A 116,684-nucleotide genomic window follows, 5' to 3' on the forward strand; every position below is an offset into this window, starting at 1 on the left:
TCCACCCCCCACCAAATTTCAAAACCTGGGTGCACTAGAACTTTTCAAAGAAAAGGTTGCCAGAATTTAATATGGGCAAAACAATGTATTTTCCCCTAGCTCCTCATTCTTTGAAGTGGCTGAACTGGTTGGGGGAAAATCCAACCCCCCTCAAAATCAGCCTGAAGCAGACACCTAGCATAGAAAATTTCAGCTCAAATGATTAAAGTCTGAGAAAGTTAAAAGGAACTGTAAACAGGGTCTTATAATGGGAAGTGTTGGGAAAGTTAAATAATAAGCAATGTCACCAGCCTCACCTATAATTTAAACAGTTTGATAGCGTTTCTTGATTTATGATAGCTCCACTATCTTCTTAAAGTAGGCAATATGAATTAGCTGTCAATAGTTCAACTTTATGGCAAATTGATCAACCACACAAGTCCTTAAAGAACATACAGTTGAGTTTCCTTTCTATCGGATCTAGAGTTTAAGACGAGCAATAGTTATAGCAAAATTTAATAATTCTCTCCCTCTGATGAAGGTGAATTTGTCATTTCAAAGTGATAAATGGAGATCATTAGAGACTTCCTGTTATCTTGTAATGCCTTACAGTAAATCTGTATTACTACATAGTACATTGTGATTCTGCCTTATACTGCAGTAACATTATTCACCCATCCCTTTGACAATATGTTGTGATGTTGATGAAAGAGAAGGCAAGCAAAAAATCTGAAGACCTAGTCTGGAAAATCTCATTGCTAGTCCTGTAAACAGTTTTGCATTAGCCACTGGCAGTGACAGTGACACAAATAGTTTGTCAATGAAATATCTTTGTGATTCTCAATCGTTGCTGAATCTGTGTTGTCATTTGTTTTCTGCTGCCTGCATGCTTTCATGGTTCTATTTGTTCTTATGCCTAGGGAAAGTTATTTTTCCATGCACCCTGACAATTATGTCCTTTTTAACTGCTATATTCATAAGAAGCCGCTCTGGGTTTTTTTATAATCTACATTTGCCTGTTTGTTCAGTATTTCTTCTTGTTCTTCCAGATAAAGTATTTTTTTCTCTCGTGTTCCTTTGCAAATGAGAAATTAATATATAAAATACATCTTCTTGGGACTGTCTGGTATTAGTCTAAAGGAGAGAGGAATATCTGAAAGGAGTAGCAGCAGAAGAAACAGTCTGATTTTCAGGGCAATAATGAAACAGTTAAAATTAGATCATCCGACAGCACTACAAATGAGATCTCTTTTTCCGAAAATGCAGTTAGAGTTGTCATTGATATGAAAAATATTCATAGACATTTTTGCAGGTGCTGTACACATGGGTAAGCTGCAAAGTCACCTTGAAAATTGTATAAATAGATAACCGGCATTAAGACATTGTGTCTTAAAAAATGAAGCTTGTGCAGGGATCACTAATTATGAATATCAGCAGAAAGGACAGTCAAAAATATTGCAACATCTTGGTCTAAGTGCAATTGTCATGTTTGAATCCTTATTTCCTAACACATAGATTCATTTTATTTACCTATTTCTAATTCCAGGACAGAGATTTTCAAATGAAGACATTTTAAAATATCTAAGGGTTAGCATGTAAAAGAAGTACAATTAATTCAGATGAGTACCATGGAAGGAAATGACCATATTTTAAGTATCTATGCCAATGGCTAAACATGCAACATGTATAGATGGGATAAAATAAGAATAAATAAAATGGAGGAAGTATTTCTATTCTTATATTTCACTTAATAATATTCTAGAATTTAAAAAAAAAACTGTTTCTGACTTCCTCTGTGTTTTCTCTTTACTAAAAGATGAAAATCATCTGTTTCAGACTTTCAGAAGCAAAATGTGATGCACTTTTGCAACAGATATTATCTCCAGGTTTAATTGCTTTAGTGGCACTATGAGAAAGGGGGTAGAATAAAATGAAACATCATTTGGAAGATGATATTAAATGGTGATATGTACTACCAAGAGTCTAAACAAATGTGTAATGCAGGATTGTAATAGTTATGGAAGATCTTTGTACCAAAAGTGCAGAACAGTCTGGCATAAATGTATCTGTATCATTCCAGCTGCTTCTTCATTAGCTCTTTTAAAAAAAAATTAAGTACAAAGAAGTACATTGTATCTGTTCATTATCTTCTAAAACAGAGTAAAATAATTACATGCAGAGTAGTATCTGGGGACCATTGGCATGATCCTAAGAAGAAGAGAGAAAAGTTAACATTAATTTCACATCTAAATCTAGGCCCTGATTCAGCAAAACACTCATGCCCATACTAAAATGTGTTGCTTATTTGGGACTCTAGTGGCTTTCTTTAGAGGACCGTGGCTGATTAATGATAATAGTGATACAAGCTTTCATCTAAAAATTGCAAAGTGATTCTCATACTTTACAGATGATGGCCCTGATCTGCAATGGGCAGGGTGTTTGCTCTCATGGATCCGACTGCAGGTTAAGCGCCTATTTATTGTTCATGTATGGCAATGCCTTTGCTTCACCTTTGCTGAAAACCTCACCCATTCCTCTATCTCTTCTTGCTGTGGCTATTATAATTCCCTTTTGTATGGTGACCTAAAGTCCCTGTTACCCAATTTTTGCACAATAACACTGCCTGCTTTCTCATATGGACAAAGACTATGTATCATCCCTTATCTGAAAACAATTCTACTTCCCATTTATTTCTGGATCCATGGGTTTACTCCCGCCTATTGCTACCTTTCTGCTGATATCTCTGGGTCTCCTGTATCTAACATAATCCTTCCTCCTCTGGCTCTTCCCAAGGAAAGGAAAAAAGGTTCAGCTGATGTTTAGTTTCAGGGGTGGGTGATACATTTTTCTTTATCTGAATTTATTTATTCATTCCTATTTCTGAGGGAAGAATTTTGTTTGCTTATTTATTTACATTTACTATTAAACTACAAGACAAGCATATGCTTAAAATTACTGAATGAAAGGGCCAGTACTAATGAGATGTAAGAAAGCCCCGCATACCTGCAGACCTCTAAAGGTGCATACATCTTCTGCAGACCTCTAAAGATGTGCTACAAAACTTGCTAGCACATCCATTTTTCATGTCCTTAGCCTAAATATGAGCAGCTGGTCATATAAAAATGTCAAAGAGCAAACTACCAAACAGCACCCTCTGTTTTGTCAATGTATTTTTGGAGGCCCACTGAAAACCTGGCCTAAAATCACATTTTGGGGATGAAACACTGGCCTATAAAACTCAGTGGGAACACTCCCATCAACGTCAATGAGACAGGATTTCACTGAAACTTTAAGAAATTCCCTGCTGTTTTGAGACACATTATACCTTATCAGCTGGTTCAACTAATATATTGGGCTGTGAAGTCTTCATTTCATGGTGTTTTTTGTTGTCTGTTTCTGCAGATAGATGTGTTCTATCCTTTAACATGTTTGCTTGAGCTGATCCATTAGCAGACTGCGTCCTGTTTAAAACAAACAAACAAACAAACATGTTATTATCAAACTGCCACAATTCAGCAAGAAATAAAAATATATGTCCTAAACTGATAAACAGTTATTGGGAAGTATAGTTTACATAACTATGAGATCAAACCTGAAGTCTTACTCATACCTGTGAGGGCAAAGAAATATATAACAATTTCCAAACTGCAGAATAAAAGACATTTAAAAAGGAGAAGTGGACTTTTTATTTCTATTTTAAGTCGCTGATGATTCATTAAAGCACTTAAGCATGTGCTTATATTTTGGCATATGTTTAAGTGCTTATTGCCTGAATAGGGATGTTTCTCTGAATCAGCACTTAACTAATTAGCTGGTGGGGGAGGAGGGAATCATGAAAGGCAACTGAGGTGCAGGGGATGCAAGCTGTTGACAATTTTATTACAATTCTAAAGCGCAGATAACAAAATGTCCAAAAAAAACTTTGGGATGGCCCAAATCTTCAATCTGTCAGGTCAAATGTAGTAGTGGTGGCAGTAGTTGTCATGTAATTTGTTGCTCTTTCTTTTATTGTGAAGGTGCCATGACATTTTTAGACTTTGAATAAAGGGTTAGCCTGAAACCTGAAAAATAACCTGAAAAAGCTTGAGGAACATGCTATATATAGACTGCCACACATGCTTCTCCGGCAGAGAGGTATCATTATTCCCATCCAGCTTCCCTCCCACTCCCAGTTTGGTTCTGTTTTGAAAAGGCAGGATTTAATCCACAGCTGAGTACATTTTTTTTTTGGTAAAAAACATATTTTGCATTTCTCCTAAATTCTAATCTATTGGAATACATAAATAGATGCAAGAATACTGAAGAAAATTGAGATTTGCACTAGAAGCAGGAAATAGTATTTCACACTTCAATAACTGATCTTTGTCTCCAAATATTATCCATTAAGCCCCCAGTCCTGCACACTGACCTGCACAGGAGGATCCCTGCCCTTGTGTGGTGCTTCACTGAATTCAACAGGCTTCTGCACAGCTGCAGGGACCACCTGTGCAGCTCAGCTTGCAGGACTGGGCCCTAACTCTTCAATGGGCAACTCTCCATAATAATTTCTCCTCCAATATTTATTAACTATGGCAGAGAAAACATTGAAAAATACCTTTTAGAGATTTCATCAATTTTTTCAGTGTCCTGTCACTAGACAACCATCAGCAAACACAGGTGCAGTATCTGACGATGTTTCACAGATAAGCCACATTACAAATTCATGTGTTATGTCACCAAAGTCAGGGCTGTGACAGATATATAGCCTTATTCATTACAAAAGAGTGCTGGTGTTCAAATTAGTGACCTTAAATGAAAGCATCTGACACCCCTTATCAGCCTCCTAAGTAATCGACTTCTTCCAAGTAAATATTGTAAAAATGTGTTGGTTAAAGGCATGTTCACAATCTGCATCTACAGAGAAGTTATGAAAAAGATGTTGGTAAGTCACTCAGCTGCATGAAATGTGATTTTGGAGCTGGGATTTAGCACAATGCTATTTGAGGATGCTGATGAAGCATTGCTAATTCATCACCTGTACAATCTTTCGGCTGCATTTTGGCTGTTAAGCATGCTGCGCATGTAAGTGGGTCAAACATAAATTAGCTCAGTACAAGTGTTACATTGTTCCTTTCCTCTGAATCATCCAAATGGAGGTATGCTTTATATGATCCACAGAGCAGTCAAAAGATTTAATCCCATGAAGTGTCCGCTTATCATCATTGCATATTATCTGACAGGTGGACGAATATAAGAAGGCAAAGGAGGCTTATGGGAAAACAATAGAATGATACATTTGTAAGTGGTGCTATGTGAAGTAGTCACATCATATTTTGATAGGAACAGAGTTAAAGGTGCATTCCTCCAGCCCTACGTTCACTCACACACTGCATTATGTGGCCCAAACACCTAGTGTTTGGGAATGACACCTGGCAAAGGTATCAGTGACTAAGGCCATCAAGATCACTTTAGTATCTGAAATGTATTTGGCAAATATCACTTTTTATCCATAAAGAATGGACTAAACTGTAAAAGTGTAACATAAACATGTCTCCTCTCCTCTGACGGCCTGATCCAGGTTCAATGGATATTGGATCAGAATCCCCTTTCATAAGTGTAACTCCAAGTGATTTTAATAAGAGTTACACTAATCACCAGGGAAAACAGACCCCATAGAGACTTTCATAGCGTATAGTCTCTTCTCTGGTAGGGAAGACATAGAGACATTACTGGTCTTTCATGCAATGGATTCCACACAGACTGGATGAAATTGTTTCTTTAGGACATTTACACTGTTGTGGTCCCTGCCTTTAATTTGCCTGAAGATGAATAAATTAATTTTCTTCCGAAAGGCCACTTAACCTTTCTAAGCACTAATATTTCCCTGGAGCTCTTCCTCTCAACCTCGTTCTTGATAATGGAAAGAGAGCAGTGCAAACAAAATGGGATAGAAGGTGGTAAAGCTTGCACAGCCCGAGTACACAGTGTGTGTTTGGGAAAGATCTGAGGGGAGTGAATGCAATGAATTAATTTCCTACAGGTTATGGAGTAGCAGCAGAACTTTTTTTTGCAGTTGCTACTGCAGTCTCTGGGCTATGCCAACCCAGAGAGCTGCTGTATTCTCCTAGCTTTGGGGAAGTGGGCCAGTGAATCCAGTTAGTTGCAGATTCACTGCCCCTGCCCCTACCATCTGTATTATATATCTGTAATTAGCATATTCTTTATACTATTTATAGTGTAATATTCTTTATGTATCTGTACATTGTCAATACTTTGCTTTCTTTAAAATAAAACCATACCTAATCTATGCACAATTTAATTCAAACTCCTTTCCTGTTGTATTTACAGTAAAATTGAATATTTTCACATTTCTTGTTGAATGGACGGTACATGAAAAATTGCCTTTTCCATAGGAGAAATGTGGAGAAGGGGTATCTTCTTCCCCATGTAACATTGCAGTATTCAGTGTAGGCAAACAGTGGGTCAAATCCTCAACTGCTATGACCTGGCATATCTCCATTGACTTCTGCAGAGCTACCCCCTTTTAAACCAGCTGAGGATTTGTCCTAAGGTGAGTGAATATGATGTATGTAGCAATGATTTAACTAGAGCTGGATGGAAATTTTCCTTCAAAATGTTTTCTATGAAACAGAAATTTCATCTTTATGTTGAGAAAACTTAAACAAAATATGTAGTTTTGGGCTGATTCATCTCAAATTGAAACATTTTGATTTGTCAAACTGAGTCAAAACATTTTGTTTCCTGTCATTTTGCGATTAATCTGTGTCCACTTGAGCTGTCGTGATGTCACAAAGGAGATGACCATATTCTTCTCCCCAGTAAGCTACCTCTTCCATGATACATCACAGTCTCCCCTATGGTTGAACCTCCATGAGACATCACAGCCTGTGACTCCCAATGCATCACATGAAATATAGTCTGGCTGGGAAGCCCAACCCAAACTACAACTCCTATGAGGCAGTGTGGCAGGTCGGCAGTTTCATTTCAATATCATGTGTCAAAACAAAACAGTTAAATTCTGCTCAACAAACTGAAATTAAATGCTTCAATTCATGAATGTCAAAGCATTTCATTTCAATTGAAAATATCATAAGAAAATGTTTTAGGATTTCTAAATTGATTACAAATTCTTCTCCACTTTCTGATCTCTGAAAAAAAAATTGATATTTTTTTCCTGATTCAGAAAGAAAAAAAATTCAAAATATTGGAATTTCCTGAGGCATGGAAATTCAATTTTTTAATCAGCTCCTGATTTAACACTATCAAAGCATATACCCTCGTGGTTAATTTAATATTTTATTTCCTCTTTTTCCATTATGTTTGGTTTAAAAAGATGTTTTTCATAACCACATCTAATGCCTGTGTTGTTACAACACGTATAGGGAAAAAGGTAACCTCCCTCCACCCTAAAATGGAGAAGGGTAAAATTTAGGCACTTAGGAGCTAGCACCAAGATCATCAAAGGAAATTAGCCACCTAACTTCCTTTGAAATCAATATGTTAGGTGCCTAAATACCTTTGAGCATCTGGACCTAGGTACCTAAGTCACTTTTGGACTTAGGCTTTTAAAACACTTATGTACTTTTGAAAAAATTACCAGAAGAAAATAAACTAAAATTAAGTGCTTCAATCACAATGATCAAGTATCAGTATAGTTGCTCTATTGGTATAAGCACAAACAGTTCAAAGAGACTGTATAAATTTCTGTTTTGTATGAAAGTTAAAGTAGGAGATCAAACTTTATCCACTACTAGCTATCCATGAATGATACAAGCCAATTTTCAGACCAGAACTTTGGTGTGCTAAAGTCATTCAGCCAATACATGAGAAAGATGATTTAAACAACATCTACAGGAGAATGAGGTCAAAAAGGTGAAACAAGCACAAACACTGTTGATTCAGGACCAGAGGAAAAGAGTAATCTGGTGCTCTAGATAGTCTTAATTTATTGAACTGGCTGTCTTCCTGCTATGGGAATTAGCCATGTGACAATGACCTTGGCTTGGCCTCATTACAGAGGATAATCTTATAAAGCATCACCACTATCTCTTTACAATTCTCAATTCACCAAGTTAATAACCACTACTTACAATGTACAGTCCCAAGCAGACATGTACAGTTGGCAGTGAATTTTGGGATTTAAGCACATCTCTGAATTGGGGGTGATGTGGAGCCACATTGCCCTAGAGAATAATCAGGAAGGGTGCTGATAATTTGTTCCTGTGAAACTCCACTGTAGCTCAGCTATCCTGAAATACCCTCTCCTCCAGCCTTTATAAATAGCCTAACTCATATGAACTTCAAGCAAGTGTAAACATGTTCTAAGTGACTTACCCAAGTCATACAGAACCTGATTCACCAGCTGTTGTAGGCACACTTGGGGTATGTCTACACTACCTGCCGGATCGGCGGGTAGCAATCGGTTTATCGGGGATCGATATATCGCATCTCATCTAAACGCTATATATCGATCCCCGAACGCGCTCCCGTCGACTCCAGAACTCCAGCAGGGCGAGTGGCGGTAGCAGAGTCGACAGGGGGAGCCACGGCCATCAATCCCGCACCGTGAGGATGGGATGTAAGTCGAAATAAGATACTTCGACTTCAGCTATGCTATTCCTATAGCTGAAGTTGCGTATCTTACATCGACCCCGCCCACTAGTGTAGACCAGGCCTAAGATGACTTTTGCAAAAGCTTTTCCTGCTACATTTAGTAGCGAGATACCCCTGTAGTTGTTGCAATTGCCATTTTCACCTTTATTTTTATACGAAGTAATAATGTTTGTGTTACACATCTCTTGTAGTATCTCATCCTCTTTCCAGCATCTAAGTAGATGAAGATATGGTAATAGGCTGTCTTTCCCACACTTAAGGCTTTCCACTGGGATGCCATCTGTTCCAGGAGCCTTGCCACTTGATAGCAAATCAATGGCCTTGCTTAGCTCTTGTCTACTGTGAATCACACTGCAGATTCAGGGCTGGAAAATCAACTATAGACATGATATTTTCTCTGCGTCAAATCCAAGAAAAGTGCAGAGAGCAAAACCAACCATTTTACATGGCCTTTGTGGACAATCAGCATAGCAGATCTATTTGCAATACTAGAAAAGATAGGATGCCCACCAACCCTGTTAACTCTTACATGTTCATTCCACAACAATATGAGAGCAACTGTCCATTTTGACGGTCCACTTCAGACAGCTTTGAGATGAAAAGCAGAGTGAAGCAAGGATGTGTTCTTGCCCCTACCTTCTTTGAGAATCTTCTTCTCGGTACTCTTGAACTGTGTGTTTAAGGACATGAATGATGGAGTGTACTTCCACACAAGATCGGATGGGAAACTCTTCAACCTGTCCTGACTTAAGTCAAAGACCAAACTAAAAAAGGTGCTAATCAGGAACCTTCTATTCGCTGATGATGCTTCCCTCATAGTCCACAATGAAGATCTACCACAAGAACTCATGGACCGCCTTTCAAGTGTCTGTCAGGCATTTGCTCTCACCATCAGCATCAAGAAAATGATTGTATTAGGACAGGGGGTTCCACAAGATTTTCAATTACCTTAAACGCAAACCAGCTAGAAGTAGCCCAGAAGTTCAGCTATTTAGGTTCTACAGTGACCACCAACCTCTCACTGGATGAAGAATTAAATGTTCACATTGGAAAGGCTGCCACCACCTTTAGCAGACTAACTAAAAGAGAATGGAACAATTCAAAGCTTACCATCAAGACCAAAATGCTAGTGTACCAAGTTTGCATTCTCAGCACTCTCATGTACAGTGGGGAAACATGGACAACTTAATGCTCATCAGTAGAAAAGGTTAAACAGTTTCCACCTGTGCTGTTTACGTCACATACCTAACACCATATGGCAGGATAAAGTTACCAATGCAGAGGTTTTTCAAAGGGCAAATTTACCAAGTGTGATAGCCCTGCTCAAACAAAGATGACTGCGCTGGCTGGGCCATCTGAGTAGGTTGGAAGATGGATGCATACCCAAGGACATGCCACATGGGGAGCTATCAGAGGAAACAACAACAGGATGTTCCAAACTGCGCTATAAAGACACATGCAAGGGAGATATGAAGGAATTTGGAATTGATCCTGACCAACGGCAAATCTTGGCAAGTGATCATAACAAGTGGCACCATCGTCTCCATCAGAATATCAAAGTCCATGACAGAAGCTGATTCCTACATGTAAAGAGCTGGTAGGAAGCAAGCAGCTCCCAACCAAAATACATATATTTGCCATAACTGCCAAAGATCATGCAAATAAGAACATAAGAAGGGCCATACTGGGTCAGACCAAAGGTCCATCTAGCCCAGTCTCCTGTCTTCCAACAGTGGCCAATGCCAGGTGACCCAGAGGGAATGACTACAACAGGTAATCCTCAAATGATCCATCCCGTCGCCCATTCCCAGCTTCTGAGAGGCTAGGGACACCATCCTTGTCCATCCTGGCTAATAGCCACTGATGGACCTATCCTCCATGAATTTATCTAGTTCTTTTTTTAACCCTGTTATACTCTTGGCTTTAACAACATCCTCTAGCAAGGAGTTCCTCTGGTTGACTGTGCATTGTGTGACAAAATACTTCCTTTCATTTGCTTTAAATCTCGGATTGGACTATTCAGTCATATGAGACATTTCAACCCATCTACATCATAGGCTGCAATTCCCACTGTCTTGTGCAGATGAAAGAATGCCAACAACAGCACCAGATTTGTAACCTAGGAGTTCTTGGTCTCAGTCCCATGCTGGGTGCAAGCAACAATATTACAGAAAAAAGTTAGTTTACTCATCTAAAAACTATCTTTCCTATCCACCAAAAACTTAAGTGAACATAAAACCCGTTAGTAACAGAACCATTTTTCATTTATATTTCACGTTTGGTAGGGAAAAAATAACCAAAGGCTTTGGGAACAATTTCAAATAATATTTTTTAAAAGTGCTCCATGCTTCTGAACTACTTATTGTCTCCCTCCACACCTCATTGCTTTTGGAATTTACTCTATGACTCTGCATTTCGATACTGTTAAAAACAGTTATTTTCTATCAAATACATGAGTGTTCTTTTCTCCTTCTTAGAGCACTTCTGAATCCTGGCTTTTCCAAGGTCTACAAGTCTCTACCCCCAGAATGAGGACATCTAATTAATCTCTATATTATGAGTAATTTAGGCTCTGATCCTTTTTATGACCTATATATGTGCTTAACTTTAAGCACAAAAGTATTCTCATGGAATTAATTTAGGTGACTTCTATGGGACCACCATAAAATTCAGATCTAGGCCTGGCATAACCCATCTTTTAAGCATTTTTAGATCTCAGGCCTTGTTTAGTGGCCCTCTCTGAAAAAAGATATTCCAGTATAAAATACTGCAATTTGTTTGTTCAGAGTAAGGGGCTATATAGTAGGGAGTATGATATAATCTCTAGATCCCCACTTCACATGCTACTAATAACTGCATTCCATCTTTCCTCCATACACTTCCCTTACACACAATATTTTCTTCTATTGACTCTTTATTAGTATCAGTTAAGCGCTAAACTATACAAGATATAAAAAAAGAGACAAACCTGGCCCTGAAAACCTTACTGTTTTAAATAACAAAAGTGGAGAAGATGAACTGAACTGGGAAGACCAGAGGAAATAACTTGAGAGTAATGTTTTTAAAATGTTCAGTTTGCTCATTGCAAATTCTCAAGAACCACTTAACTGTTTCTCAGTGATAATTTGAAAGGTGTTAAACCTATTTTTCTGGCTAAATACCAACATGGATGATTACCTTCTCCTGTCTAATTCCCTCCTCCTGTAATTTCAATTGAACAAGTTATTTTTTTTACTTCCCTTCCAAAAATATCTCTTGTGTATATTTGCTAGGTTAGAATGGTTGCTGTAATTATAGTTACACTCCAGAGAGTAAAAGAGCCTTGGTGTAAATGAGAATCAGGCTCACTGTCTCTACAGGCTTGTCTATACTGCTCAGCAATGTGCACTAAAGGGGTGTAATTTCTAAAGTACACCAATGTGTTGCACATTAACTGGCCCATGGAGACCCTGCTACTGTGAACTGAAAATTTCCTATTGCTATGTAGTAATAGGGAACTTTTATTTCATGGAAGCAGGGTCTAAATGGGCCAGTTCGTGTGTAATATGTTGGTGCCCTTTAGAAAACATACCCCGCTAGTGCTCATTGTCCTGCCATATAGACAAGCCCGAAGGGTTACTTTGTAAACATATAATTATTATTTCTTTTATGACATAAATTACCAGTCAGCATCTATTGTGTTTTGCAGTAGAGAAGATGATTTAGTAATAAATTATCTTAAATAAAACTCCCCACCTGTCCTAGCTATATCCAGGGATTAATTTCAGAGGCAAATAGTTTCAGAGGAAGTTTCTTTTGGGCTTGTATGGCATTACAGTCTGTTATTGTAACGCGGAAAGAGAATGTTTAACATTAAAAGAGTGGAAGATTCTGAGAAATAGCCACAAGAAATACATTTGTTCTGGGAAAAGGAGGAAATAGAAAAACTGCTCTAGCATATTTTATATGGCTTATATTGTAAAAAAGCCTATCTTTGCAAAAAATATTATTTCTGTTATACTGCCAAGTTCAATATCTGCAAGGTAAAATTGCAAAGTGGACTTTCCAGCATATTTTCTAATTTGATAGTTCATGGCTCAGTGATCTTTACTCATTCATGATGATCTGTCACTTTTCCTTTTATTTTACTCCTCCTTTTTCCATTTGGGTTTCCCCACTGATCAGATATACAGAATACCTTCTGTTTATAATAGCACATTTCATCCCAACAGATTTTAAGGAGGTTGCATGTGCATATTGCTGAAATGCAGACACTGTGGGGATGGAAATAAGGCAACCAATCTGCACCACAGTTTTACACAGCAGGATTTGTAGGAGGGGAATTGACTAAAAATTAACTGATCTCAAAAATAGAATATAGACAAGTGAGTTGTAATTGTAGTACCCTTTCCCCCAATATTTTTCAAGGGGATTGCTTTAGCACTCATTTTCTTGTGAAAATTGCCATAGGACAATGGCATTGAAACAGGTTTTATAGTCCCACCCTTCTTTTCAGGTGCGAGACATGGACGACGTATTGACGCCATCATAAGCATCTGGAGTGGTACCACCAGTGATGCTTTAGGAAGAGTCTCCATATCAGATGGAAGACTGTTGCATCAATGTAAGCATCCTCTCTGCAGCTAACATCACGAGTGTTGAGGCAAATGTTATGTAACATCAACTTCGCTGGTTTGGTCATTGTGTGCCGATGGCTGATACTTGTCTTCATAGAATCATAGAATCTCAGGGTTGGAAGGGACCTCAGGAGGTCATTTAGTCCAACCCCCTGCTCAAAGCAGGACCAAACCCAACTAAATCATCCTAGCCAGGGTTTTGTCAAGCCTGACCTTAAAAACCTCTAAGGAAGGAGATTCCACCACCTCCCTAGGTAACCCATTCCAGTTCTTCACCACCCTACTAGTGAAAACGTTTTTCCTAATGTCCAACCTAAACCTCCCCCTCTGCAACTTGAGACCATTACTCCTTGTTCTGTCATCTTCTACCACTGAGAACAGTCTAGATCCATCCTCTTTGGAACCCCCTTTCAGGTAGTTGAAAGCAGCTATCAAATCCCCCCTCATTCTTCTCTTCTGCAGGCTAAACAATCTCAGTTCCCTCAGCCTCTCCTCATAAGTCATGTGCTCCAGCCCCCTAATCATTTTTGTTGCCCTCTGCTGGACTCTCTCCAATTTATCCACATCCTTCTTGTAGTGTGGGGCCCAAAACTGGACACAGTACTCCAAATGAGGCCTCACCAGTGCTGAATAGAGGGGAATGATCACATCCCTCGATCTGCTGGAAATGCCCCTACTTATACAACCCAAAATGCCATTAGCCTTCTTGGCAACAAGGGCACACTGTTGACTCATATTCAGCTTTTCGTCCACCATAACCCCTAGGTCCTTTTCTGCAGAACTGCTGCCCAGACATTCGGTCCCTAGTCTGTAGAAGTGCATGGGATTCTTCCGTCCTAAGTGCAGGACTCTGCACTTGTCCTTGTTGAACCTCATCATATTTCTTTTGGCCCAATTCTCTAATTTGTCTAGGTCCCTCTGTATCCTATCCCTACCCTCCAGCGTATCAACCACTCCTCCCAGTTTAGTGTCATCTGCAAACTTGCTAAGGGTGCAGTCCACACCATCCTCCAGATCGTTAATGAAGATATTGAACAAAACCGGCCCCAGCACCGACCCTTGGGGCACTCCACTTGATACCGGCTGCCAACTAGACATGGAACCATTGATCACTACCCATTGAGCCCGACCATCTAGCCAGTTTTCTATCCACCTTACCGTCCATTCATCCAGCCCATACTTCTTTAACTTGCTGGCAAGAATACTGTGGGAGACTGTATCAAAAGCTTTGCTAAAGTCCAGAAATAGCACATCCACTGCTTTCCCCTCATCCACAGAGCCGGTTATCTCATCATAGAAGGCAATTAGGTTAGTCAGGCATGACTTGCCCTTGGTGAATCCATGCTGACTGTTCCTGATCACTTTCCCCTCCTTTAAGTGGTTCAGAATTGATTCCTTGAGGACCTGTTCCATGATTTTTCCAGGGACTGAGGTGAGACTGACCGGCCTGTAGTTCCCTGGATCTTCCTTCTTCCCTTTTTTAAAGATGGGCACTACATTAGCTTTTTTCCAGTCATCCGGGACCTCCCCCAATCACCATGATTTTTCAAAGATAATGGCCAATGGCTCTGCAATCTCATCGGCCAACTCCTTTAGCACCCTAGGATGCAGCGCATCCTGCCCCATGGACTTGTGCTCGTCCAGCTTTTCTAAATAGTCCCGAACTACTTCTTTTTTCCACAGAGAGCTGGTCACCTCCTCCCCATACCGTGCTGCAGAGTGCAGCTGTCTGGGAGCTGACCTTGTCTGTGAAGACAGAGGCAAAAAAAGCATTGAGTACACTAGCTTTCTCCACATCCTCTGTCACTAGGTTCCCTCCCTCATTCAGCAAGGGGCCCACACTTTCCTTGACTTTCTTCTTGTTACTAACATACCTGAAGAAACCCTTCTTGTTACTCCTAACAGCTCCGGCTAGCTGCAACTCCAAGTGTGATTTGGCCTTCCTAATTTCACTCCTGCATGCCTGAGCAATACTTTTATACTCCTCCCTGGTTATTTGTCCAATCTTCCACTTCTTGTAAGCGGTTTTTTTGTGTTTAAGACGAGCAAGGATTTCACTGTTAAGCCAAGCTGGTTGCCTGCCATATTTACTTTTCTTCCTACACATCGGGATGGTTTGTTCCTGCAACCTCAATAAGGATTCTTTAAAATACAGCCAGCTTTCCTCGACTCCTTTCCCCGTCATGTTATTCTCCCAGGGGACCTTGCCCATCAGTTCCCTGAGGGAGTCGAAGTCTGCTTTTCTGAAGTCCAGGGTCTCTGTTCTACTGCTCTCCTTTCTTCCTTGTGTCAGGATCCTGAACTCGACCATCTCATGGTCACTGCCTCCCAGGTTCCCATCCACTATTGCTTCCTCTACTATTTCTTCCCTGTTTGTGAGCAGCAGGTCAAGAAGAGCTTTCCCCCTAGTTGGTTCCTCCAGCACTTGCACCAGGAAATTGTCCCCTACACTTTCCAGAAACTTTCTGGATTGTCTGTGCACTGCTGTATTGCTCTCCCAGCAGATATTGGGGTGATTAAAGTCACCCATGAGAACCAGGGCCTGTGATCTAGCAACTTCTGTTAGTTGCTGGAAGAAAGCCTCGTCCACCTCATCCCCCTGGTCTGGTGGTCTGTAGCAGACTCCCACCACGACATTACCCTTGTTGTTCATACTTCTAAATTTAATCCAGAGACTCTCAGGTTTTTCTGCAGTTTCATACTGGAGCTCTGAGCAGTCATACTGCTCTCTTACATACAACGCAACTCCCCCACCTTTTCTGCCCTGCCTATCCTTCCTGAACAGTTTATATCCATCCATGACAGTACTCCAATCATGTGAGTTATCCCACCAAGTCTCTGTTATTCCAATCACATCATAATTCCTTGACTGTGCCAGGACTTCTAGTTCTCCCTGCTTGTTCCCCAGGCTTCTTGCATTTGTGTATAGGCATGTAAGATAACTCACTGATCGTCCTGGTGTCCCAGTCTTCTGAAGCAAGTCCTCTTTTCTCAACTTTGTCATGGTAAGAGGACCCATGGGGGACAGAGGAAATCCTACAAGGACCCCCTGAAAGTATATCTTAAGAAGGGAGCCATTGTCCCCATGAATTGGGACAAGCTGGCTAGCAATAGACTACAATGGCATCACATCATACATCAAGCCTCAGTCTGTTTTGAAGAGAATTGCCTTGCTCTAGAGTAGGGGTTCTCAAACTGGGGGTTGGGACCCCTCAGGGGGTCACAAGGTTATTACTTGGGGCAGGGGGTACGAGCTGTCAGCCTCCACCCCAGCCCCTCTTTGCCTCCAGCATTTATAATGGTATTAAATATATTTTAAAGTGTTTTTAATTTTGGGGTGGGGTCACATTCAGAGGCTTGCTATGTGAAAGGGGTCACCAGTACAAAAGTTTGAGAAACACTGCTCTAGTGGCTGAGAAATGACAGAGCAAGGAGAATCCTGGCATAATGGCCAGCAGTTGTGCTCTCTCCAAACAACCACCTCTCACATATGTGGAAAAACCTGTAGAGCATGGATTGGACTTTCAGAACGGACAATCTTACAGAGTGAAGGTTACACTTTCTCTCATGGGGCTTGTGTATTCATTCCTTCTTCTGTTGTTGTCTTTGTTAAACTAAAACAAAAGTAACCATTTGGCTCAATGGAAGACAAAGTAAATTGATTATGGGGTTTTCTATAACGGAAAATTATATATTTATATATAAAAAAATCTCCATGAGAGAGAAAACACAGCATGAGATCTCACTCTGTAAGATCCTCCATCTTGAATTCCTTCATGTCCCTTCCCTCTAATAAACAGATATACGGAATTTTAAAGGCGCAGCATGTGACAAATATTGCAACCAGTATCTTTAGGGGAATATTGTATTAACCTCATAAATGTTCTACATATTGTTGTGTTCTACTCCGTGGGGGGAGGGTTACCACAGCTCCTCCAGGAACTAAAAACAGTGGGGTAATTACTGCAGCCCCTGGGATTGCAGACTGCTCCAAAGAAGTACCACTCACTGGGGTAGTTTGCAGGAGGCCCAAGAAGCCCAAGACACAGAAATGTGGAGTTTTACCTAAGGCCTGGTCTACACTACGATTTTAGGTCGAATTTAGCAGAGTTACCTCGATTTAACCCTGGACCCGTCCACACGACCAAGCCCTTTTTTTGACTTAAAGGGCTCTTAAATCAATTTCTTTACTCCACCTCTGACAAGGGGATTAGTGCTGAAATTGGTCTTGCCAGGTCGAATTTGGGGTAATGTTAAGTAGTTCTGCTGAACGAGTTCTGCTTCTATTTAAATAACATGGGAGAAGGATATAGTGGGATAGTTCACTCAGAAATAGTCTTAAATGCGTCAAAGGTCATTGTGACTAGAATAACTCTAAAACGTAACCATGATTCTGATAAAATCTTAATGTATCATTGTCATGTATTTTTAATAGTTTAAACTTAAGATTTACATTTGAATTGAGACAAAAATAGAAGTAGGTATCAGGACTTAATTCAGGTTATTAGTCAGAGCAGCCTCTGTAGCCTGGCACAGTTTAGCTGGTTTAAAAGATGTCTTAGCACTCTGTGGCAACAAGCACTTCCACAATTTTAAAGAGGTCAGTAGCTCATACGTTTGTATCAATACAGTATTTAGCTGCTGCATTTGCAGCTGATCACAAGCCCTGACAAAAATTATAATCTCACAGTTAGCTGGGCTAGAAAAAAACTAAAGACACATTCAGAACTATTCTCACTGAAAAATACCCCTGAAGCAGGTGAGCAATTTGGATTTTGTCTAAAGACTATAACACAGGATGGCTAAACCCTGAAAATTCTCATCACAGAAAGGGAAATGGTGAACAAGTTAATCATTCTTATAAGGTAATATTCTGTTTTTGTTGTAAAAAGTTGATTTAATTTAAATACTTCCTAATTGACTGGGATGGTTATCGTCTTGGTGAGAAATGTCAAAAGCTCCCTAAAGCATCACCGCGCACATACACTTTGAACTGTAACTCTCAGTCTCTCATTTACACAAGCAGCCATGGGATGTTTAATTAGCACAAAGGGTCAGAACCTTTGTTTTACATCTCGGCCAGTTGAACAGTGCTCTCATTCTTAGTTTATTTGCCTTTACTAATGTTCTGACACAGTGAGTGTGGCAGTGTACATTATTCTATAAGCTCGTAGAAAGAGACAGAAAAATAAATAAAATAATTTGCTTTCAGTCAAGTCAGTAATTAATCTAGATCTTAGATTATTAGAGAGAGTGCTTTCCTATACTAAGGAGGAGTAAATCCTGGTAAGAAATAATGGAGAAAGTGGTTTTCATCCATTATTGTTCACTTTGTAGGTCAGTTGCAATCCTCAGTGCTACCTTGATGGGGTCCATCAAATACTAATATTTCCAGGGTCTCCAAAAACCTAATGCCACCCCCCTCATTGTGCTAGGTACTCTCTACATATATAATAATTTAAAAAAAACCCAGTCTCTTCCACAAAGACCTTGCAGACTACTCTTATGATGGGACAACAGGTGGAGGAAATGGGTGGGGAGGATGACGACAATAATTGTGATTAAATTCAACACATGCACTCCACGATCAGCAGGATAAAGTTGTTCTGCAAAGCCACAAGATGTAAAAAACACATTTTTTGCTTTGCATCTTCTAATAGACCATGAAACACCAAGCTGGGGAAAAGGCAGATTTGCTGACTTTTCAGAGTGAGTCCAGTGCTTCTGATCTGAACTCCTTTACCTTGAATTGCTTGCGCATAAGTTAGCTAAGAGTACCAATGTCTGAGCTTGTCTGTGTACAATGTGTTTATGGACTTGGCATTTATATTTAAATATTCTCTGTCACACCCTGTGTTAATAGGCTTCACAGAAGTCCATTAAAACACAACCTATTCTTCTGCTTCAAGTGTCAGTGTATCTTGTGCCTTTCTCATCTCCACAATCTATGGAGTCTATTTGATACAAATATAGGTATGATCCATTGTAAAGAGGCATATGGTGATAATGCTTTCCTAGAAGATAGGCTTTCTTTACTTGCAGTGATATGTAAGCAGAATATCTTCAGCCACCATTTATACTCTACTGAAATGGGCCTGCTATCTTGTGAGTGGGCAGAAAGCCATTCTTCTAGCAGATGTGGATCCTATGCATGGTAAAGGCAATAGTCCAATCTGGGACTCTTGCTGTTCACTAGGAGCTTCAGTGTTCACAGATATGTTGGCACCTCCACTCCCCACATCCAGTTCAGAACCAAATTAAGTTTTGAAAAAAAAATATAAACTAATGAAGCCAAATGGGCAGAGTTTATATCTCCAGTACATTGGGGTGGGAAAAAAATTACAGTAAACAGGTCTCAGTGCCCCTTTAGCCTTCCAGTAGAAGCCACACAGATATGTTTAAAATGGTTTTATTGATGATTTAGCTCTGTGATTCTCATTGGACTGTGATTAGTATTAAATGTATAAGCATACAAGGATTGTTTTCATTGGAATTTTTCTAAAGAAAAGTCATAGGGTCATAATGGTGAAAATGGCATTTGTCATGGAAACAATAAAAATATCAAGTGGATTTTATTTTTCCATTGCAATTTTATGATAGTGAACAAATATGAACAAACTTAGTAGTTGCCCTATATCATAAACAACATTTGTAAATACAATCTAATGCTCCAATTTTGTTTGAATGTATATCTTTTGTTTTGATTTTATGTTGTGTAAGAAAGAAACCTTCCTACCCCTTAAAGAAATAACAGGTGTCTCACATTTTTCCCACTTGAAAAATCCCAAATGTCATGGATTATTTTTTTCCCCATCTAAACCTGAAAATAACAATGCCTAGGGCTCCCATGACACCTATGGCAAAACTGCTAACTTAAACAAAGGCAGCATTTTTGCCATGGGCTTGACAAATGTGTCAAATGTCAGACTTCTTTTCATCCCCAGACAGCTGGATTTCCTACCCCTACAGGGTGCAATGTTGAGACTGCTGGCCAAGTGGAGAGCCTGCTGTGATTAGTCAGTGCTTTCAGCATCATACCTATTGCAGTGCAGTAAGGAAAGTTCATTCTATTTCTTCCTTTGATTTATAGCAGTACTTAAAGAAATGTCTTATATAGGCTCTAGGTGCCTTTGACACAGAAAGATAACAAGATTACAGTAAATGCAGCAGTCTGTCCTTGCCCTAAAACCCAGATTAAAAATGAAAGCCAATTAAAGCCATGAGTGGCCACTGATAGTTTTTTCAAATTGAATGGCTTTCAAAGGGTCCTAAGCCCGAGCTCAAAACTTTGAGCAAAATTTACTGTGACAAATACAAGTCTCCAGCAATGGTGTGCCATTCAACACTTTAAAAGAATGCACAATAAACACAGAGTAGGATGCAAGTGAGCATGCAAAAAAAAGTACTGTATCCCTGAAGGCAACTGAAAAAGGGGATTTTGGCAGGATAAATTGTGTTCCTAACTGAGCTATTTCTAAATGCTAGCATTTAAATCCACCATTAAACGTGGGCACAACTGTATGCAAGGAGGACAGCTCTAAAAATCAGGCCTCTAGTATTTCAGTTTCCCATTTGGAAAATCTGGATGATAATGTGTACTTCACATAGATTTTAGAAAGAGTAATCAGACAATGTTTGTGACATGCACCACTGACACCAAGGGGAATTTTACCACTATTTCAGCGGCAGCAGGCTCAGGGCCCTAAAGCTGCGTGTTACTACTTTTATTCCTCCGAACCTTGCCATTAGGTTCCAACAGCCTCATTCCCCCAGAGAGCAGGATTCTGTTTATGAACCCAGGATCTTAAAAGGTCATCTACAGAACCAGTCTTAGTCCATGCCCTCACAGGCAGAGCAGTGAAAGCAGCAGCAAGTGGTTTTCTTTTAAAAAATATTTCACTTGCAAATACACCCTCTATTTCCCCCCATCTTTCAGATCACTTTTATCTCTAATGAGATAGTATTTCAATTGAAATAAATTAGTTAGCTGAAAAATCTTAGGTATCATTGAAATTCCATCTGATGTTCTTTGCAACACCCAAAGGTGGGATAATGCCTGTTCATATTTTCATTACAAAAATATAATAGAGACTTGAATGTCTAATGGTTACATTAGTCAGAATTACACACTACAGAGGATCACAAATAGAGAACTTCCTGTCACCTGTTGGCTATATAGAAAGAAAAAGACTGAAGTTAGGAAAGTTTCAAGAGGGAAGAAAAATATGACTGCTTTTCTAGATAAAACAGATGAAAAAAATAAGTAAAACTTACCACCGGCAAATTACTATCCAGCTTAATACTGCCAAACCACTGACCATAGTAACTCCTAAAATGATGGAGATTAAAGAGCCTTTAGGAATCCTTCCAGAATCTGAAACATGAAAAAAACATATTTCATTTGCACCAGCAAAAACAGCAAATGGTATTAGTGTGTCAGTCATAGTGGTTTTCCAACAAGCAACTTCAAACTTTCTGCCACAAATAGGAAGAATTGCAAGGCCATTACACTGTTCTCCTTCAAATCTTTCTTTCAACCTCTCCACTGCTACCTATAAAATACTGGAAGTTGAAGCTAAACAAATTCAGACTGGAAATAATGTGTATATTTTCAACAGTGAGGGTAATTAACCATTGGAACAATCTACCAAGGGTCATGGTGGATTCTCCATCACTGTTTAATTTTTAAATCAAGATTAGATGTTTTTCCAAAAGATATGCCCTAGGAATTGCTTTGGGGAAGTTCGGTGGCCTATATTATAGAGGGAGTCAGATTAGATGGTCACAATGGTCCCTTCTGGCCTTAAATCTATGACTCCATATTTCAAAATGGTTAGCCAGCAGGTGTGATGTGACTGCTGTGTATCTTGTAGACCATAACTGTTTCATTGTTACTTTGTGATTCCTCTCCCCTGTCTGTTGTTTCCACCTGTCGTCTCTCATCTTCTACCTAGACTGTAAATTCTTTGGGGGCAGGGAACATCTTTTTGTTATGTGTTTCTTGCCTGCACAATGATGCTAGAGCTTCTGCAATACAAATAAATAATAATAATACTAAGATGGACACATTATCCAATCTATAAGAAATTAGGCTTATATAGCAAATAGAGTGCCAGATTCTGTACCTCATCCTTACACAGGTGCACAATTGGAAGGAAAGGCATAAGGAGCCTTCCATCATTTCTTGCATAGCCTACATGTAGGTAAGTCACAATGGTAGCCCCTGCAATTCAGTGGAACACAAGGACTGCTCCCTCCCTATTCAAAGCACTGCAAAGCATACAGAGGGAAGGTGGAGAAACAAATGAGTCAAATACTGAAATCCTTGGTCAGATTTTATTCAGTGCTTAATTAGGTAAAACTCCCACTGAGAAAGGAATTCAACACCCTTGCAGTATCAAAATCATTACCATCTGAGGGCTGTTCATTCATATGTTGGCAGAGAGACAAGGTGAGGTAATACCTTTTATTGAACCAGCTTCTGTTGGTGAGAAAGACAAACTTCCGTGCCACACAGAGACCTGAAGAAAATCTCTGTGTGGCTCGATATCTTGTCTCTCACCAACAGAAGTTGGTCCAGTAAAAGATATTACCTCACCCATCTTGTCTATCTAGTATCCTGGGACTGACTTGGCTACAAGTACGCTGCACACGTTGGCAGACTAAGTTCAGATTCTATATACACAAAAGACACCATTACAGCTGATATAAATTTCACCTTTGTTGACCGTCTCAGACATTTCAGTTAGAGCTGGTTGAAATTTTTCAGTGAAGTATTTTTCCATTGCCAAATGCTGGTTCATTGACACCAAAATATGAGTGAATGAGACTTACCCCAGAATAGCCAGTTGCCTGGTGGTCATGGTATTTCTCTTGCATATGGAAGACCAGGGTTCAAGTCCTAGCATGGCCTGATTTGGAGCAGGAACTTGAACCTGAGTTTCCCAATTCCCAGATGAGCACCCTAACCACAAGGCGATTGGCTATTCTGGAATGAGTTTTCACTCTCCTGTGATTTTTCACAAAGAATTTCAAAAAGTCTCATTTTCATTCTGCATTGGAATGGAAATAATTTTTGAAACCTCAACATTTTTTGTGAAACAGAATTGACATTTTCTAGCCAGCCCTCATTTGAATAGCTGAGAATGAACTATCTTCTCAGCTCTAGAAGTGATCCATTCAGAACACACTTGAGACTTATCAGTTGAGTATTACTGAGAAGCTTGCCCTGCCAGTGTCCATGCTCCCTCTGCACCAAAGATTTAGTCTATTGGATTACTAATTTAGCACCCTTTTATGAGAAGGAGTGTTTCTCCGATCTAGCCATGGGGAGCTGTAATAAACTTGTCTCAGCTATAAATTGCTTTTTGTGTACGTATCATACAAACTGATTAAATAGTCCAATGAAGCAATTTATATTTTGTTTAGAGGTCAAAATATTAAATTATAAAAAAGCTATTAATCAAATTCAAAAGTCAAGTAAGAAAAGGAACCAAAAGTGGAATTTCCAGAAAGAGAATGTGTAATCCCAGTGCTAGCAGTAATCATGAAGGCCCCAGGGAAAGCCATGGAAGAAATACAACTGCAAAACCATTGCTGTGGGGTTAAATGGTTATTAGCCACATTAGAGAAAAACAAAATAAAATGAGGAAGAATGACAATCAACGCAAGATGGCTTAACTGTTTCATGGCAAAGTAATTAGAATATTTAAACTGACGAATCCAGGAAATGTGTGGGATTTACTGGTGAAAGAAGTTAAATGCGATGGTGGATAAGATAGTGTGATTTTAAATACTAGCAGTGGAAATATGCTGTATATAAATCAAAGTTCATAACAGAATAGACAAGCAATTGTTAGCACTATAGGGAAATGAAAAGCATATGATATTAATAAGGGCTGCTTTCCATATGTAATACCACCCAGACTCAACAAGGCTATAGAACCTGAGGGCACGTCTACAGTGTAATTAAAAACCCACAGCTGGCACATGCCAGTTGACTCGAGCTCGCAGGGCTCAGGCTAATGGGCTATTTAATTGCAGTGTTGACATTCAGTCTTGGGCTGCAGCCCAAACTCGGGAACCTTCCCACCTTGCAGGGCCCTAGAGCCCAGGCTCCAGCCCAAACCAGTATAGCTACACCACAATTAAATAGCCCCTTACCTTAGCCTAAGTCCCACAATCCTAAATCAGCTGGCATGGGCCAGCTGTGGTTTTTGAACTGCAGTGTAGACATGCTTTTAGGGTATGTCTACTCTGCAGTGTAAGACCAGGGTCCAAACGCAAGCTCAAGCCTAAGCCCCTTTCTATCTACGCAAAAATCATGCTAACCCAGCGCTTGGCCCAGGACCGCACAGGGATGGAGGATCCAAACCAGAGTTAAGCCAGGACCCAGGGTTTAAACCCTATTGCTTTGCAGTGTAGATGCAGCCCCACTGAACTCATGCTCTGGGACTCCACCAAAAGTATCCTCCAATCCCATGAGCTGAATTTCTTTGTCCTCTGGCCAGGCACGTTTGGTGGACAATCAAGATTCCCCACACTGGATCACGAACAAAAGGCTAGAGCAGCCACATTTTGGGAGGGCACTGGGAATTCTGGGACACGGGTTGTTGGACTTGAGTTTGTATAATGCAGTATAGCTGCTGGAGCCTCAGTTTGGGACCAAGGGTTCAACAATTCCTAATCTGGAATTCCTAACCAATTTCCTATACAAATGAGTATAGATGCTCAAGCCCTAGGTTAACAAACCCAGAGTCTGCTAGTTTGAGTTCTACTAATCCTCGTCTTATATTGCAGTGTAGACATACCCTAAGGGTCAGATTCTTCCACCCTTACTGAAATTGAGTAGAATCTTGTGGGCCTATTAAAATCAATGAGATTAATCACTTTGGGCCATCTTTACTCACAGTGAACAATAGCTTACTCCACAAATAGTCCAGTTTACTTTGATTAGTAATGGGGGATATAATCTGTCCCATGAGAAGAGAAAATCTTCCACGACAGTAGTTGCTTGCCAAGCATACAGAAAAGAACTACTTGCAAAACTGACACAATAAAACCCGGTCCCCAGAGCATAGAGTTGAGTAATGGAATGTACTACAGTTTGCAAGAGGATTCAGTGCACTTGAGCACACCAGTGTTACTACAACACTTCAGAATTCCTACAGCTTTACATAATTCTGAAATCGCTTTGGCATGTATTAATGGTTAGCTGCTAAATGCTCTTACCAATCTCTTTTTAGATGTTATCTAATTAGAAATTTGGTAGCATATTAGATAAACCTACCAAATTGAGCATTTTGTTTATTAGGAGAAATTCCCAAAGCATATTTTCTTCTAAGTATGAGATATGAGCAACTTTAGTCTCTTTCAATATGCATTAAAATCACCCAGCCTTGTTGCTTAGCTCCTTATTTGGTTACAGACTCTTCAGAAGTATACTGAATGGGTTATAGAAGTAGCTAACTGTAGTGGACTGGAAGACAAAGTATAGGTTTAAAAAATGTCGATTTTTTTTAACTGTTACTGCCTCTCTGGAAAAGAAAAATACAATGTAGGAATATATTATTAGGTTATATACATTTTATATATTTAGGAAATTTTCACCACAAGTCCTCTTCCTTCAGAGATTAGCAAAGGACAACTTTTAGTATTGTGCAGCGTTTATTCTTAGAATTTGGTTTTGTAATTACTTTGATTTTTGGTAACATTATCTACACCTTATAATTTATGAATTTATTATAGAGACTTCCTGTGTTACTTTTGGGCTAGATCATCAGTCTGCAATCTAGCCCTCGGCTCTGGAGCAGCCCAAAAGTAAAGCTGTTTGGGAATTTTCCATCAAAATTTCTGAGTATCTCAAATCTCCTACAAGCTGGTCTCCTTGGCTAGACTACATCTTCCATGGTATTGGGATCCCTCCTCTGACTGGGTTGGCAAAGTCCAGCCCAGACCTCTGTCTCCCTACTTCTCCAAGGAGAGAGTGAATGGTAACAAGTCTTTATTTGACATGCCAGTGGAACTACACTGTGTTGTGGAGACACGGCTACACCTACTCTTGTCCATTTGTGTGAGTGAGGGACATAGGATCTTTGTGGAATCAGCTTTCCGCTGATAGAAGCAGCATTGGTATTGTGCACTGACATGAGGGAGCAAGAGGGCACTGCACTGACAAGACGGGATCTGGCCCCTTGATATTCTAATTCTTTATGTATTTTTGAACAATAATGTACTGAGCAATTAATTATATTTTCCCCTCTCATTATTTATATTATAATTGAGCTCAAAAGGCTCCACTCAGGTTTGGGCATTTTAATAAATTGAAAAAAAAAAAGGAAACAAAAAAGAGGAATTCTATATACAGCACATTGCTTAAAGCCATTTAAAAACTATATACAGAAATATAGGAAATGTCATACTGAAACAGACTTATGGACCGTATAGTCCAGTATCTTGACTCTGATGGGGCCATGCCAGATGCTTTAGATTCATAGATTCTGACACCAGAAGGGACAATTGTGATAGCCTAATCTGACCCCATCTTTAATACAGGCCATCACACTTCCCCCAAATAATTCCTAGAACATATCTTTTAGAAAAAAAAATAAAATTGATGGAGAATCCAGCATGACCCTTGGTAAATTGTTCCAATGGTTAATGATCCCACTTTTAAAAATGTACACTTTATTTCCAGTCTGAATTTGTATAACTTTGGCTTCCAGTCATTGGATCATGATATATCTTTCTCTGCTAGATTGGGGAGCCCATTATTAAATATTTGTTCCCCATGTAGATACTTATGGAGCGTAAGCAAGTAAACTGTCACAGAATCCTCGGTAGTTCTCCCGCCAAGGGTGGGAGAATCTTACAACACCCAGTTGTCTACACTGGGTGGTTCCAGCACAGGCCCCACTTCCTTACTACTTGCAAGGGGGGTGGCTCTGCCCTTTGTGGGCCTTCTTAAGTCTCTCCAGCTGGAGTATCAAAATGAAAGTGACAAACCCCAACTCACTCAGGAATAATACCTCCCTGTAGCCCCAGCAATAAGAGAGGGTAGAGGGGCAAGTCTACAGTGCTGACAGCAATCTACCACCAACATCATGGGTTTTGGTTTAATCTCTCTGGCTAGGTTTCTGAGTCAGGCTCAGCCTGTCCATCTTACCCTGGGAGTCTGGGCTGGGGTGATGGTCTTCTGGCTAGGGGTTCCCTCTGAGGCTTCAGGGATCACTCCTGCAGTCTGCTGCTTAGCGCAGTCATGTTCATCTTTCCCCACTAAACGCAGTTCCCTCCCTTTTAATGGTCTCATGCATGATTGACAGGGCCAGAGGGGTGGGACTATCCCTGTCCCCAGGGCCTCTCTTGCACATTCCTCATCCTTGTGGGCGTCTATACACCTCATCACATCACCCCTTAACCTACTCTTTCTTAAGCTAAATAGATTGAGCTCCTTGAGTTTAATGCTATAAGGTAAGTTTTCTAATCCTTTAATCTTTCTCATGACTCTTCTCTGAACCCTCTCCAATTTATCAACATCCTTCTTAAATTGTGGGCACCAGAACTGGACACAGTAGCCCAGCAACAGTTGCACTGGTGCCAAATACAAAGGTAAAATGACCTCTCTACTCCTACTTTAGAGTCCCCTATTTATGCATCCCAGGATTGCATTAGCTCTTTTGGCCGTGTCACACTGGGAGCTGTTATTCAGCTGATTATCCCCACTTATTTTTCAGAATCAAAGATCTTCACAGAGTAACCCCACAATACTCTACTGCGATTTCTTCACGACCCCAGAGGAATTATGAATTTATTTCCACAATGAAAGCAGAACTCAGCTGAATTTCATATAAGAAATTCATAGGAAAATTGGCAATTTTAGATCACAATACTGAAAAAATGTTACCTGTCTAGCTGTGTGTCATCAAAGGATATACTGTTAGGATATATCTCTAATTCAGACAGATGATATTTGGATAATAGAAAAAAAAGGCAAAATCTTATCCTAAACAAAATTCTTCCCCTCATTCAGGTATACACCCCTATATGCTGCTGCCATTGGATGGCACTCTCTTCATTCCATTTCACTCCTTTCCTTCTAAAACGTTCCCCCCATAGTTTCCACTGTATGATTTTTTAAAAGGAGAGTGCGTGGAAGAGGGGTTTTCATGGCATTGTAATATATATTTGTAAAAGTAGTCTATATTATACCACTCACTAGTAGCAGTGACAATTTAGAGAGAGATTTTCAAAAGCACCTAAGAGATTTAAGAGTTACACGTCCCTTTAGTGCTTTGAAAATCTCCTTCTAAATGACATACCCATGGGCCACTAAACATTCCCTCTTTTATTGGTTCAAAGGGGTGTCTTCCTACCTTCTGTAAAGTTTATCTCCTATTCTAGTCATCATTTTTGTAAAGGATGACTGAATACCATTAAGTCACTTCCTTAATTTGAGGACATGACAATGGAGAAAGCAGAATTCATAAAGCAAAGATTAGCAACAAATGAGTGTTAAAATATTTATCATTGTTCTGAATGCAAGAGGTGCGGGCTGAACATTTCAACAATTTACGGTAACTCGTTAACTTCCCCAATCAAGCTTCCTGGTACAGATTTGTGTCTGAGTGAGAAATGTTTCCAACTTCAGAAAAGAATTGGGTCTAATGATGAATCCTACCCATAAAAAGGGAGTGAAGGTGTTATATGAATATACAGCATAGAATAGTTAACATTACTAGAGCTCTTCAAATTTTTAAGAAGATTGAAATCCACATAATAATGTGAAGTGCTCTCACAATTTTAAATCACTCTAAACTGCACAAGGCCTAAATTCCAATCACTTCCAAATTTCACCTGCTCATTTATGATAATCAGCTTGTCGGTTTAGAGAGGAGATTGGTTGCATTCTCACACAGGTTCACAAACTCATTACAAATGTATCAGGAAACTGCTTGGAGTTTGGAAAAAATGCCATTCTAACAAAAATTATTAAATCAATATCACCAAAAAATCAACCAACAATCTGGATGATACTTAAAAGCAATACAGAAAAATTACAGGTTAAATCTATTACTTTTGCATATTGCATAAAAACTGGATCTTTTCTGACCACAGATGGCTGTTGAGGACAGTAATCTATTGTCAATTCAATTAATGATAATGGTTCAAATGTACATTTTTGCATTTTATTCAAAAAGATCTCAAAGTGCTTTACAAATTTAACCCACCTCTGGGATCAGGGAGCTCTTTAACAGTACACAGGAATACTGTACACCTTTTACTTAGCTGAAACTGCATGAGCAACAATAAGTAGGCAGAGTGTAATTACCCACACAGGAGTATGGCTAAGACAGACCCTATAGCTAACACCCATTATCCTTGTGGAAAGTGCCAAAGAATCTTTAATTACTGCAAGTGATCAATACCTTAGTTTTACATGGACTCCAGGAACACAATACCTTCAAAAATAGTGCTGGAACATGGGTTTAGCACAAATTCATAAGGAAGTATGGACCTAGGAGGTTTCCTCTTCAGATATTGACCTGACCACACAGTAATTAGGTAACAAAATCTGATGAGATCACAGCACAAATGTGGAATGCCTGCAGTTTAATCCTTGGATTTAAGGAGAGGGATTGTGTTCTTCTTAAAAAGTCTGTCAATAAAGATTAAATCCAAAGTGTAATTTCTGTTGATTTATAGTAAACAGGAATAAACAGCTGCTGATTGATTGGCCAAAGTGAAGCTGAGGTATTAATCAATCTCAAAAGCATTTATGGTAGTTATACTATAAAACAATTCAGATTATTCAGCAAAATGGGGCATAAACCTGCTGACCCAGGGAATTTATTATCGAATTAGGTTTTCTTCTACAGCTTTAAACTTGAACCATGGCAGGAGTCGGTATCCCTGGACTCCAGTGGTTACTGGTACATTCATTGTTCATAGGCTTCAGCAAAATATATATATATTTAAATTTAAACATAGAATCAGACATAGAGGGTCTGAGCTCAGATTACAAACCCCTCTCCCCCGCCATACACAGAGAGCTAGATTGTAGCAGTTATCTCACATCTCTGTATAGAGGGACATGGAGCTGTTCTGCCCCAGGATGGGAGCCACGAATTCTCCATTCACATGGGCATGGGGTTGGCAATTTGTTCCACCCACTCAGATTACTCTCCACTCATGTGCCACCCCTGCTTCATGGACCAGTACAGAGAGGAACTGGAGTCATGACCTCTGTCCCACATGGTGACCCAGTCCTGGAGGCAGCAGGAGCAAGCAGTCCCTGTGTTCTCCAGAACACAGGAAACACTACTTTGGTAGCGCAAGATCAGGGAAATTTCTTCCACAGCCTCGTCTGTCTGTGCCTTGAGTGTATTGCTCTGCCTCCAAGGCCTTTTCATAGAGCTTCCCAGGGTCCCTCTGAGTTCCTGACTGGGTCTTCAGCCCCTAACCCTGCTTCATTGCTCCACACTGTTGTGCATCCAGGTGACCTCTGGAGAGGCAGTTCACTCTCTGCCTCTTAGAAAGCAGGTAGGATTTCTGAACCCTTTCATATCCTATTATAGAACAAACCAGAACAGAGTTAAATAATGTTTTCATATCCTTGTGACGGGTTGAGACATCTACACTATCTCTTCTGGAAACTGATACTTCAACAGCACCATAAACATATAATGCACTTTACAAACAAATGAAAGTCAAAGCCCAAGGTCATTGCAATCAGTTAAACAAAGATGCACATTGGATAACAGCTCAATGGCAAGGGGTGGGGACATTACTGGTGAGGACTTCAGCATTTGATGATTCCATGGAAGATATTTAAGGAGGAATTTGAAAGAGAAATGTCTAGTGATGTCACTCTGAGGTGTGGTTAGGATGAATGCATTAGCAAGGGTAGGTTAAGAGGTGTATAATTGTTAAAAAAATGGGAGGTCTTTAGAACAGTGATTCTTTTTTTCATTCTTAAGATATATCCTGTTGTGTACCCCCTCCCTTCTCTATCCTCCCAGTCCTATACCTGACCGGTGACAACTACACTATGTGGTTACACAGTAAAGCATGACAGTGTTACAGATACAAGATGAAAATAAACTTACTTCAAGTGACTGTGGCTGGCTGGCTATACCCCCCACCCTTGTCTGTATCTATGCTGTTTATTTTTTCTCCCTGGGGCGAGGACTTCGCATATATTTGTATCAAATCTTCCCCTTGTTGCTCCAGACTCTACCAATTGAATCTATCTGGACTAATCAGAAATTTAGTTTTACCTCTCTGGATCTGGAGTAGTCCACAAATTTGCCCATGACTGAATTTAAAGGAACATGATGCAAAGACAGACAAGAAGCACCTGCACAGCCTACAGAATGATGTCTTTTTTTCCCAATTCTGTAGGTTAAAAAAATCCAGGAACCCCGTATGAGTTCTTGCATGTGACACAATCAACAGTATGTGTCACTCCTTGCAGACTGACATATGCCTCAACATTATGAAAGAAGCAGTTCTATAGACCACCTGGAAGTCTCTGAGAACCATTAACAGTCCCAAACCACAGTTTGACAAGCATCAATAAGTGGTTTGCTGTTTGCAAGGAAACAATATATGGCATGACTCTTCTGGGATATTATCAGCTGACATTCTCATTGTGCAATTCAAAGCAATGTCCAGCTGGCTTCAGGGTTCCATAACTGAGGTTTGCAGTGAAATGGGAGACTAAAACTACATTCAATGAGATTCACAGCCCATCAATAATGTTACAAAATACACCATTGCTTTAAAAAAAGAAAACTTTTTGAACCAGATAGAGTGCTACATAGAGAGAGTTCTGAAGAGTACATCACATTATGTTTACCTTCAAAAGAGTGTGAATGTCCCCCCACTTTTTTTTTGGAGGTTCACAACAATGAATCAGGATAACCAACTCCTAAGTTTCATTTTGTAAATGTGAATTAGCCCTGTCACCTGCCTATCCCTGCTACCTGGAGCTGTGCTGGCACTTTGGGGAACTCGTCCTTCTCCTTTCACCCTCAGAAGCACTGATCTTTCAGCTCTAAAGGTGGGCAATCCATGAAACTAGACAAACAGACATTTCTAAAAAGAAAAATCAAGGGGCTGCACAGTGTTCCCTTTAATTTTTTCCATCCATGTGCAGAATTAATTTTGTTATGTGCACCATATCGAGGGAATGTGAAGATGTGCGCCACCAGTAGAAACCAAAACCCTAGATATAATATATACTTTTAAAAAGTTACCATAGGGATAATTACTCCAGCCAGGAGAGCATAGGTATTTTAGAACTCACTACTCAAAGAATTAAATTTAAGCATAAGAGAGAAATAAAAATTATGAAATGCACAGACCCGTCAAAAAACTAAAATAACACACTTTGAAAGAAGTATCAAAAAGTAACAATAACAATACAAGTATGCGTTGGGAGGTGAGTGTGAAAGACAGTGTGTGTGTGTGAGAGAGACAGAGACACGCACCATGTGTGTGTGACAGACACAGAGATACGCCTTGCCCATTTAAATACACTGTCCCCACTTTAAGTATGCTGCCCTTTTAAGAACCCCACAGCTCTTGACCACCACAGGATTCTGCCAGAAGGGTGGAGTAATTGTGGAAGTACAAGTCATCTGGTGAGGGGCACTTGGCCAGCCAGTGCAGCTCCAAAAGTGAGTATCACTGGCTCACATGCAGCCGGGTATGCTAATTCCATGCATCCCTGGAGCACACTTTGCCAGCAGGGATTATATGGATCTCTAGCGTCAAACTAAATCTACCTTCCCTAGCAGTAACTCTAGGGGAAGATGGCAATGCAATGATGGAGATGCAGGTCTCCTCACTGGAACAGGGGTAGCAATTCACACCCTTATGCATTAGCAAGGCTAAACTGAGTTCATCTCATTTGCCAATAGGAAATGGTTTAACGGCCTCAACTCAATACACAGGTGGGTAAATCACATAAACTACTCCTGTCATTTGTCTGAGCATAGAGGTCTAGGATTGAATGGTCTTTAAAGACTGTATGGAGATTGATTATTGTACGGCCTGTTTCTGTGAGAAATCAGATTAATCATAATGGTCATTTCTGGCTTTAAAATCTGTGAATCTATTGAACCTCTCTATCAGTGCATGAGGTATTCTCTCTGTGAAAAGCTTGAAGCTTTCTTTGCTTATCTCTCTCCGCAGCTCAGGTTAGAAGAGGGAGTTAGCATCCTGAATTTTGCTCAAACAATGAGGGAAAATCATCTAACACATTGAGTGTGTTTTCTAAACACTGACCAAGAGAAATCTAGAACATAGAGGCATTTATTCAAGCTTCCATAGGCTGAACAACTTACTAAGTGCAAGTATTTTGCTACAACCCATAGATAATTATGATTACTACTGCATCTCTTCTCTTAAAGGGAAGTTTGTGTATTCTAAAGCTTCATGTTGCTCTTAAAAACTTTCCATTTTAACTTTGATGACTTGTCAATGTTACCTCAGTAATATCAGTATTCCCTATGTAGTATCTGATTCAGGTAGGTAGTGAGTCAAATACTATCTTGGAGCATAACAAAGGAATAGTGAAAATGCTGAGGTTTAGGCTGTAGATTTGAAGGGTGATTGCTGTGTGTATATATTCAATACTCTGACTTTGCCTGACAAAATCTGACTGTATCTTTATAGGTCTGATTGTTTAAATTCTGTGTGTGTGTGTGTGTGTGTGTGTGTGTGTGTGTGTATGTATCAAATTATATACATATATAATAATTTAATCTGTTAAGAACATATTTTGTATAACAAATCATTTTTGACCCCAGGTTTACAATTTGCACACCCAAACCACTGGAACAGTTTTAATGGATGGAGGGATCATTACATTACCCAAGCACGTTCTTCCATCTTCTGCCAGTTCGTAAGGATCCGTGCAGGCACACTGGTAGCCGCCTATGGTGTTAATGCATTTAGCAGATGTATGGCATGATGGATTAATTTGCTTTTCACATTCATTGATATCTATAAAGTGGAAACACATTGATAACAGAGAGTCAGAAACTAAGAGCCTTGTTCACTACATTCTTGTACACACCAACTGTCTGTAACAGGTATTCCAAAGAGAAGGATATTTGTGCACTAAAAATAAAATATATATCAATAATGTCAATATTACTCCTTTCTTATATGTGGGCAAAATTGCTAAGCAATTATGTGTAACTTTTTACTGCTGGAAATGACCAAAAAAAAAGAAAAAGAGAGAGAAGAGAGTAACTAGTGCAGCCATCAAATAATCTGTGGTGGTTTACTAAAAGTTAAGCTATAGTCATTTCCAAGTTATAAACTGCAAGTTATTGAATTTCTGAAAGCACCGTGCATAACACTAGATAATCTCGCGCGCACACACACACATTCACCACAGAACTTCTTGGTGCTTTCAATTTTCCTGTGAACCTTCCCCTAGGGTACAGTGCTGCCAGTCCTACACTCTTGTCATTAGACCCCTCTTTTCTTCCATAAACATGTGTAATTTTGAAACCATCTTCAGAAATGCCTTCTTGATTTAATTACTTGCTGTATTCTTAATTTACGGTACTATGTTTAAAGACTGGAAACACACTGTCCAGACAGGCATGTAACAAAGTAAGAGCTTCCTACTGTAAAACTCAAGTAGCATCTGCATTAAGTGGGTTTTGATGGTTTTCTGTTAATAAATGCAGTGTTTATTATACTGCTTGTTTTCCTATAGCAGATATACAGCCTTTTGTTGACATTACTTAACATATTAACAAAAACTAGGACAAGAAATGAGTCATTCATGTAATTTATTTATTCAGTTTGCTGCCAGAACATTAATCTATTGAAAAAGAATTATTATAATTCATTTAACAGCTTTATTTTTTTATAGGGTATTTATGTGGGTGGAACTCAGAGGATAAGTAGGATTTGAATAAAGGAGAAAGCTGCAAATTTAATTTGATTTTTATGTATATGGTATACAATTAAAGTAAAAAGCTTTTTATTCCACTTCCATAGGCATGCTGATAAACAGACTTATTGAAGATCAGCTGTAGCACGTGCATTCAAATTAATTTGCCACCATCCATGAAGTATTTTCAGGGTTCATTTTCTTTTCATTTTCTTGAGTGTTCTCATGAAGTCTGAACCATTTGAATCTATATAAACTCACAAAGATGAGCACACAGAGGGTGTGGAATCCTGCATAAAGTAAACTCATATATAGTAAAATCCCATTAGTGCAATATTTGCAATGCTCCTTCTTTTCTCTTTATGTCTCTCCTCGTTTCCTCCTCCGCCCCAAAGAAAAAAGGGGCGGAAGAGGAAAAGGGGAGAAATGGGAAGAAGAAGATAGATAAACAAAAGCCAGCCCCTGAAAATTTTAATAAACATTCATTAAAATTGCTGAATGAACAAGAAAAAATGCCTTTGTCATTTTTCAATCAGCTGTATGTTTCAAGTTGCAATACTTATAGCACTTCAGTAAACCTGTTGGGGGCTTATTATTATTAAAACAAAAATACTTTGCCTTTTTGTTTTAAGATCAAAATTCCTTTTTTTTTGTAGCTCTTGCTTCACTTACTGGCTGGATGCATGGGCTGCTGGTGCTGTACTAGTCATGTAGGGGAGAGAGTCCACTGAAACAGCATCAGAAAACTGCCTGGAATAGTCCCTAGCTGTTGTTATGATTCTGGCTGTAGGAAGAGGAAATGTACACCTCTCACTTCTTTTCCCTTATGAGATTCCCACTGGGAGCTACAGAGCTTCATGCTAGTTTGATAGTTCATGTTTTACTAGTTGGTTTCCCTTGGTATCACTTGCATAAACCCAATTGCTTGATCAGGACTGGAAGAGTCTGAGATTCTGCAGCTGGGAAGGGAAGTGTGAAGTAACCGTGGAGTCCCATCAATACCTCCTCAGAAGGTTAGCTATCTTTTTATCATATACAACAGCTTCTGTGGCTGCCAGAACATGGAAAGGGAAAGGAGTTTTGAAATAGTTTATTTTTTTAACAGGAAATAATAAGAATTTTTTATTTTTGGTGAATCGTATTAGTCTTGGTCATTAAAAAGTCAGATGTGTGAATACAGATACCTATACAAACTGGTGGTTGAAAATTCCATCCTCTGCTTGTACAGGTTAATTGTTCTTCTCCTTGGAGTTGGTACCCATGTTGACATGAGTAAATCACCATGGATTTTCCAAATTCTGAGCAATATACAAAGTCTCCATTTGCTACTCCCGTTGGGAATCCACATGTTCCCTCTAGAAATATAAAAAGGACACATTATGAGTTAAAGACACATTTCAGCTTTACTAGTTTTATCTCTCGCACATCACTCTCCATGTCTACTCTATGTTGACTTCAGTGAGACTACTCATGTTCCTCAAGTTAAGCAGGAGCTTTTAAGGGCCTAAGTGCAGTATTTAGGATATCCGTATGTGGTAACTCTTGTTAGAGGTTGACTTTTTAATAGTGAGTACTGTACAATTATAACCTATCTATGGTACTTATGTGGCCCTTATTACTGCAGTGCCTCACTTCAAAACATCCAGTGTAGTACGGAAGTACTATTATTTTACAAATGGGGAACTGAGGTATCATGAGATCAAGTGATTTGCCTAACGTCACAGGAAATCTGTGTTAGAGCAGGCACTTGAACTCATGTCTCCCAAGTTCTGGGCAACTCTGTAGCGACTGGACCATTCTTCCGACCCATTTAATAAATATACTTAATTCTCAGATTACCTTGCTGATTGCTTTCCTGCCACACTTCTAAATTTATTCCAGGTATATTGTCACATGACTCAAAGTCTTGAGGAAACTTCCCAAGTTGAAAGGCATCAGGTGGCACTTCTGAGAGGCCTGTGTTATCGCAGATTATACGGGACAAAGAATGTTTTCTTAGTTCATGCCTTTGCGTTTCTGTGAAAACATGACGGTTTTCCCACCAAAATCTGCAAAGATTGGTAGGTGCTTGTTAAAAAGATTACATTCCATGTGTTAATTATTTCTGTTTGCAGAGTGCACTATTATTATGAGACAAAAAATAAGCATTTAATCAAAACACAGTTAAGGAATATGCACTGTACTAATGGCAATACAACAACAACTACATTGATTGAAGATATATGTGCTCAATGTAAAATTGGTTATGGGCTCAATCCTGCAAAGTGCTCAGTTCTCCTGCAACATGCTAAACATCCCCAGCTCCTATGAAAGTCAGTGGGAGTTGAGCATGCTTAGGCTTTGGCTACACTTACACTTCAAAGCGCTGCCGCGGCAGCACTTTGAAGCGCTAAGTGTAGTCAAAGCGCCAGCGCTGGGAGAGAGCTCTCCCAGCGCTGTCCGTACTCCACCTCCCTGTGGGGAATAACGGACAGCGCTGGGAGCCGCGATCCCAGCGCTGGGGCTTTGACCACACTGGCGCTTTGCAGCGCCGCAATTTGCAGCGCTGGAGAGGGTGTGTTTTCACACCCTGCTGCAGCGTTGCAGATTTGTAAGTGTAGCCAAGCCCTTAATATCTTACAGGAGTGCTCAGCACTTGGCAGGACTAAGGTCTAACCGTTTTTCCCTGACAGGGGCATCTTAAGAACCACCCCTTAAAATTAACAAAATCAAGAGGATGAAATCATCTTGTAAAAGGGGTGGGGAGGGGAATGTAAAAGAGGTGGTTCTGACATCCGAAGAGGAAGTTATCCATTAGAATAATGTACTGGAGGGTGGGGTGGGTGCAAGTGTGTTCAGAAGGTTGAGTGGGGAAGAACAATTTGACACTGCTCTTGAAATCTTCCCTTCTTCACTATCAATCTCCTCCCACCAGGAAATCAGATACCCTCCGAGCCATAAAGAATGGAGATATTTTCAGCACAAGGATGATCACTATTCATATATGCAGACCTGGTAATCAGTTATTGCTTTTCATTAATTAAACATAATAAATATAAAAGTCAAATCTTAGAAGATAAATTTGAAGGTAAATTGCTTGTACCTTATGCTGAGTGTTACATGCACCAGTAGTCAGACTATGCATTTGTAACTTACATGTCTCCACAATACAGAATTTGTTAAACATATGTTACAGGACATGTCACCAATGTATATATAAATTAGCTTGAGAGGGAAATGTTCATCTTAGGAGTAACAATCAATTCAGACATGACAAGCCATAGTATACTCTACAACCAGACAGCCAAAAGATCAGCTTCAGAATGTTTGCCTCTTTCTGAATCCCAACACAGCGTGAAGCATCTGAATAAGAAAAGGCAAGGGATGAAGGAGTAACTCCAGATGGAGCAGAAACAATTTTTTCCAAATGACTCTATTGGAGTTCAAGTGTGGACTTGATTTGGCCAATTCAAAAGGGAATAATTTCCATTTTAGTCATGTAGCTGAGAGATTCTGATCCTACCAGGATAGAGTTCAACCAGTCAGAAATCTTGCTCAATTCTTATTTATCATCTTAAATCAATATCTGGGAACTGATATCTTGAACTCCTTGTTAACTGGTATCTCAATTAATATATGAATCATCAGGTTACCTGAGCATTGTATGACTAAACCAAAGTCACTAAATTAAAAAAAAATAGAATTTTCCTTTCACTCCCCTAGAGGGATGACAACCAAACCAAACCATTACACGTTTTGTCAGTATTTGTCAATCAACTTGTTATTACAGCCTGCCTATACAATCTTCTTCCTCCTTCTTGATGCTTCCCTATTCAGGGTCAACAAATTTTATAGTTTTCTTCCAAAACTCATGATTGTACACCTTGCTGTTGTGCAATTAGTCTCACTAAGGTCCACTGATATTTGATCCATGGAAGAATCTTTGGCCTTTCTATTGGTTGTCCATGATCATCGCAAGGGCCACCCTACCAATGTTGCTTTCAGGTCTCCACTGGACGTGTCTATAACAACATAGCCTAGCTTCCCTATATTTGTCTTCAACTGGGGCAACCAGCATTAGGTCCCTCACAACCTCCTTTCATTTCCTATCACAGAGTGTCTTAACATTTGACCATCTCAACATCTTCATTTCCATGGTGGAGAGCATAATTTCTTTTCCTGTGTCTGGTCAAATCTCAGTTTCATACATTAGGATGGGTCAAATTACAGTTTTATGGTATGTCTACACTATAAAAAAAAGGTCTCATGGCAGCGAGTTCAGAGCCAGATCAGCTGACTGTGGCCTGTACCACAGGGCTAAAAGTAGCAATGAAGACGTTGCCGCTTGGGCTCTGAGACTCACCCCCTTTGCTGGGTTTCAGAGCCCAAGCTCCAGCCCAACAACAAAGTCCATACTGCTATTTTCAACCCCCATGCCAGAGGCCCGTGAGCCTGAGTCCGTTGACCTTGGCTCTGAATCTTGTTGACAATCTTTTTTTGCAGTGTAGATGTACCCTTTAACACTATACCTTTTAACTTCATTGGCATCTTTTTATCACAGAGAACTGGGGTCAGCTCACACCATTTGCATCAAGCAGAATTGGTACAATGTCAGGCATAGAAATCATAGAAATATAGGACTGGAAGGGACCTCAATAGGTCATCTAGTACAGTCTCCTGCACTGAAGCAGGACTAAGTGTTATCTAGACCAGTGGTTCTCAAAGCTGGTCCGCCGCTTTTTCAGGGAAAGCCCCTGGCGGGCTGGGCAGGTTTGTTTACCTGCCGCGTCTGCAGGTTCAGCTGATTGAAGCTCCCATTGGCCGCGGTTTGCTGCTCAAGGCCAATGGGGGCTGCGGGAAGGATGGCCAGCACACCCCTCGGCCCGTGCCGCTTCTCGCAGTCCCCATTGGCCTGGAGCGGCAAACCGCGGCCAGTGGGAGCCGCGATCGGCCAAACCTGTGGACATGGCAGGTAAACAAACTGGCCTGGCCTGCTAGGGGCTTTCTCTGAACAAGCGGCCAACCGGCTTTGAGAACCACTGATCTAGACCATCCCTGACGTGTTTGTCTAACCAGTTCTTAAAAACCTCTAATGATGGAGATAAATGACAGAGATTCCAAAATCTCCCTAGGTAATTTGTTCTAGTGCTTAACTACCCTTACAGTTAGGAAGTTTTTCCTAATGTCTAGCCTAAATCTCTCTTGCTGCAATTTAAGCCTGTTACTTCTTGTCCTCCCCTCAGTGGTTATGGAAAACAATTTATCACCCTTCTCTTTATAACAATATTTTACTTACTTGAAGATGGTTATGTCCCCTCTCACTTTTCTCTTCTTCAGACTACGCTCAGGAGGACCTTTGTCAGCAACCACTGAACCTAGGCATTTAAATTCTTTCACTCTTCTAAGCTCTCTGCCTGTAATTTCCTTTATGCTGAGCCCACGTGCTCAGTTATCATAGCCTCGGTCTTACCAACATTCACTCTAAGTCCCACCTGCTCAAAACTATGCCCTGTCTCTATAGTCCAATGGTTTGTCAAACTTAATGGAAGGAAGTGAGTGTTTTTATTATTAGCAGCCAAACAACCACTGCATTTGATTGCTATTTTAAGAGGTTAAATTGTTAAAGAAGCCAACTTAAGGGGGGAGAGGAAGGTCAGAAAGATGGCAGAATTAAGCATATATGTTGTTATTTAAACTCAGATATGTTTTATATACTCAAAATAAGGGACAATAAAAACCATCATATCTAACATTCTCATAGTTATTTAATGCTAGTAAAATTGTAAACGATTCAGAAGACTTGAAATGGTGTTTAAAACAAGTCTGTGTGAACTGTTTGTCATGATCATAAAAATGGCACAGCATTTAACAATGTTTCATTCTTTGTGTTACATTCTTTGAGTTCATTAAAAATTTTAAAAGTCCACATTTAAAACCTATGGACTAGATTTTTATGTACTTCACAGAGATGTCACATCACTCTGGCAATATAAAGGGGCTTTAATGTGGGTGTGAAAAAAGAATTAATCTAATTGAGACTCTGGCCCTAAAGATCTAATAAGTAATATAAAATAGGTCTCCTCAGGTAAATCAGGATTAGTTCCTTAAGGCAAGAGTGACTCCAGTTGTATTTGATCATATAGACCCTTTTTCACATTCCTCATGTCCACAAGTTGCATCTGTTTATAAAAAAAATCCAGTAGATTTTAAAATCCATAAAAAATGGACTGTTTTTGTTACTATGACTGAACCTTGTGTTCATTCAGAGCCTGAGCCTGCAGTTCTTATACAGGTAAAACTCTGTTTTTCCAGGATGAAGTTTCACACTTGCATAAGATTTTTTGCACCACTTAAGTCTCCTACAGGGGCTGTGCAGGAGGAATCAGCCTGCTGAACAGCAGCATGGGATTGCTGTTCATTCACAATGTGCCATAGGAGTGGTCTCCTTGCTGGTAGGAATCATGCCTACATACAACAAAAGGAAGAATGGAGAGAAGGTTCAGGAAAAAAAAAAGAGAGAAATTGGTAAACAAGGAATTAAGGAACAATAAAAAGTGGTGGTGGGGTGGGGATTTATAAGTTAAAAATGCATGTACATTTTTCTCTTTCCTCCATCCTTTGTCATAATGTTTTTATAAGGTTCAGGGACCTGTCTTCTCGTATCTGTGAAGTGCCCAACACCCTTTGAGATGCTATGTACAAAAAAACAATATAAATACACTTACCGGTCACCTTCCCTCAGGGCTTTCATTTGCTTTCCAATTATACATGCAAACAGTGGGCCAGTTCTAGCACCTGGGAGGAAGTTTTCTGCTAGGCCACCAAGCCAAACATCAATATTGTTTGGATTGCTGTACAATTCCATGATTTTTTCAGATACCTTCCTATTAGCTATTACTGTGTTCAGGTCAGTTTGAGTTTCCAGTCTTGGTAAACCGCAGAATTCTCGCCAGTCATTGTAGCCTAAGGATATTAAGTTTATAGAGAGATTATCCTTGAAATCTGACAGTTTAACATAGCACCCAAAACTAACTCATTTAGAGGAGCCAGATTCTGATACCCTTACTCACACCAACTAGCATCTCCCTCTGAAAATAGACCTAGTAGAATTGGTTGAAATCAATGGGCCTATTCACAGAGTGAGGTACTACTCAGCGTGAGTAAAAGTAGCAAGATCTGGCCTTTTAGATATATTGAAGCTACGTTATGTTAATGAAGGTAAAACTAGGCATAAAATAACATTTCCATTTCTAAAAATTCTGAAGACTTGATGATAGAGCAAAAGGAAAATTCAAAAGTTTGTGGCTAGTGCAACTTAGAATGAAAAGTTTTAGCCCATTCATTTGTACCTTTAATCTAATTTTTAATTAAAGAAAGGGAGAAAGAAAGAAACATAGACCTCAAAATAACTGCTCTGTAAAAGTCTTACTACATTGCCTGCAGCTGCAAAGTTGCCTCTTAGAATTAATGAAATGAGTGAATGAAGAACAAATTTCAGACACACACACAGGGTCAGGTCAGTGCAAGCAGCAGAGGTTATAGTGTATCATGCTGATACTAGAACAAGGGAAAATGAGAGAGGATGAGAATTGCTTCATAATATAAAAATGACATTTTCTCCTTCTCTGTCGGGAAGAACTAAACTATTAAAACCATTTTGGTGAATCAATGGCATCTAATGATACTTCTCAGGAAGGGCATTAGTAGCATATTAACTGTGATGATGTCAGGAAACCGGAATCAAAACGAGGCCCATTGATGGCATCTGTAGCCTCCACACTACAGTGGTAATGATGAATCACCACACCTGACCAGCAGCCTTTGCTAAGTGTCTACAGCTCCAGCAGCCACACCCCAACCCCCCAATTGGCAGGATAGACAGCATACCCAGGGTATACCTGGACTTTATAAAGATCCCAACAGGAAGAGGAAATTGTCTGAGCATCAGGCCATTGCCTGCTGGTTGCTGCCTAAACTGCCTTGCTGCATTGCCCTGCCTTGCCACCTCGCCCCTTGGTTTGGATCCCCCAGCTATCGACCCCCTGAAAGAATGCCAACCATTGCTTGGGAGTAGTTCTAATACTGATTGTCCTCCTGGCTACTAGACCACCCAGACACTACTTGATCATGGCTCTGGACTGCCCCATGTCTGCTTCAGCCACTGAGCATTAGACACTTCAATGCCTTCGTTTTCTGTGCACTGCACTTCTCCATTTCTGAGCTATGCCTGTCTGCAGAGACAGAAGAGACACATACACACACTATGCATTTCCTTTTGGGTAGGTCTGCACTGTCCTTAGTGATGTAATGCCCAGCTCACCTATACATACATGCTCTAGCTTTGATCTTGGATGGTAAAAATAGCAATGCAGCTGTGGCAGCAAGGGCAGCAGCTTACGCTAGCAACCCAAGTACATACATAGGATATCGGATGGGACAGTACTTAAGTAGCTAGTTCAGGTTGCTGCCCATGCTGCCGTGGCCACACTGCTATTTTTAGTGCACTAGCACAATCAAAGCTAGTGCTTGTATGTCAACCTGAAGTCGGAATTACATTCTGCACCTGCAGTGTAGTCCAACCTATAGAGATGACTTTTCTTTCTCCATATTGTTCTCCTTAAGCTCAAATAAAAATAATTTAAACGGAAGGTTTATGGTTGTCCTTTGTTTTTTAGAAAAACCTAATAGGTAGAGCTCATTGAAAAACATAGGGGAAAATTGTAACAATTGTTGTGACTTTTTAAAATAAAATTTAAAAATTTTGAGATCTGAAAAATGTTGACCAATTCTAATAAAAGTCGTAGTTACTAAAAAGCCACTCTAGATATGTACAGTAACCCCCTGCATTATGCTTTGTCCCTTTCAAGCTAAGGAGGTTGTTTTCATGTCTATTGCTACTGAATATTTTGTCTTCATTATAATTACTTTTTACTCTTGTTGTGTATTCCTAAAAGAGACTGCGGTAACATCTCTGTTTAACTAGACATAGCTTTCACGTAATAACCATGTTGGTAAATTTCCAGTATGATTCAAATACAAGTAGTGATGTCTCAATCATTAGCATAGAAAATCTAGAAAAAATGAATAGACCTGGGAGTCCATGATCACGTCCACGCTGTAAATTTAATGATGCTAAGTCCAATGACCCGTTATTCGACAATACAACGAGCCTTTCTGTTAATTCTTCATTCATCATTTGATCCTGCATCAGTAGTTTTGCTGACTTTGCTAGAATACCTCTTAGTAAAGGGTCCAAACCTCCTTTAAAACATAAAACCAATGCAGTGTCAAAGTACACGTGAAAACAAAATCATTATATATTTTCTTAATATTTCTGCATTTTCTTAATATTTTCCCTCTACATTTTTTAAAGTATTCACATTAAATGTCTTTAAATTCAAACAAAACAACGATGTGCTCCATTTTGAAAAGAAAATAATCATGCAGTTAAGAGGCACTGTCTGTTTCTTAAGACAGCAGAAACATTGCTAACAGACTGATTATATGAGAGGAATGAGATGTTTCTAATGAACGGTGTTTGTGTGTTTCAAAAGACTAGTTAAAAATAAATTGTCCCAGTTGACATTAATTCTTTGGGCACTATTCACCAACCTGAACCAATGATGCAATTAAATGAACATTCTTGATTTTATAAGATTTTGAAATTCAATTAGGAAGAGGTTTGAAAAAATGATGCAAAAATATGAAAAGATGTAGTCCACATAAAAACATACCTTCTTTAATGAGCCTCCAGGGACTAAAAAAAACTTCATGCATATGAAGGTTTGGGAGGTCTGGGTCATCTTGATACTGAGCATTAAGTTTCTTTATTATTGGGTGTATTGTTGCATGACCAAATCGAAAAGCAGCTGTAGAAAATACATTTGAAGCTGTGGGATTTATTCTGTGATCATAGCCTTTATACAGACCAAGATACTGATTAAAAGCCTCTGGGCCAATGATTTTTGGAATATAGTCTCTTAGAGTAATAATCTAAAAGAAAGAAAAAAAAACTCAGTTAATATTTACATAGTATAATAATGCTTCCCACTAGTATAGTGCATTTCCATTCAGTTATCTCTAAGCACTTTACAAGCATTAATTAATTAACACTTTCAACAACCCTGTGAGGTACGTAAGTACTTTGTCTTCATTTTGCAGATGGGGAAAAAGAACTTAAATCACTTGCCCATGGTCATACAGAGAGTCAGTGGCAGGGCTAGGAATAGGACCCAGCAATCCAGGCTCCCAAATCTATAGGTGCAACCACTAGATCAAAGCCTCGCATGGACAGATTACCGATGATGTCTATAATAGCTCCCTTGGACTTCAATGAGCCTGAGAACTCCCTGATCCCCAGCATTGATTTAAATCCTAAAAATTGGATTGGGACAGCATAAACTACTGAGCCTTTAAACTAAACCAGCATAAACCATGAACAGATTTTGTTTTCAGTCACATGTTTAAATGGTTACTCCCAGAATCCTTTGATAGACATTTGATACAAAATTGCAGCCAATTTAAAGACCCCCACAAATCAGATTGTATAACAGAAATGTTGATAAACATCTCCTATCAAGTGCTTTTATAATGTAATAGAATTACTGAAGCATATAAAAAAGCTTATTAGTAATACTGACCTCCCCCTCCGAAAAAATGGTATATTGCACTGAATAAAATGAAACTGCATTACAGATTAAAGATTACATTTGATCTTATTAAAGCATAATGGGATGAATATGAAGTATAGTGAACTCAAAATAGATTTTAAGTTTGATAGAATATGCAGTAAATTGACCAGACAAATACATTAGAAGCTTGATATAATGCATATTGAAAATCAAGCAGGGATAACATAGTCTCATCAGATATTGGGTTTCATTATCTTGGGTATGTCACACAGAAAAGCAAGCTCCAGTGAAGTCTACAAGATATGACACTGCATATTTGCCAACAGTCACTCTACACAGAGCAGTATGGGCAGCTGTTGCTCATTCTTTTTCAGCTTCCACTTATGCACGTTTCTAAATTAGTTATATTCATATAAGAAAGAAGCTCTCTCAAGACTGCACAGCTGCTTGATTAGATTAGATTTTCCTTGCATACTGTCTGTCAAATAATTTTTTTTTAATTGTGGGAAATTAGTAGTGTGGTTGTCATTTAAAATTTTTACATTTGCCAACACTTATCACACACACAGGTACTGTTAGCTCCAGTTGTAACTTTAGGTTTCAAGTCAGCTTTGTGGCCTAGTAGTAGCATATTGTGCTATCATATACAGGGCTGGAGTACGGACTTCTCAAGTTTGGACCCTCCCTTCTGAGGCAAGCAGAGGTTGGAGATACTGAGGAGGTAATACTCACATCTCTAGGACCAGAGCAAAGCAGGGAGAAAGGAAAGTGAGTACTTTGTTTCATTACCAAGCAACCCAAATTGGCCAAAGTAGAACAGAACAATGATGTAAATGTGATAAGTCAACTCCAGGCACAAGCACATTGGGAATCTCTGCCATACTGACATAACTCATGAACTGCCTTTGCTCTCCCATTCCAATGGTAGGTCCAATCAGGAGGCAACCAAAGGCCAGATCTCCACCTCCACCAGTGGGACTGAAAGAGGAGGACAGTTCACATTCAGGTTCTCCATGCACTGCTGAAGACAGGGGCTCCAATTTTGCATAAGGTCATTACAATGATAAGGCTAACAATGTAAAGGAGTCCTGCGCTGGCAGATTCAGGGGTTTGGTAGGGTTTGGGTTTGAGGGGTAGTGGTGCTGTGCCAGGCAAAAGTGTTTTACAGAAAATCAAAGGGGAAACTGAGGAGGATTCTGGAGAAAAAAATTCTGGAAGCTGACATAAAACTACAAGAACTGCATATCAGAATCTCTGATACATAACCCTTGGAGCAGGCTCATAATCTAATTAACTTGGACTCGTCTCAAGAGGTGTTGAGAAACAATAAAATTTATTTAAAGACTTACACTCTTGCTGAAGTTTAAAAAAGAAGTCTAAGCACTCTGCAGAGATTCAAAATGATTTTTCTGTGCATTTGATATGCAAAGCAGTGTATGTGACACTGAAGGAAAGTATGCCACCTAATCAGAGTGAGTGATTTTAAAGACGTGTTTCTTTTCATATTTGCCATGCAATAATCATCATAGTGTTTTTAATACAGTATTCCTTATATATTCAGCCTCTTCTACATAAGTGACAGAACAAAATTTTCATAATGGGCTCTCTACATAACTGTATATCACATCTGGTGAGCAGGTACATGAATCATGGGTTCATATACTTGCAGAGCAGCCTCAATAGTATCGGCTACTGGTCCCATCAGAAACAAAATATTGGATTAAAAGGACCGTTAGTGTGAGCCACCATGGCAATTCATAAGCTAATTTAATTCAAGGGACAGATTTCTAACAAGAGGCTTCCAAGAGTTGCTAGTGGCCTTCCAATACACGACTGCTCAGAGCATAGGTGCTGACTCTGTAGGTGCTCCAGGGCTGCAGCACCCATGGAAAAAAATAGTGGGTGCTCAGCACCCACCAGCCGATCAGCTGTTCAGTAGGCCCTGCCAATCAGCTGTTCGGCAGCCCCCACTGATCAGCTGTTTGGCAGTGGGCAGAAGGCACTGGGAGAAGGGACGGAGCAGGGGCAGGAAGAGGTGGAGCGAGGGCGGGGCACTGGTTGGAGGAGCAAAGTGACGGCGGGGCCTTGGGTAGAGTGGGGGTGGAGCACCCACCCAGAAAAATGGCACCTGTGGCTCAGAGGGTTTAATTTATGGTTTTGTCTGAATACAGACTGAGTATTAACATTAACATACTACATCTTCCATTACTATTCTGGAGCAGGTTAATATTCAGAAAACCTAGCTAAAGATGCTGGCCTCTGCTTTGGAGTGTGCTAAAAAGGGTGAAAAAATTTCTAAATACCTATTCTTTTCTTTGGTGCTTCCTTTGTGTACATACTTTGTGTGAAAGATTTTCCATTGCAAGGATAGTCCATATTTTACTATATCACAATTCCCCAGAAGTCATGTTTTCCCAAGAATGTGCAATACAAAGTCTTGCTGTTAACACTAAAAAATAAAATAATCTGTCGTTCTGTTTAAAATGTAGATTCTTTCCTGGAGCTTTAAGTTGGTCTCTACATGGGAAATGGGATATACATCTTCAATTTGTGAGCTCATAAAGAATTTTATATACATTTCTGTGTAAACAGTATATTTCTAACTGCAAGTGCACTTTCATTTTTCTTGCTCCTCAGATTCAGTACATTGCCCTTAGAGTCTGGCTTGCGACAAGGCTTTAGGCAGTATCCTGAGTGCAAACGCAAAAAGAGCGCTCCCATTCAGATTGCCATTGCAGGAAGAAATGGACTGTTATTGCGCCTTAGAGACATTCAGTCCAGCTAGGGAAGAATAAACAATGATCACCTTACAAAGCAGATGTGAACTGAATTTGACTATTCAAAAGAAGGACAAAAATAAGGCTGAATCAGAAATTACTTGCCTACCAAGAATAGTGCCTATTATTGTCAAAGAATGAGATTCAGAACAGATTCAGATCCAGGTGACACAGCACCAGGCTTTATTCTGAGAACACAATGCAGCCCTAGTGGGTAAGGAAACAGACAGCCATTGCACTGAGCAAAGACAGGTACTCATTAACTTCTTATAAACTATAGTTGGCATGGGTGGCCTCTGGTGGGCAAAGACCAATAAGGAGTAAGGTATAATAATTTAATTGCAAGCCCTGCATAGGCTGCATGAGTTCCTTACAAACAGGATAAATTACAAGCACTGCTCAGGCTGCATGAATTCCTTACAATTATAGAAATGGCTGTGAGGCAAGTAAGAAGAATCTGCTGAATTTATGTAAGGTCTCTTTAGGAACCAACCATAGTAACATAGTAAAAACCAACCATAGTAGCAACAGCTATAATGTATAATACTCTCAAGTTCTATAGCACGTCTATTACATATTTATAACATCTACTAAATATTTGCTAAGACTTTACAAACAAATTATAAATGGAACCTTAATGTAAAGCGTGACCCATTAATGAATGTATCCTCCGAACATATCTGTGAGATAGGGAAGTATTATCATTCCCATTTTAAAGTGGCAAAAATTGAGGCACAGATTAAATGATTTGCCCAAAATCACACATAATTTATCTCCAGCAGAACCTATAATAAATAAATTCCAGATCTCTAGACATTCAGTCCTGTATCAAAATCAGCATGCTTTCTGGACATGAATATAGAGGCACAGAGCTCAAGCTCTTTAGAAGGAATTGACTTACATTTTTCACACACACTCTTACCACTTGTCCCCATATCTTGCCAGTTCTTTCTCCAACCATTTTAACAAACTCAACCCTTCCTTTCTGTCCGAGTGCTAAAATGCGAGTTCATGGCTTGGTGAGCACCTGTGCTGATTACTGTAACCTCCTCCTCTTTGGCCACCTTGAGACCCATGCTGGTACTCTCCAGCCCATGCATTAAGAGAGTATTAAGGTTGCAAAACGAAGGGCTCACAATTAAGGAAAAGACAAATTTAAGGCTGCCTCTGGAACCTTAATTTAGCCCTTGGTGTGAATGTATTAGGGTATAGTATTCAGTACAAGTGGGTTGTTTTTGGCTGGTATAGGAGGAGCGGACCCATGCTGTTTGAGAAGCCTTCAAGAAATTGCATGATCTTTTCAGCAAAATAGGAAGATAGTTATTTGCCAAGCTTAGTGCTGGGTTCTGCTGTTGGTGTTTACCACCCCACAAAGCAATTTAGGGCAGGTTTGGGAGGTTGAGGGAAAGGTTCTTTTGGTCTGTAGTACAGCCTTGGCACTGGCTTCAAGAAATGCCTTACATGTATATGAATGAGGAAGGGAGTTACTTATTTTTAAACTGCAGAGAAAGCCGGAATCACATGTTAGAGTTGCTATCTAGTAACCCAAATGAAAAAATATGTTTTTATTCCTGTGTGAGACCTAAATTCATTAAATTAAATCCTTAGTTTAAAAATAATCGCGATATATCAGAGCAGAGTTAAGGTTGCTACTAGCATTTACTGGCATTTGAGTACTTAAGGTTAACTTTGCAACCTTAACATTCTCTTCATTTTTTTTTAACTTTATGAAATTTCCTAGAATTTTAGTTACTTTAACGGAACAAAAAATTGTACTTTCACTGTTTCCCCAGACACTAGTCCTGATTCTCCTCTCATTTTTGCACCAGGACAAATGAGAAGTAACCGCACTCAACTCAGGAGAGTTACACTGATGTTTGTGATCAAGTGCAGAAAAAAAAAGACATGTTGTCTAAACACCCCCAAAAGAAATCTTGGCACATGTGTCACAACACTGAAATTATTCTGTCTTGCCTCCATTACTGAGCATGAACTTGGTTGAACATTGAATCATCCAGGGCCCAATACATTTTACTACAACATGGACACAGCACAGTCCTCAACATTTAGAATATTATGAAAGAGTTAAAGTATTGCTGTGGTTTAAACAAACTACTGCACTTGTGTGAAACATGCTTTCCAAATCTCCATAAACAAACCAAAGCAAACCCCTAGAACCTTGAAAGGCACGTCTCCCTTCCAAGGGCTGTATTAATGTTAAGTTTCTACTTCTATTTGCTTGTCAGTAGAGCTGTTTAAAAAGCAACACTGAAAAAAAATCTAATGGAAATAGTGCTTTAAAAAAAATCTTATTCCTTTTTTAAAAAGGATGAACTAGTTTTGTTCAAGCTCTCCATAAATATGCACCCTCAGGGAGACACTAGACCTGGACATATTCAGCCAAAAAGATGAAAATCTTAGAAAGTTAGAGCAACTGAATATAGAATCCTGGAATGGAAGCTTTAAACAACTCCAACCATAGCTTTTGCCTGTGCTCTAATTATTATAACACTCTAATAAAGCTACTGCAATTACATCCACTGAATGAGTGTCCTTAGATGGGCTACATCAGCTCAAATATATTACTCATATGCCACAGGCCGATCTCATTAGTTTGTGATACTGGTAGAGATAAGTAGCCCAGAGTCATACAGAATAATGCCTTGTGCAAACTATTTTGTTTAAGGGCATGATGTTTCATATCCCTACTCACTAACATAAGCATGCACAGAAGCCTAGTTTTGGGATTTCTCATTTGCTCTTTTCTTCTAACTAGTACCAAGAACCAGTCTGAGCTTGTTAATACAACGATTTTAAAACAAAAAACACACTTCAGAGAGAGGAATTGGCTTGGGAGAGCTGGAAGAGAGGCTAATGGCCTGACTATCTAAAATAGACAGATTACATACTGATTCCAAATAAAATGAGTTATTTTTCTCTGTGTATTCTTTCTTTGTGCAACCAGTAGTCTCACATCAAATGCACATGGTTTCCTGAAGGACCCATTCTCTGTTTACTGCAAACAGAGAGTTCAGGTGGAAGGAGAGCAATATTTTGTCATGATCATTAAAGTCTGTTTTTCTCCCTATTACTCTTCAGAAAAATTCACAATCTGGTGTCACAAATATTTCAGCTGCTAGCAATTAGAGACTGTGTGAAAGGCCTGTTGTTTCCAAAGTGTTCCAAACCTGATATTTCAGATCCAGTGCCATGGATTATATCATAGAGATTGGATCGGTGTGAACAAGGAGAAATAACCATTTTCCTCACTGTAAAACTGCTAAAGAAAAGTTAGTTTTATGACCTAAATATAATTTTCATGTCCAAATTCATAGTTTAGAGTGAATTGGTAACGTAAAGAGTTTTTACTTGATTTGGATACCTGGATGAAATATTTGCTCTACTTGTCTGTGAATCAATAAATACAGTCTGTAATCTAAGGATAGATTTTTCAAACCACAATTGAATGGTTGGGAGAGACATTATATTTGAAAGTAAAATGAAAACAAAATATCTCATAAGAGTATCTTAATGTAGAAGATTATAATTCTTGAAAGTGAAACCCTGGTGGATGTTAGAATTTCAGTTTAGTTATGAAGACTACTACTCATTGATTTAATATGAAACTCTGTATCTTTACTTTCCTGTCTGCTTTGTTATTTTCCATATTGATTTCTCCTTCTCAAGTTTTAGGGCTCAAAGTCTATGCCCTAGGGGTATGGAAGGAGAATATTTGTTTGTAGATTTTGCATTAGAAAGACAAACTTTTGTGCACTGTGGGAGACTTACCTACTTTTTACTTGCTTCCTTTCCAAAATTACTATAAAGAAGAGAGCCAGAAAGAGCGAAGATCCCTCAGCAGAATAAACAGATAGAAGGAAAAGTCTGAGGAAAGAGGAAATGCACCTGAAAGGGCAGTAAAAAATGCCAGAAAAAATGACAGCAGAGAGGCATGGCATCTGAACAAATGAAGATATCTAAATATCAAGATGTTTGAGAAAAGAATGAAAATCTGACACCAAAAATCTGAAGTTGAAAATAGAGACAGCAAGGAAGGTAACATGACCCTCAAAAAGCCATTCAGCTCATGAAAACACCTTTTCAGTTTTGTGCCTAATTAAATCGTAGCAGAGCCATAACAATAAATTGACAATTAAGTACTCAGCCAACCTGATGTAGAGCACCAACAATTTTGCGAGCTTCTTGGTAAACTGTTTCCGAGCTCCAATGCCTGTTCAGTTTTTTCAGTGCTTTAGCCAGGCGGTTGTGTTCTCGCAGCCACAAGGTGTGCATAGCTGTCAATGAGATTACTTCACTAGATCTGCTGTCCCCAGCCATAAAGCATTCGATCCTTTCAGCTTCATCTGAGTTGGGGTCTTGTGCACAGGGAGAGGGGACCTGGTCTACAAAAGGCAGGTATTCCCGATCATTGTCATAATATTGCACATTTGTTCTAAGGAGGCCTTCTTTGCTTGTAAAATTCCTCAGTTTGTTTTCCACAGCCGGTGTGCTGCCATAGACAGTGGAAGCATCAAGGAAAGAGGTTAAACCATTAATCTGTTCTCTCGGCTTCAATGCTGATAGATTTCCAAAGAGAATGCTATGATCACCAGTGCCACATGCAGGAGATGAACGGTAAAAAGGCATGCACTCTCTTCCTGTCGATAGTGTATCATTGGCAAATACCTGTGTAATAAAATAGACATTTTCTGCAGTGAAAATAACACAGCTGGACTGGAAGTGACTACTGCACTAAGGGTTCCATAAAGGTTTCCATTCTAAGCCCTACTTTTCAGTTGCTCATATCTTTTTGAAACACCTATTTTCTGGATTAAAGTTTTCTAGGTTTGGCTCTGTGTTCTTTATTTATGTATATATGTTTTTGAAGTTCGAGCAAAAATGGTCTAGCCATTTTTGAGAACAGGCAGAGTGAAAAAAATATACTTTCTCCATTAAAAAAAATTTACTGCTATGTTTTCTGAACAATTCAATGACTGACTTAAACTCATGAAATTCATCATCAAACAGGTCTCACTGAAGAGAATTGCCTGTGAGTTCTGGTAAAAATTGTTTTTGATATGATCAAGTTATGAGTCATTGAACATTGTGTGCTATAACAGATTTTGCATGAGTTTTCTCATTTCAGAAAGCCAGGCTGCTTGCGCATGTGCAGCTAACCTAGCTGCCTACACTCATATGTAGTGAAGGTGCCCATGGTCTGGAGCAGGACTGTACAAAAGCTTTTGCTTCAGAGAGCTCATCTTTGTACAGTGCACGTGGACCAGGAAGACACTGCTTCAGTTAGGGCCTGATCCAAAGCCCATTGAAATCAATGAAATATGTGGAGAAGCTGTGATGTCAAATGACATCAACATCCCTTTTACTTCAATGAGTTTGGGATTATGCCCTAAATGGACATTTTGTGAATTGATTAGCAGATGTGCACCATGGAGGCCTCTCCCCTAAACCTCTTAATCAGCAAGCAGAGGAGGACAGGATTTCTTTACATTTTAGGAGAAACTCTGATTCAGCTACTCTGTTTAAGAAAAAAAATTAATCACTAAAATAAAAACAATCATGTTTTGGAATATCTGAAATCTATCTGCCCTGTTTAATACAGAGCTGCTTTTATGACCTGTAGGTTTTTTTTTGAAAATCCCATCATTTCCAGATTCTAACAGATCATCACGCACAGTGTAATTAGACATGGTGAGCCATAACAAGGATGTGTCAAGCCCCGGAGTTTAAAAATACACAGCTCCAATGAAAACTGCTGTTAAAAACATGATTTTGAGTTTCAAAGAATATGCAATTATGAACTTTTGGGAAAATCTATACTTTCTTACCCATTGATCTTTTACCATTGGTAAGGAAGTACAGGTACCACTTACTGAAGCTGCTGAAATATCCCCCAGAGGGTAACCATCTGCAGACATCTGATAAAGTAAAACACATCTGCTTTGAAGAGACACCTGACCTAATCCATTTCTTCTTTTCATCCTATTTGTTTGCTGTTCAATTTTCAAACAAATACTATAGCAGCAAAGAAGCACGGATAGACATATTAATGTTGCAGACATCCTACAAGGTGATATAATTACCTTTCAAATTTCTAGATTGTTTTGCTTAGATTTTTGTTATTTAAACAAGTTAGTTCAGCAGGCTCCAAAACCAGTGTTGACATGGGCACAAATTTGAGACAGCTGGAATATCCTGTGAAAAGAATATCCTGTGAAAGAGGTGTGGAGGGGCTAAAGGGAGATCATAGAAGCTAGAAGTCTCTTTGGGGGTTATGGAAATAAAATCTGATTTAAGCAAAGTGAAAAAAGGCTAATGGGAACTGTGGAATGGAGCTTAACAGCTTTACATGGTGCTGGTATTTTTATCTCATTTGTTAAATAGATTTTTTAAACTACTGAAAGCTCATCACTGTAGGGAGTATTATCATCATGTTAAAGCAATACTTGTTTATTTTCTAAGCCTATTAAAACCTGCCTCCTTAAGAAATCCTCTCACTTTTCCCCCATTAGCTAAGTAGGATAATTTCAATGGTAGGTTATTATATTTTGTTTATTTTGCTGTTTGTTCCTTCAGTTGTTAAAATCAATTATTTATTTTCCTTTGGGTTTCTTGTCTAGAGTTTGTCCCCGTTATTAAGTCTCTTGCTGCTATGGTGGTCTCTGCTTCCCTGCAGCTGGAAGAGTGGGCAAAGGGCAAGGTTTCTATTCCAAATACAGTTTCTTCTGAGACTGACAGCTACAGAGTGCTGTGTGCATTTGACTACCTCTTGCTTCTAGTTATCAGGAAAGGGCTGGAAGAGTTTGGCTATACTGTAATTGAAAGAAAGGTATGCTTGGCCTTTAACTTAGTAAACAGAGAGGACCACAACAAAACAGACCAAGAGTCTGTGAAGTTCACAGTGAATATTCTTTGGTTAACTGCCTCTGCAATTTTAATTCAGATCATTCTGTGCCCCAGTGGAGGAAAGCAGCAGTAATGAACATTAAGGGACTGGCAAAACTGCATAATGAAGTCCTTTACTTTTTCATGGGCTAAGGAGTGTGCAGCCAGCAGCTCAATGTGCAAATGAAGGTTTCCTATGTTATTTTTTCAAATGATATCAAACATAACCTGGAAAAAAATCCTTTTTTTATTGAAATGAATATAAAATAGCATTTCTCTCTAAAATCAGTGAAGAATATTCCTATCAATCCATTTCTTTGCAAAGAATAATTAAGGAGGTAAAAAACAAAACAAAAAAATAAAAAAACCAACCCAGCCAGCATGGCTATGGTAACTTTCCTGGATCAGCTGCACATAAACTTAAAATTATATTATAAATGCACAAAAGAACTTGCTGATGGTGAAGTGTAGCAGAATGAAAGTCACGAATTGTTTCAAGGCACTGCATTGTCTAACTCCTATAGCGATTTGGTTCTGTGGAAAGTTACCACACAAAGAGACGTGTTTGTTGTAGTTTTTTAAAAGGAATTCAGGCTTTGTGGAAATTTTCTATATTGATAGCAAGGAAAACTCAAACCCTCTGTTTATGTACAGGAGATTCTGAGAGGCACGGTAGTCCAGGGCTCAGAGACAGACCTAAATTCTATTTCTGGCTCTGATACTAGCTTGCCGGGTGACCTTGGGGAAGTTATCTCACCTCTCTGTGCCTCAATTTCCTTTCTCACCTTTTGTGTCTTGTCTATTTAGATTGTAAGTTTTTCAGAGCTATCTCTTATTATGCCTCTATACAGTGTCTAGCATAATGGGACATTGGGGATATCAGCTGGGGTCTCTAGAAACTACTGTAATACAATAAGTAACAAACCAGGACAGAATCAGTACACTATGGGAGCCCTAATAATGCTTCTTGTGCCTTGACTCTGACCTGAAGTGACCACTGAGGGTGAAAAAGCATCTCAATCTCCCTATCCATTTAATTATGGGTCTATTTTACAACCAATGCTGTTTTAAATATATAAATTATGCTGGCGATTTTTGTTATTTATTGTTGAAAGGGCTCCATGCATGACTCAGCCAGGGCTTGTAGTGGTCGTACTGAAAAGGTTTCTGCTGTTTTGAAACATTCTAGTGGTTTGAAAGAGATTCCCTATACCTAACCCTCAAATCAGGAGAGATTAATTTTAAAAAAAAGAGACAAAGCCCAGGTAGGACTTAGAAAATTGAGACTGCAACCTCTTTAATGTGTACCTCTCTAAAACAAAAGGCTGAATATATTTCAATTAGACTGGGATTAGGATGAATAGTTCTGACTACTGCAGTTCATTTAGTGGATATCACGAGCACAGATAGCAACTGTACATAAGGCTGCTGGGCTCAGAAAAAATCTAAACAACTCTAGCACATCTCTACTGAGAAAGATACAAAGGAAAACTCCTGTTTTTTATAGCCAGGTTTCTCCATTTAATTACATCTCAAAGAGATTTCTGTGCATAGCCTGTGTTTCTGGATACAAGATTCCCCACCTCTTCCTGTCCCAAAGAGTTATAGTGCTCTGTTAAAACAGCTGTGGTGTCCCATCCCAGAACTGGATGAAGTGATCCCTTTACATCTTTCTGAAAGATCTGAACTAACTCAACCAGAAACCTCAAGTGATATGAAATTGAATCAACCGATTGTATACAATATTACTGTAGTATAAAAGCATATCGAGTAAGGTCTTTAGTGATAGCTAAAGAAACACTGGTGATAAATAGAATTGTGAACTGTATGAATTAGCATTATGTGAGGAATTACAGATACTCATTGATATTAGGTTGTACAGTCTGCTCAGACAGGAGCAAATGTCACAGCTACTTACCTGGCTCTAATTAAGTATTATGGAATCAGAAACAACGGAAGCCCCATTTCCATAAAAAACTTACGGGTGGGGGCCAACCCACAGGAAGAGAGGAACTGCATGAGGTCATCCTGCCTCCTGAAACACGTTAATTGAACTATGGAAGATAGAAGTGAGGACAAAACCCATCTTTGGCATCCATCACTAGGGAACAGAGCCCTTGCAAGCTGAGAAAGATGGTCCTTCAATCAAGGGCAGGGGGAAACCCTGTTTAGGCAAAGCTATTTCATGTAGGAAGACAAGGGAAGCCAGAACCTTGTACTTTTGTGGAAAGTCCTGCCTGAGGGGAAGTCAGCCAATGCTGGGAAGAAGAATGACAGGTGAGAAAAACATCTTGAACAAAGTCTGTATCTTGCTAGATTAACTTTTAGACCTTTAGAACCATATTTTGTTTTGTTTTACTTGGAACCTTTTCTATCTTCATTCCTTAAGCTTGAACTCACTTAATCCTATTTATATTTCATGAATACATTTATTCAATTTTGCCAATAACCAGCTCAGTGCTATATTTAAAGGGAAGGATATATTTACCCCTAGTTAAGTAAATAAGCTGTGATGTGCTTTTGTGTCTTTAAAGGAACAAAAAAACCAACATATTATTTCTCTGTACTATCCAGGAGAGGGCTGGATGTTTCATAGCACATAATTTCGGGAAAATTTGGAATTGGGATTGTGTTGGGCTCACCCTACCCAAAGTAACAAAGGCTGCTGGGGTCAGGCTGTAGACAGGCTACTGGGGTCAGAGCTTCTGAAGCAGGGATGTCTAGTGCACAGACACTGAGGACATGCTGGTAGGCTGGTTGGGAGCAGCTCAGGTTGGGAGTTACAACAGCAAAGCATTGTGAGGCTCCCAAGGTTATGGACAAACAATGACACAACCCATCAGTGGTCTGGACTGTACCTCAAAATGTGAGTTTGTTATGTGTTTTTTTTGTTTGTTTCTTTTAATTTTGCTTTTCAAAATGGAAAAAAAAACTAGTTTAGCTTTCAGGAGAAAGCTGATTCTTGAGGGAAATTTTATTAGCTCCTTTTTCAAAGTTAGAAAAATGCTTCATCTGGTCACAGTAAGGAACTGCTTTGTGTAATGTTTCCTATTGCCTTGACACCAAAGTACTTGGCATATAACTCAGAAGTAGAAGTACATCCATCTTCATCTGCCCTGCTTAAACTGGTATTAGATCTGAGAAATCTAATGGATATGGATGTACTTACACGTTATAAAAGGAGAGCTTCAAAATTGCTTAATTAATGTCCCTTTTTGTTCTAAGGAAATGTCAGCTACTGCCCTCAAAGTCTCTAAAACTTTGTAAGAAAGTAAAACTCAGGTTATAAACACTCTGCACATAACAGGGTCCATTAGAAAAATGAACCATCTTCATTTGAAATTCTCAAAACGCACAGTTTTCTAACTTCCCAGGAGACGTGTCATGGCATGTTTGATATGTCTTGGCAGGTAAAAATGTCAAGTAATGCTGAGGAGTACAATTAACAAGAAGTAACAGATTCAAGATGATAAGGACACATCTCTTAGGAGCCTCTTACCTGAGAAATTAAAAAAAGAAAATCGGGGGTGGATGGGAGACTTTGCTCAAGATGATTGCTGTTCTACTGTATCTACGCCATGCTAATGGAAAGGAACTGCCAGACAAGAAGCACATCACAATTGAGAGGCTTAACTAGTCAATAGAATGAGTAAAATATTCAAACTGCTTCCAGATATTGTTACAATAAATGTCACTGTCATTGGTTTGGATTCATCAAAGAAACAATGAAGAATAGAGGTGGGCAAACCTCAACAGATTTAAAGGTTCAGATGACATTAGCTTAGTCAAGAAAAGAATCCAAAAGTTAGGATATTCATCTAAAACTTATTTTCAACATCTAAACAGTCTCAAACTCCCTCCATGATCTCCCCAACAGCCTCACTTGCTACTCAGAAGGCTATGGATCTGATCATCCATTGCCCTGCTCCACTAGTCATTTATGCAAGTGTCAGATGAATGCAAAGTGGGCATACAAAACTGTACAAGGAGCAGGGCAATAGAGAACCAAGTCTTGTGTTTTGGGGGGATCCATAATTTGTCACTAGGAAGCTCTGTACAGGAGTGGAAGCAGTGCCTTCAGAGTAGAAGCAGTCACAGGATTGAAGTCCGGTTTTAGGGTTTGAACATTACATTCTTTACTGAAGCCCTGGTGTGTGTGTGTGGACAACTCAGTGTTATTCATAACGTAGGGTGGGTGGGAGTGGGAACATCCTTGTGGGACAGCATGTAGAATTGTAAGGCTCCATGACAGTACACTAGTGAGTTTCAAGCTGTATTTCGAGTTTGCTACCTATCATCTGCATGAAAGAATGATCTTACTTATAAATTCATCAGGCATGGTACAGAATCGTGTATCTATGCCAGCTCATTTATTTTCCTACTAGGAAATAACTAGCTCCTGAAGTCCAACTTTTCCCATCTTCTCAAAAGCAATGACCCCATGTATGTAAGTTTCTGCAAACTCTGAAGATCATTTTAGCCACATAGTTAGAACACACCTTCTTTCAAAAGTTTGTATTAGCGGATGGAAATATCCTTGCCTTCCCAGGGTAAAATTACTGCACTTCAGCTGAGTGACAGTTTAAAAAGAGAATTATTTATGACTATTTTCCTACTTTCCTCACTGGAATTCAAAACCTTGATACATGAAAATAAGAACAACATTTTTTCTTGCCTGATAAGAAGAGTTCTCTACAACATAAAACCCAAAGCTAAAAATCATTATATTTGTACTAAATATCTTTGATATCCTACTTTTATCTACCTATGTATAAGTGGAGATATATATAGAGATAATCCTATATTAATCTATTTATATATATCGGCCTTCCTGCATCACTAATTAATGATGCTGGATTGCAAATATTCTATTATTTTTTGCTTTGTTATTTCTGAATGATCTGTCAAATAGCTTGACCATTCTCTCACAATCTACTTTACCGGTTTGCCAACTAGTGCTTCTCTTGAACAAATGCATTTTAAATCATACCTTTATTGGAAAACATGATTTTTGGTTTTCACATGTCATCTTGCATTCTACTCCTCTTAGAAAGGCAGCTCTGTTTGTGCTCTGAGGTGTGAATGAAATGTCATGACTTATGTATTGTCCCCACACCATAATGATATCAGAATATAGATTGTCTTCTGTAACAGCCTCATTAGATGCATGAATAATTTTTCTTGTCACTTCACGAACCTAGGAAAGAAAGAGCTAATTTATCTGGTATGTCAAATATTGTTTACCTTTCACATATGGATAAAACACTAAAAAAACAGAGGAAGTAGTGATAAAAGCTATCACTTTTGCCAGGATATTTTATGTTGTGGAGTACTTCTAATGGCTTGTTTTAAAAAGACACTGACAGGCTGGTATTCCTGTTCAAAAGCTAAGATGTCAGTACCACAAAGCAGGTTCAAAGATATTTCAGCTGAGTTTTTCTGTGTAGTTACCAAATGAGTAGCACACCTCTGATCAGTTTCTTTTCTGAGTCTTTTAAATCTCACATGTTTTCTTTTACAATGTCTAAAAAGTTTTCATTCTATTTGTTCTGTTTTCTAGTCTTTTAACAAAGGTGCAGCGTTAGCAGGGCAGCCTCCAATTAGTGCAGTTACTGGGGCTTCACACTGCTCCATGCCATACAAGCTATTCACATACACATTTTAGGTACCAAACAGAGACCCAAATGTTCCACTCAATATTCCCAGGCAGAAGAAAGTCAAGACCCAGTGAATCTGGCTGTTGGGGATAGCCAGCTCCTCAACATGCTCCTTATCTCAACTCTGCAGAAGCCCTTCTGAGAGATTTACATGACGGGATGATTACTCAATATGGCATAGTTGCCTCCTCACCCAGCTAAAACCATCAGGGAAAACCAACACAAGTTAATACTGACTGAGCCAACATTATCTTTCACAGATTTCTCTTTGGGGCTGTGGAAGATCCTCTCATGGACTGCAGCCTGTCGAGTCATACTGCTGACAGAACTGCACAGAAATAGTAGGTTGGGAGACAGTACAGCGGCACACACCCTCTGTGCAGATGGCGGGGTGTCTGTGGCCCCAAACCCCAGGTTTTTTTCAGGATTGCAAGTTAGTGGGAAACTCTACCCCACAACACAGGAATGGGGGAGGGGGAATTCATTGAAAGTGCACAGTGGTGACATTTCCAGTCTCCCACATGGGAATAACTTACTCACAGGGGCACAGAGGCCATCTGTGGTTCACTGTAATTTACTGACAAAGGTTTTCATATCACTGTAACTCTGCATTGTAAATGACTATGGAAATGGCTTTGAGCTACACTGTCTTCTAATATTCTGTCTTATGATAATTCTAATATTTATCCCTTACCTTGACTCTGCTTGTTCTGCTATTAAAGAGTAGCTTATAATACATAAAAGAACACAAATTACTGAAATCTGCAAAAAACAGCATAGAAAATATTTTTTTTTACATGGCACTAATTTCATATTCGTATAGTGTATGGTATTTTAAAGTGTAGCTTAACATAAGGGGGAGGGAAGCTTTTTGGTGTTATGCTGAATGTATGATCAGATTCCATGCACTAGTACAAGCTTTGTTTTAATGCGTTTCACTCCATTAGCACAAGACTTAATGAACCTGGAATATGTGCAATTGATAACATCCATTGTAAAATTTCTCATTCAAATGTCAGTTTTTCATCTATAAACCCCACACTGTACTGCTTAAAGTTATGTCATTTAATTTGTTAAAGGACTTGAAAGTGACATTAACACTAAAATCTGTCTCCCATCATTATTAAATATGTAAATGGTAAAATGACAAGATTGTGACTACAACAAAAGACCGTGGTTTCTGAGTCAATGCAGTAAGGGTAAATCTGACAATTTGAGATGAGCCTGAACCAGACACACCAGATCCAATCCTCTCCACTGAACATAGGGAAGTTTGCATCCAGTTTCAGATATAAATGTTTTGGTTCAGTCCTTTCACTATTGCCATCTCTGCTGTATTATAACAATTTGCTATGCCAAAATCCATCAAGTAATATTGCAGTGGTTCCTTACATTAGTAGTTTGAATTACATAATAGATGAAACTACGGTATGTGGGTAATATTTGTGCAATTGTGTTATCTTAATGTGCAAAGAAATTGTATTGCTGTATATAACTCAACAATATATATACCTGCAGTACATTTCCCATTTATGTTGTCACCCAGAAGCTGCCTTATGTAACTACAGTGCATGTAATATTCTCCTTATAGTGAACTAATGATTTCTTTTTCAAAGGTTCCTATCATAGCTGCAGAGTAAATGGCTCTCTGTTTACCTCAGCCACCAAGTTCATTAAAAAGACCACACAATTGTAAATATACATAGAGTAGGATTTTCCACTGGCCACTTTATAGGCCCAACTCTCTTCACAGTTCTCGAGTACAGACTTTTATAAAACAAGCACTGCATGAAAATCTGGTTTGGCAGTAACTCAGAGCAAATTTCAATTCAGTAGTTATTCAATCTAGACCATTACCAATCTATTTTCAGACAAAGTGCTGGTGATATAAACTGCTGAATGTACTACTGTGATGCAGTTATTGGAATATGTATTAAAGTTTTAATTGCCAAGGCTTTGCCTTCTTTCTTAAATGTCAAATCCATGCCTATACTTCAGGTACTAATTAAATATCTAATAATGGCCCAAATCCTTACTCAAAGAAACTCCAACTGAAGTCATGTAAGTAAGGTTTGAGTAAAAAGAGAGGACTCAGTAGTCGGACTCCTGAATATATGCTTAATTAAAACACACCATTCTAAAATTTAGGCCGTGTCTACACTTACAAGCTTACAGTGGCACAGCTGTAAAACTGTTCATATAGCCATGTTCTCTTCATAGGAGAGAGCTCTCCTGTCGATAGAATAAAACCAGCTCAACAAGCAGTGGTAGCTATGTTGGCAGAAGAGTGTCTCCCACCAACATAGCGCTGTGCACATGAGCGCTTATGCCGACAAATCTTATGTCACTTAGGGAGGTGTTTTTTTCAGAAAAGTTTTGTTGACATAAGTGCTAATGAACCATATTCATCTGCAGTTTGACTTCACTGATTTAAAGAGTATTTTACAGTCCCAGGCATGCATGTAGCCAAATGCAAGTGTTTCAAATGATTCCATGGTGTTCTAACCAATGGCAGTAGAGATCCATTAAAGAAGAAGTTGGGATTCCATCCTTTGGGCTGGCTGATTCCATCTTCATAAGCTGGAGGGAGCCATCTAGTCAGAGCAGTGTTGGAAGCTCCCCATCTAGGATGTTCCCTGGGGAAATAAAATGTTTTTTTCCAACAGTTTTTATTTTAAAATATTCATCAGACATTGGTGTATTTCCCAATACTGGGCTATTTATTGAAAAGAGCCCTGCAAAGAGACCAAGGTATACCAAAGCCAACTTGACTAAAAGGAAGGGCTAAAAAGTCTTTATTTACTAAAATAAAAATGTTCAGGGCCTAAACATATGTTACTAGCTTAGGCCACTATCCTTTAAAAATCGGTGGGTGCTTTGCCCACATAAGGACTTTGAGACTGGGTACTCATTCATTAGGGAAAAAAAAGGGAAAGAAACGTTACGGCTCTTGCTGGCCTTCGTCAAGTGTTCTTGTGAATTGAGAGTTAGGGCAGGGAAGAGTGAAGCTAGAGGGAAGAGGAATGATCAGTGGTTTGGTGAGGATGTAGGGAGGCAACACATCTTAGGGAGTAGGGATCATGAGTGGGAGTGAAGAAACGTAAGGTGAAATCTTGGCTCCAATGAAGTTAATGACAAAACCCCACTGAGGCCTGGACTGGACCCTGGTAGTCCTCCTTCCATCATAAGCATATCTAATTTACCTATCATTTACATTCAAAATACTTTACATTGGAGAAAGGATGTGAGACTGGCTGGATCAATAAATTGGCAACTGAGCTCAAAATTAGCAGGTCAGAAGCACAGACAGACCCATATCAAATCCTCAGAATTTGTGGTGACTCTGGATCTTAATTCTGTAAATAGTCCCTATTTTCATAATGAACTAAATTAAAATCCCCTAAACTGCCCCTTCCAATCTGTGATGTTTAAAATTCAGATTTATGTTTTGCAGCTTCAGACCATCTCATGATGCTGCAATGGCGCATGTGAAAGTAGTTTAGCACTCTCACTCCAGATCATGAATAACCCCGTTCCAACTGGCATCCCTAAAAGCCAGGGACTAAACTGTCATTGAAATTGAATTTCTCTGTCACTGTAGAGGTGGTAATCTCAGGGTAGGGTTAAGGCACATTGGTGGGACACTATGAGAAATTTGGTGCAGTTCTGTAGCAAAAGGTAGTACTTAAGTAGGTGTCTAGGATGCTCAATCTAGTGCATTTCATAACTTGCTAAATACACACAATATTCAAAAGCAGAGATAAAATATTAAAAGTGTATTAGGTTTACTCTGATATTTACTCTGAGCCACCAAGAACTAGGAATGTTCAGAGACAGAAAGTGGAACTACAGGGTTACACATACATTTATATGTCCATGGAGACACTAAATGGGGAACAATTATTTTATTAATACTCCATTGATCTTCAGCATACCAAAGTGGCTCAATTTTCAAAGCTATATGGGACAGTAATACACGTAATTAACCACAATAATTCACACTGGAAGGTTGAAATGTGCCTTAATAAAGCATTCAAATTAGTTACAGTTGATTTGTCTTTATTGAAATTGCATAAAGTACCTCACATAGTGTAGTGCTATTCCACTCAATTAAAAATAATGAAATGTTAATTTAACTGCTTAACCAGTGATTTTTCTCCTGATTGCTTTTATATTTTAGCAGCTCACTAGAATGTTACTGCAGTAAAATCCCTTTCAGATGCTTTTTATTATTATGTAATGATGGAATTAATGTCATCTTAAACAGTGTATCAAGCCTGTGTAGTTTAACAAATACACTTGATTCTATATTTGTGGATTCCTGCTTTATTCTCTGTATTCACATATTATACTTCTACTTATTTTTATTAGTATCTGCTGTTTCAAAACTGATCACTTTGGAAATATTCATTAAAAGGCAATTTATGATCAAAACATGGAAAGAAAAGACCCTGTGAAAAAGACCCAGGGATGAATCCAGTTTATATTATTTAAGCAAAACTCCCCCTGAAGTCCATGGAATTCTGCATGAATAAAGTGAGCAGGATTTAGCCCCAGGCAGTTGAAATAGAGGGTTACTGTTTTACAGATTCCTATGATGTAATCAAATATGATTCCTTCTATGTCAAATGGAGATTTTTCACTCATTCATACTGGCACTACAGATTTTTGGATAGCTCAAAATTTGTTTTGTTGTGCCTTAGAAGGGACCTGAAGTTTTAAGATGCAGTTTATTACCTGGATTTATATCTTTTGCACGCTTTTGTGAGTGTGTGTGCGTGTGCGCGCACACCTGGTTTTGGAATCAATATGTAGAAAATATTTGAATTACTGCGGTATGGCTATATAATACTTTACTGGAGGACTCTATGAGATGTCAGGGACACAACTCGGGAGATGCACAAAGGAATAGCTGCAAGCATGGATCCTTTGTTATTACACTCAAGTTTTCACATGAAAGGCACTTGAATAAATGGCGATAAGGATGCAAGAATGAGAATTATATAATGAAATTCCTTTGTTGGTTAAAGACAATAACCTAACTAGCTGGACAACTCATTTCTGTAATAACTAGATTTTAGAGCTAGAAAACAAATTATTTTGTCAAATTTGCACATGATGCCCTTGGGAATGCCTAGCCCTTTCACTCCACGTGCATCATCTGCCAATACAATTCCATAGCTGCTATTTTTAAACATTTGAAACAGAAATCTGAATTTCCTGTTTGAGCTACATTTGAGCGAAAAGTTCAAAATCTACTCAAACTGATTATAGCAGAATAAAAATTTGACTGAGATATTCTCCCAGTCCCGAACACATACAGGGGAGTTAAAGACATCTTTTCAGCTAGGAAAAAAAAACCATTATGGAGCTTATGATGATTTTCAAAAAGAACCATTTTCTAAACAGTTTATCTACATTATTCACCTACCGGTAACTGAAATTTATCTTTGGCTGGAGTTTATAACTCCCAGATGCCTTTGAAAGTTCTAATCTCTCTTTTGAAAATAATTTCCTTGAGATAACAACATCTTTCCATAATGCACCTCTCTGCTACCAACTAGTGCACTGCAGAACAATGGGAAAAGTGGAGGTGCAGGCCAACAATGCTTTGGCAAAACACTGCTCAGATAAAAAGTACAAAGAATCTCTGAAGTGTCCAATGAAAGCATGGAATATGAGATCTAATACAAGATGGTAAACTCCCTGGTGCAGTACTCATGTATCTGCCGTGGAAAAGGAAAGGGCTAAAGATAATATGGCACGTTTTGAATCAATAGCTCCAGAGGTTTCATAACAAGAGTCAGATTCTCAGTGAGTGTAAAATGATGTAGTTCTGCTAAAATCAATTGAGCTAAACTGTATTATACGAGCTGAGGCTCTGCCCCATGAAGCATAAACAATTAAGCCATCCTTCCCTGTTTCTAACATAACTGGAATGCCTTAATCTTCAAAATCCCTTCCATTTCTCTAAACAATACAAAGTACTGTACTCAGATCAGTACTACTTAGCTGAGGACCAAGACAAAGCTAAATAATTGCTCAGCCATGCCTTTCCCCCCCAATGCCCTCTATTAAAAAATAAGTCTGCCCTAATAAGTTAGCCCATTGCATACTTTTGGACAGCAAAGGCAAGGACAGTAAATCTGTTAATATCTATTTGGGTGGCCAATGCTACATTTGGGAATGGCTGATGCCATGTGGATAGTCTCCACACAAGCCTACATTTAATCCTACTACATTACGCATTTGCTTGAAGGATTTCACAGTGAAGTAAAGTTATCTCACTATTGCTCAGTAAACAGTCCATAAACCAAGCTATTTGCCCCACATATGCATACTGTACATATTTCAGATAAATTAATCAGAAGCACAGCTACAATCGAATAAATTTGCTGATTGCTTTTTAAGTACATCTTAACTAGATTCTTCTTACAAGTAAACAGCTGTTCCAAACAGAAATTACCATGCAATGCTATTCTGACTTACTGACCTAAGACACCCCACCCACACACCTCTACCTCTACCCCAGTTTCATTGCAAATCAAATCAGGGTGATTCTTCTGAAGTAAAATCCTTCTCACTATTTAAAACTTTTGGCTGGATAACTTGAGTTAGCACTTTGGAAAATCTTTGTTCTTCTTACCATAAGAAGTAAGCAGTCAAATGCAGTTAGGACATGTGTCGTGACATGAGAGCAGTTCAGTGTTTGTGGAGACTAAATTGGACCAGCAGCAATGTTAATACATTTATTTCTGAGCCACGTGAATAGTGAAAGCTGCAAGTTAATCACAGCCATAATTTTTCTAATGGCCTCATCAATAAAAAAGCAAGCTCTTGTTAATAAGCCCTTTAGGGAGAAGGAGCTATAAATAAAACTTTGACAGAAAGAAAAGTCAATTTTAAAGTCCCACTGTAGCAGACCCAGATATTAGCAATTATGAATTCTGGGATTTAGTGCCTTGTTGAAGAGTTTATGCTCTTGAAATTCACAGAGGCCTAGTCAATATATCATTTCTGTTTTTGTCAAATTATTAAAATATGATACGATGCTATTTAACTGAAATTCCGTTCACCAAACATCCTGGTTAGCCAAATGTTGGTTATGTCCACAGACACAGTAAAGCTCCAGACCCTTTAAAAACTGACCAGTCTAGGAAGCCAGGCAGCATCCCTTCACTGAACACCAGATGTAGGAAACTTTTCACTGTGAGTAAGCCATTCTGGGGCAGGCTGGTAACCTCTGCACTGTGCTCTGAGGCTCAAAGCAAAGATTATACAAAGATGACCAGTTACCTCTCTCTCATCCAAAACTGTGTTCAACTGAATGTTTTGAATGTGTCCCCAAACCTTCAGCCAACCAAGGCTCTGATGCACAAGCATTTTAACACCACTTTGTGGTTTGCATGTAAGAAATCTGTACTGTACCTTTGATGTCTATCTGCTAGGGAACAGCTATGAGAAAAACTGAATAGTGGAGACACTGTTTTTTCTTTCTTTTCTCATGGAGATATTGTAGTGGTTTTTCTTTCTTCATTGTTTTCTTTAATCTAACATGGAATTAAGTAACCATTTCATTTTCTTCTGTGTCAAAAAACATATTTTTATGAGTAACAGGAAGAGAACTGTGTCCTAAAACAACACAAGTTACATACCTGTTATTGCAGGCACCAGTGATGAGGCGGTATTTATTGGCTAGGCAATTATTTGGACATTTTGGTGGCAGCATGTAAGGCATGCATCCAGAAATATTGGCAATCATTCTGAGCAAATCAGCTGATAAAAGATCTGAAAAAAAAATAACCAGCCAACCCAACATGACCCGTTTGTTTGCTTTATTTGTTAAAGAATAATGTTGTGTCTGTTACAGTAGAATCCATTACAAAAGTTAACATTAGTCAGCTGTTACCCCCGTCATTTCTGCTAATGTATTTGTTATTCACAAGTATTCACCATGTAGTTTATACGAATAAGGCCATTTTAGCTATTTGTCTTCCCTGATACATATATATCCCTGGACATCTAGATACATAGAATTATTTCTGCTCCCTGGCTAGATGAAAAAGGTATATAGTATTTATTAGGTACTAGATCTGGGCGGTTTTATTAGAACTGATTAAATTAGTAATTAAATTAGTTAAAAATTACTGTTGTTTCCAGGATCTGAGAAGCTGCATAAAACTTACAACAATATCTAAAGTGAACTGGGCATATGATAAACAAAAAGGAAAGAATCCAAAAAGTTAGTGAAAAATTAGGGCCAATATAGTTACAGGCGAACTGACCTAAATACAAAAAGGAGCTAACATTGCACTTTAAGAGTACGGTGCTCTCTTTATGAAGGCATGGAAAGCTTGTCATTAACAATTGCATTCCTTTATTGAAACATAATGCCATTCCAACACAACAGTGACCACAGCCTGCAACTCCCTGATCCCAGAGCCCCACCCTCTGAAGTGGAGCATGACCTGTGGTCTCTACAGCCACACCTCCTCCATATGTAACAAGAGCCACTCCTCTGCACTGAAAAAGCTACAGGCAAGAGATGGAACCCAGTGGCCATCAGCGTTCATTGTGAGTCATGTGATTTCAACCCTTTTTGGAGCCAGCCTCAGGGTAAAGCAAGAAACTCCAGCCCTCATATGAATTTCAGATCTGCTGGAGACTGGCTGCTCTTCTGCAAGAGGTGGGGAAAGGGAAGGCAGCCAATAATTGCTGCTGTTGGAAGCAGGCACAGCTCTACTCCTTTCCCCTCAGAAGCCAAAAAAAGGTTTTGGGGAGGGGAGGGAGAGTAGAACCATCCAACACCATCCAACAAGAGAGGAAGATGGAGAGAAGGGTGCAGAAAGAGTCCAACAGCTCAAGATGGCTCTGATCCTGCCCCCCTCTTTCCCTCCTGGGTCAGTCTGCTCTCCCCCCTCCTCTCACATGAGTCCTGGGAATGGGGAGAGGGGTGAAGAGGACCTTGATGCAGCTGCCCATCCCCCAGGCTGGAAAAAGAGGAGTGAAGAACCCTTAAAATGGTGATGCTGGGGGGCTCAGGGCAGATGTGGGGCTGGATGGGTACAATTGATACCAGGGCTAGGAAAGTGAATTATTAATTGATGGGCTGCAGAACAGACAGATGTGGGGGTGAGATGGACACATAATTAATGAATTTGAATGTTGTGGGTGGGGAGAAGCTGGAATCTAGACACCATCAGGCAGCGTGTGGGTATGTGCTATCCCAGAGTGCCACCTTGTGACCTTGGATGGCCCTGCAGACTCCCTGCCTCAGTTTTTCCTTTGAGTTCTGAGAATAATACACCTACATCTATAGTCTTTAAGAACAAGATTCCTCCTCTCTTGGGGGCACTTCATTCAGGTTAACCTCCTTTTCATTTCGCAATTTCACAGCCCTGTTTCTTGGGGCTGTATGCTTCTTATCCCTGCCCTGCCTGGCCTGCCTTCAAGTCCGGGGACTTCACAGCCTTCCTTCTTGGGGTCTGTGTGAGTATGTCTGCTGGGAGCGAGCCTCTCAGTCCAGGCAGGCAGACTCAAGCTAGCAGGGCTCCAGCTTAGCACGCCACAAATAGCAATGCAGATGTTGAGATTTGGCCTGGAGCTAAGGATCTCAAAGCCAATCAGGTCAGGAGGTAGGCTTGTGCGTTCCACAAGAGGGAATTACAGCATAGCACTTCAGTGTGCACTGCTATTCATATCCCCATATTCTGAACTGTGGGATAGCGTAGACAAGCCCTTAGTTTATGTGTATGGCATGAATTTCCCAAGAAAAAACGTGAGAGGGATAACTGCAGTGCTTGATGTTTGTTTGCAACAGTCTATGTCTTCCATCTCTTGAACAATAAAAAGAGGTGCATTTATAATACTAAGAAAGAAAACAGATATTATTACAATTTTATTATTTATAGAGATGGTATTAACATCATGACATATTTGGATCTAGGTCTGAATTTCAAACATCCCAAATGCCAGGGGGGTTTGGCCCATCTTAAAATAAAATATTAATAATAATGTTGTATTACTTAGACAACTCTCCAACTTCGAACTTTTCAGTGCATTACATAAAACACAGTAAAAGTAGCAACAAGGATAATAGCATATAAAATGCATAAAATTGATGCACCATGAAAAGTAAAAAGTCCTTCCATGTCTGGAGGAAGGGTATTTCAGGAACTCAGTGGCCCAGAGGAAAAACATACAAACAGTACCCTTCTGTGTCTGCCAACCTCAGGCTCCAGAAGGACCAAAGCCTCCGACCTAAGAAGCTCAACAAAACACACAGGACATTCAGTATATTTGTGAGATGATTTGTAGACAATACAAGTGCATGTGTATGATTGCATAGGATGCTAATCATAGAATCATAGAATAGAATCATAGACTCTCAGGGTTGGAAGGGACCTCAGGAGGTCATCTAGTCCAACCCCCTGCTCAAAGCAGGACCAAACCCAACTAAATCATCCCAGCCAGAGCTTTGTCAAGCCTGACCTTAAAAACCTCTAAGGAAGGAGATTCCACCACCTCCCTAGGTAACCCATTCCAGTTCTTCACCACCCTACTAGTGAAAAAGTTTTTCCTAATGTCCAACCTAAACCTCCCCCACTGCAACTTGAGACCATTACTCCTTGTTCTGTCATCTTCTATCACTGAGAACAGTCTAGATCCATCCTCTTTGGAACCCCCTTTCAGGTAGTTGAAAGCAGCTATCAAATCCCCCCTCATTCTTCTCTTCTGCAGGCTTAACAATCCCAGTTCCCTCAGCCTCTCCTCATAAGTCATGTGCTCCAGCCCCCTAATCATTTTTGTTGCCCTCCGCTGGACTCTCTCCAATTTATCCACATCCTTCTTGTAGTGTGGGGCCCAAAACTGGACACAGTACTCCAAATGAGGCCTCACCAGTGCTGAATAGAGGGGAATGATCACGTCCCTCAATCTGCTGGCAATGCCCCTACTTATACAACCCAAAATGCCATTAGCCTTCTTGGCAACAAGGGCACACTGTTGACTCATATTCAGCTTTTCGTCCACCGTAACCCCTAGGTCCTTTTCTGCAGAACTGCTGCCCAGCCATTCGGGCCCTAGTCTGTAGCAGTGCATGGGATTCTTCCGTCCTAAGTGCAGGACTCTGCACTTGTCCTTGTTGAACCTCATCATATTTCTTTTGGCCCAATTCTCTAATTTGTCTAGGTCCCTCTGTATCCTATCCCTACCCTCCAGTGTATTAACCACTCCTCCCAGTTTAGTGTCATCTTCAAACTTGCTAAGGGTGCAGTCCACACCATCCTCCAGATCGTTAATGAAGATATTGAACAAAACCGGCCCCAGCACCAACCCTTGGGGCACTCCACTTGATACCGGCTGCCAACTAGACATGGAACCATTGATCACTACCCGTTGAGCCCGACCATCTAGCCAGTTTGTTATCCACCTTACCATTTGGTAAGGCTAAATGCTATTGTTTAGATACTCAAGAACCATAGTAGTACAATCAGAAGTAAAACCCAATAGAGGTAACTATTTTGTAAGATGCTTTTAAGAACTGAACAGCCTGCCCTATGACTCTAAGGTGTGGGTATGAATAGTACTCCTGCCTGCATAAAATAAAAATGAAGTCAACACAGTTTCAATCTAGGAGATAACCTTCAAGCTATCAACAGGCATTTCTGCCTGTGCATTGTATTTACCACTTGGATGCAGTGAGCGTTTCTGCTTCTGGTGAATTTTTTTTCCCAGCACTTGTGTTGAAGTTTCCATTCTTTCAGATGCTTGGGAAATATCTAGATTTTCTTGTTCAGGAAATTTTGAAAAAGCCAGCAGCAGAGCAGGAGCTATTATTTCCCTCCTTTGGAGATTTCTATAACACAGATAAAATACGTATTTTTAAGTGCAACCTTTAAATATACTGATATTTGTAATTAGAGCTTAAGTGGAAAAGTTTGAACCTGGGAAGATTGGACGGAGAAGGAAAACACTCATGGGCTGAAACCACAATACAACAAATCATAGTGTGTGTACACATATTGGAAATAGTTAAAGATTTAGAAATACTATATTTTAGAAAAGAACCCAACATATAAACTAAGGTTCCTTGAAGCCTAACAGAAGTTTTCTGAATATCTATTTAGTTGTTCAGTTACTCCATGAAAGGGAGTAACGTGGAAAGCTATCATGACAAAAGAGACTTTAGGTTGCTCGTGAACAACAAATTAGATATGACTTTGCAAAGCAATATGGCAACAAAACAGGCGCGTCAAATTTCTAATGCATCAAATTGTAACAAGAAGGTGGTAATCCCTCTGGTAAAACTGCACTCTGAATATTGCATTCATATCTGTGCCTGATTTTTTCATCTTAGCTGGAAACACCATCACTTGGGATGGTTCAGATTAGACTGAAGCAAATGCTAAAGATATTCAGTGGAAAATAACTGCAGTAATATTCTGTCATTTCTATGGCTACATCAGAAATAATGCTGCTGGACAGAGAACAGAAGGAATGTCACTCAACATCTCAAGTGCCAAATAGTTATCAAGAACAGAAGGAACATAGGAATAAACTTTGCCAGAAGAACTAAACCACTTCCCTTTTATGCTTGTTGTGAGTTGATGATGCCCTGAAGCAAAATTTGTATTACATAGGGATAGGAAGGGATACCTTGTGGACAAAATACTAATAAATGCCAAATACAATAGTCACAATGCAGCATTAACTGAACAGTGAATCCAAATGGTAGGTTTAGTTTAAATGTCACATTGAAGATCACAGACAACTTAAGACATAAAATATACGGTTAAGTGCTCAATCAAGAAACAGCCCACTCAATCAAACTTGAGACCTCAGACAAGTGTCTATAGTAAGAAAAACAGCTCCACAAAATGGGTAGCTGGTTGAGTTCCAATTCACTGTGCACCTGCTCATATTCTATCCGTGAAGTGCTGTAAATGCTATAGCAAGGAGCTCCCACAAATATTTAACCATTTAGAGTTTGTTCCAAAGCCACCTAAAGTAAGTGGCAAAGCTCCCAATGACTTCAATGAATCTTGAATCAGATCTCTAGAATGTGAAAAACCCCTCAAGGCAAGCCAAGCTCAGTTTGGTGATGTGTTCTCTAAGCTCATGCTTTATGAATAGTTTGGATGGAAATCTGGTATGCAGCACTTTATTTCACATAGAGAGAAATTCCCAGTCTCCCAGGCCTTATGTTCATTGAGCTCCACTGCAGCTGAGCTCGGCACGTGAAAGGATAGTGGAACTGGGTCCTGATTAGAGATAGGCAAAAAAATTTGACCAAAATTTTATGGTTAAAAATTTAGATTTGGTAACACCAATGTGTTTCACAAATTGTTTGTTTAAAGAAAAAACAAAAAACAGTGCAACCAATCAACCCAAAAAAATCTAAAAAAAATCTAAATGTTTTGTATTTACAATGTAAAAATTAAATGTTTTGATTTTTCTGGTTCAAAACAACTTTTCATTTTCAAATTTCCTTTAATTTAATTTTAAAATGTTAAAAACATGTAAAAATGCTCAAAATCAAAATGGAATGTATTCAACCAAAGCAATTTTTTCCTCAAACTTTTTCATTTGCCAACAAATTCATTTTTTTTTATTTTGGTCTGATCCAAAATGATTTTTGTCCTGATTTTTTTAAATTACCAATTTACCAAAAAAATCAGTTATTTGCCTAGTTCTAGTCCTGAGGGTGACAAGGGTAAAAGTAACCAACAATCTCACTTTCTGTTGTGTAATTCAGGAACAACTCCACTGAAGTCAAAAGAATTACAGAAGTACAAAAAACAGTGTATGAGAGATCAAATTCAGGCCCGAGGTGTTTAGATGTGAGCATAGTTGCCTAAATCCTAAAGTGTATGAGCAACTTGCACAAATTACACTTATTTTTCAAATTCTGAAATATCAGTTCTCAATTACTTTAGCCTTCTCACGAGGTAATATTTAAATACAGATGGACAATTTTCAAAAATATTTCTCATCTGTATTGGCCATACTCCTTCAGCTTTAGATATAGTATCTTTCTTTTGCCTTGAACTAACATTTATTGAAGGCAGTGTTTGAAAATTCCTAACCTGCTTTTAAGCCTGAGTTACCTTATACCCCTCAGGAGATATCCCAGATCAGTGAAGTTTTACAGAATATTAAATGAAACTCATTTCATTTTTGGACACCCCCTTGAGGACTTGAGTGTCAGTGAATAACTGGTAATGTTTAGTGACCTTCTGTAACAGTAGTTTCTTATTTGGGGCATAGAAATTGATTTTTCACTTCCCAGCATATACAGACGGTCCCTTTTGTCCACTCTTCTGGGTATACAGAGGCCCAGCAGCAGACAGTAGCTTGCAAGGCATTTGAAGTGGTGGCATTTGGAATAGGCTTTGCAAATGAGGTTAATTCCCCCCTTGGTTAGAACTATGAAATCAGGATAGCTCCTGTGCAGTACATACTAAATAAAAGCATTTATTTCTGACCGAAGACTGAACCATTTGTAGTCTCTTATTAAAACTCAAACACTTCCAGAGATGTCATTTGTCTTTTTCCCCCCTAGATAAAATGTACTCTGCTTCCTTAAGATATTCCTCCACCTTGAAAGACCCAACTTCAGTCATTCCTAGCTCTGGTCTGGTTCAGAAAATCTCATCTATTTTCATTAGAATTAGGCCAAATTTAGCATTTAGGTTCAGTTCACATAAGAATCTTTGCGTTTAGGGCTTGTCTACAGCTTGTCCAAACTAAATATCTTGAGTTTATACCAAATGGGGCTGGAAATCTCACAGGAAGAAGCTCTCTTAAAAGATTTCTGACAGGGCTAAATTGAGGTCTTTTCAGACATTACATCTCAACTGCAGTTTCTCTTTACACTAAAAATTTAGGACATTTTATATACTGTACCTATTCCTTCTACTATTCTTCATCTTATTTTTCTTAACTTTTGAAAATGCCTTTGTATTCATATGCTTCTTTCTTGATTATTCTGATGCAAACTTATTGATGATTATCTCTAAAATTTAATCTCTTGATAAGATGAATTTCAATGGCAAGAAGAGTAAAATCATTAAGAAAAGTTTAGTTCCTTGTGACACAGACAGAATGTTTAACTCTTTGTTGCACCAAAATGAACATTTAGCATTTGTATTGGGAAGTGAGAAAATCCCATTTCTGTAACAGGAAAAACTGACAACAAAATATACTTTCTAACAGCTTTGTACATTTCTCAAAGGCCACTAACTTTACTCTTTGAAGCAAGATACTGCATCTCTTTGCAGACAGATGGGAATATTATAAGTAAGGTTTGTCAAAAAATTCAAATGAAATATTTTTCTTCTGGAAAAAATGGATTTTTGTCACAACTGACATTTTCTGCAGGAAAGATCCTTTTTAGTAGAACTTTTCATCCAAAAAAAATCTAAATGATACATTTTGTTTATGGCCAGGTGTTTGTTACTGTCACAGATCTGGTCATGCTCCTCCTCCTGCTGTATACTTGCCAGCCTGTTGTGAGGCGATCCAAGCTCTGAACCCCATGTGCCCTTAGCTTGCTGGTGGTGGGCAGAGTTTAAGCCCTGTACCTAGCTTTGGGCCTCTTGGTACATATTCCAGGTGAAGACTTCATGTCTTACACTCCTCTTGGCAGGGGGGACCCTACAGCCAAATGCCTAGACTTTGAAATCTCTTCCAAAGCCTCTCCAAAGGTTTGTCTCGTGGCTTACAATTTACCTCTTCAAAGAGATGTAGCAATGAAAACAAACAGATACACAGGCAGCCTTGAGAGTGGATTCTAAAACACCATTGTTCTTTACTTAACACCATGAGAAATACACATATCTATACAAAATAATGAACACACCTATATGCATTTCCCTGACTCAGATGCCTTACCACTCTGGAGAGTTCTTTGGGCCTGGGCAGAGCTTTCTGGAGTGTCCAGGATCTTTCCCCCTCAGCTCATAACATCTCTTCAGAATCATGGAGCCTTTCCAGCTCAGCTATATTTGCTGACTTTGGGTGGGCCTTTAGTTAAGCTGCACACATCTCCCCACTATGAAAGCATGCCAGTCTCACGAAAGGGAATACAAAATCAGTACCAATGTACCTGAAACTCCTAATTAAAGAACTCTCTAATTAAAGATGTGGTCTGTTCCATAACTTTTATTTCTAATGTTTTGATTAGATTCACTGGAGCTGTATGGTTTTCCTTTGCAGGCCATAGTGCAGTGACATTTATGTATATTAATTACATTTTAAATCTACATTGCAGTGTATGTTATTGTAAGTTAATAAAATATGTATGTGTATAAGACGGAAGAATCTCATTCACTGTTAAAGACTAGGGACCGAATGGCTAGGAAGCAGTTCTGCAGAAATGAACCTAGGGGTTACAGTGGACGAGAAGCTAGTTATGAGTCAACAGTGTGCCCTTGTTGCCAAGAAGGCTAACGGCATTTTGGGCTGTATAAGTAGGGGCATTGCCAGCAGATCGAGGGACGTGATCATTCCCCTCTATTCGACATTGGTGAGGCCTCATCTGGAGTACTGTGTCCAGTTTTGGGTCCCACACTACAAGAAGGATGTGGAAAAATTGGAAAGAGTCCAGCGGAGGGCAACAAAAATGATTAGGGGGCTGGAGCACATGACTTATGAGGAGAGGCTGAGAGAACTGGGATTGTTTAGTCTGCAGAAGAGAAGAATGAGGGGGGATTTGATAGCTGATTTCAACTACCTGAAAGGGGGTTCCAAAGAGAATGGATCTAGACAGTTCTCAGTGGTACCTGATGACAGAACAAGGAGTAATGGTCTCAAGTTGCAGTGGGGGAGGTTTAGGTTGGATATTAGGAAAAACTTTTTCACTCAGAGAGTGGTGAAGCACTGGAATGGGTTACCTAGGGAGATGGTGGAATCTCCTTCCTTAGAGCTTTTTAAGGTCAGGCTTCACAAACCCTGGGCTGGGATGATTTAGTTGGGGATTTGTCCTGCTTTGAGCAGGGGGTTGGACTAGATGACCTCCTTAGTTCCCTTCCAACCCTGATATTCTATGATTCTATATTTTAGAAAAATAAATTTAAAATAAATTTATCTTGTGTAACTGCCATTGTATTTTCACTAGGTAGTTAGTGTATTCTAGTGGTTAATGGTTGGCTCTAAGAGTCTGGATTCTTGAGTTCTATGACTGGTTGTGCCAATGTCTTACTTTGGAAAGTCACTTAAACTACCTGTGCTTCAGTTTATCCTACCTGTAAATTGAGCACAATAATGTTTACCTAAAACACAGGATTTTGAGTGGCTTGATTACTTAATGATTTGAAATATTTTGAGCTTTTTGGATGAAGGACTTATAAAAGTAAGTGGCACATATAATTATTACTAGAAATACACATCTAAAGCCAGTGACTTACACTTTAGATTTAGCAAATCGCCAGGCAGAGAGAACAGTACAAACTTACCACGTAATAATTGCTGACAGTAAAGTACAAATTAATTTGAGAGATTTCTCATGGAATATACTGAGTCTGTTTCCTTGCTGCCTGGCGCCTGGAGATAGATTCTTGGGTCCAACAGAGCTCTGATTGGGCAGGACGTAAGGTAGGGAGAGCATAGGGAGACTGCCTGGTCTAGTGGATAGAGTTCTGTGTCAGGAGACACATGTTCTATTGCTGGCTTTGGCAATGACCTGCTCTGTGACCCTGGGTGAACTACTTCACTTCTCTGTGTTACTTTCTCACTCTTTGTCTGTGTTAGCCTGTAAGCTCTGCAGGGCAGGGACAGTCTCTTACTCTGTGTATGTTGAGTGCCTACAATCCTTATTGTGATGCCTAAGCACGACTGTAATACAAATAATAAATCATAATAAGTATAATTGTAATAGTAATGAAAATTATAATAATGATGATTATTTGTATTATGATAATAACAAAGACAGAACAATGGCTCCTGCCTTAAAGAACCAACAATCTAATTATATGGTGAGAGACAACAGGTGGGTAGAACAAACAGGCCTGGGCAGCACCAACAAATAACGAGACAATTATAAACTGCACAACAAACAGCGAGAGTTGGATCAGGCCCTAAATAATATTAAAACCTGGGAAAGCTATTTAAAAAATATTGCATTTTGCTAGAAGTTCATTGATCAGGACATGCAAGTTAATGAGGACAGACAAAAGGATGGATTTAAACAGCAGGCACAACTTTATTAAACTTAGCACCTCTCCCTGGTTATCTGCCCCCTCTACCCTTACCAGGTATCTAGTAATCCAGTGCAGGGTTTACAGGGCCTCTCACAAATAGTCCATAACTCAGGGTAGACTCTCCACTGCCTACTCCTGAGATTCAGTCTGAATCCCCTGCCCTTGTCCCACTGTGAAGGGGGCAGAAGGCATCAGAGAAGGACGTTTTTCTGTGAAGACTTCAGGTCTCCCTTTTTCCCACAGGCCCAAATTCCATCAGTGAACTCCTAGGTCTCCTTTATTCCTTTCATCCACACTGTGCACTATCTACAAGTTGTGGTGAACTAAACATTCATATAAATTCCTAGTTTTTAAATGTGAAAGTCCTATTCCTGTTTAAACATGAAGCTACAAAGAAAGAAAAACCAAAACAAAACTACAAAGGCATCAGCCATTTTGGCCCCAATGGGATAAATTCCTTTCTGACCCCTAAAGTAGGTGATCTGTCTGACCCAACGCATCCTAAAACACAGTTCCTATACTAAGGGGAAGGCGGGTGAGACAAAAAATCCCAGACAAGAGTTTAAATTAATGATCTTGGGAAGCAAGGAGCCAATTAGCGCCCATCTCCCTCTGGCTGGCCAATGGGCATCAGAGTGCCCATGGGAAGGAGTGGCCTATACCTGTGTACACTCCCTCTCTAATTCTGAAGCTGCCTGGCCCCCTGTAGGTCTAATCAAGTGTACATTTAAAAAGTTAGCAGCATTGAAGGTAGCTGTAGTCAGTGAGTTTAATATGTTGCTATTCAATAATTACAGTATATGGAAAGGGTCTAAAATAATACAAGAGTCCAAATGGTGATATTAAATACCTAGCTGAGGAAATGCATTTGTCCATTATGATCACAGTTCAAGTTAAAGTTGAAGTAATAAATAAAATCTAGTTTTGTTCACTCAATGTGCTTGCAGTTTGGAAACCTACTTCATGAATTCAGCAAACAATTTTGTACTGTTGTACTTGGAATAATTAAGAGTTCCCAGTCCCACATTGAATAGGAAACTGCCTTTTCATCCTAGAAATGCTTTTCATTCTCAAGAGCTGAACTCATTTTTATTGTATTGTGGCCTTCTTCAGTTATTTATGAGCTAAAGTGTGATGATTTGAGTTTCTGCAGTACTGTGAATTCCATAACTTCCAGAAATTCAAATATGTAGTAAGATTCATTTCTCATAGTTTTTAGGCTTTGTACTCACTAAAGTCTTAATTCTACTGCACCATATTCTTTTACATGCAGTATAAAGAAAATAGTTTAGGTTATTAAATTGCACATACCTTTAAAGTGACTTGAAAATACAGAAGCATTTTAAGAACTTAAGAACACATCTGCTTTAGCAGACTATTCAAACAGACCAACAGCCCCCTCAGTCCAGTATCCTGTCTCTTCCAAAGGCCAGGGGATCTGATGTTTAAGAGGAAGGTATAAGACACACATATAGGGTCAAATTAAGTCAATAGCAAATTTTCCATTAACTTCTATGGGACCCATTGACCTACTGAATTGGCCTAGAGGCACCAGATGGTGTAAAATTATATAAGATAGGGTATATTTCTTATGGACTTCAGTTAATGATCATTTTATGCCCTGAACCATGAAGACTGACAGCCCTGCTATTTTATATTAGTTAATGTAACTGTAGATGCTATTTTTATTCATATAGAAGTGAAGCCTGCAGCTACTGAGCACTCTGACTCTGATCCAGCAAAGCACTTAAGCATGTGCTTAGTGGATATGGTCAGAGTGCTCAGAGGCTTACATGATCAAGCCCATAATGTAAAATGCCTACTACATTTTTACTTTTTCTAAGCTGTTTTCACCAATAACACCCTGCCTTAGAAGGTTCCACAGGTCAACCAAATATTCATTTTATCAGATATAATTTGTCATATGATTTTCAATCATTGTGTTCTTTGTATAATAGGTAAAGAAAACAGGACCTGCTGATTGGTCTTTTCTATATTATGCATTATTATAATTCCCTAAGAAGCCTCTATTAAGAAGAACATTAAAAATGAACTTTGAACATTGCAACACTTTATATCTTGTATATGTATTATTTTGTTAACATTTTGAAAGAATTTAAACAGTATGGTGCCCTATTTGAAATTAGCTGGATTGTAATTTAGTTTCTAATGGATTGCAACAACCCAGCAGCACAACTGGCAGTAGTAATAATACTTGACATTTATCATCCGTAAGGCACTACACAAATAACCTTCACAACATCCCTGTGAGGGCGGTAAATATTATCAGCTACATTTTATACATGAAGAAACTGAGACATCAATAGGTTAAGGCCAACATTTTCAAATTTGGTTGCATAGCTGTGGGCCCCAAAATCCATATTTAGGGAACTAAGCAAAAGTGACCTTCTATTATACTCAGTCTACTCAAAGAGCTGCAAGAAGCTTTCCTGGAATCTATGAATTTCAAGTCACTTTCACCATATACACCATATATAAACCCTGTTTGCACAATGGCCTCAGGGACATCTACAAATTTAAAAATGCTGGAGGGCCTGGGAGAGAAACAAATTTGGGGTAGCACATAAATTTAGATATTTAGAGCTACTTGTACATAGAAATCACTTGATCCCATGCCAAATAATAGTACATTTTACATTGAGTGCCCCCCCAACCATCTTGACCAAACCGTGATTGGATTGCCATCTTCACTGTTCTCCCCTGACACCATCTAGGCTCCAACTTCACCGTGAAAAACCAAGCTATTTTTTGTTTTGTTTTTGTTTTTGTGTTTTAACTACCATTTCTTTTAACAGCTTACCTCTATTCTTCCACTGGGCATTAGTTAAGCTACTGAATTTATTCAGTCCCTAACATCATCTCATGCCAAAATCTGCTTACCCTGGACTCACTCGGTGAAATTGTGGCCCCACCGAAGTCAAGGGGATTTTTGTTATTACCTTTGAGGGAGCCATGACATCACCCATTGTTTCTATCTAACACAGATGCTGGTAAAATATAGTTGCTATTTAAAGCTTCACTTTAGCCCAATAATAAATGAGGGGATGTGAAAACTCAGACTAGTTTGCCTCGAAGATTCATGTTGTCTGACATCTTTCATTGGATTAAAACAATCAGAAAACACTCATTTGCGACAGTATTTTTTGTTTTTTACATAGTAATGCTTTAGTAGTTTTGTTAATGAATAAAATATTGTACTGTTGTGCAGCATATGATATTATACAAACTAGATTGGTTCACAACATGTGAAAGGATGATGTGACATTGCATGCTCCCCTTAAGAAATATCCCTATGGCCCAACAGGGGTCACATTGAAATTAATGGCAAAACTGACACACAGGCCATTTTTACCTTTTCAGTATATGGTATATAGGATCATCCACCATTTTAGCCCCCTCCTGGATAGCACTGGTAATGTAGGTATCTTCAGTTTCTCCTACACATTAAAAAAATAAAAGTTAAATTGGAGGCAACAGTCATCCAAAGAGTATTGATTGTTGAGATATTTACTGATATAAACTTTCCTTCATAAAATCCACTTAATATTGATATAAGGAAGTCTGTAATTTTTCCATTGGAAGGATTTCCCGTACTTTCTCATGTGGCCAATGTTGAGGGAGCTATTATTTTCCAGAAAAAGGAGCTATCATCACATATAGCTGCCTGGCAGTAATTATGTTAATACTGGTTTCTTCTCTGAGTCAATAACCTCCTTTGGGCTGTAACTTAATAGAACCACTATGGGGTCTATGTGTAAACTAATTTTACTTACCTTGAAAATTCTGGTTTTTTTCCTCCAAAATATTATCTTAGGGAAGTCCCACCATACATGCACAAAGATCCCTGTTCCGCCATGTTCTCTCATGCATTTGACTTCCTTTTTATATATTTCCTTAGTTTAAATGGAGTGAGGGAACACTGATAAAGTACTTTGTGCATACTAGTTATACAAATGATAAGGTTCCAGCCTTCCTCCAGATATTTTAAAACTGGATTCAAACAAGATCCAGATATTTTCTCATTGTTGCAAATGGATGTCTGGTTTTAGACCTTTTTTCTATTTTTCCATAAAGGTCGTATCTTCTGGCTCCATTGGTAATGATTGGTTATACCATGTAGAGATCAGAACTTTTGACGTGATCTTTCCCATAATTACTGTTCCTATGACTGTTCATGGTCTCCTAAAAATTGGGCTGCCTGAATTGGATTTGATATACTACTTTAGTTGCCAGTAAACCAGAACTGGCACATTAATACGTCCCATAAGTAATTTGATGGCATTGATTGTCATAATTTTATCATTATGGTCAATGGTTGTGTATCATTTTCCTCACATGTATTTTATATTGGATTAGATGAACCCAGTTGAATTCTGGATTATTTCTGATGAGTTTAAGTGAGTTTGGAAAGGGGGTACAGTTTATCAAATTCCATACCCAAAGTGTCCTTGTGAAAGGATGATGTGACATTACATATTCCCCGGATTGTTTCTCTTTTGTACTGATCTATATCTTCTAGGTTAAAAAGAATAAGAACACTATACTAAATATATGTTTAAAATCCTGTTGTTCAATTTCCACACATATTTACTGGGAATACCAGGGTTTCAGGCTGATAGTGATATTAACTAAACCACCCAGTAATATTTTACTAAATTTGGTACTGCCAATCCCCCATCCACAGTGGGTACATAAAGAGAATTCTTACTTACAAATGGGAACTTATTGTCCCATACAAATGTAATAATTCTTGTTTGGGTTGTCTTTGGAGATCTTTTTTCATACCGATGTTGGTAGGGCCTGAAATAGGAAATTAAGCTTTGGCAACCAACCCATTTTCATTAAGCGCTACAACCAATCTAAGGCGAATGTAGTGTTTTTCCAATCCAACAAATCAGTTTTGAAATACCAGGAAAAAATTAATGTCATTTAGCTGACTGAAATTAGGAGACGCATTGATTCTGAAGTACGTTTGTTTGGACCATACAAACTCAAATTAATCTTGCAGCTGTTTAATTATAGTTTACAGATATCTATACTGAATATTTAAGATATCATCATTAATTTTCTGGCCTGATCTATCAGTGAATTGATTATTTTTTTCAGAATGGAAGTTATAGATTGTACTGAATTGGTACCATTAGTATCACATCATCTGCAAACAGTGCAATTGCATGTTCTATTTCATTAATTGTAAGTGCTGTTATGCTATATTATTCTTTGTTTTGTAGTTCCAGGTGTTCAATAAAGAGGGAAAACAACAAGGAGGAAAAGAGAGAACTTTGGCTCCTCTCTACAGTTGAAATTCCCTGTTAATTTTTATCCTAGTGGATGGAGAATCTTAAAATATCTGTGTCTTCATAATGCCTCCAAAATCCATCTCTGACACCTGTATTTTGAGAAAATGCCATTCTATGTTATTAAAGATGTCAGGATCTAAGGATAGCAGCAGACTTTTCACACCCCTTCCCCCCCACATACTGTGAATTACTCCTATGGCTAACCTAATGTTACCACTCAGGTGTCTACTTCATATGAAACCTGTTTGATCAATGTATATCAACTGAGGAAAGAGTGCTCTGCATCTGTTCTTCTAGCCAGAGTATCTGAAAAGGTTTTAATGTATACATTAAAAAATAAGATTGATTTGTTCAAGCCACATAACAGTATGTCTTTTTGTGGCTTGGTACTACTATTTTCAATAATTTTATGGATATTTTCCACCAAACCATTTATTCTGCCTGCCTCTTTTTTTTGAGCATTGCTGATTGCATAGCCCCAAACAAGATTTTGATCTGAAACACATGGTGTAATAGGATTTCTGCCTCTGCCTCTTTTTAGTGTTAAGCACAGGTTTAAATTTCCATACAATGTTTTGCCAGAAATAGCTGCTTTTCACCAGTGCTAAGTTTGTTAAGCTATATTGGATGAACTAGCCAACTGTTTTGTTAGGTCTTTTCAGGCCAAGACCTCCCTAACAATTCACACAGTGATGCCAAACTGAGAGTCCATAACAGGAATCAAATTTGATCTCCCGTTTGGCAGTTATGGTCTAGAAAAGAACACAGTCTCCCATGAAAAGCAATGTTGTTTTCCCCCCTATCTCAGATCTAATTTTATTTGACAAAGTGTTTATACATTACGTTGAAATGCAAAAGCTTCTAAGATTGTTCCCATCTTAATCTTACCTAAAGTTATAGAATAAAATAATAAGCTACAGGTATCAAAAAGCCCTGCCCGTTCATCTTGTCTACTCTCCACTACGTCAGAAGTGTTCATCATTCATTCATATTCTTGAATCTTGGTTCAATCCAGTTTTAAAATGACTCAAACAATGAGGCTTCCAATATTTCCTCCACCCATGGTTCAATAGACCTTACTGGCTTAGAATTCACTGTAAGTTCTGAAGTTCATAGTAGTTCTGAAGTCTTATACTGCCTAAATGTACGGATTGTGATTCTAGTTATGTGTGTAAATACCGCATATGACTTGTGAATGCAACAATAAAGTACAACCAGTCATTCATAATCACAAGGTACATGAATCAGACACATGCATCACAGGTGCAAAGGGTGTTTGCTGTGGTGAATTTATAAAGATGTAATTTTATTTTTTTTTAAAGGAAAACAATTGTGGAAAAACTTTCACTGAAGTCAATCATTGTCTCTTTTCTGAATGGAAAAAGTATTATAAGCTAAACTACCAAGCATTGCTTATGTGTTTTCAGTTTCACCAACAGTACAGCCAAAGGCTGAAACAGGAAATAAAGAACATTTTATTTGTTACTTACCAAAGAAGACATCTTTGCCTTTCTGAATAAAAGAAAAGAAAAGAGCTGTGCAGGCCATTGTTGCTGAAACTCCCAAGAAAATGAACACTCTCATCTGAAGGAATGAAGACATTATGGTGGGTGAAAAAAGGGGATCACAGCTCCTAGAAGAAATATACAGTATGCACTCTAGATAATTTCCTCAGCTCAGTAATATATCTTCTCTTTTCATTAAATATGTTGTCACACATTTGGATATTATGTCAAAGTTTTTTTTTTAAAACTCATATAGTTAGTTCATTCACTTTATCTTTCATGTTGTTACTGAAAGCCTCCTGGGAAATTTCTAGTTAAGTGAAATGCACATCCTTATTTGACGCACAATATGTTTTTACAGCAGTATCTGCATTTAACCCAGAAGTCAGATGACCCTGGGGCAATAGAATAAAAATTAATATTTGACCACCCATTTTCTACTTCTCACACAAATAACATGATTTCCATGCAATCTGAGATTGTAATTTTGCTGTGCTTGTCATTCTACATTAGGCAATGAATCAGGTTCTTACAGAAACCACTTCTATCTATAGAGCTAGGTGTCATCATGGTATCAGAAATATGTTCATGCGGCAAAAGGGTCTAAATTGTCTATTGCAATGCATTGGTTTTGTGGCAGGTGTTGCAGCAATGCAAATTCATTTAAAACACCCTAGTGGTACCATTTTTCAAATATGGTGCAATGACCTGAGTTGAAAGGCTTTAAAAACACAAATCAAAAAATCATAAACAAATCAGCTCTGAAAATTCAGGGAAACAAATTTGCTCAAAGAAACCTGACAACAGCCCTTGTTACATTTCAGAAGTTAAAATGATTTTTTTCTAGAAAATTGAAAGCAATAGTTTTACAGTCTGACCTTTTTTTCTGGTGAGATTATCTTCTACAGTTTTGTACTTTATCGGTGGCAGTAACTCTTCTGAAATGTGAAAGTGAAGTGCTTCCTAGGGACCAGGCAGACATATAAACTGGCGCTATGCACTAATAGTCACTCAACCTTTAAGAAACGAAGTGGTCTTGAAGGCTTTTTGACCAAAGCTTGTTTATACAAATGTAGCAGTTCACTTCAATGTTAGGTATGCTTCTCTCTATCATGCTAATGACACCAAATGCTACCTGTCTATCGTTGTTTTTACGTTTCAGACGTCAGTCTTTTAGACAATGTAAACTAGGGCTGGGCAAACTCATTCAGTTAAAATAAGAATGTTGCCATTCCCTTAAATCATTGCTGAATTCATATTTGTTTCAAAGTTCTCAAGCAACCTGAATCTGAGACAGCAATTCTGCACCATATGCCACTATGTGTTTTACCACCACTACCCCACAGTAATGCACTCCCTTTTGTTCATTCTGAACCATGGCCCATCAGCCTCCAGAGATAATTTTTTATCCTCATCTCTTGGCAGCCACTAATTCACACTTACATTTTTCCTTTAATAATACTCTTGCTCTACTGTTTCCTCTAAATCCAGTATTTTATCTGATAGTACTCAACTAAGAAGGGTGTGGGGAACTTTTACTACTGCAATGTTCAGTAGGCCAATATTGGTCGGCTTATAGGCAAAAATCAAGTATTTCTATTAAATTCATAGAATCACAGGACTGGAAGGGACTCAAGAGATCATCTAGTCCAGTCCCCTGCACTCATGGCAGTACTAAGTATTCAACCATTTCCAGCCAGAGTATATTTAGGGATAAGAAGGCAGTTCAGGTTCCCGGCTTATTCAATGCTTGGCCTTTTGGCACAGGCTAGAAATGTACCAATTAGTATCAACTATGGGTAATGGATTCTTTGCTGGGACCAGGACTATAACCAGAAAAAACCTATCAGGGAAGGAACAGAAATTTGCCTAGTAAAAATGAACCAGAAACTGATTAAGCATAAGAGGCTTTGACCTTTTGTAATTAGAAGTGGTAGGAAAGAAAACGGAAAAAAAATTACATGACAGTGTAATACAATTATGAAAAGTATATTTTTTAAAGTGCCTTACTGTGCGGTAATGACTGCCATCTTACTCATACAGTATTTACATATATTCCATTCTGACTTAATTAATTGATCATTAGGCTGTGTATTGTCTTAAACAGCATTTTAGTAAATGTCATTTTGTGTTACTAATTATTCTTTCAATTTCAATTAAGTGTACTGTAAATTTAAATATTACAGCAATGGTAGTAGATATTAGTATAGTGAGTAATAATCAGAAATAGCTGCAGTTTTCAAGCAGTGCTAGAGAAAGAGATAGAGCAGGGGTTCTCAAACTTCATTGCCCTACAACCCCATTCTGACAACAAAAATTACTACACCATTCCAAGACCGAAGCCTGAGTCTGCCTGAGCCCTGGGTGGGGGTGGGAGGGCCTGCAAAGCTGAAGCCCAAGCCCCATCTCTCTGGGAGGGGTGGGGCAAGCCAAAGCCCAAGGGCTCCAGCCCCGCTATCCAGAGCTGAAGCGAAAGCCCATGCCCCTCTGCTCAGGGATGAAGCCTTGGGCTTTGGCCTGGGCGGTGGGGCTCAGACTTCAGCTTTGACCCAGCGCCCCAGCAATTCTAACGCCAGCCCTGGTGACCCCATTAAAACAGGGTCACAACCCGCTTTGGGATCCCGACACACAGTTTGAGAACCACTGAGACAGAGGAGGAGCCCAAGAAACCCGTGGAACATGAACATCAGTAAATGGAATAATGCAAACTGGCAGACACACTGAGAGATTAATTAGAGAAACTATTCAAACACTGAAAGCTTCTGCGTTATAAACTCATTTTGCTAATTGAAAAAGCACATTTCCCATCTAATGAGATAGGGCTGATCTAAAGTCATGAAAATTCATAATCACAAATGTGTGTGTTCTTGAATTAGCATCCACATTTTTATTAAGTATCAGAGAGGTAGCCGTGTTAGTCTGGTTCTGTAGAAGCAGCAAAGAATCCTGTGGCACCTTATAGACTAACAGACGTTTTGCAGCATGAGCTTTCGTGGGTGAATACCCACTTCTTCGGATGCAAGTTCTTCTTGCATCCGAAGAAGTGGGTATTCACCCACGAAAGCTCATGCTGCAAAAGGTCTGTTAGACTAAAGGTGCCACAGGATTCTTTGCTGCGTCTACATTTTTATTACATTGTCACAAATCAGGAGAGCAAATGATCAGTTAAAATTAAATACAACATTCTTCAAAAGCACGGATATTAAGAGGTTACAATGCAGCTAGTCTCTGGAACAGCGAACATTCCAGTGGACCTTTTGACAGAGTAATAAAAACAGTTTAAACAACGAGGAGTTCTTGTGGCACTTTAGAGACTAACAACACTTGACGTCACATCAAGAGCCTGCAAAAACAGAATTGCTATTTTTACTGCTCTGCTGAGTTTTTAGCTAGTATAAACTGAGTTTTGAGTCTTTAGCTAGTGTAAAGTGCTTTCTAGTAGGCTCTCAGACTGAACAAACGAGGTTTTATGGCTTTTCAATCTATGCCCAATATTAGGATTAAAAGGAATATGAGACTATTGAAAAAAATAATATTAAAAACAGTAATTAATAACAAATTCATATTTAAAGATTTATTAATGAGACTCAACACTTAGTAGAAGTTTAAATTGGGGATAACAAATAATTGAAGGAACAGGGCAGAGGGATTTTTATGTTTTCAATGCAGACACAATTGTTTTGGCTGCAACAAAAAAAAGCTCTTAAATGTTCCACTCAAGCCATCATTTATACAATTACTAAATATCTGAAAATATAAAATGGAGCACTAACTTACCTTTATGGTGGGAAAGATTTTTTTTTTTTTTTTTTTTTTTACCAATTACACAGTTTTGTATGTTCCATTGTTCTTATCTTATTAAAACTGGGGGAAAAAAGAGTTTTTTATTAAGGTTTTTTTTATTTGCTTTTACTTTTCAATGCAAAGGTCACAATACAAAAAACATTAAAATAAAACTTAAATTTGCCATTTGTAACATACAGCTGAGTGTTAAATACATATGCAAAAACATTTTTAACAACCCTTATATTAAACTATAAATCAAATAAATCAATTTACAGCTAAGTGGGGGAATAACACAGACGAGGCTGAGGGAGAGGGGAAGAAAGTGGGGAAAGTCAAGGAGAAGGAGATCTGTACTGCCTACTGAGTCTTGGGTGTTCCTTAGTTCACTATTTCTAAAAATGGAGCCCAGATTTCTTCAAATGTATGTAGCGGATCCCTTTTCTTTGGCCACTAGGTCAGAGCGGTCAGAATACTATTGTTCTGTTCTGTACATTGATTTACTTTTCCATCTTTGTAAAATCATTCACTTCATGATCATGGTTGTCCTCAGAAATTATAAATGCTGTGCTGATAAGAGACCAAAATTCACAGGTAAATATCGTTATTTGTAGTTCTCAACTGATGTTTGATTTCTAATGCCCAAAATCATTGTTATAATGTGGCAACTTTTCACAGATATTTAACTGGAGGACATTCCAAAACACATGCAGAAGTGTGTCCATATCTTTACCAGATTGTCAGCATGTATCCAAAGTGTTTTAATTTATGTCATTTTTGCAGTTTCCACTATATTCTAAAGTGTGTTGAATTAAACGTAAATAAATCTATAGAAGCATGTTTTGCATTGCATAATACAATTGACTATTGGGGAGCCTTTAAAGGATACTCCAGCTTTTTATTGCAGGTTTTAGTGGTATCTTCAAGATTCAAAATATCCTTTTTCATAAAAAAGGAATAGATGACTAACACAAGTCTGGAGAGTTTGTGGAGTATCATTACTACTCAAAAATTATGCCATTGGTTCAGATAGATGTGGTCCCTTGTATGTAAGTGTATCCCTCCCATTCTCCAAAAACAGACCCAAAATCTCTGTCAGGTATATAGCATATCCCCAGATCACACAATCACAGGCCTTTTCTGTGTCCCAGGCTAGAAGAGCTTGGGGGTTCAGGCCATCACACTGCACTGCTATTTTATATCCTAACTGTGCTAAGTTACCTGAGCCATGCCAGCTTTTAATAAATCCCTCCTGGTTTGGATGTATGGCATGGGCCAGGATGCTAAGTGTTGTACAAATATAGAACCAAAAGACAATCCTTGCCCCCAAAAGACTTTACAATCTAAGTAATGGGTGCATGGTCAGAGACTGCCAATTGATGACTTGGAGACAGATTGGGTTAGCTTCCCTTAGAAAAAAGTTCAAATTTATGAATATGTATTATGGACAGGGGAGGAAGCTACATGTAATCTTTCTGCTGTATGTATCTGCCCCCACCCCCATCACACAGTCTCATATCTTTTATCATGGACTCCAGTACTCTTCAGGTTCTGGCTGGCTTACTCTTACTAGGGGAAGATCTATCTATTATTGGCTCTGGAACCTGATTAAAGTTGATGGGGATGTGCATATCTCTGTACAGCTCAGCAAATTGTCTAGGAAAAGTCTTAGGGCCTTATCCATGTTGGTTAGCCAGGATCATTTCAGACCTATTTACAGTGACTCTGGGTATGAGAAACCTACCCTGACTTTCTGAGCAAACATCACTAACATTTGCTGTTAGGTTTCTATGGAACAGCACAGAGACTCCTATAGATTTTGAGGTGTGACACCAGGACATAGCTCAATTAAAAATGCTATGTTGACCTTGGTCTCTTTCAACAAGGCACAAACTTTCTTACATTTAATGGGAGTGTTAAATCCCCTGATTTCCCAAAATATTAGTTTAAGGTTTAAAGTCATAACAGCACATCTTAGTCAATAGCACCTTAGGGTTTTTAACGTAGATTGGAAAGAGAGTTTAAGTTATCTGTCCGTCCACCCTATGCACCACTCTCCTTGTGGAAACCCATGGGAGCGGGGAGTAGAGGGACAAGCAGTCCTAGATGCCTAATGTAGATCATTTGATTACCTTGCAGAGATCACACCAGCAGCCAGACATCCATAGAGCTATGGGATGAGTGTAGAAAGGGTGAAATGAGGAACTGATGGGATGCACTACCCACTTCATCTGTCAGGACTAGTGCCAGCATGTCCAACACACTCATTGGGTTATGAAGGTCAGGTGGGAGGAAGGGGAAAGAAAGAGTAGTGGGGTGACATGAAGGGATACCAAGTAGAAGATAACAAAAAGAAAAAAAAACAAACAAATTATAACTATAACAACATATTAACTTTATGTGCTTGGCACCACCTGGGAATGATGCTACCCATTACCAGGCATTGAAAAGAACACTTCTAATTAATAACTAAAACTCTCTTAAATTCCAGGGGGCAGACCTAGGCAAATCCCGTGTGATGACTGGTGTGTGTGTGTTGCCTTCCTGCTTCTAAAGCCTTCAAAAACTAAAAAAAAAAAAAAAAAATGCTACAAATAACAACCCTCATGGGACATATCACCAACAAAGAGGGTGTGTAAAGTTTATATTCTATGTTGTGATGTGTGCCCTTCATGTGTTTATATCAGACTCTGTGACTTTAGATGTATGGCCTCAGCAAGATACCAAATATGGGACCGTCTGTAGGTTGAGATTACATGAAGCTCCTTGTAATGTCACAGTTCCCATCTGGAGGTAATTTTTCACCAGAATTGCCATCCCCCTATTTCAAACCATTTCCAAACAATAAACAGCTAATCCAAAACCTATTACTCCAGACACATAGTTTGTGTGCTAAATGTGTTCAATGGCTGTCTCTGCAGTAACATAAGGAGATAAGCAAAAATGCTCAAAGGTAGCTGCATTATTACCATCCCTAGGTCCATACTGCAGGTACCCACCAGTAATGGCATGGCATGGTCTAAGACCGGATCCTCTTCTATTCTTTTCCCAAAGATGCGCAGTGTTATATCCTTGGGGCAGCCGGTGTAGGAAGCAATCACTTGAGGCCAGAGAGCAGGCAGCTAACCAAAACCTCCATTTTATTTACATATATACAGAGAGCACCTCAGCCGGTTGAAACCGGTTGAGCTAACCCATAATAAGCTAACTCAGTTGCCATAGCAACAAAACCATGACAACCAAATACACAACATATTCCTCCCCCCGTAATAAGAACATCCCCTAAATAAAACACACACTAGACTAGAGAAGGAGGGTAGACTGCCTCCATTCCCGGCTAAACCCTGGGGATTATTTTGCCCCATAACCGTGGGTTCGCCCTAGCTAAAGATCCAGCCGATGAGGAGGCCTTCTGTCTCTAGGTGGATTACGGCGAACTACTGGTGTTATTGCACCCGAAAGCACTAGGGGCTCAGGGTCCGCAGCACGAACAGGTGAGGAGGTGGTATCAGCTCGTGCTGGGCAAAGGGGTATCTCAGCCGCCGGCAGTAATGGAGGAGAACAGTCAGAAACAGGTGACTCGTGATTCGATCCCTCACCAGAAGAGGTGAAGTCAGACCCCTCAACTGCAGATGGGTCCTGAAGACTGGCATGACCTGGCAACAGCTGATCTACATGTCGCCGCCAGGTAAGATTCTCTGCAGTCCGGACTGTGTAGGAAACAGGTCCTGTTTGAGTGATGACTGTGGCCGGAACCCATTTAGCTCTGGAAGTATAATTCCGAGCCAAAACTGGCTGTCCCGGGCTAAAGGTTCGGTCTTTTGCTCTGGGTGCCCGTCTGATGACTTGATATTGCTGCTGATGTTGCACAATTTGTCGGGGTTCAGAAGGTTTCAGCAGATCAAAGCAAGTGCGCAGCTGTCGTCCCATCATTAGAAAGGCCAGAGATGCGTGGGTCGTAGCATGAGGTGTGTATCTGTAGGAAAGTAAAAAGGTATCCAGACGCTTCAGGTCTGCTTCAACTTTTGGCCTGATGGCATATGGCACAGTTCGGGCTTTCAGATATTTTGGTGGACTGCCAGGTTTAATGTTCAATGTCACAGTGATTCCCTTCATACTTCCCAAATCATCTCCAAAAACAGCAGCATGTTTCCTTAGTATAGGGGTTAGACTGGTTTCTTCTTTAGTCATCCGGTGCACTTCTGCCCAGTTCAGTTGAATCTTCCCAAGCCAAGACCTACCCATTAAGGCTGGGTAGTTACCTCTCACCACAAACAGTGGCAATTTAGCCACCTGTCCATTGAGCTCCACCTTAACATCAATAGTGCCCAGCATAGGCACAGCTTCTCCCGTATACGTCTTCAGAACAGTTTTTGTTGCCTTAAGCGGAAGATGCTGTAGCTTTTCTTTATACACAGTCTCGGAGATCAGTGAGACGGCTGCACCGGTGTCCAGTTCCATGCGTATACGTTTGCCATCCAATAACGGAGTTACCCAGTATTCATGTGAGCCCATTGCCAAAGACAAAACATGCAGTGGCACTTCCTCTTGCGATGAGGTGTCACCTTGATCATTCTGGGTCTGCTCTAGGGTATGCAGGGTTCCTCTTTTTGTCGGCCAGACCACAGGCCTCTTTTTCTTTTGTTTACAGGCACACTCAATGTGTCCCTTTTTGCCACAGTGTCGACACACCAGGTCCTTACACCAGCATTCTGATGCCTGGTGACCCGGCTTACCACAGCGGTAACATTCTTGACTCTGCACAGTTTTGTGGGTCGGTTCTTGTGACACTTTTTGCACCCTAGGGGGTCCACCGATGTATTGTGCCTCCCTTGTAGCCAGTTCCATGGAGACAGCAATATCAACAGCCTTCTGTAAGGTAAGCTGAGCCTCTGTCAGTAGGCGCTTCCGTATAGCTTCACTGTACAGGCCACACACTAACCTGTCACGCAGGGCATCATGTAACATTTCTTTAAATTCACAGTGTTCTGCTAGCTTTTTTAAAATGGCTACAAATTGTACAATTGTTTCATCTTCCTTTTGGTCTCTTTTGTGGAACCTATATCTTTCAGCAATTACCAGTGGTTTTGGGGAGAAATGAGACCCCAGGATTTCCACAATGTCACTGTAAGATTTAGTCTCAGGCTTAACAGGGTGTAGTAAGCTGCGTAGCAGAGAGTAGGTTTTAGCCCCTACAACAGTTAAGAATATTGGCACCTTCTTCGCTTCTGTAATGTCATTTGCAATACCAAAAAGCTCAAAACGCTCAGTATACACATGCCACTGCTCTGTATTCTCATCAAAAGGCTCCAGGGGCCTGGTCAGAGTAGCCATGATTTTTAGTTTCACTTTCACAGTCAGTGCAACAAGCAGCTTTTTTGTTTGTTTGTTCTTTACCTTAACTTCTACTTCCTTCTGTTACTGGAGCAGCACCGGAGTCTCACCCTCGTCGCCAGTGTTATATCCTTGGGGCAGCCGGTGTAGGAAGCAATCACTTGAGGCCAGAGAGCAGGCAGCTAACCAAAACCTCCATTTTATTTACATATATACAGAGAGCACCTCAGCCGGTTGAAACCGGTTGAGCTAACCCATAATAAGCTAAATCAGTTGCCATAGCAACAAAACCATGACAACCAAATACACAACACGCAGGTCGTCCTGACTCACTGCTGCTCACTACATAGTCTGTACATGCTTCCTCACATTGCACAACTCCTTTCTGCTGCAACAGGGGAAGCATTTCCAGCAGGGCTGCCTTAAGAAATACCAGCTTCCAGTGCATAGAGCCACCTAGGGGTGGCTAGGAAGCAGTTCCAATTGGATTTGCTGTTACCCACCAGTGCAGGATTTGAGTGAGGGAGCGTTGTGCTTCTCCCTTACATCAGAAAACTCACTAAGGCAATGACAGCCACAGTGATTTGCAGTGTGCAACACCATGGCACGAAGTATTCAGCAATAAGACAGTCCAAGCTATATCATTGTTGTCATCATTCAAAACCCACATACAGAGAACCCAGTATATGCATGTTCTCCATCTCCACCATACCTAGCCAAAGGCCAGGCCATGGCAGGGGAGCCAAACATAAGCTGTATCCAAACAGTTATTAAGGCAAACCAGGTGCCAGCAGTTGGAGTAATCAGAAACAAACCACACCAAAACTGATATTTATGATGCTCTCCACATCTTGGGACTTCTGGAATAAATGGGTCACTTCACCAGATAGTAGAAGAAACCTCCTGTAATATTTTAGCCCCTTCTGCTTTGGCAGTTGCCATGGCTCTGCCAAAAGCCAGCCCCTGCTCCACAACTCCGTTGCTAAATTTTGAAAAGGCAATATTTTATCTGGGTGACTGCCCAAGCAAAGCTCTCTTTTCTCCTTGCCTTGTATAGATTGGTTTATCTGATTATGTACCTGAGGAATCCGATTACCAGGGCTCTGGATTTAGCCCCAGGGAGAGGCCTGTGTGCTCTTTCAATGGCAGCTATAAAATCCTCAGACAGATCAAATATTTCCATTAAAAGTCTGGGGTTAAATTGCAGAGATTTCCCTCATGGACTCCAGTGATTCTAAGATTGTTTCCGTGTGCTCTGCCGTCCAGATCAACTAATCCAGATTTAATTAATTTTATATCCCTGAAGTGTCTCTCAGTTTTGGCAACAATGTCCTGTATTTGATTCTTTACTGAAAAAAATTACATCCCTCTGCAGAGGTGCCAACTTTCCAAAGTGCTGGGGGGTGCTCTGCCCCCGGCTCTGCCTCAGGCCCCACCCCTTCCCCAGGCCTCACCCCTGCCTTGCCTCTTCCTGCCCCGCTCCAACCCCTTCCCGCCCAGTTTCATGCCCCCCCCGAGCATCCTGCAGCCGTGCTCCTCCCCCCTCCCTACCAGCCTCCTGCCCACAGTGAAACAGCTGTTTGTGGCAGGTGGGAGGCACAGGGAGGGAGGGGGAAGCTCTGATATGCAGGGCCTGCCGGCAGGCCCTGGGGGGAGTGGGAGGGAGCTGATAGGGGGGCTGCCAGTGGGTGCTCAGCGCCCACCATTTTTTCCCCATGGGTGCGCCAGCTCTGGAGCACCCACTGAGTCAGCACCTCTGCCCCTGACATACTACCTGATAGAAGCTGCAAGGAGGATTGAGTAGCAGACACTGTAGTTAGAAGAGTGGTAAAAGGAGCTTTATTGTGAAGGTGTCTGCAGCCACCTGTATGAGCAGTCAGCACACTTTCACTATCGCCAGCAGCAGACATCTTGGTTGGGGCAGGGAGTCTCTTCTCTTAGAATCATAGAAGATCCGGGTTGGAAGGGACCTCAGGAGATCATCTAGTCCAACCCCTTTCTGGATTTGCAAGGCAAAGAGGAGCACACCATTACTGTTGAGACCCCAGTTGGCAATCAGCACAGTTAAAGGTGCGTGTTTTGGCATGTGGGGAAGAAAAAGGGGATGCCTGGAGGCGGGTGAGGGTGTAATCACCTGGAGCACTCAAGAGCTCACTCTTCCGTGTTGCACAGCCCCCTGGTGAATCACGTACCATAGCTTTTTTCATAGGTAAAGTCGACACTGGGCTATATGTATGTACAATGAGAGGACCTCTGCTAAAGATGAGTTAAGGTTAGAACTACACAGGTCAGTGGACTTAGCTGCAAACATTACAGATTGATAAAGCCAGTTATCTTTCGGCCCCTTCAGACTAAAGAGATTGAGTTCCAGGTATTCAGGAATCTATGGTGAACACTCCCCTAGATGAGTTATCTGAAGTTTTCTATTTTCCAGACATGGAAACACTGGTTTCTATACTGCAACTACTCTCAGGGGCAGATTCAAGGATAAGTATTCAGAGGGCAAATGAATTTTCCACTCCCCAATGCTGGGGTTGTTTATGAATCGATATATTGTCTCCAGACTCCATATCTGTTGCCTTTCTTCTGCTCTGGTCCATTCACTATAATGCAGGTAAAGTTCTCCCATTCTGAACATGTCATCATATCCCTCCATAGATTTCCTCTCTCTAATTCCTTAACAAGTTTGAACTCATTAGTCTCATTTTCAACACTGTCACCCACACCTAGATCTTGGTTCTCACCTTCCTCTCCCTTTTTATACTTCTGGATCTTGATTTAATTAGAATGTACTCTGAGCTCTGAATGTTCAGATCACTCTCAGAACCTTTCATCTTGGGACTTTTTTATGCTCAGAACAGCCTCCACCCTTCAGTACACAAAGCAACCACATTCCCCTCCTTCAAATTCCTCCTGCAAATTCACCCTTTTTGGCTAGCTTCCCATCTGTAACCTCCCAGCCTCTAACCTACTTCTACTCATAATCCTTTAATTTTGCTCATGTTAACAAATGCAAAAAAATCTCACAAACCTTGGAATTAACAACATGCCAGACCAGCTCACCTTCACAGACACTTTTCAAGATGGATGGCCTATTAAGAACACTTCACTCTAACAATGGGCCATAGAGGAAACTCATTCTGCCAGACAGCTCTTTCTGTGGCCATAGAGGAAACTCATTCCGCCAGATAGCTCTTTCTGATAGCACGGATATGGGCAATGGCTGCCTCTGAGCCATGTAAGTGTAACGCTTCTGCCCCTCTGAGTTGGCAGCAACAAGGGCCGGGTTCAGTATCCAGGGGTTCCGTTTCAATAACACAATGCAAATCCGGCTCGAGCCCCCACCCAGTGACCTGGGACAATTACATACCACCCCCCGCCCCCCGGGCGCCGCTAGGAGGCAATACTTCCCCACTTGCAAGCACGGAGTCCGAGTGTAGCAAAATCCTTTTAATAAAGGAGGGAAACAATGCGGCATCACCATTGGAGAAACACCACAAACCAGATTATAACACAAACCATAAGCAAAAAAACCCAATCCACCTCCAAGTATGTTTGGCAATGTCCTTTCCCCCTTAGGGTCTTAAGTTCAATCATCCCAAAGTCCAACAACCCAAAAATCTCTGTCTCTGGTCAGTGCCACCCCAGAGTTCAAAAGTTTATCTGCAGAGTTTTACCCCCCAGCCTGGGTGGAAATGGGGGGGGGGCGCACACAGGGTGTTAAGGGGCACCTTACGTGGGCCGGGGCCAACTGCTCCGCCTCTCCGTGGAGTTCTGCTGCAGCCTTCACCACAACTGGCTCCACTCCTCCAGCTGTGCCACTCCTCCAGCCGACCCATGAACCGCTTCAGCCGTCCCCGCAAACCGCTCCACTCTGCTCACTGATCCGTGGGCTGCTCCAACATGCTGCAAATTGCTCCGCTCTGCCAGCCGCTTAGCAATAGACCTTCAGGCTCCCCCACTAGTTAACACAGCACTCAGTGATCTCAGCTCAGTAAGCTTAGCTCTTTTAGTGATTTCAGCTTGTAGTAGGTGAGCCCCGGTGCTGGTGCACCATTGGCCCAATGTGAATTCAGGTCAGCAGCCTCTAGATGGCCTCCTAAAGGATTCAAAATTAGCTCTGCTCTTCAACAGTGGAGAGAGGAGGAAGTGCAATTGGTGTTCCAGGCCCTCAAAAGGGGCCCATACCATCAGGTATACACACCAGTCCCCAACCTCTCTCAATTCACTGGATTTTGGCACCCATGTCCCTTGTCTAGCAAGTGCTACTTAATGGATAGTGAGACATCTCTGTCCTAACGCTGTCTCATAGCTCCTCATTCACATAATCAGGGTGACAACACTTTATTCCTCCTGCCCCAATAACAAAGAAATTGGGGATCCCAGAGCTGTCAAAATAACCATCCCAGGCTGCCGTGGTCAATACTAGGTGGGGTGGGTGTGCCAATGCAAATACCTGAAATTCCTTTCCACACTCCCCATACTTCACCACCAGATGTCAGGGTAGAGCTCATCCTAACTCTGCTTACATCAGGACATGTGATATGCTCATGTGACCCTGGACTCCATCTTGTGCTACTAACTTTCCATAAACTGGGATGTGAGCTTTGTTTGAAACAGTGTATTTCCAGGCACATGGCAAAATATATAAAAGACCTCTGAGATAACTCTGTCTTGCCTCTTTCTTGCCCTGATTCTCTGGCCTATGGATTTACAAGTAAAATGAGCATATTGAACTATGGACTGAAGACCTTCCAATCTTCTGGAAGTTACCAGAGAGACCTTATAAGCCAGCAGTCATAACATCACTGCTACAAACCTCATATAAGGACACTGCAGTTATTGTATGTATATGATGTACATGTATATGGTCTAAACCATTTTAACTTTCTTCTTCTTTTCTTTTATTAATAAACCTTTAGATTTTAGTTACTAAAGGATTAATTAAATTGGTTTCCAGTAACCACTCATCACAGAGTCCAGTGTCTCGGTGGTGAGACAAAGGTTTGATGCCTAAGGAGACTGCATTTTTGACTTCTTGTTAATCAGTATGGTGAGACGGAAGTTTATTTTTGCTACTGACTTGGTATAACCTAATGACCACCTGTTTGGGGTAAGTCTAGCTTATTTTTCAGCAGTTTGTCTGAATCTGGCATTTTCAGCTGTGGTCCACTGAAGCACAGTGATACCCTCTTTCTCATATATATTCCCCTACTTTTCTCAATATCCTCCCTTTCTCCACTCACATTGTTTCAATAGGTAGGTCATAATCATTGGAATATGAATCAGGAGACCTGGGTTCTATTCTTGGTTTTCTCACTGAGCTGATGGGTGATCTTAGGCAAGTCACTTTACTCTCTGCTCCAGTTTTTTCTCCAACCCTTTGTCTATCTTGTCTATTTAGATTGTAATCTCTATGAGGCGGGCATTTCTCATCCAATGTGTTTGAATAGTGTCCAGCACAATGGCGTACTAACCTCAGTTGTACCTTAATTCTGAGCATGGAAACAGCTCAAACAGTTAATTTTATTCTGGGTATAGCAATTATTCCTGTTGACTGGAAGAGTACAATTTACTACCACTGGGAAGGGGAAAAAGTCAAATGGGTCTTTGCAAAATACAGTTTAAGCTGTATGTAAATGAGAGCTTACTTATAAGGACCTACACTTTTCAGCGAGGATGGGTTCAACTTTAAGCCACAAAGACAGCCAATCTGTTTAAGTATTCATCCCTGACTGGCTGACTAACATAACCGGGGAAGATTCACATAAAGACAATCTTTGGGCTTGGATTCTAGGTGACACAGTAAACATTGTCAGAGGCCAGATTGCCATGTTTAGAGCTACACGCCTAGGTAAGGAATGGGTTTGGGCAACTTCATAAAGCCACCCTCAGGTTGCCACACCAGAGAGTGAGGCACCTGGTCAGGATAAGGGAGTGAAGCCAAAAGGCTCAGATATTTACTGTGTGTGCTGTAGCTCCAGAACAAAATTTAGGGTGGAAAGGACCCTAAGCAGGGATGCCCTGATTAAAGCCAGATTCTGCAATGAGTTCCAGACAGGTTAAGTGGTCCATCCACACACACAGCTAATTGCAAGATTAAAGTTTAAATTGATTAAAGGAATCAATCATTTACCCTTCCTTTGCTCAGGAGAAAAGCCTTTATCGGTTTTGGAGAATAGAGCCCCCAAACTAAATGCTATTTGATAGGTAGCATTTCTTCATTAGGACTACCATAAGGTGGCTAGCTTCTTTTATGCTTAAGGATAGAGAAGTTAGCCTCTCCTCTACCAGCTGATGCATTAGTGATGCAAAAAGTTTAGCACTATTTATAGAATGTAATGAAAATTATTTTTAATTACATAACATTGATATCAGCCACAACTGAACACTCAGCTCTTTCTAACTGCAAGAACAAAGTGATTCTTTCTTTTAGGTTTACGTTCATGAAGTAACATTTTAAAAAAATTTCAACTGTATTCTCTTTCAAAATCTTCATCCCCTTTAGGAAGCTTTCCCTTTCAGAGTGAATTTTCCATATAGTTCAATTACTATTTTATTAATAACAGAGTTTGATTATGACTATTTTTCATATATCAACTATAAGGATTTTGTTCAAATCTAAAGACTTCTGTCTACAGGCTAGATCCAGTGGAAAGACCATTGAAAATACGTGGTTAAAGAGCCTGTTTTGAAAGTCATTGGTTCCTCCTTCCATGATCAACTGAATCATCTGACTTAATGCTTTGTAGGATTCCAGTACTGGGTGTTCATTTGTTTTTTAGCCTGTATAAAGTTCTCCCTGTCAAAGGGAAAATAGAAAAGCAAATATACCAGATGTCTCTCGATCTTAGGGGTGAAATCTCATAGAATCATAGAATATCAGGGTTGGAAGGAACCTCAGGAGGTCCTCTAGTCCAACCCTGTGCTCAAAGCAGGACTAATTCCCAACTAAATCAAAATCCCTATAGATGTCAATGGGAGTTTTGTCATTGACTTCAGTGGGTCCTGGATTTCATCCATGGTCACTTAATATTCATGAAAGGCCTCATTCAGGGCCCATTAGCGTTAATGTGACTCCTTCCATAGAACTTAATGGGCATTGGATAAAGTGCTTAGAATATATACAGTGAAGGCCGAGCAGGATGTAGGAGACTGTTAGTTGTCAATTGAGTGCTTTACTGCTCCTACTGCAATAATTTATTTTTAAAATGGTCAAGAATTCTAAACCTCTAGTAGTACAATACAGATGTTAAACTGTTAGTAATAGAACCCTTGCATTTATTTTATAAATAAACAAATAAATACAAATAATAAAGAAAGTTATTTATTGAAAAACCTTTATACAAAAGTAACGTCCATGGAGATAAACAGCTTTACATTTCCAAAGTGCTTCTCATACATTGCTACAGTATTTGGTTTGCTAATTTACATTGTACATTCACAATTTAAAAAAAAATCATTGGCATTTACTTATTGATTCATGATGGGTATTATTTTTCCTAGTGGAGTTTAAGAATAGTGACAAGAAGCACTTACTGCATTATAGAAATCACTTTTGAAGTACAATGTGTACATGTACCATCTGTTATTATTCTGATGTAAAGACAACACAGTGACAATAGCAAGAGTACCACTGGAAAGTGGAACTATGGTATACTGCACAATAATAAGCTTTTTGTTAGAAAAAGTAGTTTGAAAGTGCAAAATATATACACTCTTCCTTTGTATGACTTACTGTTTTCACTCGTACAGCTTATTAAATCCTCTTTTAATCATCTGAATTGAACTGAAAAACATATGTAGTCATTTTAGACACATATGTATTATGATCATGCAGATGTTTAAAAGTTGTATTTCCAAAAATGTAAAGCAATAAACATAAAAAGCATTCTGCATTACAGGTATGCATTTTCACTTACATCAACAGTAAATGCATTAAAAATAGTAACAAAATTGTATTGCCATTGCCATTTTAGAGGTGACTGGACTCCTAAAAAATCTTGTTAGTTTTATTTTATGAGTTAATGATAAGTTTAAAGATTACCTATAGATAGTTGCCTCTACAGCAAACTAAGATGCCCATGTGATTAATGCATCACTCTAATTATTGTGCCCCTTTGTTGAGCTAATAGTAGCCCCTGAAACATTTTGATGTCTTCCATTTTACTGGCAAGAAACTGCAATAAAGGAACATCTTTTTAAAAATAAATGTCAGTTAATTACCATATGGACAGATGAAAGAATTCAAACTGCCTTAATGTGATGGTTCAGAATTTTAAACACAGCTAGGTTCAGATCTATAAGGATCAGTTGAATATTTTCAACATACTTTGAGCACAGAGAAAAAACAATCATGAGGCAGTGGTCTGTAAATAAAGCATTTAATAAAATAAGGAAGTTATTTTCAGTAAAATAGTATTTCACTTTAAAGTTCATGCAGTTATGTTTCTCTTTATAAAATTATTGTTTTACTTGTTTATACTGTATAAACCTTTTGTACTGAAAATCCTGCATTGATATTATTTTATGGACAAATTGAAATTACCTGTACAGTTTAAAAAACAAAACCACTCTACTTTCTAAACCCATGTCTTTTGCTGGGAAAGGTGATGAGTTTTTTCCTTTTCCTCAAAGACTTTAAAAAAAATAAAAATAAAATGTAGGAAATGATAGTGTAATTGGATGGCAGATAGAAAGCAATGCTTGATTGGCTGACAGAAAAATTGAGGACCCAATTATGGAGGGCCTCAACACCTACTTAAGTCTATAGGGTTTCCATCCCATTGCAATCCCCTGATTTTCTGCAGGATCAGTCCCTAACATGATTTAAAACAGATTTTCTATAAAGACCTCACTGGATATGAACATATACTTTTTTTAACCCCTTGGTTTTGCTGAGGAAAAAGAAAAGACATTGAAGAGACAACTTGAAATGTACACATCACATTTGACGTTCAACAACTTGAAGCAGTTACAAGCCATGGAAGCCATGTTTCCTTATCATCCATCATTATATTTGCTGCTGATTAAAACTTTTCAAAAGTCAAGGACTCAGATAGTATGTCTCATACCAGGAATGTTATAAGAACATAGACAGATAGATAGATAGAAGTGTAAGAGCATTAGTTTAATGAAAAACCTCTACATCCCATCCCACTTCCTCTGATGTGCTTTTGGAAGTTTTGGCCATAAGTGGAAATTGCTTTTTGCGTTGCAAACAAGACTGCATGATTATAAAACCACGAGACATTTGCACATTTCAGCCAAATTGGAAATGAAATACTATAGGACATATTGTGAATGTTTACAAATATTTTGGTATACTTCCTCCCACCTACTAGTGAAGCCCTATGTATAGCCACTTGTAATTTTGTGAAGCAAAAACTCTACATCTCAGAGGCTGATTAAATGTTCATGTTTATACTTCCTCCCACCTACTAGTGAAGCCCTATGTATAGCCACTTGTAATTTTGTAAAGCAAAAACCCAGTTGTAGTGCAGTGGGCACTGTTACAAACTGGATATCTGCCATCTGCAGTGGTTAAATTTACTATAGTATATGAGATAGAGAATATTACACATACTGTGGCAAAAGTACATACTGTGCCTCCCTAAAAGCTCATTTTTATGGTGCCAAGTGTAATGACTATTTGTTTTTCATTTCCGGAAGAGTCACTCAATTTTCAGTGGTTTTTACTTGCTGCCTTTTCAGGAACAATGGTTTCTGTCTACATTACTACAGTTAAGTGGTGAAACTAGAGCCTATTAAATGCCCTTGACCTTGAAATCATGAGTTATGCATGTTGTGATAGGATTTACCAGCATTTCCTAGCATTTCTATTGCAGTTGAAATTGGAGATTGGACATCTAACTACCTTAGACTTTTTAAAATAGCCAAGTCTACATTATTTTAATAATACTCACTGTATGTGTGACATTCATAACAAATATTCAATCTTTATTTTTAAATGTTATTAAGTAAAAACATATATATATATATAAAAATACAAAATGTATCATATTTTTGAGAGATTCTTATACTCTTATAGGTATCAGGTCAAAATAAAATTGAAAAACAATTAGCACTGGGCTTTATTGACCTGGAATGGTATGACTAACAGCTAGTCAGAGACCTCCAACTGCATCTAGACTAGTTTCTTCTCCAGTGCACAAGAAGCTGAAATACTTCAAAGATTTGTGTGGAAAATAGAAAGCAAATCTGCATATGACTATACAGGATGGGACAAATGGATATGCCATTATAAAATATGAAAATGTAGTTAATAGCTGAAAAATGGTTAGTTGACTGTCACATACTGGTCTCCAGGTCAGCAGTGCATGCCAGTAGTCAGTCCCCAGGGATACTGAAATATCATTCTCAAATGCAATGCAGGGAACAACTCTCCCTATAATGGAATTTATTAGTCTATAGCGAAGCAGAGTACAGTCACACACTACAATAGTAGCTACATGAAGTACTTGTATTTGCAGCGAGGTTCATTAGCAGCTACAGAGAAACAAGGCAACAACCTTTTCTGCGAGCTATACTGAGCATGCTCGAGCTCTTTGCCACAATGCTGGGTGCATACACGCCAGGGAGAGCTGTAAGGTTCACCTAACGGTGCTGTAGAAGGCTGAAACTTCTACATGGCATAACATGGCATGTCATTATGTCATTCTTCCCTCCTACTCACCAAGCTTCCATTTGTGTGTGTCCTGACTGCGTCTCTCACTGTGCAGCCCCTTAGTACAAAGATGACACATGCAGCTAAGGATCCCGCTGTGTGCACAAGTCCCGGATTCCAATCTGTCTCACTGTATATAATTTGGAACTTGATTGATTTACTGGACATTGGTCTGTTCAGAATTTATACTCTACATCTCAGAGGCTGATTAAATGTTCAAGTTTATACTTCCTCCCACCTACTAGTGAAGCCCTATGTATAGCCACTTGTAATAAGCATCTGTGGACAGAGCATAATATGAAATAAGATGGCCTGGTTTCCATTCCCAACACTGCTCAAAATTGTGGAGCCAGTGAAAAGTCAATTAACATGTGCCTCTTACCCTGTCTGTAAACCTGGGAAATAATGTTTACCCACCTTTTTAAAGTGCTTTGTGATGAAAAGTGCCATGTGAGTGCAAAATGTAATTATTTACAATATAACTTTCCTTTAGCAGGTGCTATCTTTTTTGACTGTAATCATATAAATTGAACTTGTAACATCTAATTTCTAAGAACATTATATAGTGATTATCACTTTATCACAAGAATCTTAAGTAAATACATGTGAAATATTCAAAATGAAATGATAAACTATTCAAAATTCAGAGACATTATTTAATTATGAATTAACAAAAGATCCAGTTTTTGTAGAAAATTTCATCAAGGTATGCAATACTTTGGAACAAAAATAGAAGTTTCTAAGTAAAAAAAAGCCTGCTTTTTGAGCAAAGATGGCTTTTGCAAAGAAAAATAAGAAATGTGTTTTCATGTTTTCAATATGAAAATTCTTTTTTATTTGAAATTTCAATCATTTCAATCTTTTGATAAATTTGTCACCCTCTCTCGCTTTTTAATGACACTGCTGCCTGGAGGTGACTGCCCGGCCCCTGAACTCCCAGCCCCTCCCCTGCTGTCTCCCTTCCCCTGCAGCCTCAGTTCGCCGTGCAGCCATCACACAAGCATTACATTTATTTATTTAGGGCCAGATTGTTCCGGGTTCTTGTCCATGTGTGTTGGGGAAGAGATGGGTTTGTGTGGTGGTTGTGGGGTGCCACAGAAGCCTTCCTTGTCCTGTGCATCCTGGCTTGATCCTACAAAAACTTACGCATATGCTTCACTATACTAAGGTGAGTCCCATTGGATCATAGAACTTGGTAACAGTGACCATAACATAATTAAATTTAGCATCCTTATGAAAGGGAAAACACCAAAGAAGCCCACCACAGTAACATTTAACTTCACAAAGGGAAGCTACACAAAATGAAGAAGCTAGTTAAACGGAAATTAAAAGCAGAAGTCACAAAAGTGAATTGCCTGCAAACAGCATTGAAACTTTAAAAATAAACCCACTCTAACAGAGGCTCAAATTAAATGCATACCCCCCAATCAAAAAACATAGAAAGAGGACCAAAAAAATTCCACCATGGCTACACAACACAGTAAACAAAGCAGTTAGAGGCAAAAAGGCATCCTTTAAAAATTAGAAGTTAAATCCTACTGAGGAAAATAGAAAGGAACATGAATTCTGGCAAGTCAAACGTACAAGTATAGTTAGGAGGGCAAAAAAAATTTGAAGAGCCAAAAGACTCAAAAACTAACAGCAAATTTTTTTTTTAAGTTCATCATAATCAGGAAGCCTTCCAAACAATCACTGGGACCACTGGATCATCAAGGTGCTAAAGGAGAACTCAAGGAAGACAAGGCCATTGTGGAGAAGCTAAAGTAATTTGTTGCATCAATCTTCACTGAAGAGGATGTGAGGGAGGTTCCCATGCCAGAGCCGTTCTTTTTAGGTGACAAATCTGAGGAATTATCCCAGTTTGAGGTGTCAGTAAAGGAGATTTTGGAGCAAATTGATAAATTAAACAATAATAAGTCACCAGGACCAAACAGTATTCACCCAAGAATTTTGAAGGAACTCAACTATGAAATTGCATTACTACTAACTGTGATGTGTATCCTATTATTTAAAACAGCTTCTGTACCAGATGACAGGAGGATAGCTAATGTGACACCAATATTTTAAAAATGGCTCCAGAGACATTCCTGGCAACTTCAGGCTGGTAAGCCTAGTTTCAGTCCCAGGCAAATTGACTGAAAGTATAGAAAATAACAGAATAATCAGACACATAGATGGACACAATTTTGCTTTTGTAAAGAGAATCATGCCTCACAAAACTATTAGAATTTTTTGAAGGAGTGAAAAAAAATGAGAACAAGGGTGATCCAGTGGATATAGTGTACTTGGACTTATAGAAAGCCTTTGACAAGATCCCACATCAAAGGCTTTTAACAGGTGCCAGGTGAGGAGAAATTAAAAAGACTGGGACTTTTCAGTTTGAAAAATGTATGACTAAGAGAGGATATGATAGAGGCCTATAAAATCATGACTAGTGTGGAGAAAGTAAATAAGGAAGTGTTATTTACACCTTAGTCAACAGGTTTAAAACAAGCAAAAGGAAGTACTTCTTCACACAACGCACAGTCACCCTGTAGAACTCGTTGCCAGGGGATGTTGTGAAGGCCAAAACTATAATTGTATTAAAAAAGAATTCAATAAGTTCATGGATGATAGGTCCATCAATGGCTATTAGCCAAGATGATCAGGAATGCAACCCTATGCTTTAGGTGTCCCTAGACTTAGACGACTTAGACTTAGAAGCTGTGAGTGGACGATGGGATGGATCACTTAATGGTTGACTGTTTTGTTCATTCCATCTGAAGTACCTGGAATTGGTCACTGTTGGAAGACAAGATACTGGGCTAGATGGACCATTGATCTGGCCATTCTTATGTTCTTAACAAAAGTAAAGAACATGTTTTTGCAGTATTGGGAGCTTTTGTGCCAGAATAAAAGTGAGAAGATGAAACAGATTGTATAGCTGTGACACTTGGAGTAACTTTCTCAGACCTGAAGAAGAGCTCTGTGCGGCTTGAAAATTGTCCCTCTCACAGAGACAGTTAATCCAATAAAAGATATTACCTCATCCACCGTGTCTCTTTCTTATATCCTGGAACCCACACAGCTACAAATAGACTTCATAAAGGAAATCGTGACAGATGAGATTACTTTGCTAGTTTTATAATGCAATTTTCCTCTAAATTTTAGAATTTCTGCTTAGAAATAGTCTGATTTTTATCCTCATTTACATAAATTCGTTTGTGAAACCCAATAAGAATCCGAATACAGCCATATATTCAAACTAACAATACCTAAATCCAAATCACTAAACATTATTTAGTGCAAATCATAAATCTCAAAGTCCCAGCATCCAAGGAGTTATTTTTCAGCAGTGTCTGAAATCCAGAGAATCTACCTTACTATTTTTTCCTTTATTTTCTATGATACTGAACTGAACTTCCAAGTGTTTCTCCTGAAAAGCTAGTTTTATCAACAAATGGGTATGTGCTCCATTGGATATTGGGCCTAAGAAAACTCAGATCCAGAGACTCCCCCCCCGCAAAGAATCACTCTCCTTTCCCCCAAAAAATGGTTTAAAATCTTGCCTTTTTTCAGAGTTTTGAGATGTGACTGTTTTCTCCCTTCCTTTCTCATCTGAGATTCTCTGCCTGTACCTCAGCTACCCAGCATCTTATTTCCTTTAATTACATTAGTAGGTAACACCATTGAGTGAATCATTTTACCTTTTTCACTTCAGTTGATTTGTTAATCACCTCTACCTCAGCTCAGCCTTCCATTGTGTTCATTCATGCAGACAGGCAACTGAATTTGCCCTTTAAGACTACTGTAAACTTCAAGAAGCTTACCTGTTTCTGCACGGAATTTCAGCAGAATGATATTTGCTGAAGCAGTTTGTTTTGTGTCACAAAATGGGGGACCCAGGAGTCTGCTGGGTATAGTTAGTCACTGGTTAGGGAGTTTGAACTTCAGTTTTTATTGAGTTATGAAATGACAACCAAAGTAAAATTATAGGATTTTTTTTCTAAAATCTTTTTTCCATAGGCTTTAACCCTAATTTTTGAATTTGCATTCAAGGTTTAAAGTCGGTTTTAATATTTTACCTGGTTTAACCACAAAAACACAAGCAAGGTGGGAAATACAGCTAAGAAGTGGTGACTCATTAATGAAGCTATGGGGATATTTCTTTATAATTAATTTAATTAATTTGCAAGATGTACCACCAGAGATAGCAACAGAGATGCCAACTATTAATGTGTTCAAAAAGAAATCAGACATGCATTTAGAGAAAAGAACATTTACTAGCTATGCAGGTGAATGGACCTAGGTGAAATGGTCTCCTCACACTTGAAAATGCTCCTATGCTACCAACTTAATAAAGACTGTGATTTTCCTACTCTATATTAAAACATTGTAACCGGTGTGAAATCAGCTTGATGCAATTAGAAATGATAAATGCCTTGAGAAAATAATTAAACTAGTTTTGAAAGGATAGCAAGTAGATTTTTAACGTGTATTTTTTTTTTGTACATTTTTCATTATACACTATGAGTAGGATGTTGTTACTGGGAAACAATATGACAAAACCCCTGGTATAACTGACTTTGTCCTGTTTATACTGGGGATATTTTTCAGTTTTTGTCTTGTGCTCTTGGCCTTGATTCAGCTTCACCATCTAAATTTGCTCAGAACAGAGCTAATCTACATAAGCCATCTGAAGTTGGACTCCCATTGGGAGTTGCTAGGTGCTCAGAAGTATTGAAAATCAGGTCACTTATTTCAGAATCTAATTATGGATTTAGGTGCCTAACTCTAGGGGCCAGATTTTTCCTGCTCCAAGATCTGCTCATTGAAGAGGGAGGAACTAGTTATGGATCTCTGAGTCTCAAGCTAGGTCTACTCCAGACTTGCTGGAAATTAGAACACCTGATGGGCTGCATTAATTTCTGAAAGATTGCTAGTGTCCCAAAGGGATCTTTACTCTTCCCTCTTCTCATGCCTCCCCCACATGCCCTTTATATGGGGATAGTGTTGTCTTAGGAGCCAGCTCCTCTGGCTTTTTGCCAGTTGAAAATTTCACTCTCAGGAGAATCCTGAACTGCGCAACTGCAACCAGATTACAAATAGCACATACTGAATGGAAATGAGTTTATAATCTGTCTCAGATGATTAACTTTGAAAATCTTGGTGATGGTGCTTAAAAGCGTGGGTGCAGCTGGTGGGTTGTCTACACCAGGGCTCCAAAAATGGTGGAGATGAATTAATGTAAGCAATGGTAGGAAAATTTTGGGAAAATGTCCCTAGTGTAGAAAGAGCCTTTGTATTCAATTCCTTTAGTAATAGGATAGGAGATTAGCCCAAACTATCCTAATAATTGGTAGCAGAAATAGGTAAATGGGATGTAGGTAAATAGGATGTTAACTTTCCCTTAGTAGGCAGACGTCTTTTATATTGGTTGACTGGATTTTACTAGTTGGTGACAATCAGTGAATACAAGTATCAGGGCCTGCCAAATCTTTCTCTCATGCTATGCCATGCTCTTGATAGCTTGCATCTGGCATATCTAATCCAACAGACGTTAAACATATCGTATGCCTTAATTTCACTAAATTGTATGTCCCTTCTCATAAATTGGGCAAGCAGTTCCATTCTGTGGGTTTTACTTATATGTGCTGTTCAAAACAGTTAAATCTGCACACATTTTTACAATTTCCCAAATCTGATATATCAAAAAACAATGTCCAATTAATTATATATAATTATATATAAATTATATATAAAAGTCTGATTTTTCAATAATGGTAGATGCTTCTAACCTCTGAAATTTTAGCACACTGGTGTGAGCAATATTTGTGTTGTGTCAATATTTGTGTCTCTATTTAAACTATATGAGAGATGAAGAACCAGGAATATATTCATCCCAAATAACTAAATAATTTAATGGCACTAAAATTCTACATGGATTTTCCCTAATCCATCTGGTGTACGTGATTTTCTGTGGTTTTCTTTAAGACTTTATAAATATGCAAAACGTGTCATGTGTGCACACATTTCCATCCCAAATTTAAATATTTGAATGCAGTGATGAAGATTGTTTTGAAGACTGGAAATTAATTATCATTCAAAGGGAATTTTCATGTAATTAATAAACAGATAAATAGTGATTCAGGTAAAGTGTTAAGGATAATTAAAACTTTAGACAATCAAGATTATTCATCTTCCCACCACTAGTAAACTGCTCTATGTCTTTTATTCCACATCAGGGATACAATATCTTTTCTACTGGACTTGGCAATAATGCCAACAGGTGTCAAAATAGCGGCTTTCTTTATGGTTAGACCAAATCCCCTTTTTGGTGATGCGCTAGGGCTAACAGAGTTGTAGTACCCCAGCTAGTGAGGACCCTAATCTGGAGTCTGATTGGCTGGCAAAAAAAACTTTTGCAATCACTGCTGATTTCAATCCTTATTTCTGCAAATTGGCAAATCTGAGATATTTTGACCCTGTAAGATTGGAATCGGTCCCATTACTCCTCTGAAAAATGTTATCTTACTTAATGTGAAAAGTCATCTTTCTAAAAAAAAAAAAAAAAAAAGGATTGGTGAAAGATAAACCCTGGAATTGCAGTTCTCTGTCTTTAATTTTTCACCTGTTACAGCACTACCGAGTTTAGCACTTACCAATAATTGCCTCCACCCAGGTTTGATATTCACCAGATATTTCCTATTCCTATTCCCTATTATAATTATAGGAAAATATTACCCAATTTAGGTTATAATTATAGGAAATTACTATGATATCTCAGATACCAAGGTGTGGTATTTGCTGATAAATGTTGTGTCTTTAAATGGTAATCACTTTATTCTTAGTGGAACTACAGCAGATAAATAGCAATAACAGTGCAGTTCCAGAGCTTTTCTCTGACCATTTGTCTTGGTCATATAATAGAGAATCAATAAAATCTGCATTACTGTATCTTCATGTAACAATATTATTATTATTGTTTAACTGCCCAGAGTCAAGGCTGGGAATGGTTGAAGCTAGACAATCTTTGCCTTTATATGAAGAAAAGTAAATAAATCTCACTGAAAAAAATAATAGATTTTTGAAAAAAAATAGAGACAAATTTTTGTGAAGAATTTCATGAAAAATTCACCACATTTTTCAATAAGACATAGGACTAACAGAGATATGTCAAATTTTGATTTTTTTCTACAAAAATGGGGAGGGTTTTTTGTGACAAGCATCAGGAACAATTTCCCCATGTTCCAACCAGTTTTAAAGACATATACATACATAATTCAATAAAAGTTGCATTAAAATTGTAAATATTTCTCTCACTAAAGTGAATTTTTTTTTTTTATAAATTCAGGTGGGGAGTATTTGCCCAGTTTTTGTGCAACAATGAAAACAGTGAACCAATTATGCACTCTGCTTATGGATTTTTTAGGGTATATTGAACAGCAGCAATTTACCGGAATTCTGAATGTTAATTGCACAAAATGCTTAAAGATACAGTAAAAGGTCCCTTTAACATTTAGAGAAGCACTATATTCCAACAATCAAAGTGTCCCCTCAATAATATAACCAGTATACTCTACTCTCATTCTAGCTCTCACTGTAGAAATCTTTTCTACTAGACACTTTATAGTAGACACTGGCTTGAACAGTAGGCCAGTGAGTTTTTTCTGTCCCTGACTTTCTCATCTGACAATGAGAAAATAAAAGTATGACTCACTCATTCTTTTAATCACTATATTATCAGTTCATTTCATTCTCAGTGCTCCTCCACGATGGCTCATAGGTGCTATTTTATCGTAACAGTATTAGTTTTAGACCTGACATACTATCAAGAATAAGTGTAAATTTGTCATTATATGTCTGTAGGATACTTGGAGTATCGTTCACATTTAGAAAAAAAGTGTGCATTTTCCTGTTAATTTCCATCCCCTTGTTTTGGGTGTCTGACAGTTCTTCAATGTGTAGTTCCCTGTCTGGAGATCTATGACTATTCAGCCAATGACCAGCTAAATCCCTTCTAAGAAACAATCAGAATGGTACACTCCCAAAGCTGTAAAAGTACTAGAAGCGTATCTTGGAATCTTGTACATTAAATGTTATCCGTAGCTGGTCATAACTGGGAAAATGACTCTTTACATTACATTATAGAGAACATGTAATAGTACATTCTAGCATTCTAAGGATAAAAACATCTCAATGATGAGCATGATCCCAATGTGTGCCACTTTGAGTGGGATTGGGTGGATTGTTTGACACACCGAACAGAAAAAATGAGATTAAGATCAAATTCTTTTTTCCCTACTTTTGCATGTTTGACAGTCTTAAGATACAATATAAACAATAGTGAAATAACTATGGAATTTAATTCAAAACATAGCCAACCAAGGAGGCACACAGAAGGATTATAGCCTGCAAGATTATCTTCTTCCAGACTCCTGCCTCTGCGAATGACAGTCTATCTTTTAGTGTCTTGAAAGGTAAGGGAAGATGCCCCTGCCTATCTCACAATATAAATCTGAGGGACGAAAGGATGATTTCCGCGATGCCTCAAAGGAGTCTGTATTACATCTATTCCTAACAATGCTATTATGTAGGGAAGTGTGACTCCTATGGGAGCAAGGATTTCCAGAAAATAAAGGACATTTTTCTCCTCAGATTGGAGGTCTGCTGAGGAGGCAGAATGGTTCTTACAGTTTCCCAGATGGGGCAGAGCTGGTCATAATCTGACTGGTCTGGTTTATCTCTAAACTACATGCAAGAGACTAACCTCCTCATTTGAGTCCATGTAGACCATTACTGTCTATACACTAGAGATGGACCTGCATTTGGACTGAGAAGAGTATCTCAGTTTGAACTGCTCTAAACATTTGGCATGTTGCTGAGGTCTGGTTCAGCCCGCTATGTAGATAATCCTGAGCCGCAAATTTTGAGGATAGGTGAGAGGTATTTCAGATACAGTGCTCCAGTTTAAGTGCATTACTGATATTTAGGGTTATCACTCACCTTTCACTATACAGAATTTTTTTCCCCAGTCAGTTACAGTACAAGGGAAATGGAAATTCTCATATGGAAACAGATTGTGCCAGGTAAAATGGAGAAGTCAATCTAGAAAAAAAAAGCTTTTAAATTTGTCAGCACAGATGTAGAGCACCTCTTGGAAATACAAATCTTATCTAAGGCCTACAACTCTTACGGAGTGCAGGAGACTGGACTGGAAGACTCTCAATGTCCCTTCCAGTCCTATGATTTTATGAATTTGCAAATCATTAAGTTTTGGTAGTTCCATTGCCCCAATCTGTGTTAAAAAACACCATAAAGCTAATCTCATTGCTGTGCTTTAGAGTCTGTAAGAGAATGCAATTTAATAAATGACTTGCTTGCTCTGTTCCTTTACCTTTTAATAGTTGTTAGTTTGATGCTTTATTCTTCTTGCAAAATTCTTATGCTTTTATTTTAACATAGTTCATTACGAATTGTGGGACATATTTATGGACATTTCATAAGAGGGTAAGAAACTGAATATTTTAATAAGCTAAGCTCACTCTTTGTTAAGTTTTTATTCTCAATATTTTTGAGATGCACATGCTGGGGGTTTATTATATGATACTCATGTTATAACGTTAAAAACTCTTGGAGGCTTGAATATGTATTTTCAGTCTAACAGTAACTTGCCTGATTTTCCACTCCTTTGCTAGTGTTTAACTATGTGTTTCATGAAACCAGTATAACAGAGCAGAGAATCAACCCCATCATTCTTACTCACATGCTCAATGTATATTTTTAAATTATTCTTACTAACAATTGAGACCAGTCTATAAAAAAAATATTTTTAGTTTGTGAATGTATAATGTCAAAAACTCAAACATCTAAAACAGTTATATGTAACATTTTGGTTAAAATCATGTTTTCAAAAAGACACTAACATGTTTTTGGAAAAATATTTAATATAAAATTAAAATGGCATTTGTTAAAAATAGAAGACCATATTGATAATAAATATTTATTTACAATAAATAAAAATAAATATTTATCTTCTATGCTTGGTTGACAAGAGGACATAACTCTTCTAATATGTGTTGGGGCGTATAACAAACATTGTAATTGCCAATGCTACCTCTGATGTTATCTGTCAATTTAAAATAGTTATAACTATCGCTGTATTTAGAGTTTTCTGTCTGTCTTCTTGTTTTGTTTTGTTTAGTATCTGATGCTGCCTCACAACTCAGCTTGAGAACAGCTGTGGTTTTTATTAGAGCAGCATGGAATGCTTGAGATTTTGCTGAAGGGAAAGGCCATAAGATGAAAATGCCTTTTTTTTATATATTCTAAACAGGTGGTAATTTGTGCATTTAGGCAAATTTTTTCATCAGAAAGGATACACTATGCAGAAGTAGGTTAGAACAAATCCCAAGCAAAGCCATATTCTTCCTTTGTTAAGCACAGGCATCCCTCACTGATGTCAGCTGGATTCACATGCAAGCTTATGAGGTCAGAATTTGACCCACAGTGTTTGGAAAATAATGAGAAAGTCTTTATGGGTAGATACATCTACACCATACCTTACATCACACAAACAAAATAGTTTTTTCAAGAAGCTAATCATAATCCTATGTACAATCCTAATACATAGGAGCACAACCAAAGGTGGGGAACACAGTGTTATACATGAATGAGTGGAAGAATGAGTAATGAGGGGATTTATCAATGGACAGCAAAGAAACCCATGGCCAAGGTTTCAAAAATAAGAGCTTCAAGTTAGGTCCATAAATCCAAATTTAGGGTTCAAATCTTCCAAGGTACT

General features: G+C 39.0%; 1 protein-coding gene across 1 annotated transcript; it reads right to left on the reverse strand.

Moving 5' to 3' along the window:
• Positions 1-450: 450 nt before the first annotated feature.
• On the reverse strand, positions 451-86,140 carry TPO (thyroid peroxidase). Its single transcript, XM_045009354.1, has 16 exons — positions 86,083-86,140; positions 82,645-82,729; positions 72,759-72,928; positions 68,727-68,859; positions 63,578-63,707; positions 60,405-60,611; positions 52,682-53,197; positions 44,838-45,096; positions 44,194-44,364; positions 41,829-42,066; positions 36,964-37,172; positions 36,309-36,479; positions 34,086-34,217; positions 21,483-21,582; positions 3,305-3,440; positions 451-459 (listed from the first exon to the last, which is right to left on the reverse strand). Exons 1-16 carry the CDS (start codon positions 86,138-86,140, stop codon positions 451-453), a joined length of 2,724 nt encoding a protein of 907 aa, XP_044865289.1.
• Between the last annotated feature and the right edge of the window lie 30,544 nt (positions 86,141-116,684).

Source organism: Mauremys mutica, chromosome 3 (assembly GCF_020497125.1).
Source record: "Mauremys mutica isolate MM-2020 ecotype Southern chromosome 3, ASM2049712v1, whole genome shotgun sequence".
NCBI classification, from domain to species: domain Eukaryota; kingdom Metazoa; phylum Chordata; order Testudines; family Geoemydidae; genus Mauremys; species Mauremys mutica.

What these genes read in the sequence shown, in the direction of transcription:
- TPO (XM_045009354.1), bottom strand. Translation starts at nt 86,140, where the DNA reads ATGGCCTGCACAGCTCTTTTCTTTTCTTTTATTCAGAAAGGCAAAGAT. An exon ending in ATGGATCTCTACTGCCATTG is followed by an intron (nt 60,612 to 63,577) that starts GTTAGAACACCA and finishes TTTCTTTCCTAG; the next exon opens with GTTCGTGAAGTGACAAGAAA. An exon ending in TCAACCACCAGTTTGTATAG is followed by an intron (nt 34,218 to 36,308) that starts GTATCTGTATTC and finishes TCCACTTTATAG; the next exon opens with ATATCAATGAATGTGAAAAG.